This window comes from Pinus tabuliformis, chromosome 8 (assembly GCF_031772625.1).
Source record: "Pinus tabuliformis cultivar Carrire ecotype Pingquan chromosome 8, CPIR1, whole genome shotgun sequence".
In the NCBI taxonomy this organism is placed as follows: Eukaryota; Viridiplantae; Streptophyta; class Pinopsida; order Pinales; family Pinaceae; genus Pinus; species Pinus tabuliformis.
Genome location: NC_142294.1, coordinates 1,915,915,979 through 1,916,060,157, shown reverse-complemented (window position 1 = coordinate 1,916,060,157; position 144,179 = coordinate 1,915,915,979).

The window sequence follows — 144,179 nt, the reverse complement described above, 5'->3', positions numbered from 1 at the left end:
ACATATTGAATTATTGAGAACATTGATAAAATGTCTTATGTATAACAATATTTTGCAGAAGGTATGGTTTTATTAAAAACAATTATGACTAATGTTGCTGATGGGATTAAGTAGGGGTATCTTAATGGAAATGTGAGAAACTTTGAGGGAAAAACGTTGCAATGTGAGTTGCAACCGTAAATGAGAAAGTTCCCATTGGTTGGGAGGAGCATTGTTTTTCCACTGTGGTTCTCATAACAGGACAAAATAACTAATCAGTTATGAGTTGTTTTAAAAAGGATCTTTTATAAAAGTGTAAGAATTTTATGTACATCTTGATAGGAAAGGAGCCTAGTGCTCAGAAAGGAATTACTAGAAGTGTAACGTCTTTTATTTAATTACCAATCTTGTGAATGTCTTTAGTAGGGGATAAGATAGTTTGCAGATGATGCTATTAATGATCATTTGAATGATTAGAGAGCTAGGTGCTCTCTAAATAATTTTAGAAGTATTGTGTGGATGTCTTTAGCGAGATCAAAGACAATCTGCATGCAATGAAATGATTTAGCATTTTAATGATTAGATGGATGGTGCTCTCTAAGTACTTGTGGAAGTATTATGGTTAAAATATCACTTGACATTGCATGAATGATTGATAGTTAAAATAGTTTCATTTGATTGAAAATGTTGTGGCTAATGTGATTATGTTGAATTTTTTGATCATATAATATAGGGTGCTTGACATGGAGGTTGTTAAACCACCTGCAGTTGAAATAATTGCATAATGTAACCATGATTTCAAGAGTAATGGTAAGTTGGTATAGAGATTTTATTTTTATCTCTAAAAAATTGAATAATGGCTTAGTGATGGAAAGTAGAACTTGCATATTTTTGCAGCTATAAATGTTGATGACTATTGATAAAACATTATTGTTTTTCTTATGAGTATTTCTTGGAAATAAAATCATTCCTTTTGAAGGAGAAGGAATCTCTTTTGTTTGTTTAGATTATTATATCATGAGTAAAGTTGACGATAAACACCAAGGACAATGTTTTCTTTAAGGGTGGGAGGTTGTAATATCCCCACTAATAAAACTCCCGTAAAACCTTATTTGGGAAATATTACCCAATTTAACATGTACATTTACAATTCAACGTTAAATATTCTTAATTTAATAATTTTTTCACCATTCCTGTCAAGAATAGTTGCAAGCAGTTGACAACGAACTTGATGAGTTTCTTGCCCCTATCAATTCTCTAAGATGGTGGCTAGTATTAGAGGGGATTTCACATAAGTGTGTGGGGTGACCAAAATTAGTTAACGCCAAAATTCATTAATGTTAGAATTTACCTTGAAATTTTTACTAAGATAGAATTAAGAGGAAGGGTGCAATAATTTTATGGGTGGACATGAATTTGTTTCCATATGCATACTATCATTTATCTTGAATCACTCTATGGAAAAAAAGGGGGGTTAATTGTATTGCTGGGGAAACAAAGATGGGGAGAATTCATGATTCTGTAAAGCACCTAGAAGAGAAGAGACCATTGTTCTAGGTGTGTATGATATCAGTTTGGTGCTCGAAACACCATTGGATGTTGACATGCTGGCCACTTGTTGTCTTGTATGTCTACTTTTTGTTTTTTATTTCATGAATGTGGAATGTCGATAGATGAACCTTACCTTGCATATCTGTAACTGGGCATAAGATTCCATGCCTACATATTTTCTTCAAACTTAATGAATATGACATTCCTTCTTGGGCTCGAAGGTTGTGTTAAATTTCACACTGCTCTATGTTTTTTCAATTACTGTAACCTAATTCAATTCTTCAATTAGAAATATTTTTAATAAAAATCAATATTTTCAATCATCAACAATAATTGAAGATAAAATAGTAAACGCAATGATAAAGGAGACAATCAACACATCAACAATAGACGATATAGTTGGTCAAAGACCAAGGAAAAACCCCACAAGGAGGAAACCCATTCGAAAATTATTCCTTTATTAGATTGTCATAAAATGTTCAACGGAGAGTACAATGAGGCAAATACAAAATCATCGAGAAAAAATAACCCAACAATATTTAGAAATATGTTCCTAGCATCAATTGAGGTTAGAGTCAAATTGTTCTCACTTTGGTCAATTATGGCCAACTATCAATTTTTTGTCCTAGAGCTCAACTGCATGGGGGAATAAGGCTGTGTGTGGCTAAGAGCTTCCATTCGCACCCTTGAGCCTGCAAGCCTACCACTATAACCAAAAGTTTCCTTTGACGAGCTTGTGGCTTAGACGCAAAAATCCTAGAAGACGTCGGAGCTGCAAACCCTGTATTTTTGGACCTATACGAACCACTTTTCTCGACCCAACCTTAGATCTGTGTGAACCAATAAATGAGGAATAGAATAAGATGATGCTTAGTGATGTCCAAATGAGCTTGAGGTCACTTTTACTTCTAGACTTCCAAGGTTGATTATTGTTAGGGTTGACCTCTCCAAAGGTGTATATGTGGACTTTTCTTCATAAGTATGCTTTCCCTTGTCCAAATTGAGGGCTTCAATAGTCAAAATTGGTCTTCTCAGAAAGAGGAATCTAGTCCCATGGTTGGAAGTTGTCATTGAGTTTCCAAATTAACACTGCCTCTCAACTAGGGACAAATTCCAACTACATCATGTTATAATCATGTGTATCATGCCATCATATCATGGACTCCCATCATTGCTCATCTGCTGAAGCATTATTGAATATAAAGATGAAGAATCATTGGGGATCATTAACTAACACCATCTATAATGTCAGAGAGTGCATCTCAATCTAAAATAATATCAGGGAGCACATCTCAACCTAAAACTACATCGGGGAGCACATCCCAAGTCAAAATCTCATGGAGGAGTTAAACATCTTCAACTCCATATTGAGTAATAGGTGATTTAAGGGAACATCTAAACCCATCCTATTTCGCACTGATATTATCAAAAATGACCGTCAAGAGTCATGTGGTAAAACACCTGCATCATAGTAAGCTTGGGTTGTACATCCCCAAGTACACTCTCAACCCGTTGACCAGACAGGAAGCGATATTCCCAACAAGCCCATCTTGTGGGTATGATGCCAACAGGGGTATACTATGAAAAGACCAAGATAAGGGAGAAGCATCTCCAGCCCTATGGGTAACAGATAGGGGAGAAACATCTATGACCCTATTGTCGATAGATCCATCAACCCATAGAGCCCTCTATCTCAATTCCTCACCCTGAGAGCTCAAACATGGGGGGAAGAGTTGGCTTAGTGTTCTCAATCAATGATGGCCATTATGACGAGGAGTCACATCTATCAGTCCAAGTTTCTCTCTGAAGACCAAGAACTTCCCTTTTGGTAAATCCTTGGTGAGTATATATGCAATTTTCTCATTTGTCGATATTTGATGGAGTCTAATGACTCCTCTCTGCACCATGTCTCAAATGTAATGATATCACATCTTTATTTTCTTGGAATTTTCATGAAATACAAGATTCTCTACCAGACATATCCCACTCTTGTTGTTGCAATATATCATTGTAGTGTTTAGGAACTGCTCAAATAGCTCTACAAAGAGATTCCTCAACCAAACTGCTTCGAAAATAACCATGCTAGAGACAATGTATTCCACCTCGATGGTACTTACTGCTACAAGCTTATTCTTCCTGCTAATCTAAGATATCATGGTAGATCCAAGGCTAAAAACACATATACATACTCTTCCTGTCGACAATGTTTCCTGCATATCTAGCATCACTATATCCATGAAGTCAAACATCTCCGACAGAATATCTCAAGCCAAGGGTGCTCATCCCATGCAAATATCTCAAAATTTGTTTGGTAGTGATCCAATGTGCACAGAGAAGCCTAATTATGAATTGACTCAACATGTTCATTGCATAGCATATATCTCGATGGGTGTTCATTAAACATCAAAGCCCCAATCAACTGTCTATACTCGGATGGATTCGCAAAATCAGGTCATGCAGCTCTTCCCCATAACTTCTTGAAATTCACTTCCATTGACATGGGAAATAATTTGCATTCTTCCATTCTGAAACCCGCCATTAGCTTCGTGACATACTTTCCTTCATGGAAGGTCTGAGACTAATAAAACATATAGACATACTCTTCCTATCAACAATGTTTCCTGCTGAGCCAGCATTAGTATATCGATGAAGTAAAACATCTCTAACATAATATCTCAAACAAAGGGTCATCGTCCCATGCAAATATCCAAATTTTTTTGGGGAGTGATCCAATGTGCATGGAGAGGCCCAGTCATGAATTGACTCAACATGTTCACTGCATAACATATGTCTCGATGGGTGTTCACTAAGAAAATTAGAGCCCCAATCAACTAGCTATACTTGGATGGATTCGTAAAATTGGGTCCTGTAGCTTCTCTCCACAACTTCTTGAAATTCATTTCCATCGATGTGGGAAAGGATTTGCATTCTTCCATTTTGAAACTCTCCATTAGCTTCATGACATATTTTCCTTCATGGAAGATCTGAGAATAATGAAACATATAGACATACTCTTCCTGTCGACAATGTTTCCTTCCCAGCCAGCATTAGTATATCGATGAAGTCAAACATCTCCGACATAATATCTCAAACCAAGGGTGATCATCCCATGAAAATATCTCAAAATCTATTTAGCAGTGATCCAATGTGTATGGAGAGGCCTAGTCATGAATTGACTCAACATGTTCACTGCATAACATATGTCTCAATGGGTGTTCACTAAGAAAATCACAACCCCAATCAACTGTCTATACTCATATGATTTCGCAAAATCGGGTCTTGTAGCTTCTACACATAACTTTGTGAAATTCATTTCCATCAATGTGGGAAAGGATTTTCATTCTTCTATTATGAAACTCTCCATTAGCTTCATGCCATATTTTCCTTGTGAATCAAAAATCTCACCGAGCCTTTGCCACACCTCAAGGCCTAGAAAGTAGTTCATGAGTCCAAGGTCCTTCATCTCGAATTCAGAGGCTAGCTCCCTCTTACACTCGATCATCATAGGATTACTACCTATCAATATTAGATCATCAACATATAAAACCAAAATCAATGACATACCTCGGACTACCTTGAAGTAGACGTTGGGATCAATATTGCTCTTTATGAATCCCAGCTTCATCGAATAACTGTCTATGAAGGTGTACCATGTGCTGGGGCTTTCTTCAAACCACACAATGCATTTTTCAACCTGTTTGAGCCGTAGGTGCAAATATATTGTCATAATATTCTCCCTCTTTTTAGGAGAATCCTCGAGCCATGAACCTTGCCTTGTATTTCTGAATTCTACCATTGACTCCTGTTTGATCTTGAATAGCCACTTCGAAGTCACCACAAATTTTCTCTTCATTCTCGAGACAACATCCCATATTCCATTCTTAATTATTGATTCATACTCCTCGGCTATAACATCCTTCCAAACTTGTTCTTTCATGTCGTCTTCAAAGGTGGGAGGTTCAGCTTGAATCATAATGCTCATGGCTACAGCATATCCCTCGTAACTGCATGACTTCTTTCTTTCTCTAAATGATCTTTGAACAAGAGTGCATCTCTCATCATCCTGTAATGTATCATGAAGCCAAAGTGGCCTCTTCCTAGTGGGACGATCACATGGAGGAGGGTCTAAGGGATCCATGGGCTCCATGGGATCATCAACAACATCTCTCTCAGATTTTGGCATAGAAAGACCATCCAGAATATCCATCTCATCATTCTTCTTCCTAGGAGGAGGAGGCAGAGGAAGGCCCCTTGATTTCCCAATGGCAACATCTTCATCAAATGTTACATCCCTACTAATTTCAACCTTCCTTTCACCAAGAATATGTATTTCTTTGGGGTTATTTATTCACATCATCTTCTTTATCTGAGTTGTAAAGCAGTTTAATATATTTACTTTATCTTCATATTATATGTTTTAATGTTGAACAATATTTATACACTATTAAAAACATATGATTGTATGGTATGATAGATTACATTGGTTTTTATACTGGACATTAATTACCATCATTATTAAAAAAAAAAAAAAAATTAAAAATAAAAATATATTTTTTATATTTCTCAATAATAATAATAAATTTTATAATTTGTTTTTATTTTATAAATTAATTAAATATTTAAAAAATAAAATCGATATTAATATAAAGTTTTAAGTTAACAACACAATTTAAGTATTAAGAAATAAGAAGGGAAGATCTAAAATTTGATATTAATAGTGAATTTAAAATTAAGGGAAATGAGTAAAGAAGTATTAAGAAATTTAAATAATTAAAAATTTAGAAATTGAAATTAATTAATTTAAAATATAATTAAAATATTATGAATTAAATTTAATAATTTAATTTAAAAGATAATTAAAATATTATGAATTAAATTTAATATTTTATAATTAAAATTAAGTGTGGTTTTTTTTGTTTTTTTAAATGAATATATAAAACAAAAATTAAATATTTATGATTATTTTTTTGCTTGTTTGATCATAAAGATTTGATAACAGACCAATTTGATAGGCTATATAATTTATGATTTATTTTAAATATTAGAATTAAAATTTCTAAATATTTTTATTATAAAATATAATTACTTTATATATACTAGCACAATCACATTTATCAATGCAGTTGATAAACTCCATTAGGCATATATGAAACATATATAAAACCACATTTTCCAATTTGGTTGATATATGCCGATAGGCTTATATCAACCATATTAATAATTATTATGCATTTTTTTTAAACACCAGCTATTTAGGATTATTAATAACTATATAAATATTAATAACCTCATTATTTATATATATTATTATATTAATATTATAATAATAATGTAAACTCCTAATAATATTAGTAATATTAATTAATAATAAGAATAGCTTATAATAATATAATATTATCATTATATTATTAGAAAAATATAATAATATAATTATTAATATATAATAATAATAATAATAATAATAATATCTTATTATAATATTATAATAATATTATATTATCATTATATTATTATAATAATATACAAATATAGTTATAATAATAATAATAATAATGGGTATGACTCTTAACACTGACAAAAACAAAAGTTATGATTATCAAATCCAAGAAGGACACTTACACTAATTTCATGTATGACAATAATAACATGGAGGAAGTGTATTCTTACGAGTACCTAGGAATTGATATTCATCACAAACTCAACTGGAACTATAGCATTGAGAAAAGGATTAATGGGGGGTGGAAAGCTTATTTTGGTCTTGAAAATAATTGTAAAACAGGAAACCTCGTAATGTGGAATAAAAAGAAGTTCCTCTTTGAAACTTTAGTCACTCCTTTTATCTTATATAGATGTGAGGTTTGGGATTGCAGCATCTTTAGAGAATCCTAGAGAAAGATTGAGCAAATCCAGAAGCATTTTATAATGTATAACCTGAAAATTAAAAGTAATACACCCTATCTTATTCTCCTTATAGAAGTAGGTCTTTCCCCTATCGAGAGCCTACTATGATTAGGCTTCTGTTGTACAAGCACAAACTCAATAACATAGGAGATCATAGACTTCCTAAGCTAGCTTTAAATTCCAGCCAAAACCACCTAAGGCTCAAACGGGGGTGGTTTAAAGACACGAGGGCCTGGTTAAAATATTGGGAGATCAACGAGAATGATGCATTGCAAAACATTAATAACATTAAAGATATTGTTACTTCCAAGTTCAAAGAAAAAATGTGGTGTGAGAAAGATTTAGCAACTAAAAGATTAATTAAGATATTATAAGAAGGCCATCAACTCCACCCTAGAAGATCGAAAGTATCTCTCTATTTTAGCTAGCTCAAAGAAGAAAATTAATATAGCAAAGATTAGAACGAATTCTCATGAGCTCCATAGTGAAACAGGTCATTGGGAAATCCCTAAAACACCATGGATGGAAAGGATTTGTCATCTATGTGAGAATAGGAACATTGAGGATAAAAACCACTTCCTCTTAAAGTGCCCTGCGTACAACCACATTAGATCTCAGTTTCATAATCTTTGTCACAATACTGACCTTCCTAGCCTTTTGCAATGCCAAAATTATAGTGAGCTCGGGAGGCTTATTTCCAAGCTTTTTGAGCATAGGAATAAAATCTTAAATCAAACTAAATAATTTGTTTCTTTAGGTCTGATAGACCAAAGTTTGGTCTCAACAGACGTTAACCATCATCATCAATAATATAATGAATATTATTATAATAATAATAATATAATTAATATAATAATAATAATAATAATAATATCATAGCTATTGTAATAATAATAATAATAATAATAATTGCTATTATATTATTTTATTATTATTATATTATTATAGCAATAATATAAAATAATAATAATAATAATAATCACAATGATATTACCCAAAGATTCAGCTACATCGGTAAAAAACGCTCTGTAACAAAAAACCTAATGGCGGCAAGGTGATGAAACCCTTGGGGCAGTGTGAAGGCAGGGCCAGAAGGCCGTCAGCAACCTGGACCAGTAGAAATTGGCAGAGAACCAACCAACAACGGTATGACAGAAGATGTCAGGAGGCGAGAGATCCCATCCTATTGGGATACGGTGGCAGGAGAGGGACAGAGTAGCTAGGAGATAGAGGAACGGAAGAACGCAGGACCAGTGCTAGGAACTTCCTCGCAAACAGGCTGTAGAGGAAAGTGCCTGCCATGTGCAGTGGAGAGACCCAGATTCGTGATTCCAGTGAATAAACTGGAAAAGTACAGAAGCTATATGAGGGATCATGCCCTTATCTGCAAGTTCGTAGGAGTCTGGCCGTCGGAAAGAGATCTTACCAAGTGGATTCAGCAAAAATGGCAGCCCCAAGGCCACATCGAGCTCAAGCTGGGAGCGAAAGGCTTCTTCACAGTAATCTTCTTTAACTTGCAAGATAAGGAAAAGGTATTTGAAAATGGCCTGTATTTCTATTACAATGCTAGTTTGTTCATGCGTTTCTGGGAAGAATGCTACAACCCTGATAAAGAAACCTTTCTAGTTGCGCCTGTCTGGGTTCGCTTATTCGGGCTCCCCATAGACTTCTGGGACCCGGAAATCTTGGAGGGGATAGGAAACTCAATAGGCAGTTTCATGAAAATAGCAGAAACCACGAAGAAAGGAAGATACACCTCGTACGCTAGGATCTGTGTTTATATGAACCTAGCAAACCCCATCCCAGACACAATAGAACTTGAATATCATGAAGATGTTTGGCAGCAGAACATAGACTACGAACACATCCCGTTTAGGTGCCATAGGTGCCATGTCCATGGACATCTGGCAAAGGAATGCCCGATAACACGGGAGGAAGAAGAAAGTAGAAGCCCCCTGCAAAAAAAGAGAGAGCCAACAGATCAGGAGGAATACCAAGAGGTGAAAAACAAAAGAAAAGTAAACAAGGAAACCCCCCAGAAAGGAAGGAAGGAAAAACAATCAGCCCGAGAGAAATCAAACAACTTTGCAATTCTGCAGGTAGAGGATGAAGAGGAATACCAACCCATGGAAAATCAATAGGATAAGGGGTCGGACAGTAGTGAAAGCAGTGAAAGAAACCACTCAAAAAGGAAAGCCCCGAGCGAGCCAACAGAGAAAGGTAAGGAACAAGACGAACAAGCCGAACAGATGGAGACAGACCAAGAGAACAGCAAGGAAGATCTAAGTCAAGAGGAAGAAGTCTTAAGGAAACTTCTGAACGAATGGAAGAACCTGGATGAGAGGTTTATTCTGGAAGAACAAAAGAGGCTGTATGTGGAAACCTTCCAGCAATATAAAGCAAAACTTGGAAAAGGCAAAGCCTCACCAGAAGAATTCCAAGAGACCCAACAGGAAAGCAGACCTAATTAGCAAGGCAAGGTAAAGGAGGGAAAAAAAGAGAGGAAGAAAAAACCTTAAGGACTCTATCCAACTCATGGGCAAAATGTTAGTCAATACAGGGAGAGTGGTCCCGCTATCAACGGTATTCCAAAACCTATCCCAAGTTAACCAATGATTTTGACATCTTGGAATATTAGAGGCTTAAACAGCAAAGGAAAATAGAGACATCTGGCGGCAAGACTGAAGAAGGACAAACCCCAATTTATGCTTATCCAAGAAACTAAAATCTCAGGCCAGAAGATGGAGGAAATTCTCAATAAAATAAAACCGAGATATGAACATGTAACTATAGATGCCAAAGGGAGTGCAGGAGGGATAGCAATTATTTGGAATCTAGTAGAAGTCCTAACCGACTGGTGGATAGGAATGCCAAGAATCCTGACAGGGAGATTCAGGCTCATAGGGAAAAGTGAATGGGTGGCGATCTCGGCTGTCTACGGGCCCCATACTCGTGCTGATAGAGGCCTGTTTCTCAATCAGTTGGCAAAGCTCAGAAATATGCACCAGGAGCAGAGATGGATCCTGGCAGGCGACTTTAACTTAATCACTTCTAGAGAAGAGAAAAAAGGTGGAATAAGCAGAGAAGACCCGGAGATGGAAAGATTCAAAGACGTTCAAACAGAATTAAGGGTGGTTGATATCCCAACTATAAACAGGAAATTCACCTGGAATAACAAAAGAGGTGGGACCAAACAAATTGCATCAAGACTGGACAGATTTTTAATCTCAGAGCACATAATTGGGCTGGATATCTTCTACGAAGCCTCTATCCTACCCTCAATAGGGTCCGACCACTGGCCAATAAAGCTCGAAATAGCCTTGAACAATCCGAATAAAAAGAGGCCCTTCCGGTTCGAGTCCTTCTGGCTTAGAGCTCCTGATTTCCTAGACAAAGTAAGGAGCTGGTGGCAGGATAGCAAGAGTGGAAAGGAAGGCCGCAACAAAATGCACTCTTTTTAGCTCAGGCTCAAAAAATCAAGAGCAAAATCAAGAAGTGGAACAGGGAAGAATTCGGCAATATTCAGCAGGAGCAAGGCAAACTCCAGTCCATATTGGAAAGAATACAACAGCAAATCATCTCAGAAGGTCGAAATGAAGAGCTGGCTGAGGAGGAAGGTAGGGTAATCACTCAAATGGAAGAAAGGCGAAAGCAAGACGAAATTCTATGGAAGCAGAAATCTCGGGTCCAATGGCTAAAGGAGGGGGAAAAACTCCAAATTCTTCCATAAAGCAATGCTGAGTCATCGCCAGCACAACAAAATCTTCTCCTTGAAAGACAGTCAGGGAAATAGAGTGACGCAACAGATAGAAATAGAAAAACTCTTGGTGGATCACTTCAAAGGCATTCTCACTGAACCAAATGCGAACAGATCTGAGGACATAGACAAGGTTTGCCAACATATCCCTAAGAAAGTTTCTAGAGATCAAAATTTGGCTCTGCTCAGGGTAATCACCAAGGAAGAACTTGAAGAGGTAGTTAACGAAATTCCAAAAAATAAAGCCCCGGGTCCTGATGGCTTCACCACTGAGTTTTACTAGGCGACCTGGAGTTTTATGGGGAATGAACTACTAGACATAGTGGAGGAATCCAGGTGTTCAAATTGCATGCACCAGGGCCTGAATGCCACTTTCCTGGCTCTAATCCCGAAGAATGGCTGCTCGGAGGAACCGCAGGGTTTCAGGCCCATTTCCCTATGTAATGTTGTTTACAAAATTTTAGCAACAGTCATGGTAAACAGGCTAAAGCCGATCCTGCCGGATCTCATTGCCCTGGAGCAAACAGGCTTTGTCAAAGGGCGGCAGATCACAGATGGCATCATAGTGGCCCAGGAAGTGATTCACTCCTTGAAAATCTCCTGCACCCTAGGCATGCTTATCAAACTTGATTTCGCTAAGGCGTTTGACCGCCTTAGCTGGGGATATCTAGAAGGCATTTTTAAAGCCTATGGATTTGACCAAAGATGGATAAACTGGATCTTATCCATGGTTGGCACCCCCGTGATGTCAATTCTGTTAAATGGCACCCCCACCGAAGCCTTCACTCCCTCCCGCGGGCTTAGGCAGGGAGACCCCCTATCTCCTTTCCTCTTCATCCTAGCTGCGGAAGGCCTGGGTCGGTTGGTTAAGGCTCAAGTCTCCAGGGATCAGCTAAAGGGACTTCGAATCTGTGGGAATGATATACCAATTTCGCACCAGCAATTCGTAGACGATGTGATGCTATATGGTCAAGCCACACTGAAAGAGGCCCAAGGAGTCATCAAAACTTTATCTGAATTTAGCAAAGCTTCTGGGACGAAGATTAATAAGGACAAATCGGAAGTGTTCTTTTTCAACACCCTGCGGGCTACCCAAATATTCTTAGCACACACTCTGGGCTTCAACATCAGAACCTTCCTATCAAAATTCCTGGGCATTATGTTTCATGAACATCAATACAGGATAGCCAACTGGGAACTTCTAATCAAAAAAATCAGAAATGAGATGGAAAACTGGACCTTTCGCTCGTTGAATGCCCCAAGCCGGCTAATCCTTCTGAAAGTTGTTCTGCAGGCTATGCCAATCTACCAGATCTCGTGCCAAGCTATCCCAAAGACAACAAGGCAAAAGCTGGTCGCTATGTTCAAGAAATTCCTCTTGCAGGGCACCAGCAAGTCCATAAAGTGGGCCTTAATTTCATGGGAGTGGCTAAGTCAGCTCCCCAAAGATGGCGGTTTAGGGCTTCGAGACCCCTTCATCCTCAACCAAGTCATGGGTGCAAAGCTCTGGTGGAGGTGGACTCAGGGTGGCCTTGACCTATGGAAGGTGATATGGGAAAGAAAATATGATATGACAGGGGAACCCGAAGGAAGACTGAGAAGTGAGACGGAGATTAGAGGTTCAACAATCTGGAACCTGGTGAGGGGCAACAAAGACCTGATAAGGAATCACAGTTTTTGGGAAATTCGAGTAGGGGACAAGGCCAGGTTCTGGGAGGAATCATGGCAGCAACGCAAAAGACTCATCCATAAGGACAACCTTCACAACATCCATGCTTTCACGTCCCAGGCTGAGGCAACAACCGTCGAAAATTTCTGGAAATCAGACGAAGAAGGATATTGGCACAATTGGAAACAGAAAGAGGATTGGGAAGGGGCCCCAGAAACTGACAGATGGAACGAGTACTACACAGAGATGGCATCTTGTAAAGTAGCAAGGAAAACAGGGTTCAACATTCTCAGATGGGTAAACGAATTCAAGGTAATTTCTCAATAGCAGAAGCCTACTACCAAAAAGTCAATCAAAATCAATAGCCGGAAACCAAACAATGGAAAAATCTATGGAAAATCAAACACTGGCCGAAAGTTTCATTCTTTGTTTGGACTTTACTCCACGGCAGAGCGCTTACCTGGGACCAGATGCAGAGGAAGGGGCGCCAAGGTCCATCCCGCTGGGCACTCTGCAATTCCCAAGAGGAGACTATGGAACATTTGATGAACCGATGCACAGTCAGCAATTCCCTGTGGGACAGTCACTTCAGATTGTTTGAGCGCCGCCACAGAAATTATCGGAACATTGTAAACACCATAGCAAACTAGCCGAGAAAACCTTACCAAAATCTGGTGGTCAATCGTGCATGGCTCCTTTCTGCCGGGTTCCTGCTCTGGAACATCTGGAAAGCACGAAATGGGGCAATCTTCAAAGTGGAATCTAGAACCCCAACATCCATATGGGAATAAACCACCAGGAACATACGTGAAACAATCCTAACGAAAAGCTGGAAGGACAAAGATTGGTAGTCGTCGCAAATGGAGGAGGCAATCCTGAAAAGACTTGAGGTAAACCAGAGTATGTTAAATGGGGGTGTCAAAAGAAAAGACTAGATCAGGGAAGTGGCTGAAAGCAACCAGTATCTCCATCCCCCGCAGGGATTCATAAAGCTTAACTTCGATGGCGCCGCAAAACATAACCCAGGAGAGGCTGGCATTGGGGGAGTCTTCAGAGACACTGGGGGCAAAACCCTGCGAACCTTCACGATGGACTGCGGGGAAGCCTCAAATAACAAAGCCGAACTACATGCCTTGAAACGAGGCCTGGAAATTGCTCTATAGGCTAATTTCAAGAGACTCCAAATTGAGGGAGACTCGAAGTTGGTGGTAGACATGGTCAGGAAACTATAGCAGCAACAACCAGCGGAAAAAATTAGCAAGAGCTGGAGAACGGCATGGCTTGTAGGAGAAATCGGGAAGCTCCTGCCCAGAATAGACTACCTAATTCCGTCCCACATTAGACGTTTTGGAAACAAACTGGTGGACTGGCTCGCGAACTGGGGCAGTCGGAATCGAGGCAAAGAGATCGACAGTGAAGGTCTGTCTCAACTTCTCCCGGAGGAGAGAGACCGCCGCCAACAATTGCTTGACATCGATAAGGGTGGTAAAGGTAGGCCCGAGGTGAACGGCCAGGATCAGGCGGCACGCAGCAGCTGTGGGGAAAGATCACAGTGTATGGGAACGGACAGCACATCCATGGGAAAGGATAGCAGTTGTAGGAATGATAGAATCGGGCAGATGATGGGGCAAGGTAGGACAGGTCGAGGGGATGGAGAAGAAGTGAGACACGAAACATCATCAAGGAAGGATCTGGAGTTAGCTTGGGAAGTCGAGATAATTGATAGAGGAAGGACGACAGGTGGCACAAGGAGTACTGAAAGGTTACGGCAGGAGAAGCCGGGAGAATATTGGAGTAACGACACATAAAGTGGGTCAGTCAAGTCACGCCCCATCCCGAGATAGGGATACAGGGCTGTTAGTCAGAAAATTAAATGGTCAAATGGAGGCCCGGTTGGTAGGACAATGGGTAGATAACAACCATATGCCTAAGGAGGCAGAGGGAATGCTCATATAGTTTGGTAAGAACCATGACAAAAAGCGAAAAGATGACAACGTGACCCTGCGACTAGGCCCCTTCCCTAACTCCGACAAGAAAATGTGGTATGTTTTCTATCATCCCTGTCCTCTAGGCGTTATGTTATCTAGCAATTACGTTATCCTTGTTCGACCAAAAATGTTCCGCCCTAGTGAGCAGAATATCAGTTGTAGAACTGAGAGTGGCCTTTCGGCACTCGGTCAAATCTCCTCTTCCCCCCCAGAGCAGGGGAGGCCTTGCATGGCGATAGTTCTGGTTCCTATTCAGAGAGATGGGAGGTGAGGGGGGCTTTGTTGGGTCTTGTCGTGCTCCAAGCTGGGTACCGCAGCCCTGGCCATATCTGTTCCCTGGATTTCTTCCATGGCTCTCAACACGGAAGCTATCCTCACCAGATGGCTTGGTTTGCTATGCTTTGCCATGCTGTCTGGCGCAGATTTTCTTGGGCTAATGAGAGAGGGAGGCGGGTCTTAAGCCGCTTCGCTAGGAGAGTTGTTCTAAGGGTGCAGACTACCAGCCATGCTGAAGCTGGGATGGTCAGCGAGTGGATTATGACAGCATTCCAACTCAATAGCATTGACTTGTGGTTTTTTGTTGTGATAGGTAGAAAAGCTCATAAAATTCCAAGTCCCAAGTCCATGGCAAGATGGCACCGAGGAAGGTTAAATCTGCAAAGAAGCAGGAATATGGCACCAGTAGCCATCTAAGCAAAAGTGGCAGGAAGCCCGACTCTAAAAAGACCATCCACACGATAAACGCGTACATGGCTGGGATTCCTCTGGAGATCCGCACCCAAATCAATGGGTGGGAGAGAGAGCTACGGGATATCAGTGATAACAAAGAAGTCCCCCGCGAAGACTGGGAGGATCGGATCTTGGACCCAGGAACCACAAGAGGTAGAAACTCCCTATTCAATAAAACGATTTAGCATTACTGGATTATGAAACATGTGGTTGGCCAGGCTATGGAGGTGAATCAGGCCATCGGTGAAGAGGAGGACGAGGAACGCAAGTAGGCTGATGAGCATCTCAAAAGCTAGCTGGCGAAAGAAGCAGATAATATCAAGAATATCCTGAAAGAGATCGCGACCGTCCAAGTCCAGGCAGCATGAAACCATCTGTTGCTGAAAAACATGGAACAAATGTTGTTGGACCTAAAATGGGCCATGGAGCAGAAGCAGCTGAAGCTTGGTACCAGTGCCTCAACGCCTACCCCAGTCAACTCGTCAGACGAGGATTAGCTGAGTTGAGTCTTTTCTTTTGTTTTAAATGTTGATAAAACAGAACTGTGTCTGGTTGTTAAGTCATGCTCCTGTTGTTAGCTTAGTTAGTAATAGACAAAAACATGGTTATGACAGAAAAAAGGAGCAAAACATTTTCAAATTTTGGTCAGGTTTCAAGGCCGAAAGGTGGCGGTCTGGTTTCCTGTGGGCAGACCCGCCACCTGAACTTTAGTATGCTGTAATTTTGTTTTGTCATCTAGAATGAAGAATGCCTAACTTTACAAAAAAAATAATCACAATGATATTGAATTATTATTATAATAATAATATTAGCTCATAATAAGAACCATGATCAAATAATAATTAGAATTGTGATAAGTGAATTATGATGTGTAATTTTTTAAAGACGAACTATTTATGATAATTAATAACTATATAAATAATAACAATGATATTCTTATATATTTATATATTTATTATTATTATTATTATATTATTATAATAATATTAGTAATATTAATTAATAATAATAATAATAATAATAATTATTATTATTATTATTATTAGGCTTTATTAATTCAACCATGTTTATTTTAGTATTTTAATATTTATCTTAGGGTTTGTATACATTGAGTTTATAATATTAGTCCTTTTTGTTTATTATTACCCAAGGGATTAATACTAAAATCCCAAGGGATTAAGAACCAATAGAATAATATTAAACAAAAGGGACTAATATTAAAACCCAAGGAACTAATAAACCTAGCCATTTAATAGTATAAACCCAAGGAATTAATGAACCCAACGGATAAATATTAAAAACCTAAGGGATCAAGAAGCGCAAGTAATTTATATTACAAACAGAAGGGATTAATAAAGATGATCATGATTGATAATATAAACCTAAGTTAATAATAAACACAAAGGATTAATACTAAAACCCCAAGGGATTATGAACCCAAGGAAATAATATTAAACCCAAGGGACTAATATTATAAACCCAACATTGGTAAACCCTAATATAAATATTAGAAAGACTAAAATAAACATGGTTTATTTTCATGGTGAGACAATCCTTGTCACAATGTGACATTCAACCATGGTTGACCATGGTTGTCTATGATTGACAATGGTTGACCATGATCGATATTATAAACCTAAGGGAATAATAAACCCAAGGGATTGATATTATAAACCTAAAGGAATAATAAAACTAAGGGATTAATACTAAAACCCCAAGGGATTATGAACCCAAGGGAATAATATTAAACCCATGGGACTAATATTATAAACCCAACATTGTTAAACCCAAATATAAACACTACAAACACTAAAATAAACATGGTTTATTTTGATGGTGAGACAATCGTTGTCACAATGCGACATTCAAACATGGTTGACCATGGTTTGCTATGATTGACAATGGTTGACCATGATTGATATTCTAATCCCAAAGGAATAATAAAATGAAGGGATTAATACTAAAACCCCAAGGGGTTATGAACTGAAGGGAATAATATTCAACCCATGGACCCAGCATTGGTAAACCCAAATATAAATACTACAAACACTAAAATAAACATAGTTTATTTTGATGGTGAGACAGTCCTTGCCACAATGCAACATTTAAACATGGTTGACCATGTTTGGCTATGATTTATATTATAAACCTAAGGGAATAAAAAACCCAAAGGTTTGATATTATAAACCCAAGGGATAAATACTAAAACCCCAAGGGAATAATATTAAGCCCAAGGGAGTAATATTTTAAACCCAACATTTGTAAACCCAAATATAAATATTAAAAACAGTAAAATACACATGGTTTATTTTCATGGTGAGACATTCTTTATCAAAATGCAACATTCAACCATGGGACTAATATTATAAACCCAAAATAGGTAAACCCGAATATAAATACTACAAACACTAAAATAAACATGGTTTATTTTGATGGTGAGACAATTCTTGTCACAATGCGACATTCAAACATGGTTGACCATGTTTGGCTATGATTGACAATGGTTTACCATGATTGATATTATAAACCAAAGGGAATAATAAACCCAAGGGATTGATATTATAAACCAAAATGAATATTAAAACCAATGGATTAATACTAAAACCCAAGGGATCATGAACCGAAGGGAATAATATTAAACCCAAGGGACTAACATTATAAATCCAACATTCATAAAGCCAAATATAAATATTACAAAGTATAAAATAAACATGATTTATTTTCATGGTCAGACAAGCCTTGTCACAATGTGACATTCAACCATGGTTGACCATGATTGATATTATAAACCTAAGGGAATAATAAACCCAAGGGATTGATATTAAAACCTGAATGAATAGTAAACCCAAGGGATTAATACTAAAACGCCATGGGAATAATATTAAAACCAAGGGACTAATACTATAGGCCCAACATTCATAATCCCAAATGTAAATATTACAAAGACCAAAATAAACATGATTTATTTTTATGGTGAGACAATATTTGTCAAAATGGGACATTCAACCATGGGACTAATATGGTACACTGGAATATAAATATTACAAATACTAAAATAAACATGGTTTATTTTCATGGTGAGACACTCTTTATCAAAATGTGACATTCAACCATGGGACTAATATTATAAACCTGATATTGGTAAACCCAAGTATAAATACTACAAACAGTAAAATAAACATGATTTATTTTTATGGTGAGACAATCCTTGTCACGATCCGACATTTAACCATGGCTGGCCATGATTGGTATTATAAACCTAAGGGAATAACAAACCCAACGGATTGATATTATAAACCCAAATGAATAATAAACCTAAGGGATTAGTACTAAAACCCCAAGGGATTGTGAAACCAAGGGAATAATATTAAACCCAAGGGACTAATATTATAAACCCAACATTCGTAAACCCAAATATAAATATTACATTGACTAAAATAAACATGATTTATTTTCATGGTGAGACAATCCTTGTCACAATATAACATTCAGCCATGGTTGAAAATAGTTGGCTATGATTGACAATGGTTGACCATGATTAATATTATAAACCTAAGGGAATAATAAACCCAAGGAATTGATATTATAAACCCAAATGAATAATAAAACTAAGGGATTAATACTAAAACCCCAAGGGATTATGAGCCAAAGGGAATAATTTTTAACCCATGGGACTAATATTATAAACCCAACATTGATAAACGCATATATAAATACTACAAACACTAAAATAAACATGGTTTGTTTTGATGGTGAGACAATCCTTGTCACAATGCAACATTCAAATATGGTTGACCACGGTTGTCTATGATTGACAATGGTTGACCATCATTGATATTATAAACCTAATGGAATAATAAACCTAAGTTATTTACATTATAAACCCAAATGAATAATAAACCCAAGGGATTAATACTAAATCCCTAAGGGATTATGAACCCAAGGGAATAATATTAGGCCCAAGGGACTAATATTATAAACCCAACATTTGTAAACCCATATATAAATATTACAAAGACTAAAATAACACAATTTATTCATGGTGAGACAATCCTTGTGACAATGTGACATTCAACCATGGTTGACCATGATTGATATTATAAACTTGAGGGGATAATAAACCCAAGGGAATAATATTAAACCCAAGGGACTAATATTATAAACCCAACATGCGTAAACCCAAATATAAATATTATAAAGACTAAAATAAACATGATTTATTTTCATGGTGAGACAATCCTTATCACAATGTGACATTCAAGCATGGTTGACCTTGGTTTGCTATGATTGACAATGGTTTACCATGGTCAATATTATAAACCTAAGCGAATAATAAGCCCAAGGGATTAATATGAGAAACCCAAAGGAATAATAAAATGAAGGGATTAATACTAAAACCCCAAGGGATTATGAACCCAATGGAATAATATTAAACCCAAGGGACTAATATTATAAACCAAACGTATATAAACCCTAAGACAAATATTATAAACATTAAAATAAGCATGATTGACCATCATTGATTTTCATATTGAGACAATCCTTATCACAATTCCATGTTGGACCATGGTTAACATCATAATAAACCATGTTTGAGTCGGGAATAATAAACCCAAGCGATTGATATTATAAACCCAAGGGTTTAATACTAAAACCCCAAAGGATTATGAACCAAAGGGAATACTATTAAACAAAAGGGACTAATAATATAAACCCAAGGGAATAATAAAGCCAAGGGATTGATATAATAAACCCAAAGGAATAATAAGCCCAATGGATTATTATTTATTTTCATGGTCAAACAATCATTGTCACAATGTTACATTCAAGCATGGTTAACCATGGTTGGCTATGATTGACAATGGTTTACCATGACCGATATTATAAGAATAAGGGAATAATAAACCCAAGGGATTAATATGAGAAACCTAAAGGAATAATAAAATGAAAAGATTAATACTAAAACCCCAAGGGATTATGAAGAAAAGGGAATAATATTAAATCCAAGGGACTAGTATTATAAACCCAACGTATATAAACCCTAAGACAAATATTACAAACATTAAAATAAACATGATTGGCCATCATTGATTTTCATATTGAGACAATTATTATCACAATTCCATGTTGGATCATGGTCGACATCATAATAAACCATGTTTGACTTGGGAATAATAAACCCAGGTGATTGATATTATAAACCCAAGGGATTAATACTAAAACCCCAAGGGATTATGAACCTAAGGGAACACTATTAAACAAAAGGGACTAATAATATAAACCCAAGGGATTGATATAATAAACCCAATGGATTAACACTAAAACCTCAAGGGATTATGAACCCAAGGAATTATTAATATTAAAAATTTGAAGAACGAAGAAACCCTAGAATTTTATATTATAAACCTAAGAAATTAATAAACCCAAGGGAAAAATATTAGAAACCAAAGGGATCAAAAATGGCAAGGGATCAATATTAAAAATAGAAGGGATTAATAGGAATTAATTTTTTAAACCCAACGGATTGATCAACCAACGTGACTATGGATATTATAAACCTAAGGGATCAATAAACCCTAGGGATTGTTAATATTATGAAAGCAACACGCTAATAAATTGAAGGGATAAACATTGTAAATGTAAGATATTAAACCTTAGGACTATTATTTAAACCTTAATATTGAGCATTAATAAACCAAAGGGAATAAACGATAAACCGAATGAACTATTAATATTACAAACTTAAAGAACAAATAAACCTAATCATTTAATATTATAAACCCAAGGAAATGGTAAACCGAACCTAGCCCTAAATCCATGGCATCATTATTATAAACAGAAATAATGTTATAACACAAAACATTAATAAAAAACATAAACCAAAACCAATATAAGAACCACATTGGAAACCATAAAGCATTAAAACATGATAAATCATCATTACATTAATAATAACACATTTATATCACTACATTATAAACAATAAATAAATTTTAAGCCATAAATACATTGATATCAATACATGAATGTACTAATAGTATAAATCTCAAGAATATTGATATAAACACCTAGAACATGAAATCCCAACAATAATATTATAAATGTAAACAATATTTTCATTTATGAAAGATGTGAACAAGGTGAAGGGATCCACACAAAATACCACAACAATCACAAATGCAAGAGAAAGATATAAAATAGTAACACTGCCATTGGAGCAAAGCAACATAAATGAAAAAAACACATCTAAATTGCACACACTGGATTTAAAGAAGAACAACATAATAGGACATTTTAAGACCAGAGATATACAATGTTGTAGATAAAAATTAAAAAAAATAAATAAATAAAATCAATTTAACCAACATTGCAACCACAGAAAGAACATTGAGTCTTAACATATATTTTTTGTTTTCTTTACATCAAATAATTCCACTACAAAATTGAACTTGAAACACTCCATCAAAAGTCATCTATGGAGTGGCCTCTTCCAAAACACAACCAGACCGATGACAAAAGTAACACCAATTCAAATCAACAGGATAATGATCATGATACTTAACACTTTCCAACCAATTCCTTCTTGTTCTCCTCCCAAACTCCCTCTAGTGCACATGTTTCAAGTATTTTACATGTGTTTTCATTTGATCTAGCTCATGAATATGATCATCAATAAATGCAGGATGGAACCCATGTTTTCTATCAAACTTGTTCTGAAGATAGGAAAGAAATCTTATAGCTCCAACAATATCACGTATTATTCTGGAATAATAGATGACATCATTATTGTCCATATCTGCATTTGAAAGACACAAAAACAAAAGAAAAATCAATAAAGACATGCACAAATAAATAATCACACACACACACACACACACACACACACACACACATATATATATAGATATATATATATACATAAAACATAACACCCCATTTGTATTTATGTTAAAAAACTTAATGTTATAGTGTTACATGAAAAAAAACAATCTAGTGTTACATGAACCAAATGATATAAAAATTTCTACAAATATAAGCCTCATTTCAAAATACAATAGAAAAACCGTGGAAATAGAATAAAACCATGGCCAATATTCAAAAAATGAATATTGGCCATGGTGATGGCCAATATTCAAAACCTCCATTTTTTTCATTTCATGATGTAATATGAATCCACAATATTAATATCAATATGAACCAGTTATAAAAATGATTTTGAATGATTGGTTCATATAACTCGTTGTTTATGTTTGAATGGTCTGTTGCAAAGAAAAGAGAAATAGGCACTTAAAAAAATTAAGTAAATTGAACAACATGAAAAATGATGTAAACAACTTTCTCAAATATTACTATGAATATGATGAATTTATTAATCTAATAAATATATGAAAATTATTATTATATTAAAAGTAAATCAAGAGGACAATAAAAGCAATTAAAAAAACATACTATAAAGAAGGTCACAATGTTATTAGTTGTATGTCATAGTGATATGGACTTCAATCGCTCCTCTTCCTTCTTGCTAATTGTAACACTTCAATCGCTCCTCTTCCTTCTTGCTAATTGTAACATATGCACTATCTTTCATCTTGGCATAACGTTGAAAAGAAAAATGTGGTTCAATGCGTAAACCATCTATTGATTTCACTCTTGATATGGTTGTGAAGGTAAGGCCATGCTGCCCTTTATTCTCGATATTAACTGACGCTCGTTCTAAAGTCAATCCCTATGACTTATGGATTGTAGGAGCCCATGCCATCTTCAGAGGAATTTGTTCTTGATTTGCTCTTATCACTGGTGTGGTAGGGACAATGTTTGGATTGCTTGCATCAAATGGAACACCAACATACTTATCAAAAACAACAGTTGTGAACATTGGAAGTTGAGGTGGCTTAGAGGTAGGCAGATAAAATATATACTTAACATAACCAAGTGCACTATTCCGCAAGCCAGCTTCAACCCATAAATTACATGTCAACATAACATGCTAACCATGACACAACAAAACTCCATGGTCCAATTGATCATCATCAACACCACTGATTTTTGAACGCCTTGAATGCTCAGCAACACATCGTGAAATTGGAGAATTTAATGTTTTAACATATGCCTATTATGGAAGGAGACCAAATTATTTGTTGGAAACATGTGAATTGCTACATTAAATAAATTTCTTTCTCTAGGATGCAACCTCATATCAGCCCGTGACATAAGAAACTTCCAATCTTCAAGAAAAGGTTCTACATTTCTTACGTTATTGAGGAGTCTACGAAAACAAGATTGTTTCTCATTATTCCCTTGTTGGCGAAAGATTGTGTCAAGAGTGACAACAATGTTGAATTTGTTCCACAAGACTTTCCTGTTGTATTACCTAGATACAAAGGCTTATCCCTCACAGGAGGCAGTTGGCCAAGGTCACCCACAAGGATGATGGATCTGCCACCAAAATGACAATTCATTTTCTCTGGAAATGCTTCTCGTAATCGAGCATCTATTTGCATAAACAAACTTGATCCTAGAAATCTCATTTCATCAATCAATATATATCTAATATGTCACATTTCTTCTTGGAATACTACAAGTGATAGCCCCTATAGTGGCTGCATATCTTTAATTAGAATTTTTAGAGCTGAGTGTATTATTTTTGCATATATATTAAAAGCAATTATTCCTGTTGGGGAAAGAAGAAGAAAAGGGATTCTTCCATTACCTAACGAATTAGAAAGATCTTCAAAAATACAATGGATAAGGAAAGACTTCCCAGCGCCTGCAGTGCCCTGGATAATCCTAAGAAGAGCTTCACAAATCTCATATTCAGCAAAGTGCCTTAAGACAATTTCAAAAGCAAGTCATTGTTTTTCTGATAAAGAATTTACAGATGCAAGTGTTATGTTTGAAAGGTCAACAATATCACCCCTTTATTTTGCATTCCTTATAAATTAATAGCTTCTTCTGCAACATCATCAGAAATAGTTGTACTTTCCCAGTCAAAGGATATATCAAAGTCCCTTCGGCCAAGGGTGTGAAGATCAGAAATATTCACATCGTTTGCTGGAACCAAGTGAAAGAAAATCTGCCATTCTTGAAAATCATCTTCAAGATTCATTTCCTGGTTAGAAAAATCACCATCTTCTTCATCTTCAATATTGTCTATAATTGATGGATTTCGATCAACATGCCATGCTCGATATCGAAAATTCCTCCAATTTTTAATAATAATTTCAGTTGAAAGGCCAATTTTTGCAGGAATGTCATGAAATGGCTTGTACAAGAGAAATTATGTCCAACAAAAGGTTTCAAATTCCTCTAAAGCCTCACCAAGAATAGAATAAAATCGTGGCCAAACCCGAACAATAGCATGAACATCTCTAGGCTTCCATGGATCTTTTTTACGCTTTCTATCAAATGTCCAAGATCTTGTTGTTTCTATCAAAGATAGATGTTCAAGGAAAAAAGGTCTCTTCTGATAATTTTGAACAAAAGTATTCTCAGATGAACATTGCAAGCAATCCCTTGAGATTTTCCTAAAAACATTTCTTCCAAAATTTAAGGAAACAAATTTTTGACTACAAACAACAAGAGGTAGCTTAAGCAACATATGGCATGTTTCTTGTACTCCAATGTCACGGTCAACAATCATTTCTGCAAGAAAATTTCTATATGCACATAAAGCATGATCCTCAAAGCCAATAGAATTTGAAATTCTAGTTAACATATGATGATAACTTTTAGAGCTTTTTTCTGCCTTTGATGCATACTTAGCAATATATTTCAAGATAGCATAGCAAGAAAGCACTGGCTGGCAATCAACATTTTCACGCCACATTGTTACAAGGTCAATATTATGTACATTAAGCCTGTCATCATTTCTTGTTGGATCATATTTTTTTCTTCCTTGATCATCTATGAACATTCTTGATTCATCACAAAGATCCCATGGAGCATTGTACTAACATGTTAGAATAGTGCCCTTGTTACGCAAACAAGAATCTATAGTACACTTTGTTGGGTCTTGAAATTATAATTCATTTCCATTACACTTTCACTATTATGTTCATTATATCACCTCCATTTCACTACCATGTCACTACATTCATCTCACTTTCATTATCATTGGGTCACATTTATCTTTTTGCAAACTTTATTAATTCTTAGACTTTTTAATTTAATTTGTGGTTAAAAATTAGAAAATAATGTGCATATGCTTATACCTAACAAGTGGGTTGAGATTTTTGACATGTGTACGTCAAAAGGAGGCTTATAAAAGACCTTTATGTGGCACCCTAAGGCCAAATTCGAATTTGAGTGGAGAGAATAATGGGATCATGAGGATATGTGTCACATCTCCTATTTGTATTGAAACTCTAAAAACACATGTGTCTTATCAGTTCCTATTTTGATTAGGACTCTAGAGGTAGAGGGAGAGATTCATGGACTCTCATTAATGAGATGACTTCTCATCTTTTTGTATAAATAGGAGATCTATCTCCTTCATTTTTTAGCTTGTAGTTGGTAGCTTTGGAGCTTTTTAGTCTTGGAAGTTTTGGAAATCTTTGGAGAGCTTTGTTGTACTTTGTAATTTTGAATAATTTGAATAAAGCTTTGATGTTCTCAACAAGGAACGAGATGTGAAGTAGATGTCATGGATCATATTAGAATGTAAGGTAGAGTACATTTTGTTTTGTAGTTTTGCTTTGATTTCATTCAAGTATGTCATTTTATTGCTTTCAAGTTTGATAGTTTAGATTTTCCATTCATGCAATTTTAATTCGTGCAAGTGTGTTCAACCGGTTGATTGTATATTAGTTTTTCTTTACATGTTTCTTGTATTTGCTTATTAGATTAGTCTCTCATGCTATATGATGATATTTCCAGAGCCTTTAGCTCATGGTTTACCTGGAGAGTTAATTGTCGACATATTATGATTATGGATGGGATTATTGGCTTGCTTTTCATTAGTGTAAAGTTAGATAGTTTAATGTCATTCTCTCATGCTATATGATGATATTTCCAGAGCCTTTAGCTCATGGTTTACCTGGAGAGTTAATTGGCAAAATATTATGATTATGGATGGGATTATTGGCTTGCTTTTCATTAGTGTAAAGTTAGATAGTCTAATGTCATTCTCTCATGCTATATGATGATATTTCCGAAGCCTTTAGCTCATGGTTTACCTGGAAAGTTAATTGGCGAAATATTATGATTATGGATGGAATTATTGGCTTGCTTTTAATTAGTGTAAAGTTAGATAGTTTAATGTCATTCTCTCATGCTATATGATGATATTTCTGGAGCCTTTAGCTCATGGTTTACCTAGAGAGTTAATTGGAGAAATATTATGATTATGGATGCGATTATTGGCTTGCTTTTCATTAGTTTAACAGCAGTTCCAAGTTTTACTTTTGCCTTTAGTGTAATTGCAGTAGTTTTATTTTTGCTTCCTTGGATTTCATTTAGCTGTTATCATTTTTGCTTTCATTTCATAGACATTTTTCGGCTTAGATTAATCTAAGTGTTCAAAGCTTTGATTTGTTTCATTTTCTCCTTTCTTTAGAAATTAGATTCTAACATTAGAAGTCATTAGATTTAATTGTCCATTAACATTTAGAGGTTTCACCTAGAAGCATAGCTTTTCTTTCTTAGATTAATTTCCTTAAGCATATGAAACAAAACCCCCCAAAAAACAACATAAACTATAAAACAACGAAGTAAGAAAAAGGGTTAACTAAGCACATATGGTGCATCACACTTCATCAGTTTACGATACCCGGATTGATAATTTATGTAGAGCAATTTAGGACACTAAATTGACTAGACACACTTTATGTGCCTTTGGACACGGTTTAATAATTCTCTGTAATCATTATGAGGATTAGAAGAGAAAATATGAACAATATTCAATAGGCAAGGGTCATCATTGATGCTTCATGGAACCATTATGTTGCGACGATGTGTGTCACCCAGATTCCATGCAGTTACATATTTGTCAAAGAATATCTTTGCAAGTTGTACATCAGAACTATTTGACCAATCAAGTATTTCCATGTCAGGAGCACCTTCTAACCATAAGAAACCATGGATATGTGCTGAACCTCTATGTTGCCACTCATATCTAAAAAAATGAAGATATAGTTACTACAAACAATATAAATAGAATCATAACAAAAGTTGAAAAAGTATAGAAAAAAATTAACACAAACATGTACCAGAAGTCTTTAGCCTTAAGATATTTTTGGATAGCCTCCTCTCGAAAAATATTGAATCTTTGGTGCATAAATGTTGCAACAATATGAGGGTATTGGATAACATTCTCACTTTTCATACGATGCTAATTTGAAGAATGAGAATGTGAATGTATGGGCATGAGGTTATGCAACTCTGGCCACTTTGTGTCAGCTGCACTCAAAGTAAAAAATAAAGATGGACATCCTAACTAAGTAATCATGTCGATCAATTCAGATTGACACTTAGTCCAGTATGCCCTTATACCTCTCAGAGAAGAACTAAACCGCATAATATGCTCAGCCAGCTTATTATCTGGTGTTACCGGGAATAGTGTCTATGCAAAACTGCTAATCCCACTAAGGCTGGTAGCTACCTTAGAAACAAACAAAGTAAAACTACTTTCGTTTTCCTTTATGAAAGATAGATGAGAGAAGAATAAAGGAGACCAATATCTGTCTTGCGCTTGGATCCTTGCTCGATTCCTCTCTCTTCTGATAGTCCTTTTCTACTTGCTTTCTTGTATACCCAGCTTCACAGAGTACCTGTAGAATCAAAGCAGCATAACACTATATGAGAACATGGATCTATTATCATAAACAATCTAGGATCAGATGTAAATTGACCATACAAATGCATAAAACATAAATCACACAAGAGTATGGAGGAAAAATTGAATAGCTTTATTGATAATCAAGAAAGAGCCAAGAGAGTTACAACCAATCGTTCTGACCCAGCATCATCCTCTCAGCAAGTGAGACCTTCTTCACCTCATGAAAAGCTTAGACCACCCAACACTATGATGTTGCCTCAAGAAACCAACAGCGATTCCTTACAAGATGCAAAATTCCAGCCTCTGTATCTCTGGGATGAGGGATCCATATAGAGATGTCTGCAAGGGAGATGAGTCAGCTTGTGATTTGATTAGTGTCTTCCCTCTGATAGTTCTTAATTCCACTTGGAGATTGATGATCTCTTACTCATCCCTGGTCGAATTCAGAGAGGCAAGTGTCATAGGAGAAGTTTCTGGAAGATTCCATGCTCCTCCACCTCACGGATTGACACTGCCATTTGTCCCTTCTCGCCCATCGCACCCCATAGAAGGAATTTTTGAAATGCAACACACCTACTATGTGTATTTAGGTGGGATGCAACGCACTTTGCCTATGGAGCAGGTGAAATGGTCCCGTTTTGACCAGTTCTGAGTAGTTTTTCATGGAGAACTTCTGGGAGAAGCTGTAATCAATTGACCTTGTTCTTTTAGCGGTTGGAACAACACCTTTAGGGACTTAGGAGCCCTTGGTTTATGGACATTTATGCTTGGGATTTTGGTGCCCAAAAATGTCTATAACAGTCACCCCCTAAAGCATGAGGTCGTTAATGTTTTTGATGTCGGGTGAAATGCTTTATCATGAGGATCCGAAGTTCTTTCAAGCTAGAAGGAGACCTGTAATAAGATACAATACAATACATTATCTTGATAATATTTTCATGATCTAGCTGAGGCGGGCATTCCCATGCTCAGCTTTATAAATTCATTTTCATGTACATGAGACAGAAAATCGTCTGAGTGTAGACTGATGATTCTGGTAGAGCCATCATCCCATAGATTGGATGATTATCTGTGAAGTAATGATCTACATTTGATGTCTTTATTTTCCTGAATATATATCGCAACCCGAATGGATGAAACTAGATCTGGGGTCTTCAATCTCGTTCGATCTTCACTCAAAGTACAAGTCGATCCATGTGAGAGATGTTTTGGAGTCAAACATGGAAAGACATCGCCTGATTACCAGCCAATAATGTAAGTTGTTAACAGGCACAAGAGGAATCACCGATAATGATGATGACCCTCAAGGTACTGCGGTACAATTCATGTGGTGTGAATAAAGGACTTGGTGTCGAACACCAGGCAAAATCTTTCGGTCGAAGGTCATTGATGTAAACCTGTCGCTGGAAGTGAGAAACTTGCCATTGAGGCATGCAAGCTTCAAAGTACTGAAAGGGGTGTTCCTAGATCGACTTCTTGGATAATGAGCTGATGTTGACAAGAAATGATCCGTCATAGGAAGGCCTTAATGAATCCCACATCAATGACACAGAACTGAGCAAATGATTTTAATGGAGGTGAAAACGATCTAGTGATATAAGGTTCAGGGTGGCGGTCATGAAAGAATGGAGTGTAAATGCATTGCAGCGGGTGAGACACAGGTGAATTCTCTAAGTGACTTCTCTTGAACATATTGACGACACTGACATGATGGATTGGTAACATTAACCCCAAATGTGGATGGTGTGATGGAACCATGGTGATGTGACCAGTGAATGGAACAACCAAACCCGACTTGGATGCAGAGTGAAAGTGTCACGTTCAAGAGCGACTTGCTACCAACAAAGTTTCTTCAAGTTTTCTTCCCAATTTTTCCCCAGTCATTGCTGACCAGTACCACTTTATTTTTGTCAAGCTTGAGGAGGATAACATATGCTTTTTCTATAATTTTCCCTTTGGGCAAACCCATCGCTATGTTTTAACGAGCCTAACGATAGTGAAACTCGTTCTTGTCTGTTATGGACAAGTTTGTCGCTATTAGGTTTTAACGAGTTTAACGACAAAGATAACTCGGTCCTTTTCAATTTTAGAGAGTTTGAAAAGAGACGTAAAGGAAACTCCAAAAAATCCTTTTTCGTCATCTAATCCCTTAGGTCCGGAAAGTACAAAAAAATACAGAAGGGATGAATTTTCGGTACTTTTAATGAGCCGAACAAAACAAGCACTTGATATTTTTGTGTAATAATCCCTCAGGTCCAAAAAAATTAAAATCTAAAGGAGGGATAGCACTTTCAGTCATTTTAACGAGCTGGAGAGGCCAAGGGCTTAGAAATCTTTTCATATTTTACGAGTCAGTTGAAAAGAGCTTAAAGGAGACTCGTCTTTGAGGAAGGAGTGATAAATTCGGGTAGCAGCTGATTCCAGGTAAGGTTTGGAATTTTCCAATCACAGCAGTGTCACAAGGATGGCTAACAGGATCACTCTTCGCAGTTGTTCCTAAAAAAGGGTAAAAAATCAAGTGGAGGTAAATGATCGGCCAATACAAAGTGGAGGTGATGATGAGAACACGACCAAGGCTTCAAAGGCTGAAGTACTACATTCACGATGGTTATTTACCGGAAATTGGTTCATTTTTTAATGAGCTTAAAAGCTGGGGGAAACATTTGCTCATTGCTTATGTTTATTTTTTAACGAGCATGAAGTCCACGTTAAAACTGCTCGATTAATCTAGTCGTATGATAAGAATGTCTCATATATAAAAATGGCATTATTTCAAAGCTTTGTCCCACATCCTTTCTTTATGCAAGTTAGGAAACGACCAATCCTACGAGTTTAAAGGGTTAGACGACCTACAAATTTAAAAAATAAATGGTCGCTCTTTGCTTGCATGCCAAAAGGTTTTCATGCCCCTAGGTATAGAGACATAGAGTTTCAAGGTTACCCCGCAATTTCGCAGACAAAACATTTGTTTTGCCAAAAAAGGCCTACCTCTTTCAGGTTACCAAAGATTGTTCTATTCGCACCGCAAACAAAACACTTCTTCGGCGATGTCTACCGAAATAGACAAAGGCGAGTGGTGCAGACGCCTCCACCCACATAACTTTGATGAGGGAATCTTATTCCAGTCTAACCCCCTTTTCCAATTGCGGACGGGAGTGTCAGACTAGTCATATATCTCTCACGGAAACCTATGCTATACCTGAAGTTTTCCTGCCGAAGCAGACGAGGGTGCATGCCCCCTGGGTTTCAGTCATGTCCCCCGAATCACTCCCGCTCATCAGGTGGACGGACCAGGGATTGACGAGACATTCCTTGCGTGGAAAGACCATTCAGGGATGGTATATGACTATTTTCTATTGTTGAACCGGGGAATGAAAGCTGGTCTACGATCTTGACAACTCTTCCTTCGTGCAGAAAACACATTACTCTAAAGAGTGAGGAGACAATGGCTCCCATGCAATAAATATAGTCTCGCCCGAGGAGTAGATTATAATCCATAGGTCCTTGGACTACCAATACGTTCATGTGAACGGTTTTCCCTCTCAATGTTATGGGCACATTGGGAAGGATCCCTAATGGTCGACTGGTTCCTTTGTCAAAGCCTGTTAGATTTCTCATCTCAGGCAAAAGCGATGGCGAACCAAGTGCTTTCCAAGCAGTCGAGGAAATGATACTCACAGAAGCCCCTTCATCTATGATGGTACCGGCCATAACCATTCTATATATTTGAGCAATGATTTGGAATAGTATACTCGCCGGTAAACGGGGTCTGCCTAGTAGATTCCAGTCAAAGGAAACAACTAGGTTGCTTGCAAGGTGGGACCGAATAGGCGGTCGGGTATGACTCTGACGAACTTCCTTCCTGCGGTAAAGGAATGGGTAAATTGCCCCCATGTTCATCGAAGTCTGTGCTTACGAAAAGAATTTGGATGGTGTCATCCTTGTCCTCTTCGGTGACTGTATCATTTGAAGATGGAACCTCTGAAGGCAAGACCGGGTCAACTGCCGCCTCGACCTTTTGACTTTCGTCTGGTATGGATTCAAATGGTTTTTATTTAGTGATAGATACCTCAGCCGACCACCTGGGCGGGTCAGCAGGATTTTCAACTAGTGACGAACTTGGTAAGAGTTTCTTATATCTAGGAGGGAGCCGTAACGGTGAAACCGGACGGTCGTCCAAAACTCTTTTAGCCTCATCTAAGAAGGGACAACGGTGGATGGTGTAATCTCCTTCACACAGTTTACAGGGAAATTTTCATTTTCCTTTTTGTCCAAGGGCTTCACTTTCACTAGTCGACAGTGTATTTTCAACATGATCATCAGAGGTTGACGACACCGGGTTGTGCAAACGAGGAGACCAGTCTGTTAAGATCTGAGGGATGTAAGGAAAATCTCTATGATAGTGGTCTCCTTTGCAAATGACACATGGCGATTTAGGCCTGGTCAGTGCAGTGTGTGGATTTTCGCTAGACGACGCTTGGTTACACCTTTTCGCCTTTGGCTCCTTCTTCTTCTTCTCTCTCTTCTTCTTTTCCTTCTTCTTCTCGGGTACTTTATTTTTGGCTTTACCAGCTTTATCAAGCGAAGAGGAAGGAGGAGAGGAAGAATTGGACGAAGTAGAGGGTTGGGGGGTAATCCTGGAATTGTCTAGTTGCTGACTCGATTGTTCAGGAACCGCGATGTTCTGAACGACAGAGGTTGAGAAAAGCCAGATGGGCAAGCCTATTGTCAATCCTAGAAGTGACAATGTGGCCATATGGGGTGCACCAACATCTCCCTAAGAGGAGAAGGGACTAGGATTTCCTCCAAGGGGAACTCCTTGGTTGGTGGACTCCATTTTCCTCAACCTAAGAACAACGTAGGAAAGGTGACAATTATTCCGTTTAAAATAAATTTTAGACGCTTTGACACAACTTGTTTTTTCAATTTTAAAGAGTCGAGAAAAAACAAAAGATGACTCTAGTCGCCTTCGATTTTTAATGAGCGTGAAGTGACAAGTGCTCAGATGGACCTTTTTCGTTAAAGAGTCTCAAAAGGAATGAAAGGGACTGCTCTGGAAATCTAAACAGAGGGACTACCAAACCAATCACAAAACTGCAGAATACTTTTTACGGTATGGCAGTCAATCTTCCCGAATGTTGTGTTCAGTGCGTTGTGATCGATAGGGCGGTAGACACGGCTTCCTATGGATAAAGGATTAAGCCTATTGTGGTCTCCCAAAATATACTCGACAGTACGTGGGAGCACAAGTCCGTACTGGCACTTATCATCTCAAAGTGGAGGAATCACCCAACCAACAGTGAAAACAACAGTTACCAGGCTTTACGACGCCGGAATATGTCTCTAGCCTAGACTTCTAGATGTTGTGCGTTAGGTTCCAAAGTGTTTTTAGATTCATTAAATTTATTTTATAATTGATCTTGCTTAAGAAATTTGCCTTTCAGGTTCATAGCGTGATGTATATGTACAATTCCTAAAGTGCAATCTAAGATGATAAACAGTCATTTTATCTTCTTTGTGCAATGAAAATCCTAGCTACTAAGGAAAGAGAAATGGCGTTCTTTCAGCAAAGAGCATAGAGCACACACTATATGCACTGTCCTAAATCAAACCAATCAAACAGTCTAAATGCAAATGCACATGCATGTATTTTTTTCAGCCTTCTTAATATGTGAATGATAAAAAGAAAGCTAATGCGCAAATCTGAATTATTTTTCAAAGCGACAATTACTAACAAGTTTCTTTTCAAAATCAAAATGAAGACAATGACAACACTTTGCAATTTGGGAATGAAAACTTGCTTTCGACACTAGAAAAACTACTAATTCAGATCAAATACAATAGTAACAGGGTAATCGACTATCAAGAGCAATCAGACTCTCTTCTATGACTGAAAACAACACTTGCGACACTTTCAAATCAAGAAACGACAGTACAATTACGCTACTTCTTTGTAAAGGAGAATTGAAAATGACTCAAAAAATACATAAAAACATTTACAGTTCTTTTCACAATGGAGGTAGAATAACAGCAAGGAAAAGGGTTTCAAACAGAGGTGTATTGACTACAGGCAGCAAAACTCTTGAATAGATCTGAAAAGAGTGAACACAAAAACCAAAATTTAGGAACAATGCCTAGTCTGATCAGCGCACCTGTAACACAATGAATTTGAAATGCAACGCACCTACTACACTCGGGAAGTGCGTTGAATTTGAGATTCACAGAACAGACAGTGCGTTGGACCAGGGACGAGACTTTGATTGGGTTCCGGGTCACAGTTTGCAGTTCAGTTCAGGGATTTTGGCCGAGCAAGTGGTAATCAATAAATCAATCACAGGGGTAGATCTAAGGAGGTTACTAGAGCCACCACAAGGGCAATTAGAGAGCTTGTAAATCAATTGTTTAAATCATAAACAAAACCCGAAGATTGACTGAAGCAGAGTTGATCTAATTTGCACTTGCATAGAAAATGCAGTCCGAAGGCTAGCTGGCTTGACTTCAGGCTCCGTCTGTAAGTTTATAAAGTAAACAAATGTAGATGAACAAACAATCTACTCGCTCCCCAGCGGAGTCACCATTTTGTTACCGGGAATAGTGTCTATGCAGAACTGCTAATCCCACTAAGGCTGGTAGCTACCTTAGAAACAAACAAAGTAAAACTACTTTCATTTTCCTTTATGAAAGATAGATGAGAGAAGAATAAAGGAGACCAACCTCTGTCTTGTGCTTGGTTCCTTGCTCGATTCCTCTCTCTTCTGATAGTCCTTTGCTACTTGCTTTCTTGTATACCCAGCTTCATAGAGTACCTATAGAATCAAAGCAGCATAACACTATACGAGAACATGGATCTATTATCATAAACAATCTAGGATCAGATGTAAATTGACCATACAAATGCATAAAACATAAATCACACAAGAGTATGGAGGAAAACTTGAATAGCTTTATTGATAATCAAGAAAGAGCCAAGAGAGTTACAACCAATTGTTCTGACCCAGCATCATCCTCTCAGCAAGTGAGCCCTTCTTCACCTCATGAAAAGCTTAGATCACCCAACACTATGATGTTGCCTCAAGAAACCAACAACAATTCCTTACAAGATGCAAAATTCCAGCCTCTGGATCTCTGGGATGAGGGATCCATATATAGATGTCTACAAGGGAGATGAGTCAGCTTGTGATTTGATTAGTGTCTTCCCTCTGATAGTTCTTGATTCCACTTGGAGATTGATGATCTCTCACTCATCCCTAGTCTAATTCAGAGAGACAAGTGTCACAGGAGAAGTTTCTGGAAGATTCCATGCTCCTCCACCTCGCGGATTGACACTGCCATTTCTCCCTTCTCGCCCATCGCACCCCATAGAAGGGCTTTTTGAAATGCAACGCACCTACTGTGTGTATTTAGGTGGGATGTAATACACTTTGCCTATGGAGCAAGTGAAATGGTCTAGTTTTGACCAGTTCTGAGTAGTTTTTCATGGAGAACTTCTGGGAGAAGCTGTAATCAGTTGACCTTGTTCTTTTAGGGGTTGGAACAACACCTTTAGGGACTTGGTTTATGGACATTTATGCTTGGGGTTGTGGTGCCCAAAAATGTCTATAACATCTGGTAAATCAGATAGTTGGTGACGTAACTCTTTAATTGTTGTAGGTGAGTTATCATGTAAATGTTTCTTTGCAAAAACTACAGCAGTTGCTTGGCTCCAATGCCACATTATCATGTTTAGTAGATAATATCAAAAGCGAGGATGGCTTCCAAATCTCTAATCATAGTACCCAAGAAGATACAATTCATACTCATGAAGTTCAACACTACAAATACGTGGTTATAACCAATCAACATCACCAGTGGGGAACAATGTTGGGAATTCCATATCTAATAACCCCTATGTATTATATTCATTCACTGGAGAGGTTCCAATACTGGGTCAATTCATGTTTTGAACACGTGAAGAATCAACATTATCAAGAATTCTCTAATTTCTTCCACTTATCTTCATTCGTTTGGTAGATGAGCAACATAAGAAGAAGGATGAGGGGGAAAATTCTCAACAGGAAACCCTTCATTATTAGTTTCATTGATCTCAGATTCTTCAATATCACAATCAAAAAATTTAAGTCTGGAGGAGACATTTGTTGATCTTTCGGGCAGAGCATTCACTGAATCATAATCAATTACAACATCTCGATAATATTGATCATGTTGGATTTTGAAAATCAATGCAGCCATCACTCGAGATATTTTGACATAACATTCATAATATTTAGACTGAGCAACATGTCTCCTCACAGTTAGAAATTCAATATCTTCAACATGTCGGGGAAGGCTTTGTATAATTGTAGAAATATCTTGAGGAAAGCTAATTGTACGACCACTATAATTATATTGCCCACCTCGAGCATGTGTCACTTGCAAAATAGGATTCACACATGTTATTAGCATTTCTTCAACTTGAGTAAGAACTCTTAAAATATGAGGTTGCTCACCAGGATCCATGTTATTATATCGACAAAAACAATGGGCTCCTCTTTCACTCTTACATCGTCTGCAAATAGGTCCTTCAGAATGTCTCACAACATGGATTCCGAGATATGATTCTTGGAAAATGTGGCACATGTAGATAACTGTCAACTTATCTATCTTTGCTCAAAATATTTTATGCACTGCAATCATGTTTTCATAAAAATGAATATTATCTCTACTGGCCAAACCATGTTGAAAACCATTTGGAAGAGTAAAATTTCTTCTAACATGTACTTCATCTTCAAGAACATGAGATTTCCTTCGCAAATTTGAAGCATGTGGAATGGATCTATGAGAATGTCTTTCCAAATTTATGGTGTGCATTTCACAAACCTAAGACGATGTAAAGGTCTCTTTGTCATAAAAGACATTAATATTTAATTCCCAACTAATTATAAATGAAAAAAAATGAAAAAGAATCAAATGCATTCAAAATTTACATTTGTGTCTTCATGTGGATGAGGGTTATGAGATGGTTGCTCTTGGATTCTAACATCAGTGGATGGAACATATTGGGATGTAGTTTTTATGCCTCTAATCAAATGAGTTGTTTCTTTTTTCAAAAAAATAAAATACATTATAAAACTAAATTCCCAACAAAGAAAGATTCAAAAATGGAAAATAAATCAAATACATTGAACATCTACATTAGTTTTACAATTTGATGTTTTGGATTCCAATTCTCCAACCTGATGAGATGAGGTCATTGTTTCTTCATAAAAGGTTACAAAATACAATTTCCAGGCAACTGTAAATGAGAAAATGAGAAACATATCAAATGCACTCAACATTTACATTTTTTTGGCAATGTGGCTGAACGCTATGAGATGGTTCCTCTTCACTTCTAACATCAGTATATGGAACATCTACGAAGTTAATTTGTATGCCTCTATTGAAATGACTTGTCTCTTGTTCAAAGAAAATAAAATACGCCATAAAATTCAATGTTCTCGGTTTACTAAAAATTTAAAAAATGAAAAGAAAATAAAAAACATTGAAAATTTACACTAGTCTGGTAATTTGATCGTCGAGGAGAATGCACAGGAAGGTTATGACATGCTTCATCTTCACTTCTTAGATTACTGGATGGAACACTTTGGGAGTTAATTTCTAGACCTCCATTAAAACGAGTTGTATCCTGTTCAAAAAGAATAAAATAACATAAGTTTAGTAAACAAAACTTTGTAAATATAGGAATGTAATAAAACAACCACTATTGCAGTGAAAATAAAAATATCATTGTGTTACCTCCATTGTTCCATGCGAAATGCTATTAGGGATGACTAATTCTCTTGGTGTGACAACATTACTTTGAGAAGCGGGATTTGAAGATCCAATGTTTCAAGCAAGTGGCTCCAAATTATCAAACAAATGGCCAAATAAACTATCATCCAAATAATCACACAAAATGTCATCATTACCTCCGCCAAGCATATTTTGCAACCTTTCGCCATCAAAACATGCAATTTGACACACGGAAGGGTTAGTGTGGACATTTGCATCCACATTATTGATATGGCGTTCTTCCTAATTGCAAGATGTTTCCCCATTGTTATGAACATTTTCAGGAGAGCATCAAACAACAAGATTATGCTAACAAGGAGCATATCATGATAATGAACTATCAACAGGAAATGTTCTTTCCATTATATCATCCATAGTATGATACTTACGAAGAATTATAAAATCACTTTAAAAAGTGGCTTCACTCATTTTTCTATTATATGTAGCTCTCCTATGCTTATTTATGGCATCGTTATTTTGTTGATACCATAAATGTTGACTTTCATTAGACCCCTTACGTGATTTTGGTGACAAATTTTGTTTTCTTGTACGCTTGCTTGTGCCTTCAGATGACATGTCTACAATGAACAATAAAATATTCATTATGGAATCATAAAAATGGAACATACAAAATATCTAATATAAACAAACAAACAAAAAATGAAAAAGGTACAAGTTTTTTATTGGAAATCGTAAAAAAAAATAAAAAGTGTATATGTTATTTTTTTTCCAACCATATAAACTTATCAAAATGTATGAGGATTTTCCAAATGGCTAAACAAAAAAAAAACTCAAAATGGAAAAAAACAGAAATGAATTCTTCCAAATGGCTTAAACAAAAAGGTCTAAATTTCCATGTATCATATTAGAATTAAAGCAAAACCCATACTATTGGGACACAATACTCTAAGAATTATATGAATTGGAAGTATATCTAAAAATTTGGAACTATATAATATCAAAATATAAATGTAAATATTAAAATGAACATAAACGTATAATATTGTTTGAGAATCAATGACAAAAACCAATACAAATAATATGTATAACATAACTCATAGAAATTATAATTATACAAACAAATAAAAATGCATAACATCGAGAAACATTTACATGTAAATAAGAAAACTTTAGGGGAAACAATATGAAATGTTTTACATCATAAATATCGACACAAACATAATTTTAAAGTATTACCATAAAGACCCATAGTATGTATAGAGACAAAAATGGAAATATTTTCCACAACCATAGAGAGTATATAAAATGGAAATATTTATAAGAACTCCGAAGAATACTAATACCCTAAGAATCCATATCCATATCCAATGGTGGAATCTCATCAACATAATCCAGACGGGCAGAAATTGCAAAAACATTTCCATACTCAATCAAATCATTGCAATCCTCTAATGTTGGGTACGAAAACCCAGATATCTACTCATTAGTTTAATTTTCAATATATATTGCAAAACATCTGTGATTCATCATGTCATATAATAGGAAAGGAACTTCAGTGCAATTGAACATAAGAACCAGACCGTGGAATGTTCGAAACGGAAGATAATGAGGACATTTTCTCTTTATATCTCTAGAATTTTCTTCCAACAACTTCCATCTAAAACCCCAATCATCTTCAAAGTAGTCAATTCTTCATTCAACACATGGTTGACCAAAGTGGAAATGATCTAATTCTTCAATTGACCGTACAGAAGTGGAGCCATCATTGACAAGGCATATCAATTGATTCATGTATATTGCTAATGACATACACCATATGTCACTGATTGGAACAAATGAAAAACCCCACTCATTTTTTATTACGTCAAACCAGTAGATTGTATACCCCTATGTTATGGGAATCAGTACCCTAGGGATTTGGGTTGAAACCCCAATAGAGCAAGAGAAAACTACAATAATAAACACTCATACAACTTAGGCAACATGCTTATATAAACAAACTATGCGATAGCGACCATACCCAGATGTCCTTCGTTTGGGTAGTTCCAGCAAGGTTCAGACCCTCTGCAACTCCTGATGATCTTCGAATCTGCAAATCAACCAATTCGAACATACATAGTAGCATATAGATAAAGCATTTGAATGAAACTAACATTATATCATATAAGCAAATGATTAGTTATACATCAAAATAACATTCATATATGAATTATAATAGGATCTGATGCATAAACAAAGTTAATATCAAGAATAAGACAACGCTTCTTTTTATTGTGGAAAGCTATAACTAACACAGAGAGAATTCACCTGAGTCTTCTTCTTCTCGCTCTAAGAAAAACCATCCTCTAGATCCATCCAGACCCAGTCTTCAACAACATCCTTCCATAACTAATACCATGATATCTCAAGTAAGTGGGAGAATATCAACACTCAAGGAAACAAGGGTTTCCTGAAACTTGGGGAAGTGCTTGAAGCACAAGGATACTTTAGACTCAGTCAAGGATAATCTTAGTATAATAATTCTATCTCCTCCCTTCCTTAAGGCCTTCCCATAGAAGTCTATTTATACTTCTCCCAATTAGTTTTTTAGTTTGGAAACAGGTGGGCCATGGGCCCTAGGAGGTAATCAATAGGTAAAACCCATGAACTCCACTCATAATTAAGGAAATTTAATTTTTTTAAGTGTTTTAACACATATACGCGGGTTGGGTATTGACTAAACCACATTTACACGCTTTTATCTTAGGGCAAAGTAGCGTATAGGGAATAAACATTGTTTTTGAAATATCTGGACCAAGTCTGGAAGGAGGGGTTGCCCTAGGCCATAAACCAAGCATCACAAATACCAAGGGTGGTAAATGGAGCTATAACAGATGCCCCCTAATATATGAGGCTCGAAGGGGTACATGATGGCCGAAATGTATTAAGTATATGGAAAGGAATCCTGACGAAACTGAGAAGGACTTCACCAGAATTCAGCCTGCCAAGCCATCAAAAAGTGATCAGAAAAAAATTAGTGTCTGAGGCAAGCATACCCATGCTCAGAGAAAGAAAATCATGTCTAGATATCAAGTACAAGCGGATCCACTATGTATACAAATATAAAGGACCGAAAGTACATAATGGATCATCTAATTGTGATCGAAAAAGTACATGTCTGAATATCACATATAAGAAGATGATCAAAGAAGCTGAAAGATGAAGTTGATCACTGATGTCAAAAAATGATCCCAATAGTACCAAATGAACATGATGGAATAAGTTGATACTACATTGCAACTCAAATTCCAGCAGATAATATGTCACTATGAAGGACTGCAACATATAAGGTGGATGGTGTCGAATAGCAGTAACAGGAGCAACTGACAAGTCAACCAAAACATGTTGATGCAACCCGAGGTCTTCACCAACCGCTGTGGTATGTTTCTACACAATGGGAATAAATCATCTAAGGTCGACCACGTGATAAATCATTTGATTACCGGTCATTGATGTATACTGTTAACAAACGTGAGACTACTCAACGATAATAATAATTAGATTCAAGGTACCCAGTATAATCTAACAAGTGCAAATGAATGAGCTGAAGTCAAACACCTAGAAGAATCTATCAATTTGAGGACAATGATGGTTTCCCACTGTTGATAGCGAAGGAATCTACCATTGATGACTACAAACCCCAGGGTACTACCAAATGGACTCTAGATCTTTGTCCCAAATAAATGAACCGTAGTCGATAGGAAAAGATCCACTATAAGGAAGGCATTAAGGCATCCTTCATCAATCTAGCACGAGTGTAACCCATACAACAATAATGTGGAAGTAATCAGATGAAAAAGATGTAGTAACCCAACCGAAGCATGTTTTCGGCATACACAAGATGTAGCTAGCGCATGATAGAAACCCTCTGAACCAACTAATAATTAAAGCTGACACAGAGGTGAGGAATCCACGAATAGTGTCAAATGGGAACCAAGGCACTACACGAATCCCAATGTGTGATAATGAAAGCTGGTTTCGAGCACAAGGGAAACCATTTAGTGAAAGACCCATGATATTAATCAATGCTCAGAATAAGGTGACCTATCAATAATGAAAATAGGGCTAGGGTGTGGCTCTAGGCCTGCCCTCAAAGCAATATGTCATCGTCGATAAGGACAAGACCCGCCAGCAAGAAGTCAATGGAGACCTTCTCAAACCAGCACGAGCAAAGGACCAATATAACTGATGTGATCACAAACATGACACTGACAACTAGGGATGACCGATTGAAAAATATGTCAAGAAACACTGCAGAGAGGCCAACCCAGGCTTACTTTCCTTGAACAAAAGCATGACTCAATGATGACTATATGGCAGCATATGATAACTCTGTATAAGTTCATCATGTATGAGGCACGAGCGAACTCTCCATATGGTTGGAAGAGGTAACCAATCAGAGGAGAACTGACTCAATAACAAGGTTAAGGCATACCTAAGTCAAACTAAATCCCGCCCAAAATGGAGGAGAGACTTTCTTATGCATGCTTTGTTCAAGGGCGACACAAGTCAGTCTAGCTACAAACAATATATGGAAATGTTGTCCCGTTCCTGCTCTTTTTGGAATATATAATTTTTTGTATTTTTATTTAAGCTGGAAAATGAATAAGAGAATGCTATAGTACAATGGGAAGAATGAGCGTCAAAGAAACAGATGATCTAGTTCCTGGGATGGGAAGAATCCTATGCTCAATGCAGGGAGGCGAAACTGGTCAAGGACACTCAAAGGGATGTTCCTTCCATGGGTCAAAGGATTCGCAGAAGCTGAGTGGTGAGCTCCAGTATTGCAAAAATGATGCTGCAACTCTTGGGACTCCCTACTTTACTTTTATCAACCCGGTAGTTCGTAACAAACTTGGAAGCGACAGTGCTATATGCACAAGTACTAGCTCTTACTGTAGGTTGTCACTTGATCAACTGGCACAAGTTCACTAGGAGCTTAAGCCAACTTCTATGAGTTCTCAGAAGAAGATTTTAACTATGATGGAAGAAATCTAACTCAAAAGAGGCTAGTCTACTTGCACAAAGAAGATGAAAGCTGAAAGGAAACGCAAACCCTATCAAACCCTAGTTTTACCCACTAACCCTACTTTTGCAATAAAAGAGATGGAAACTACTAAATGGATGCCATTGACTATTCAAAAGGTCAAATTCATGTATTCAAGATACTTCTAACGGAAAATATGGAAAAATCATCTTTTTGTACTTTTGAGCAATTTTACGTAGAATTATTATGCTTGTATTTTAACTACTTATGACTGTGCAGAGTTTTGGTGGCGAAAGGAGATGGAGTTGGCTTTTGCAGGAGGTTGGGAAGGTGTGGAGAGGACCTAAGGAGTCCCTAGTACCCTTCTGGAGACTTCCACTATGATCAAACTTCGAAAAATCACTCACATGAACTTAGGCTGCAGGGGATCTACAGGAAGTTCTAAAGGAGGTTCTATAGGAAGAGGCCAAAAGTGGTTTCTGGAGGTTTGAAGGTAGAAAAACACTGGGAAAAGGGAAATGAAGGCTGGATGGAGATGTTAAGAGTTCTAGGACCCTGTAAATTAAGATCATGAGTGAAGGAGATGGTTGGATTTGTTCAAAGGTCAAGGAATCAATTCTGCACAAGAATGTAGAAATTAGGACAGTTTGGGAAGGCATGGAAAATGAGTGAAGGAAATCTTTAAGATATGGACTGCAGCAGGTTATGTGATGGAAGAATGATAAGTTGGAGTCTCTTACAAGTGAGTTGCACACTTCTTTTCAAAATCATCCCAAGCAAGAACTAAAAAACAAAGTTTTACCTATTTTTGACCTAATTCTGACCTAAAAACCAGAAAAGTGTTGAACAGAACTTTATGGACAGGAAGTTATGTAAGAAAGCCAGGGAAACTAAACAAGAATAGATCTAAGCATGTGAATACAACTGATATCAACTTTTCCAACTGGAAATCTCACACTAGCAATTGCATTGGAAAGCAAAAACAATGTTTTGGTGGCAGCAAGAGTGCCTTGGTCTCAATCGATGGTCCCAAGGAGGGAGAAAGGAGATCAAGGCCTGCTTGGTAGCCTTTTTGTGGATATTTTTATATTATTGCAGCAAAATATCTAATCAACCTGAAGCAAGAACAACGATTCTAATCATCAAAAGCAACCTAAGTAACAAAGCAAGATTTAACCTAAACAACAGAAATTATTTCATAAATGCAAGAAAAACACATATAAATACACAAAGGAGGTGCTAGGCACTTGGGTCAGGCCCAACCCCAAGAGCTACAACCCCCTAGGAAAGATCAGTGCTGGTTCAAATATGGATTCATCTTTATTGATCAAAAAATAATAGTTACATCACAAAACTGTCTGCAAAAAGAGCTCGAAAATGAACTGAGTACAAGGTTGCACTAAAGTGCGAAAATAGAATATCAAATGACTAACCTACTAATGCTTGAAGCCTTCTTATTTATACAAGTGAGGACTCCCAACAGTCCTCCTAAACTTTAGGAACGCGGCTGCCTAAAACTATAGATAACAACAACTTCACTAGACCTGCTAGGCTACCCCTTGGAATCATCTTTTGTGGGCTGTTGAACTCCAAGCTGTTGATATAGAACTTGAGGAAGGGGTAATTTAATGTGGGAGACACCCCTCCTATAAGTACTCATCCTTGTTCCTTCGAGTTTGGCTGCCAATCTGCTCATAAATGCCTAGTTTTGGTCCAAAAATTTCCAAAAAACTACAATAAACACTCATTATACTTTGTGGTAAAGTGACTATCCCCATGCACTCAATTAACATAAATATATTCAAAAACATGCACAAAAATATGGATAATGGTGGATTAAATGAAAATAATAGGCAGAATGAGCCCATATAGTTACCCATTTTTGGGGCTCATCATCACCCCCTCCTGAATGTGTTGCTCATCCTCTGAGTAACTAATCTAGTTCTTCATCCTTGATAGCTTTAACAACTTCCCTGACATCCAAAGCCTCTGAGGTGATGTCCTCCTCTCTATCATGAAAACCTGCCTTTCTGTCCACTTCCTCCCATTGCTTCTATTCCTCCTCTTCCTTAACCCCTTCCAACAGTCCTAGCAGTGGTGGAGGACTAAACTTAAGACCAATCTAGTTGGCTTTCAAGTTTTGCATTGATTTTTTGTATAGGGGTACTCTCCTCATAGCTTCCCTCATTCTGGTTGGGGAGTGATAATCCCTTATCTTTAGGCTATCAGACAATGTATTCCATCTTCTTGTGCAAGCATGAAGGCAGTTATCACTAAACAGTCTCTCCATATCTTCAAAGTGAGAAATATCATGTGATTGCCTTTCAACATAGTCAGGTGCAATCGTAGGGTTGTCTGCAAGTTGTTGGTGGGCATATATGAGAGTTGAGGGATCTTCTAGTTCTGCCCTTATCATGAGGGGCTCACTTAGCTCACTGGTCATAATCTTCTGAATTTCTACTGCTCTCTTTTCCTCATGGCTCAATCATGAAGCCATAGCCATGAGTTGTAGGTCTCCTAATGTAGCGTTTGGATCCCATAGATTCATGTTAGGAAGTTCCAGGTTCTGTAAATAGAATTCTACTAACTTGGCTTTATCTTCAACTAAGCTACTATCACATAAATGCATAAACTGATTATAATTCTAGAATGGGATTGTGCCCTTTTGGGCCAATGTTTTAATTTGGAATTGAAGCCATTGGTATTTAAGATACAATGCATAGGATCTAGTTGGTTGTCTACATTGCAAGACTTCCATTACCCAGCTGGCCATGCAGGCCATTTGGGCTTCCTTTTCCTGCAACTGCTGTTTTAAAATTTGCACTTCATCTGCTACCTGAGACTCTTTTTCTTACAACAATTTCAATAGCATTTCAACATCAACCTGTGGCTCTCCCTCTTGTTGTTGCTTCTCTGTTGCTTCATTGTCTGTTAGGCAACCTTCTTTCTATTGCTACCCTCCCAAGATGGACAACCTATCTCCCTTTTGAATTTCCTATTGTTGTAACTACTTTTTTAGTAGTTCATTTTCCTCCTGTAGCTGGGCCTTTTTACTGCTCTCTATGTGCCTTACCATGGCAAACTCCCCTCTTAATTCCTTTAGCTTGTCCTTCATTTGCCCTATGTCTTCAACTCCTTTAGATTTAGCAACTCGCATCCATCTGTGGGTTCTAACCCTTTCTTTTTCTAATTCAAAGAATAGAGGCACAACGAATTTTTGCGGGATGATCTTCCCACCTTCTAGCAAATTTTAATAGGAGCCTAAATTAGGTTGAGGGCTTGGTTCATGTATTTCTTTGGCCTTGCCTTCCCCTTGTGACTATTCTGCTACCTTCTCTTCTAATTTTTCAGCTTCTTTCAGCTTGGCTAGTGTTTCCTATAAAGATGTTTCAGCTTCCTGTAGAACTGCTTTTGAGTCCATCGACTTGATTCTTTCCTTTTAGGTGGATGCTTTGGGACTTCCTCTCTCATAGGTGATAGAGACCTTGGAGGGAGATTCTGCCTTATTTTCAGTAGATGTATCCTCAATCACAATTGGTTCCTTTGATGGTGGCTAGGGTTTTCCCATTTTAATCCTGGTGCTTCTTCTGGCTTTAAAATACATAGAGGTTTTCCTTTTTGTTTTTCCTTTCTGTTTTTCTGGAGTGCTCAATGTAGCAAGCACAACTGTTGCTTTTCTTGCCAATGTTTTAGGGGATGTTTCTTTCTGATGTTCTTTTCTTTCATCTCCTGCAGTCTTTCCTATGTCTACTGTTGTTTCTTGTGTCTCTGCCATCTCTGGTGGTGTCTTCTCCTTTTCTTGCTGGGTCCCTATGTTGCCTGTGGCAGTCTTCTATTGGGCTTTCTTGTCCTTTTTCTTCTCAGCCTTTGTCCTTTTTCTCTTCTCTGTTTTTTAGGTTGTCTCCTTTTCTTCCTTAGGCTCAGTAGTAGTTTTGTCAAATTTCTCATCCTATTCTTGTTTCTCCTCTGTTTTTCCTTTTGTTTCAATGTCATGTGCTTCCTTAGCACTGTTCTTCTCAAGTTCTTTGGTTTGCTCCTCCTCTTCACTGCTAGATGGGATAATGTCCTTAGTCAAATTTTTGATGTCATCATATCTGGACATATTTCTAAAAATTTCCCAAGCTATGGGAATGGTATATGTGTGTAATGCATCTTCTATAAATAGTTTGATGAGCCCATGGTGGGCCAGCTGGTCTGGGACCCCTGCATTTAGCTTGGTGCCACGTTCTATCTAAGACTGGAGGAGGAAATATGGGAGACTAAGTTTTCTAGCTGGAGGTAGGTCCATCCCATATCTCAATTCATGGAAAAACCTGAAGTGATAACCTTAAATTATGTTGAATCTCCCTTCACATGTGATATACTTCATTATTTGGTAGCTGACTTCACTCCATAAAGGAGGCAAGCTTGTCCTTTTAACCCCATTTTTATCCTTTACAGGATGCTCCTCAAGCTGAAAAAATGTCTTCTTAGCAACTTGTCCCAATGGTTTCTCCTCCTTTCTCCAAGGGAGCCCAAGTGGAAGACCTGTGATTCTACTGATGAAATCAGGTGTAAGCTCTAGGGTCAGACCCCTAAAACTGACTATAGCATCTGTTTTCGAATGGAGTCTTAGGGACATCAAAAATTCTTCAGGAACCTCCTCATCATATCCCTGAATTCTATCAAAGAAGGGTATCCAGTTTGCCCTGGTGAAGAGGGCCACCACCTCAGGGTGCTCATGAAATTTGCTAGAGTTCAAAGGTTCTTTTCTCATGAATCCTCCTGGCATGGTGTTGAGTGATTTTTTTTTTAAAATGCTCAGGTGAGAAAGCGGGCAAAACTAAAACAGAGGGATAGCTAAATTTTGTCTTTTTTCTGAAAGCAAATAAGGAATTTCCCATGTGCTTCTCCTTACAACATCAAATTGCAATATTTTCCCTATTTCAAACTGCTTTTATCCTGAATTTAATTCTTTACTTTTGAAAAGAATTTTTTTTTTGACAGAACAAAGGATAAATAACACATGTTTCTTTCAGAGAGTAGACAGATATGCAAATTCAGTTTTTTTCACACAGGCTAGTTTCTATGGTTGCATGTATTTTCTTTACAATAGAATTTGAGAAAAAAGGAGACAAACTTCGAATGCAAAGAAGAAAACAGAGAACTGTGTAGAACTCAGGGAAAATATTCAGGCAGACTTTTAAGCTTCACTCTCCTTTTTCTCAATCCAATGTTGTGTTTTTAATCCACCACCTTATTCAAATAAGTCATATGCAAAGAGGTTTCGTGAGCCTACCTCATTTCAAGCTCAAATTTTGACAAAAATCCCAGGTTTTCCTTCTCCAGAGCTATTCTTTGCCTTTCCTGTAGAAATCTTCCAGCTCCTGTAGAATGTAGCAGTGCTCCTATAGAGCCCGATAGGCGGGAGGGTTTTGAAAAACTGGAATAAAACTGGCGGAGGACAACTAGTTTGCTGCTCTAGAAGTGGTAGGTGAGTATTGCAATTGAGAACGTTGTGAATGAAGAATGAAACAAAGGGTGGTGGAGGCTTCGACCGCATTGTCCTTTAACTGTTGGCGTAATCCGTGGTGAGGAGATGAGGTGGCCGGATGGGTACATTATCTCCATCCAGACCGTTGGTCCGTTGGTCCTACATCATGGTCATAATGGTTCTGCATGCCACCTGATCGCCATCACCTCCCTTACTTCCATTATACACCGCCACCACTACCAGTCCTGAAAGTTTTTTCCCGAATTGACATACCACACATGCTGGCTGCGTATCTGATCAATAGTTTGAATTTGACGGGGCTCATTTGAATTCCACGAGGGTGTGTAACTGAATGAGGGTGGTCAGTTAGCTAGCCACCGATTCCATTCAATCGTGACCATTCCCAGAGTTCATGCAGTTTTGAAATATTATTCATGCAATCGAGGAATAGGTTTAGGCACTTACCTGTTAGTCGTTGTTGTGTTATGCATATTTCAGAATTTGGCACTTCCATTCTTCGTTGTTGTTGCTGCTTGCACTCTACATGCTTGGCCTTGGGCTTATGCTGATGATCTCTCATTCAAACAATGCTCCTTGCATGTTTCATACGTCCTGCTACGCTGACCCTGTCTCTAGAGTATGTTTTTCAAAGGGATCAATTGCTACAGGAATCCTGTAGGATTTCGTATAGCTGCTTCTCCTTCTGAAATTCAAGCTAATATTTGAGTAGGGCTACAACTGCTGAAGAAGGTCTCAACTGAAAATAAATCACAGCTAGAGGGTATCATGTAGGAATGACTAAAAATGTTGCTGCTTTTATTCATCATAATTTATTTTTTTGGTTTTCAGAATGAAGGAAACATAATTTCTATGTGTGGCTGTGCAGGGACACAAAAAACGAGTGAAATGTAGGTATACAAGGATGGAATGGCGAAATAGGAAGATGGATGGTGGCAGGGAGGTTCAAAGGCCTCTTAGACAAATTTCCAACCCTCGGGTCCTCCTCTGAGATTGATTTTGGCCTTTCTGTAGTTTCTACAGGATCCTCCTGTAGAATACAGAGAGTTTCCTGTAGGATGCGAAATTTTAGAAAAAATGAGATCAAAGCTTGGGAAAGGATAACGATGATGGGGGGATGGACTGTGAAGGGTGCATACAGCCTGGCCATGTTTTTTTCTCTTGTGCAACCTTCCTGCAACCTGCAATGACCTTCCTACGACCTGCAATTTATTCAAAAGAAGTTAGGTTTTCCTTTTTTTCTTTTTTTCCTTTTTAGTTTGAGACAGCTGGGGTGCCTCCAGGAGTTTTTCACCCTCACTTGCTACCCTAGGTGCCTCCAAGAGGTTTTCACCCAGGGATGTTTTATTCCATTTTTCTTTTTTCTATTTTTCTTTGTTTTTCTTCTTTTTTCTATCTTTTTCCTTCTTCTTTTTTTCTGAAGGTGTGGGTGGAGTGGAGATAGGGACCTGCTCCATTACCAACACTGATTTAGCGAGAGTTTCAATGAACTCCTTCTTGGAAAGGGGCTTCCTCTAGATCTTCAATCTATGCCCATTGACGAGCGTGGGGATGGCTTCTTCATTAATGGTCCAGATGAGGACTGAACCATTGTCATTGCTTTTTTCTACTCTATATGGTCCCAGCCATCTTGTCCTCAGCTTATCCTTAAAATCCTTGTATCTCACATCATACAGTAGTTCCCAATCTCCTGGCTGAAATTGCTTTTCTTTGAGGTGTTGGTCATGCCATATTTTCCTTTGAAGTTGGACTACCTCTAAGTGGAGAAGGGCCTACATTCTTTATTCAACTAATCCATTTAGCTGAAGCAATATTTCATGTTGTGCATGGCTGAGATCTAGGTCCAATTGAGTTGTCATCCTTAATGTGTTATATTCAAATTCTATGGACAACAAAGCCTTCTTCTCGTAGACCAGCTCATAGGGTGTGAAACCTGTGGTGGTTTTCCAAGTAGTGTTATAGGCCCAAGTTCCCTCAACCAATCGACTTGTCCATATTTTCTGTTGTTGCTCACTACCTTAGTCAAAATCCCTTCCAAAGCTCTGTTAGTGACTTCCACCTGTCCATTTGCTTGCGGATGATAAGGGGTGGAAGATCTGTGCTTAATCTTGTGATGTGTGAGTATGTCTTCAATCGGATCAGAGGTAAACTGACTTCCTTGATCTATGACTAATTCTCTTGGGTAGCCAAACTTGTAGAAGATATTTTCCCTCAAAAACTCAACTACTTTTTCTTTTGTTGCTGCTTTGATTTTCTTTGTTTCTACCCACTTTGTCAGGTAATCCGTGCACACAATGATGTAAGATTTCTGTTTTGAAGGATGGTTGATAGGACCCACAAAGTCCATGCCCCACTTCTCAAATGGCTCGAAAGTCACTCGAGGCTACAGGGGCATCTCATCCTTTGGAGTAGTTTTCCCCATCCTTTGACATCGGTCACATTGGCTGATGTATCTCCTGATATCTTGATGAAGAGTGGGCCAATAGTAACCTACCTGCAAAATTTTGAAGGCAGTTCTCTTTGCTGCAAAGTGGCCCCCACAGGGCCGATCATGACAGGTTAAGAGGATGTCAAAAACATCCTCCTCCCTGACACATCACCTCAAAATCTGATATGGGCCAAGTTTAAAAAGGTTTCCCCCAATCCAAGTGAATGGGCACTTTTCCTCACGATCTTGCTCTTCTCTTTTGAGGACAGGTGTGGCAGAAACTATGCTGAAACCAAATAGTTTTCTATATCAGCAAACCATGGAGAGATTATTGAAATAGCAAATAGGTGTTCATCTGGCATTTGATCATCCACCATTCCTTCTTCACCTGCAGGCAGATCTAGTCTAGATAGAAAATCAGAAACAACACTTTCCTTACCTGGCTTATCAACAATGGTAAAATCAAATTGCTGCAATAAAAGTAACCATCTAATGATACGAGCATTTACATCAGGTTTATTCATCAAATACCTAATTGCAGCATGATCAGTATGTACGAATGTTTGATAGCCACTGATGTAGTGTTTTAACTTCTTTAGGGAAAGGACTATAGCTAGGAGCTCTTTTTCGGTTATAGTGTAGTTTAACTCTGCTTTGGACAGGTTTTGACTAACAAAATATATGGCATATGGTAGCTTCTCTTAAACTTGTCCTAAGGCTACTCCTATAGCTTTGTTCGAGGCATCTGTGTGAATGTGGAAAGGTAGGGCCTAGTTTGGACCTCTCAAGATTGGGGTAGTTATCAGCTTACCTTTCAAGGCATCCAGAGCCTCTTGACAGTTGTCAGTCCATATGAACTCAACATCTTTTCCCAAAAGACCAAACAATGGAGAGGCTAGCTTACTAAAATCTTTAATGAATCTTCTATAATACCTTGCTAAGCCTAGAAAACTCTAAACATCTCTTACCTTTTTAGGAGGTGGGACCCTTTGGATGATAGCAATATTGTTGGGATCCACCTGTAATCCTTGCCAAGAAATTGTATCACCTAGCACGGTCCCTTCAGTCATTAGGAATTCACATTTATCAGGACTGAGGGACAGGTTCATTTCAATACACTTGGCTAAAACATTCCTCAGGTTAGTCAAAGATTCTTGAAAGTTAGAACCATAAGGGGTAAAGTCATCCATATAGATTTCCACTGAATCATGAACCAGCTAAGCAAATATGCTCAGTACTGCTCTCTGGAAAGTGGCAGGAACATTGCACAACCCAAAGGGAAGGACCCGATAGGAAAAGGTACCCCATGGAAAAGTGAAAGTGGTCTTATCTTGGTCTTCCAGGCTGATTTGGATCTGATTGTACCCACTAAACCCATCTAGGAAGGAAAAGAACTTCTTCCTTGCCAGGCCATCTAACACTTGATCTATGAAAGGCAAAGGGAAATGGTCCTTCTTGGTGGCCTTGTTAAGTTCTCGATAATCTACACAAATTCTCCACTTCCCATTTTTCTTTGGCACAAGCACTAAAGGAGAAACCCATTCATTGTTAGACATGGGGTAGATGAATCCTGCATCCAACAACTTTTGCAGGTCTTCTTTGACAATGTCCTTAAGGGCTGGATTCATCCTCCTTTGAGGCTGCCTGACTAGTTTACAATCTTCTTTAATGCAAATGTGATGAGTACAGATTGAAGGGTGGACTTCCTTCATCTCCTTATAGCTCTAAGCAAAAGCGTCCAAATGGTTGTTCAATAAGCTACACAACTCTTTCTCCTGAGAGGTGGATAGGGATGAGTTAATCTTCAAGGTTCTTTCTAGGCCAAATTCCACATTCTTAACTCAGAGAGAGGTCGGATCAGCCACACAGAGATGAACCAAAGCATTGGCCTAGGTTTCTTCCACCAACTCTTCTAATGGCAACACACCAAGGGGTGGATTTTGAATCAAATTCTCAATAAGATCATCCTCGGTTTGAAGACCCCCCTTGGTAGCTTCCACTGTGCATAATGGTGCGGAGTAGACTTCATCCTCATCTTCCTCCTCCAACCAAAGAGGTTAGTCATGTTCTAGCAAAGGTTGGGAAGGAGGATATAGGACTAGCTGTTTGGACATATGTGCATTCTTGATGGTCATGCTCCCAGCTCGACAACTGATGTAAGCATCTGCAGTAGCTAACCAAGGCCTTCCTAGGATGAGAGGATACCCAGTGAGCTTTGCCTTTGGCTGAAGAACCAAGAAGTCAGTAGGATACTCGCAGGAATCAATGGAGACCATGACATATTCCACAATCCCCTCAGGAGTCACAGTGGAGAAGTCTTCCAATTGCAGTATTGTTGAGGAATTTCTTACGAAACCCTGAAGGTTGAGTTTGAGCATAGTGTCCCTGGTCATTACATTAATGGCAGCCCATAAATCAATCAAGGTGTGGGGTATTATGGTGCCATTGATGTGGACATTGACTACAGGACTCCCAGGGTCCAGATATTTTGGACAAATTACCTGCTCCAACGTTAGGTCGGATAGTTGTCCTATGACACTGATAGTTGGGGCATCTCTCTTGCGCCTGCCTGGGTGCCTGAAACACTTCTCTTTGATCAACTTGTTGTAGATTGGTACATCTTTTATGGCCTCGAGAAGTGCTATTTTTACACATAACTGTTTTAGTTCTCCCAGAAGTTCAATTTCTTCTGGGGTCGGTTGTGTGGTTCTAGTTAGTCTCTCAGGAAAGGGTGGAATGGCTTTTGGTTCACTTTCCTATTTCTCTTCCTCATCCTCCTTAGGAGGAGGCTGGCTTTCTGGGAGGACCTTCCTAGATCGTAGGTTTATCTCCTGAATCTCCACAGCATAGGTAGGGCATGCTGTTTCTCCAGTATATACCTACTAGGCCTATCTGTTATTGGGGTTTGGGTTCAGTTGAGCAGGTATTTGGGGTTGTCTTAGAGGAGTAGGAGGTAATGGTTGTGGTTGAGCAGGTGGTGGAGGAAAGAGAGTGGGAGGAGAGTTGTATTGAGGCCTCCAACCCTGATGAGGTGCATTGCACTGAGGTTGTGGCTGAGCATGAGAATGAAATGAATGAGCAGCTGGTTGAGTATGGTATTGAGATGGATACGACCAAGGAGGGGGTGTGGACCAGGAAGGATGAGCAGGGGAACCCCAAGAAGGCATGGGAGTGGCTTGATTGGGGTTGTAATAAGTCTGAGATGTCCCTTGCACTCTCTTCTAGTAGGGTCTAGGTCCATGTGGCTTCCTTTGGTTCATGAAGTAGAGTGGTTTAGTGGCTCCTTCAGCCCCTTGGTACATAGCTTTAAATCCGGGTAAGGAAGGGCACTGATTTGTAGGATGGTCTTCTTCATAAACAAAACACACTTCTATGGAGTGCAATGGAAATTCATTCCTAGGATGCTACCTAGTGCACCTAGGACAAAAGATGGCCAAAGCCCTCTCAGCTTCCTCTTGCTTCTTTTGGATTCACAAGGTATCCATTTGCATGGCAATAGTCGGTCTCATCTCACTTTTGAAATCTTCTATCTGATTTGAATTTTTTTTTTTTAAGAATGAACTAGATAAGGGGGTAGTGGCTAAAAGTTTACTTCCACTACCTCCTTTTCTGGCTGCCCTAGAATGGTTTCTAAAAACAGTCTTTATGTCATCATAAGCTAGCTGGCAGATGTCTCTCCCAGCCAGCAAATGGAGGGTATCTAGAAGGTCTTCAACGACTCCTCTGAGCAGAACCAATTTTAGCTATTCGGGGTCAAGTGTGCACCTGACCCTTTTATAACTGAGTTGAAACCTCTCTTCATAGTCCTCTAAAGATTCATCACTTCCCATGGTCATTCGAAAGATTTCTTCCTTTCTATCCTTTAACCTACAGTAGTCCCGGTATTTGTTGTTAAAGGCTTGCTGCATCTGAGCCCAAGTTGTGATACTATTTCTAGGTAATCCTATGAACCAGCGTAGTGCTGCATCCTTGAGGGTAAATGGAAAGAGTTTCAACTTTTGCTCATCTTCTACATAGTCATAGGTTTGACAGAGGAAAACGAACTCAAACAAGAAGGTATCAGGGTATTCAGTAGTCAATCCATGGAAATGAGGTAAGGCTGAGGATATTATGTTTCTCATCTTTGTGTCCCCATTAGTCTCTCAGATGGGAAAGGCACCTTCTATTCTATCTCCATTTCCTCTACCATTTCTGTTTTTAGCCATGGTCTCGGGAGGAATTGTTTCTTGCTCTTCTTCTGTTATAGGATCTTCGTATATCTCTAGAGGTTCACCTATAGGTTCTTCTAGATCACTACCACCAAAGAAGAGAGAAATGTGACTTAGTGATGTGGTGGGAGTGTTGGGTAGGAATTTTCCTTAATTGTCTCTGTTCCTATGAGGCATGAAAGGAAATCTCTTTTTTTGGGTAATTTTTTGTTTTTTTTTCTGCTTGTACCTACAAAAACTGAAATGGATTGAACAACAAATTGCAATTAACTAAAATCTATCTTGCTGAAATGAAAATGAAGAATTGAAATGAAAGCAGGAAAGGACTAATCTATTTCGCTGAAATGAAATTGTAGAATTGAAATGAAAGCAGGAAATAGAAAATCTACGCTTGTTGAAATGAAATAGCGGAATTGAAATGAAAGGAGGAAATGTCTAATCTACGCTTGCTAAAATGAAATTGCGAAATTGAAATGAAAGTAGGAAATTTCTAATCTACGCTTGTTGAAATGAAATTGCAAAATTGAAATGAAAGCAGGAAATGTCTAATCTACACTTGCTAAATTGAAATTGCAGAATTGAAATGAAAAAACTACTCTACTCTTGCTGAAATAAACTACTTAGCAGAAGGTTGCAGTAGAAAATAGAAGAAAAACAATAATCACAAAATACTCTGACACTTCCCCAGCAACGGTGCCAAAAAGATGGTGAGCTCCAGTATTGCAGCAATGATGCTGCAACTCTTGGGACTCCCTACTTTACTTTTATCAACCTGGTAGTTCGTAACAAACTTGGAAGCAACGATGCTATATGCACAAGTACTAGCTCTTACTGTAGGCTGTCACTTGATCAGCTGGCACAAGTTTGCTAGGAGCTTAAACCAACTTTTATGAGTTCTCAGAAGAAGCTTTTAACTATAATCGAAGAAAGCTAACTCAAAAGAGGCTAGTCTACTTGCAGAAATAAGATGAAAGCTGAAAGGAAACACAAACCCTAGCAAACCCTAGTTTTACCAACCAACCCTACTTTTGCAAGAAAAGAGATGGAAACTACTGAAATGGATGCCATTGACTATTTAAAAGGTAAAATGCATGTATTCAAGCTACTTCTGAAGGAAAATATGGAAAAATCATCTTTTTGTACTTTTGAGAAATTTTATGCAGAATTATTATGTTTGTGTTTTAACTACTTGTCACTATGCAGAGGTTTGGTGGTGAAAGGAGATGGAGTTTCCTTTTGTAGGAGGTTGGGAAGGTGTGGAGAGGACCTAAGGAGTCCCTAGTACCCTTATAGAGACTTCCACTATGATCAGACTTCGAAAAATCGCTCGCATGAACTTCTACAGGAGGCTGCAGGGGATCTATAGGAAGAGGCCGAAAGTGGTTTTTGGAGTTTTGAAGGTGGAAAAATGGTGGGAAAAGGGAAATGAAGGCTAGATGGAGATGTAAAGGGGTCTAGGACATTGTAAATGAAGATAAGGAGTGAACAAGATGGTCGGATTTGTTCAAAGGTCAAGGAAGCAAATTTGCACAAGAACGTAGAAATTAGGGCAGTTTGGGAAAGTATGGCGAATGAGTGAAGGAAATCTTTGAGAGATGGACTAAAGCAGGTTATGTGATGGAATAATGATAATTTGGAGTGTCTTACAGGTGAGCTGCACACCTCTTTTCAAAATTTTCCCAAGCAAGAACTAGAAAATAGAGTTTTACCTATTTTTGACCTAATTCTGACCTAAAAACTAGAAAAGTGTTGAACAGAACTTTATGGACAGGAATTTATGCAAGAAAGCCATGGAAACTAAGCAAGAACATATCTAAGCATGTGAATACAACTGATATCAACTTCTCCAACTCGAAATCTCACATTAGCAATTGCATTGGAAAGCAAAAATAGTGTTTTGGTGGCAGCGAGAGTGCTTTGGTCTCAATTCATGGTCCCAAGGAGGGAGAAAGGAGATCAAGGCCTACTTGATAGCCTTTTTGTGGATATTTTTATATTATTGCAGTGAACTATTTAATCAACCTGAAGCAAGAACAATGATTCTAATCATAAAAAACGACCTAATTAACAAAGCAAGATTTAACCTAAACAACAAAAATTATTTCATGAATGCAAGAAAAACACATATAAATACACAAAGGAGGTGTTGGGCACTTGGTTTGGGCTCAAACCAAAGAGCTACAACCCCCTAGGAAAGATCAGTGCTGGTTCAAAGCTGGATTCATCTTTATTGATCAAAAAATATTAGTTACATCACAAAACTGTCTGCAAAAAGAGCTCGAAAATGTGTTGAGTACAAGGATGCACTAAAGTGAAAAAATAGACTATCAAATGGCTAACATACTAAGGCTTGAAGCCTTCTTATTTATACAAGTGAGGACTCCCAACAGTCCTAAACTTTAGGAACTCGACTGCCTAAAACTGCACATAATAGCAACTTCACTAGACCTGCTCGACTGCTCCTTGGAATCATCTTTTGTGGGCTGTTGAACTCCGAGCTATTGATGGAGAACTCGAGGAAGGGGTCATTTAATGAAGGAGACACCCCTCCTATAAGTCCTCAGCCTTGTTTCTTCGAGTTTGGCTACCAATCTACTCATAAATGCCTAATCTTGGTCCAAAAATGTCCAAAAATCTGCAATAAACACTCATTAGACTTTGTGGTAAAGTGACTATCCCCATTCACTCAATTAACATAAATATATTCAAAAACATGCACAAAACTATGGATAATGGTGGATTAAATAAAAATAATAGGTAGAATGAGCCCATATAGTTACCCATTTCTGGGGCTCATCACTAAGTGATTACATGGTTGATTTTGTAGAAGACATGGTCAAATAAGTGGCTTAAACATGAGTCCAAGTAAAGCCAGCTCAAAGCCAAAAGGTGCAAATAGTCAAAATGCAATGCAGTAGTACAACTCAATACAAAGGAGCCTCTAGGGTATAAGGCCAGAAATAAGCGTAGAAGTAAAGAGAATGTGTCTTCAATGCACAAGTCATGGTGGGACTAAAGAGGACTCCCAAACCTACTCAGTATAACAACATGGGAAACCAATGTCAGTGAGGTTGTAGCTAAGATGCCCATGTAAAGGATGGCTCTACCATTGCATCATGATTTAAAAAATCGACGAGTGAACATGGTTTTCTAACCAAGACACGATGGGGTCAACCCTAAGGCTAATGTATTGCTAAACGGAGGTTAGTATGCAAGATGCAATGGAAAAAATGGTTTTCCCTCATCTATATGCCAGTGAGTGAACGATACCTTCCATGACGGGTCAACGGTCATGGGACCAAAATAGGATCTCGAAGATGTGTCCAAAATATCCTGAAACAATAACCCATTCTCGACAATCCAAGCCCACAAGTCAAAAAATTCATGAGACGTAAAATCAAGTTTTGAGAAAAAAAATTTAAATTTCAAAGCTATATGTTGACTTTTAGACTCACAAATTTTTCATTTTTATTTGGAAAGAAGTTGTGGATCAAAAAAGGAGCAAACTTGCCTCTGAAGAATTTGACCGTTCAAATCGCACCAAAATTACCAGGTAACCCTCAAATCATGCTTGCAATGTTTTGCGATAGTTTCTAGAAGTTTTTATTAAGATTTGACCGTGGGAATTCATGCCAAAAAATCCAACTTTGCATACACACTGGTTGGCTGTGACCAACCTGCATATGCGACGAACCTACGCGCGACTGTCTGTAAAGGGAACTCGCATGTACGCAAGTTGAAATTCAAACACAAAATCTAACAGTTGAAACTCATTTTTTTTAGGATGACCATCACATGGAGAGAGAGAGAGAGAGAGAGAATACCACAATTGACAATGAGGTAATGAATGACCAAAATGCACTACATGCATTAAGAGGGTGCAACTTGTTGAAATTATTCAAAACGCCAAACATGAAAGCCAACACATCCCTGCTCGAATTACTAAACCACTACTCGAGTGTAGAGGATGATTCCTTCATGATAGATCAGATGCCTCTTAGGGTTAAGGTGGAAGACACCTACTTTATTACAGGTCTCTCCCGAAGAGGGGAGGTTGTGCATTTGACCAGCAGGACAAGGAGTAGTCTTTCAATAGAAAACTATGTACATATATACTGTCTTGGGCATCCGAAAAAGATTGGAAGACAGATTCCAATCAAAGACGTGGATATTTTATCTCTAAGGATTCTGTTGTTTACCATTGCGAGGGTAAATGAATCAACTTCACTACATTAGGCTTTACGAGTGTCCATGAGCCTGGCAGTGGAATGTCTAACCATGGTTTTCGATTGGTGCACACCTCTTCTAACCAACATGAAGAGCCAACTGACCTCCATTTAGAAAGGTCATACAAAGAACTTTGAATATGGAACTCTTTTATGCTCCTTCTTCTTTGAGAAGGTACCTGGGCTTCATCCCAAAGTATCTGTCTCCATCAACAACCCGCAAGATCCACGGATAGGTAAATGGACTGACTTGAGGAAATGCCTTGGAGGTGGGGACGTGCCAAGGACAAATTTCGATGATGAGTTTTTCGCCTGGTGGGACCAGCAAATCATCAGAGTCGATGACTACCCTATGCTGGCATGGATTTCCAAGGAGATCTAGACTTGGTGCTGCCATCGAATGCGGCATGGGGAGACATAGGTAAGAATTTTTTAAGTTTTTGTAAATTTTTAAGATTTTTTTCTTTTGTTAAATATCAAATGAACTTAGAAGTATTTTTTATGGGACAAAATACTGACAAAATGATCATTTTCCAAATGTGGGTCCAGTGAGACCAGATGAATTCCCGAGGCACAGGTGTCATGGAAGAGGTGCCGAAGAGGCAGCAGCTGAGACAAAGAGGGTCCCACATGTAATCCAAAGAAACAGGTACTGATGATAGCCATAGAGGACCTACCTGAGGAGATGCAGCGCCGCATGGTAGGAGTACCACAAGACTAGGCCCGCATACTTCGGTATGTGGCCAATGCAGTAGTTAACTTCTTAGCCACTCATCCTGAGCTGGGTCAATAGACAAACTGGACATGATTATGGGCATTTAGTCCCAATTTTGTATATTATCTTTTGAACACTTTATGTATAAACAGGCAGTTTTATGATATATATACAGATCCAAATTTTTTATGTTTGTTTAATGTGATGAATGATTGATATGCCAATCTAATGCTTGATTAGCGATAAAGTCTTCTATTGAATTCTCAGATCGTGGAATGTGCACATATGTAATATAAACAAATGATCGTTGCAACACTCTCACTCTCAAAAACTGGTGATATAAATAAGGATCCCAAACCCAATAAATGTTATTTAATTGTGACACTACCAATTGTGAGTCAAGATAAAACAATGTAAACTTTGAAATGGGAACTATAAACTCAAAACGGGAACTCTGGGCCAAAAACCCTAAAAAAACATGAAAAACAGTGCTAAAAACGAAAAGTGTGTATACTGGAATGATGGTTTTTTCTTTTATGGTCAATTTTGAACATGTTTTAAAAATGGCAGTGAAAATGTTTTTTTTTGTGGAAAAATTGTGCAAAAAACACCCTGAAAATGAAAAGTATTGATAGTGGAATGATGGATTTTTTTTTTAGTGTCAATTTTCAACATTTTTTAAAAATGTCAATAAAACCGAATTAAAAATTAAAAATTAAAAATTTCGTTTTAATTTTTTTTTAAGATTGTTAAAAAAAATAATTTTTATTTTAAAAACAAAAAAAAGACTCACACTACCCTATAAAAATATAAATATAATTTTGATTCAAATTAAAAAATTATTATTATTATTATTATTATTATATAAGGCTCATAACATATTTCATGAAAAATAATTAAAAATATTAACATTATGTGTATATTTTTTAAAATTGAATGTCTTATTTTATATCAATACATCATACCCCTATATATATATAAAGTTTGTTGTTCTATGGTTGAAAATCATAATGGGTGACACTAGAAAAAATGATACTTTGCCAAAATTTAGAGGAATTAGATTCAAATTAAAATTCGTAAATTAAAAATATATTGGCAGCCAAGCGATTCCGGGAATCGGCCAACGTAAACGAGAAAAGCTTTGATCTGGTTATGTTGCAATTATTATAACTATAACTACTCCAAAATTATGCATGTAGATTTATTTGATTCCCTATTAATGTTAAAAACGTATCATGTTATTTGATTCCTTGTTAATGTTACTGAAGTTACTATTTTATCATTTTAACTCTTGGATTTTTAAATGAGGAATTAATAAAGTGGATTAACAACTTTGGTATCACTTAAAATATAATGATAATAGTTTGGACATTAAGGGTTTTGATTTAACCTAAAACAATAGGGATTGAGATTAGTTGATTGTGGTTGGAAAATAATAATTTTTTGAATTAATAAATAAGTATTAATAAATAAAGTTTGTTGTTCTATGGTTGAAAATCATAATGGGTGACACTAGAATAAATGATACTTTGCCGGAATTTAGAGGAATTAGATTCAAATTAAAATTCCTGAATTTCAAATATATTGGTAGCTGGGTGATTCCAAGAATCGCCCAAAGTAAACGCGAAAAGCTTTGATTTTGTTATGTTGCAATTATTATAATTGTAACCACTCAAAAATGATGCATGTAGATTTATTTGATTCCCTATTAATGTTAAAAAAGTATCATGTTATTTGATTCCCTGTTAATGTTACTGAAGTTATTATTTTATCATTTTAACTCTTGGATTTTTAAATGAGGAATTAATAAAGTGGATTAACAACTTTGGTATCATTTAAAATATAATGATAATAGTTTGGACATTAAGGGTTTTGATTTAACCTAAAACATTAGCGATTGAGATTAGTTGATTCTAGTTGGAAAATAAGATTTTTTTTGAATTAATAAATAAGTATTAATAAATAAAGTTTGTTGTTCTATGGTTTAAAATCGTAATGGTGACACTAGAATAAATGATACTTTGCCAGAATTTAGAGGAATTAGATTCAAATTAAAATTTCTAAATTTAAAATATATTGGCAGCCAGGCGATTCTGGGAATCGGCCAACGTAAACGAGAAAAGCTTTGATCTTGTTATGTTGCAATTATTATAACCCTAACCACTCCAAAATGATGCATGTAGATATATTTGATTCTCTATTAATGTTAAAAAAATATCATGTTATTTGATTCCTGTTAATGTTACGAAAGTTACTATTTTATCATTTTAACTCTTGGATTTTTAAATGAGGAATTAATAAAGTGGATTAACAACTTTGGTATCACTTAAAATATAATGATAATAGTTTGGACATTAAGGGTTTTGATTTAACCTAAAACATTAGGGATTGAGATTAGTTGATTCTAGTTGGAAAATAATATTTTTTTGAATTAATAAATAAGTATTAATAAATAAAGTTTGTTGTTCTATGGTTGAAAATCATAATGGGTGACACTAGAATAAATGATACTTTGCTGAAATTTAGAGGAATTAGATTCAAATTAAAATTCCTAAATTTAAAATATATTGGCAGCCAGGGGATTCTGGGAATCGCCCAACGTAAACGAGAAAAGCTTTGATCTTGTTATGTTGCAATTATTATAACTGTAACCACTCCAAAATGATGCATGTAGATTTATTTGATTCCCTATTAATGTTAAAAAAGTATCATGTTATTTGATTTCGTGTTAATATTACTGAAGTTACTATTTTAGCATTTTAACTCTTGGACTTTTAAATGAGAATTAATAAACTGGATTAACAACTTTGGTATCACTTAAAATATAATGATAATAGTTTGCACATTAAGCGTTTCGATTTAACTAAAACATTAGGGATTGAGATTAGTTGACTCTCGTTGGAAAATAATATTTTTTTGAATTAGTAAATAAGTATTAATAAATAAAGTTTGTTGTTCTATGGTTCAAAATCATAATGGGTGACACTAGAATAAATGATACTTTTCCAGAATTTAGAGGAATTAGATTCAAATTAAAATTCATAAATTTAAAATATATTGGGAGCTGGGCGATTCCCAGAATCGCCCAACGTAAACAAGAAAAGATTTGATCTTGTTATGTTGTAATTATTATAATTGTAACCACTCCAAAATGATGCACGTAGATTTATTTGATTCCCTATCAATGTTAAAAATGTATCATGTTATTTGATTCCTGTTAATGTTTTTTTTTACAAAGTCGGTTGCCGTATTATATTTCTGAAAAGAAAGGGGAGACTGAGCCCCTGAAGTAGATGCTGATATGCCAAGAAGGGATAGGAAAGAAGGAGTTACAGGCTAAACAAAATTCCTCCTTGATCCTGCCTTTTGGGCTTTTGAAAAACAAAGACCAAAGATAAATCCTAACAAACTGAAGTAACAGATAGCAACATTTACATAGCATAATCAATCTATATTAATGTGGTTGATGTACTGAGCAGTGGATTCTTTAGGGTTTTCATCGACGTCGACTTGCTTCATGCTTGACGAACTTGTTGGAACTATGTTTTTCTTTTCCATCATGTATTCAAAATTTCAATGGATTGTTCCACATGACTGCACCTATTGGAAAGTTGGTAGAATTTTTCATGCAATGAAGAGATTCTATGGTAGATCAAGTTGATGTCGACTGCATATTTCTCATTGATAATACGATTTTGACTGTCAATCTTGTCTTCCAAGGCCTTTTGATGGGCTCGGACTTGCTCCAGCTCAGCTTGGAGATTTGAACAGTGAAGGCAATCCTCACTACTCACCATAAGAACAAAATGAGAAGAAGCTATTGAAAATGTAGCCAGGAACCGAACCAGAAATGCAGCGCCAGGGGACGAAATGTGAGTAAGGAAGCCGAGACTATGGGTATCGGCAAAGGATAAAGTAGCGAGAGGGAGACTCTAGAAGCAGAGAGTAAAGTCGAAACCTCAAACAGGCAAGATACTGATTGCAAGGGACAGGAGGAAATAGAATGAGAGATAGAAGGGGGGAGAGCATATAAGAAGGATGAGAGGCGCAGGGGAGTCATCAGAGAGAAGGAGAGGAAAGCCGGGGGTCGAGGTAAGTCATGGGAGGGAGACAATAGATGTAGTATGGGGGTCTTGAAGTGAAATATACCGGTGGAACTTGTTAGCGCTTGAATTTGGCCTCAGGTTGAAAAAGACAAAATCCAAGGCAACATCAAACCACTTAGCCTCGCAGCTAGCCCTACGGGGACAGGAGAGGGCTCTCTCCGAGTCTATCTCGGCAAAAGGTCTTCAAAGGGCTGAGATGACCAATAAAGAGCACTGATTTTAGGCTAGTAAACTGATAGGGAAAGTTTGATTTTAAATTTTTAGGGTTTTGTTGGAAAGCTGAGCACGGCAATTTTGGGTGCAGGGATGAGACACAGTTTTTGCAGAGGTCTTTTTGGGGCAAGGTAGGAGATTGTCTTGATGCCTTTGAAATAAGTGAATGGATATATATGACCGGTGAGGAGCTAAGGAGAGCAAGAAACCATCGAGAGTTCTCCTTAAACAGATGAAAACATAGATATTAAGCAAACTTAAAGGTAGAGCATAGAAACCATGAATTCTACCTTAACACTTCATTTACTTAATTAGCAGAAGAGAAGAGTGGGAAAATAATACACATAACAAACTTACAATTACATGAGAGAAACACACCATCAACACAAATCACCACAGGAATCCCAAATAGTGCTGCAAAACCCTAGTCCTTCCTTTGCCAAAATTGCAGAGATACAAAGAGTAATACAGTCTAAGCTTATCCCCCAAGAGTCCAACCATGAAAATGACTAAGAAAATACATAATATAGGCAAGCTAACACATTCCCTTGCCTCTAGGGGTCGAGCTCATCATCCTAGGAGCTGTTTCAACCAATTCTAAACTGAGCACTATAATCTAGGCAATCAAAACAACTTACCTCTATAAGCTAGGAAACCAATTCATTCATTAATTTTTTGCCATTTTATGAATGAATCTTCTAGAATAGGTAAATAAGTGTCATGTCAACATGAAATTACATCATTTACATCAAGGAGGATGAAAAATCCCACCAAAAAGTCAAAACTAGTCAAATGCTGCGTTTTCCTGAGCTGAAGGTGAAAAATTGAGAAAATGTCCTGATGCGTAGCGCGCCATTTCTCAACGCGTAGTGCGCCTTTGAGCCAACTTTTGGGGCACTTTCCGGCATCCAAATGAGGCACAAGTGGGCTTGTTGGAAAGGTCTAGATGTCTGCTTTCTAGCCCAAGTAGAATTTCGCAATTTGGTGGCCATTGGCCCCTCCAAAAATGCAATCTCCCAAGATTGCGTCCTGTGTGTCCAAAAAGTGGTAGAAGGTCATTTTTTGCTTGTTTTTTGACCTTTTGGGGGCTCAAATCTCCATGAAATGTCTTAGCAGTGGCTGAGCAAGTGTAATTTGTCATGAAAGATCCAAAAATGCTGATTTTTTTTTAAATGGACCTCCCCAACTTAAGGGTAGCGCGCGGCGCGCTACGCGTTGAGGGCAAAAACCTGTTTTTAGCAAAAAAAATTAAAAATTGACCAAAATTGCTCCAAATTTTCTGAATTTTGAGCTGAGTGTGTATCATTGAGAACCATGCTCCTTCAAGGTGGATTCAGCCAAAATTTGAAGTGGATCGGGCCTTTTCCTCCGTTTTAGTGCCTTGGCCAAGCGTGCTTTGAGTACCTTCATTTTTGCTTTGCACACATGCATGCGGGCCCAATAATGATTCTTCATGTGGTGGAGCATATCTTTGTCCCTGTTTGCCTTGGCTATCAACTTCTCTAAATGAGTATTCACCCGAATGAGCATAGACCCTTGCTGAATAGGTGTCAAATCACCGGGTCTCTTGCGAGCCAAGTTCTGGTCTTCTCGGATCCTCCGCAACTCATCAAGAGTGTGTTCATCCTCTAACTACTTGTTGCGCTGCTCTAAGTATGTGATTGTCCAATTTTCCATTTCCAACTTTTGCTGCAACAAGTGATTTTCAGCCTTTAATTGCTGAATGATCTCCTTTGGCTCCGAGCTAGGAGAACTGATGTCAAGGTCAATGATGTCTATGTCCAGATCACCTGATGGCCCCTCATCAATCATGGGCTGCTTTCCTCTCTCTTGTACCTGTGCTGCTATCGAAAGCGAGGCCCCTTCCACCTTATGTGGAGATAACACTCACTGTGCTGATGTAGAAGGCGAGACCCCTTCCACCTAGTGTGGAGATAATATTCACCGTGCTGATGCAAATAAGGCCCTGTGGCCTCTCTGATATGTAACACATGCTAGAGTGCTGACATGCTCGGGCTCTAGAATGTGAAACTGCTGTGAAGGCCCTCCCTCATCATGGACAATCTCAGGAGATGGCTGTGGTACCATGAAGAAGTCACGAGAAATGAAATCCTCCCAAGCAATACCCTGCTGTGCCAACTGATGCATCACTATGATCTCGATCAGTGCATAATGATATATACTTTTGTGTTGCTGTGCGGGGTTCTTCCTTTGCACTACGGGCACCATCTTCTCTATATTTCGGCACATGAAAAATGGAATGTTCATCATTCGTACCTGGGTGAAATGCATCAACAAACGGATATGGTACAAATATAAACGTGAAAATCTGCCCTCACAAGTGAAATAGCGCATAATGAGCCTCATCAAGGGTGCATACTCATCCCTTAGGAATCTAAAAGGAAAAACAGCAGTAAGGTGCCTCATACATCCGGGTTGATGTATGGTTGATAACGAAATCTGTCTAGTTGCTTGCGCTTGTTCCATTCCTCCCCAACATTTGGTATCCCGGTGGCTTGAGCAACAATTTCAGGTGATAGAGTGAAATCCACTCCTGCAAGGTTCACATGACCATTGTGCAAATGTAGGACAAACAAGCGGACTAGTTCTCTGTGATGTTGAATTTGTGAGATTTTCTCACAATATCCAAGGCATGATTGATACTGAAAACATGTCATTGCAAGTGAAGCTTGCAAATGAGCCAGAGAAGTGGGCTCCTCCCTGACATGCCGACCACCCTTACCACCCTTGTGATGCCTCCTTGGCACTTCTACCTCTGGTGTTGAATCACTGTCATAACTCTGCTGATAATTGATTCAGTTTCTGACATGGTTTTGAAGGAAAGATGGCTGAAATGTATTGCTGACTTGGCACCCAATTAACTGTTGTTTGACTTTTTCAAATGCTGTTACCAAGGGGACATAAATACAAGGGAATTGTTAGGGATAGGGGAACATGAGGGAATTAGGGACAATAAACATAAAGAAGGAATTTAGGGAAGGCAACATGGGAAATCACAAAATTGTGGGATTTTAAGGTGAAGTAGGGTTTGGGAATTTAGTAAGTTTTAGGAATTTTAGAGAGGAAAATTATGAAATTTTATTGGAAAATTTGAAGGAGAATGTTGATGAAAATGAGGGAAAAGAGGGATCACAAATGGGCAACCTTGGACAGCAAAAAAAAAAATTGAAACCCTAGCACCATTAAGACTTCAAATCTTCCACATCAAAGTAGGGTTTTGACTTTCTCATTTTCATGGCATTTAAACATATTAATTTCTCATTCATCTTGCAAAATCAAATCTAGCCATGGAGGAGAGGCCTACCTGCAATTTGCTTGAGAGAAAAGTCGATTTGATAGCTTGCTGGCAGTTTGTTGGGCGAAAAACCTAACACGTAGCGCGCCTTGCCCAACGCGTAGCGCCCCTCTGATGCGTAGCGCACTTGCAAATTTGTTCTGAGAAAGGCAGCCTGATGCGTAGCGCATCCCTGACGCGTAGCGCACCCTCCCTGATGCGTAGCGCGCCTCTGAAACTGCCAAATTTGCTCAATGACTCATAAAATCACCTTTGCAAGGATTCACTTAGCTTGTGAGAGGCAAATGAGTTGCTAATGAAGAGTGATGTGCTTTTATAGGCTTCCTTTAGATTTTTATTTGCCCAAAACCCACTTTATAATGTTTGAGTGTTGACACTTTCTTGAATTAATTGGCTCTGACTTTTGGTTTCCTTTCTTTGAAAAAATTGGTTGAAATGATGATTTCTTCTGAAACTTTTTGTAGGGATAGCTTCCAAGATGCTTTGGCAAAGGAGACCAAGGCTGCGCTTCAACATTTGGAGAATTTGAAATTTTGAGAATTTTTACAAAAACGAGATAATGACCTTTGTTTTTCAAAAACAGAGTTTTGAAAACAAGGTGAAAATTTAGCTATACAATAGTGAGAATTATTGAAATGATGTTTTATGAAGGACATCCCTCTGGCCTGCTGGTCCTTTATGACCTCTCAAGACAAAAATGGACCCAACCCTAGACCTAAGACCTCGAAACTTAAAGCAAGATGAATGACCCTTTGAAGATTTTATTAACTTAAACAAACCTGAACCAGCAGTGCCAAACAAGAGGGGAATAAAAGACACAAACTCCCTCCACCAGGATTATGGCATGCCTAACGGAATGCAACATAATCACACTGATGGGACACCTCATCATGAAATGCAAAGAGCTTTGATCTCTGGTGGAGGGCTACTAGACCGACTCTAACAGAACTCGTGATTACAAAAATGGGAAAGGGATTTTCTGAAAGAAGACGGATCTCAAAGTAGATTGAGTCTTTGGAATGGATCATGAGGATCTTGGACCAGTTCCTTATGTCAGGGTTCTCTGATTTGTAGATTTGGAAAAGACAGAGGTGACTCGATGTCATGGCAAGTATTGATGTGATTCCTCGTCATTGCAACGTAGGCTGCCCATTGTTCTATTACATGCCCTGTTGGCGAGAAGGTCAGCATCCTTGTTGAAAGTGCGAAGGATGTGGTAGAAACTCAGGGCAATGAAGGACTGGCTCAAAATTTTGCACCTGCTGATGGACTGTTGTAAGAGAACGTTGGGCGAATCTCTGTTTTGGGCCATAAGGCCGATGACAACTGCTGAATCTCCAAAGATAAAGGTAGTATCTATACCGATTTTGCTGAGCTGAATGAGGCCTTGATAAAGGGCTAAAGCCTCAGCCCTGTTGTTGGAAATATGCCCAAGCCCCCATTCATACGAGACTATACGATCCCCATTGGCATTGAAAATAACTCCACCTGCTCCAGCAATCCCGAGATTTGATTTCGAAGCGCCATCGAAAAAAAGATAATAAGTGTTGCAGTTTTTAAGCCATGTTGCAAATTCTTCCTCCTTGAGTCTGATTTTCCATTTGTGATACATTGTTTTTTGCCTGCTATTGATGCTGGTGTCAATCTGATTACTTTTATTTTTGTCCAAAATATAATCGATGAAATTTCTCTCTTCAACATTGAGATCAGTGATGTCTATGTTTCTGTCGTTTTTAACTGAAATAGTTTCCAAAGCAAGACTCCTTGCTCTATTGCAGAGGTTTCTCGTGATTGATTCCTTGTCCTTAAACACTTTATGGTTTCTAGCAAGCCAGATGGACCACAACATAGTGTAAGGAAGGGTGTCCCAGACCCTTTTTACAATGCTGTGTTTTCTTTGTTTCCAAGGATAATTTTTCCTCCATGGGTGAATAGCCTCTCCTGTGGAGTCCTGATCATTCCAAGGAATGAGATTGTTATGGGACATACTTCTCCAGCAGGCATTAGCAAAAGGACAGGCAATAAAAAGATGTTGTATAGATTCTTCGGCAGCTTGACAATTAGGACAGCGTGAAGGGCCAATGATACCACGCTTCTGAAGGTTTTCAGCAGTGAGTATTTTCCCTTTAAGAAGTGTCCACAAGAAGAATTTAATTTTGGGTAAGGCTTCAGATTTCCAGACCATTTTCCAGTGGTTCCAAATGGACATGGGGTGATAGCTGTTGCAGATGTACTGGTGAGCAAATTGGACAGTATAATTTGAACCTGATGGATCCCAGCGAAATCCATCAAGTTCATTCTTTTTTATTGGAGCTATACCGTGAAGATGGGATTGAAGAGCATGAAGACTGGCCATGAGATCATTGGGAATGGCTGGGAATGTCCACCCTAACCATGATTGGGAATGGGTATCCCACAGGGAGATCTGGTCCAGGTGGTGAATTCCTATACTATTAAGATAGGTGAGAATGGGAATGACTCCATCTTGACTGTTTAATGGCTGCCTGCCCATTATTTTATCAGATCCAATGTTAATATCAGCACCTCCTTTGGGAACTTTAGAGGTATTCTGGATCATGAGAGGAATTTCTCTTTTGCATAAACGCCAAATTTTGGAAGAGTCTCTGATAGGGATATCTTGATCAAGAAGCTGTTGCCTTGGGAAATTTAAATATTTGACCTCCAACACCCGTTTCCACCAAGTAGAGAGGCCAGTGATAAGTCTCCAGACAATCTTGCCTTCGAAAGCAAGATTAAGAAATTTGGGGGATCTAATCCCAAGACCACCTCTGTCTTGAGATTGGATGACCTGTTTCCAATTAACTAGATTGAATTTCTTTTTGTCATTTTTCCCTCCTTGCCAGAGGAATTGGCGGAGGATGACTTCCATTTTATAGTGAAAAGAAGTTGGAGCTTGAAGGAGAGAGAATTGATATAGTCGCAAGGAGGAGATACCTGATTTGAGGAGGATGAGGCAGCTAGCTAGGTTGAGCCAGATGGTACCCCAACACTGCACCTTTCTCTTCATCTTGTCAATAATAGTGTCCCAAACTTCTGCCTTCAAAGGACCTACACTTATTGGCAAGCCCAGGTAAGTGAAGTGAGTCCAATCATAATTGCAAGAGACCCCAAAGATAGTGGCAATGCTGTGTAGAACCTATGCTATGGTATTCCATCCATATATGCAACTTTTCCGCTGATTGACTAGTCCACCCGAATATCTCATGTATTTGTCTAAAAGAAGCTTAAAGCACCGGGCTATTATTGTGGAAGCTCCTCCAATTAACAAGGTGTCATCAGTGAATTGAGAGTGGTTAATGTTCTTTACACCATTCCCAAATTTTATTCCAGTAATGAGACCAACTCTCTGCTTGAAGTCTAGTGCTTTGCTAAAGGATTCGGCCATCAGAATAAAGAGATAAGGTGAAAGGGGGCAACCTTGTCTAAGACCCCGCGATGATTGAAAAGCAGTTCCAGGTCGTCCATTAACAAGAGGAGAGATCTAGGGCCCGGAGATGCAAGCTTTGATGAGATTTAAAAAAGCTGCATCAAATCCCATCTTTTTTAAAACAGCTAGGAGGAAGGTGTGCCTTACTCTATCAAAGGCATTGGCTAAATCAAGTTTAAGGACAAATCCTTTCTCATTTCTAGTTTGGCTTGAATGAACAACTTCTTGGACGAGGAGGATAGAATCAGTAATTTGTCTATTAGCCAAAAAACCCCCTTGGTTCTCAGAGATGAGAGAAGGGAGAAAGGATTTAAGACGAGAAGCAAGGATTTTGGTTAGAATCTTGTAAGACGAATTGCAGAGGGAGATGGGTCGGAATCGATCAAAGGAGGAGGGTCGATTTTCTTTGGGAATGAGGGCTAAATGTGTGGCATTGGTGTAACCGCCAATTTTGCCTTTCCTCTGAACCCATTTGAGCATTTTGATCAGATCTCTTTTTATGATTCCCCAGAAGGCTCGATAAAAGAAAATGGGGAAGCCATCAGGTCCCGGTGCTTTGTCCGGCTGGAGAGTCCAAATGGTTCTTCTTATTGTTGGTCACTTTAATTGCTTATTAATCTAAACAACCAGTGCTACATGAATTGTCAACCTAGGGAAGTCTGTTTATTTCAAAGGCAATTACACACTATATATGCTCAATTCCAAAAGCAGTAAAAAGTTGCAGTATAATTTATTCTAATCACACCTTGCTTTAAACAACTGAAGTTCTACTTTGAGTTATAGCAAAAGCAATCTCTCTATTGCAGACAATGATCAAAGGAATCCTAAATTACAGTTAAAAAGAACAATCTGGAAAGGAAATCATTCTGCAAAGGAAAAGACTAGCTGTGCTCTAACAGAGAACAGGACCCTATTCCCCAAGCAGGAATCTTCAACACCTGTTTCTGATTACTATGCTTCAAAAACTCACTCTGGGAAACCAATTAAAATAACAACTGATTACCTATGAATGAATTTATGGAAACAATGCAATGACCAAGCAAAAACAAGGTTTCAGCCTTAAACACAAAGTTTCAATAAAACATAAGTAAATTCAGCAAACAGAAATTAACAAGGCATGAATGTAAAAATAATACTTAATACACTACATAATTTAAGGGGTGAATCTTGTGATGAAGGTGGGCCCTGTCCTTCTCACAAGATTCCCTAAGCAATGGAACTTAAGAGAAAATGCTCAAAACAATATTTTATTCATTTGTCAAACTATAATATTACAAAAGATTAAAGTTCATTGCTCCCCACTAGACCTTCCCGTAATCTCTCTATATCCTTCTAATTTTGATGTCTCATCTTTTTAAAGAGGAGACATCAATTACAATTAATTACATTGTCAATCCTATTTTGACCTGCAGTGCTAAAATAGGATAACCAAGTCTTCCATTAACAAAATACTGTTACAATGGTTATGATAATGCCTGACTTTGGAATACAGTTGTTATGGCTCATGTAACAGCTCCTTCGATGATCTTCTTCTGTTTCTGCTAAATATAAAAATGCAAATCATGGCTATTTCAGCAACGTGATTTGCACATTGCTCTTAACTATTTCAGCAACGTAGTTCGCAATAATATCTGCATTCTTCAAAACTATTTTAGCCACTATCCGATTAGCGATTAACCATGAAGGAAATGTAAAATTACATGTAAAATAAATCAAACATATAGTAATGAGAAGACATGCTATATACCTTGGAAAATAGATCAAAGTAATAACATGGGCTTTAATTATAGTTTGAAAGAGGATGGAAGATAACAAAATGTGTAAACAAAAAGGGACAATATGGAGTCCTAACATCCCCCCCAACTGAAAGGGTTGCATGTCCTCATGCAACTTTTACTCTGAATCCGAATCGGGGTACTGGGCTTTGGAGTGCACATTACTTAGGCAATAACTGTAGAAGTTTTTGTCAACTAAGTCTCTAAACACATGGACATTTGTATCCTCTACCATGCCATTGCCTCTTCCTTCTTACTTAGCCTGTGATGTGCCTTATATTCCTGTGTTGGCATCCATAAAAGACGAAAATGAAAGTGATAGCCTATCCATTTTTCAGCAGATTGCTGAACACATCTGATATAGTCAGGTAGCCTTGCAATTGTTGTTTCAAGATTAGTTGGGTTGAAAGGATTATACTCCTGCCTTTCTTTGGAGGATTGCTGCCAGAGTAAGTTATTTGCTTTCAAGGTAGCAACTTGCTTAGCCTTGACAAAATGTTGGCAATCCTGTATGACTGTTGCTTATAGCTGCCTAACGTGCTCAGCCATCCCTAGTTCTTTCAAGAATTGAGAATACTCCCAGATGAACATGGTAGGATTTTGTGGCTCTGATCGAATCCACAAGAGTTTGTTGTCCTCATTGTGTTTTGCTACAAGGAAGGTAGTCTGCCACGTGATCTGATTGGCCAGGAAAGAGACAAAGGCCCTAATCCGAACATCACCCACCAAAGGGTTAAGATTTATTTCCCTGTCTTCAAGGATAGCCTCATTATGTAGATACAATTCACAGAGCAAATGTTGATCAATGATAGATGCTTCTGTGAAAGTTTTCACAAACTGTTCAAGTGTAGAAACTTCATGAGGTTTCCCATTTTTTATTGCTTTTATCTAGAAGAATGCTAAGCACTCTGCAAGAAAAAGCGAGTAGTTCAAGGATGGTTTTCTAGCAGCTAATAACTTCTGAACAAGATCAAATATAAGAAACAATTTATTCCTTAGTTGTTTATTTTCATTCTTCTGTGCACGAAACTGCTGGAGTATTTGCTTTAAGGCTTCCCAATTTGAACATATGTGATTTTTCCAGAGTGTTTTTTTCTCCCGCAAGATCTTATCCTGTGACATAAAATATCCTTTCTTCCAACTATCTATTTGTTGTTCAGTACTAGGAGTTTGAGTAAAGACAGTTTTTGCAGGCCGAGGTTCAGTCTGAGTAAAGACTATTTTTGTAGGTTATGGTACCTATTTTTCAGCTTTAATTGACACAGTAGGCTGAGACACTTGTGGGTTTTCCTCCTTTTCAAAAAATTTTGAAGGCCCAACTGGTTCTTGAGTAGCAGTAGGGTATTCTTTCTCTATCTTCGGAGGCCCTACTAGTTCTTGTGTAACAGTAGGGTATTCCTTTTTGGTTGCTAAAGAGTTGGGTGCAGGGGAGGCTCTAGGCAGTGGTATTTCAACTACTTTATACCCTACTTGATGATAAATATCACCACATTGGCTACACATATATTCCCTGTACTTATCTACCTCTGCCCTTTTCTCGGTTATGGATGTTGCATGGGCTAGAGTATATAAATTAAGTTCTCTGTCATAGGCTTCCCTTGCCTTTACTAATTCCTACTTATAAGCTTCAAGTTCTGACTTTAAAAACTCATTGTTCTGCAAAAGGGAAGCCAGAGTGACTGGGCTTTGTGTATTCGTCACAGTCTTAGCAGCTAGTTCTTGTGTGGCTACTAGATGGGCAGCTTTCTGAGTATCCAGATCCTATGTATCAGCAGCTGGTTCTTGTGTGGCAGCTGTTAAATGGGTCGCTGGTTCTTGTGGGACAACTATGTCATGTAAAACATTAAAAGCATCCAGGTTTTGCATCTCAGCAGTTGGTTCTTATGGAGCAACTGTTGGATGAGTAGCTGGTTCTTGTGAAGCAGCTACCTTCTGTGTAACATCCAGGGCATCCAGTTTTTGTATCTCAGCAGTTGGTCCTTATGGAGCAACTACTGGATAGGTAGATGGTTCTTGTGGGGAAACTACCTGTTGTGTAATATCCTGGGAATCTAGATTTTGTGAATCAACAGTTGGTTCTTGTGTGGAAACTGCTGATTGAGCAATTTCCTAGGCATATGGATTTTGTGAATCAGCAGCTGGTTCTTGTGTGGCAACTGTTGATTGAGCAATTTCCTGGGCATCTAGATTTCGTAAATCAACAGCTGGTTCTTGTGTGGCAACTGCTGATTGAGTAGTTAGTTCTTGTGTTTCAGCTACTGGCTCAGAAAGAGATGATGTTGTAAAACCCCGGGCATCTGGTTCTTGTGTTTCAGTGCCCAAGGGTGAGATAGGCAAGGATTCAGGGTCTTAGGACTGTGATGGAGTATGGGGTTTTAGATGAATTGGTGGGGAATTTAGGATGGTGGCAGCAGTTGCTGCTTTAGTTGATACCCTCCTTTGTCTTTGGGGTAAAAGGGTAGGGAGAGGAGTAAATTTCCTTTTACGAGTTGGTTTGTTCTGGGAGAGAGGACTATCAGAAATGGTAGCTTCTTTGGTCGAGGCCCTAGTTCACCTTTTTGATAGGAAAGTGGTCTTACTCTGCCTTTTTCTTTTTAGCATAGCGAGGGGAAGGTTATCGTTAGAGTAATCACTAGGAATATGAACAGTGGGATTAGATGATTCTACTAAATTGTGGGATGGAGTTGACGGAGTGGAAGGGTCAATTGGATTAACTGATTCTACTGGTGGAATTTCTGGGGGATCGAGAATGTTATCAGGCTACTGCTCATGGGGATTTTCAAGGACTTCTTGAGGATTTTCAGCAGCCTGCTGAGGGTCTAGGGGTGGGTTATTAGGAGGGAGAGCTTGTTCAGCAAATTCCTTCTGAATTAGTAGCTGGACAAGATGGTGATGGGTGAGGGAAAGGAGTGGGTATTTTGCCTGTCTACAATAATGTGACATATTCTTTAGACACCCAAGTAAATAATACTGTTGGAAATAATACTGAGAGGGGGGGTGAATCAGTATTATCAGATCAATAAAACCTTTTCAATTTCATACTCAGAAACATATACGCGACTTCAGTTAAGTGAACCCGTGTGTACACGCGACTGTGTCTAAAGAAACTAGCGTATATGCAGATATCTTATGATTCAGTTAATCTTATCTTCAGTAAATACATCAGAACATTATTAAGCAATTTAGCAGTAAACAGGTGCAGTATAACAGAACAGAACATCACACAAGAGCCACACACATGAACACCATGATATAAGGTGGAAACCCAATGTGGGTGAAAACCACCTGCTGCAATTCGTCTCTTTCTTCTTTAATGAGAAACTTCTTTTACAATATACTGGTGCAGTCCTTTACCAGTATGCAGGCTACAACCTGCAGAGGGCTACAACCCTCTCTCTCGTTTTCCAACTACTTTTGGAAGGGAGCTACAACCCCCTCAGCTCTTGTACTAGCTGATCCATTTACTAGTACGTAGGTGCTGACCCTACAACCTTCAGGGACCACGTTTCATCAATTTTCAGACTGGATCCAAGAGTACAAAGCAAACATTACCGCAATACAATCATCAACTTATACTTGCATCATAATTCATTAAACAACCCAATACCGAATCACTGAAACCCTGTCATCAAGAACACAGAACCCAAACCAGAATCTAGAACTCTGCAACAACCACCAGAATCAGCAACAACCTGAAATATCAACCCTTATCATGCATACGCTACTTCACTGTACCAAAACCGCGTGTATACGCGCTTTCTCCAAAGGCAACCCGCGTGCAGATCTAGAAATGATTACTTCTGCCTTTGCTGTCAGATCCGACCCTTGCCAAGCGTCCCGAACAGATAACCAGCAATACCAGATCCTCTCACTGCGTCAGACACCCACACACACTTACTCTTTGCCTAGTGATCTTCTCCTTATATAGCCTTAGGCCTTGTTCAATACCAAGAGCCAAAACCATAGAAACACAATACCATCAACTTCAAAACTAGGGATCGACACGCCCGTCGAGATACAATGGTCCGAAACCATAGGCACAACTTCCAAGGACTAACCGCCATGGACCAAAGGTGCTTTTCCACATACACGCGCTTTTTCTGAAGCCAACCTGCGTGTACACGCGACTTGGGCTTAACAAACCTGCGTGTATGAACTTCCTTGGCAAGCTGTACTAGGATCTGTCTTCTGAGTAAGTTGCCATCACCTGAACCAACTTCTGAGTATCTGTACCAACCTCTGAGTGAGTTGCCATCAAGGACAACACTTGAATCATAATGCCAACAATCTCCCCCTTTGGACTTGATGGCAACCACTACACCAAGTCACTCTCCCCCTTTGACATCAAGGGCAAAGGGCGGACCAAGATATTCTCTTCTTTGGTATACCTTCTGCTGTCCATACTCCCCCTGAGTACTTGCTGAAATCTCCAACTATGCTCCCCCTTTGTGTATGCCAAAGTGTACCAATCTATCCATCCTGCTCTTGCTGAATTGTGCTGTTCATGCTCCCCTTGACTGTAGGCAAGATCTGCAAAAGATGTTCTTCAAGAAGAACAAGGACTTATACATTATAGAAGACCTTCCTATCACCAAAAGACTCAACATACATTCATCATTCATCCCAGGCATAGTGGGGAAACCAACATAGGCCGTTACATGACCTTGACACCATAAAAGAGATATCACAAGAGATACATGACATAGAGACGAAATATCTAGACCAAGACTTATGAGAGCCACCAACAGCATCATGATATAAGCATCAGCCTGCAATACCATTCCTAAACAGTAAGATGTATCATTTATCTTCATAGACTTTATCAACAACTTCTAACCATAATGCCAACAATGCATTATTTGAAGAATATTCTCCCCCTGAGTGTGAGCCAACCATGTCTGAACCATTTCCTGAGTCTGTTCTGCTCCCCCTGAGCCTGAGCCAACCATGACTGAACCTGGGTCTGTTCTGCTGCCCTTTCTCCATATAACCGTCTGTTCTGCTGCCCTTTCTCCATATACGCGACTTTGCAGCATGTAACTCGCGTATATACGCGACTTGTCTTCATTATCTCAGCGTATGCAGGATGGAATACTGAATCTCATCACTTTCAGATTCCCCTGTGTCTGTTATGTCAGCTGACTGAGTTGTCCCACACCTTTCTGTCTCTGTCTTCTTCAATTCCTGCAACTGTGATGATGTATGGTCCTCTTGTCTTGAATTTTGAAATCTGCTTCTGCATTCCCTTGCTTTATGCCCATAGTTGTTGCATGTATAACACCTTATATTTTTCATGTTCCTTCTATCACAATCAATTGCTTTGTGTCCATATGCATTACAGGCAAAGCAATACCCTCTGAAATACCTGGGATGAGATGATCTTTCTTGAACCATTCTACTTCTGCATCTGGCTGCAACATGTCCAAGATTATGACATACATAACATTCAACTTTATTCAGTGGAGGAAATAATCGTCTATCACGTCCATAGTTAGGAGTAAAGGATCTTCCTTGAGGAATTTCTTTTCTTGGTTGTTCCTTGAGCATTTCAGATTTCTCATTAGAGTTTCTTGTCTCACCTTGTGAACTAGATTCACCTTCAACATATTCATGAAAACCAAGACCAGTCTTGATAGCAGGAGATCTTTGACTATTAAGAATATCATCCAAGACTTTAGAACTATCTTGAAATCGTAAAAGCTTATCCTTTTCTTCTAGTTTACCTTTCAAGATATTTACCTCAACTTGATGTTGTTCTTCCTTTTTCAGATACTGCTTCCTTAGGTCTTCTTCAACTTTTCTCCCTTCTTCTACTTGTCGCTTTAGTTTGATCACTTCATGTTCTTGATCTTCAAGATCTTCCTTTAGAGAGAGGATCTTTGATTCAAGTCTCTGAATAGTTGTGCTCTGATCTTTTGCTATATCCTGCAATTTCTCCCTTACCCTGGTTTCTGTTTCCAATAGTTCTTTTAATTTGGCAGCTTCTTCAGTTTCTGCATTCTTCTCTTCATGTGCCATGAGACTTTTAATATCCTCGCTATCATTGGATGAAGCATTCTTCTTCTTGTGCGCCATGAGACTTCTAATATCTTCACTATCATTAAATGAACTTTTAATATGGGAATAATAGCTTCTACCATCTTCTTCATATATCCTTTCTTTGTTATGAGGACATCTAGCAGCATAGTGACCAACTCTACCACATAGAAAACATTTGAAAGGCAGCTTATCTTTGAACCGTCCAGTTCCCCGTTCAAGATTCTTGACAAAATTTACCTCATCTTCTTCCTCTGACACTTCGAATGCGGCCTCTGGTGGTACCTCTAGTCGCATTTCAAAAGCAGTTAAGATCCCGTGAAGCTGTGACATGGTAATTTTTCGCACATTCTCCTTTTCTTCTATGGCAGATACTTTAGAATCAAATTTAGTAGACAGAGATCTCAAAACCTTTTGAACTAAGACAACTTCCTCAAATTCTTCACCCAGATCCCTCATACAATTCACAATCTCATCCATACGCAGGAAATAATTAGCTACGCTTTCATTACTTCGCATCTTAAGAGTTTCATACCGGATTCTGAGAGTTTGAAGCTTCGCTATTTTTACCTGATCATCTCCTTCGTAGCTTGTAACGATTTTGTCCCATATTTCCTTAGCTGATTTGAGATGCATGATCTTCATAAATTCTGATTGAGTCAAAGTACTCAATAGGACATTAACTACTTTGGCATTGAGCTCATATTGCTTTTTCTCTGCTGGATCTGTAGGAGTTGTTGATGGGAATTTGTATCCTCCTTCTATGAGTCCCCAAACTTCTGCTCCAAGAGACTGTAGATATGCAGTGGTTCTTATCTTCCAGTGAGTAAAATTGTTCCCGTCAAAGACTGGTGGCCTGATGTGTGCCTCTCTTTCTGGATTAGCCATTTTGACGGATCTTTTCCTTCAAGCGATCAAGCTTCCTCTGAAGGACCTGCTCCGATACCAATTGTTGGAAATAATACTGAGAGGGGGGGTGAATCAGTATTATCAGATCAATAAAACCTTTTCAATTTCATACTCAGAAACATATACGCGACTTCAGTTAAGTGAACCCGCGTGTACACGCGACTGTGTCTAAAGAAACTAGCGTATATGCAGATATCTTATGATTCAGTTAATCTTATCTTCAGTAAATACATCAGAACATTATTAAGCAATTTAGCAGTAAACAGGTGCAGTATAACAGAACAGAACATCACACAAGAGCCACACACATGAACACCATGATATAAGGTGGAAACCCAATGTGGGTGAAAACCACCTGCTGCAATTCGTCTCTTTCTTCTTTAATGAGAAACTTCTTTTACAATATACTGGTGCAGTCCTTTACCAGTATGCAGGCTACAACCTGCAGAGGGCTACAACCCTCTCTCTCGTTTTCCAACTACTTTTGGAAGGGAGCTACAACCCCCTCAGCTCTTGTACTAGCTGATCCATTTACTAGTACGTAGGTGCTGACCCTACAACCTTCAGGGACCACGTTTCATCAATTTTCAGACTGGATCCAAGAGTACAAAGCAAACATTACCGCAATACAATCATCAACTTATACTTGCATCATAATTCATTAAACAACCCAATACCGAATCACTGAAACCCTGTCATCAAGAACACAGAACCCAAACCAGAATCTAGAACTCTGCAACAACCACCAGAATCAGCAACAACCTGAAATATCAACCCTTATCATGCATACGCTACTTCACTGTACCAAAACCGCGTGTATACGCGCTTTCTCCAAAGGCAACCCGCGTGCAGATCTAGAAATGATTACTTCTGCCTTTGCTGTCAGATCCGACCCTTGCCAAGCGTCCCGAACAGATAACCAGCAATACCAGATCCTCTCACTGCGTCAGACACCCACACACACTTACTCTTTGCCTAGTGATCTTCTCCTTATATAGCCTTAGGCCTTGTTCAATACCAAGAGCCAAAACCATAGAAACACAATACCATCAACTTCAAAACTAGGGATCGACACGCCCGTCGAGATACAATGGTCCGAAACCATAGGCACAACTTCCAAGGACTAACCGCCATGGACCAAAGGTGCTTTTCCACATACACGCGCTTTTTCTGAAGCCAACCTGCGTGTACACGCGACTTGGGCTTAACAAACCTGCGTGTATGAACTTCCTTGGCAAGCTGTACTAGGATCTGTCTTCTGAGTAAGTTGCCATCACCTGAACCAACTTCTGAGTATCTGTACCAACCTCTGAGTGAGTTGCCATCAAGGACAACACTTGAATCATAATGCCAACAAATACGACATATTCAACAGTCTACCATGTCTCAAATGATTTAATAGGACAAAGTCATGCTGGTAGACTACCTAATAGTGACCTTCACAAGTGAGATAATGCTTGACGAATTAAGCAACCCTCGACCATGGAGGTGGTAATGAGTGAATACGGGTGCCCCAGCCTTTGGGCTCGACCTGTTCTCCTGGTAGAAGAAAATCCATTTGTGGATTCAGAATGATATGCTTACAGCTAAACCAACGAATGCCAGTGAGTGGCAGGCATGAAACCTATGCTATGTCATGCTCTGTAGCTGGAATTCAAACTCCCTAAACTGTAGAATAACCATCACGTAAATTATGTGCAAATTCAAGGACTTGTTGTGAATCGAATCCCTGAAGCCTCTGAAAATAATCTACCCAGCCTACCTGCTGAAAAATCTGATATACTTCTGGATGTAGTTCAAGTAGAGCTATCGAGCTGGGCTCATGTCAAATAGCAGGTCCCCCCATAGTTACCCAGCTTCAGTAAAATGCACAGTCAAAAACTGAGTTACCACTCTTCGGACAAAGTAACTTTTGCAAATAGGAATATGGAGTAACAACACTAAGGCGAGGTGATGAGACGTAATTTGTGGGTAAAAACAATGACAGTAATTGGCTTGCCATGAAATGATGGCGTATAAGTGAAATAATGGCGTATGATTTCGGTATCCCCCCCCCCCCAACTACGGCTGAAATGATGGCTTTTAAATGTACGGGGATCGTGGTAATTATGACATGATATTCTCATTTAACTATAGTTCAATCATATTCACACGTAATATTTACATACCTCATGTTTACCTTTAGTCCATATTTCATAAAAAACATAATACTCGTTGCCAATAGGTCATCAACAATCATGGAAGAAATTATGAGGATAATTTTATTATAGGTCTACATAATTATAGGAGAAGGCAGTAAAGGGACAGAATTAGCATTAGAAGTGATTTTTATGATGAAAAGTGCTGTATGATTATATTCTTTGAAACGATGTTTCAGCAGGAGGAAAGATGAGTGAAGAATCATGTTTCAGCAACATGAAATGGAAGAAGAAGGTGCTTCAGCAAAGGGGAAGATAAAGGAAATGTTGCTAAAGAATACTATTGCAGGGATGGAGGGAATAGGGAAATGTTGCTGAAAGATATTTTTTTACTTGATGAGAAAAATGTTGCTGAAAAATGATGGGCGCATGAGAAATGATGGAAATGTTACTGGAGAGTGGGGAAATGAATTATGGATGGATTGAAATGAGATGACAGAGTTCCAAAATGATGCTTGTATCTGCTTGTAGTAGGATCGTCCTTTTCAATCAACCTTTCCTAAATCTAGAATCTACAAAAAGTCAATTGTAACATGCCAACCCTTGACAGGGATTATTAGTTAAGAAATCTAATCTAATACTTAAAAATATAATGCAGAAATTAATAGCAATGAGGGGTAGCAAGTTCCCCAAGAAAAGATAATGTGAATTTGCCATGCAAGTGGCCTTAAAGTCCTCTTTGGAAATGGGTCGCTGGTATAGACGAAGCCGATGACCATTTACCAATAATGGTGTCCTAGAATCATCAATTTTTAGGAGCATTACTGTTCCGTTGGGAAAAATGGTATCTATTTCATAAGGTCCTAGCCATCTTGTACATAATTTCCCTTGAAAATTTTCAAATCAAGAATCATACAATAAATCCCAATTACCTTTCTGTAACTACTTATGCTTGATGGTTTTGTCATGCCACCTTATTCTTTGTTGTTGGATCATAGTTGTTTGATGAATGGCATCTAACCTTTTTTCATCCAATTCTTGAAGATGTTGTAACCTTGCTTTCTTGCATCAGTCAAATCAAGTTTAACAGTGAAAGTAGTTCTTAAAGTTTTAATCTGAAATTCCACAGGAAAAACATCACTTTTACCATAAACCAATTCATAGGGAGAAAATCCTGTAGTGTTCCTCCAAGTAGTTCTGTAAGCCCATATTGCTTCAGGGAGCCTTTGAGAACAATCCTTCATATTCTCCTTCACTGTTTTTGTTAGAATGGCTTCTATAACTTTGTTTGTACTCTCCACCTGCCCATTAGCTTGGGGGTGGTATGGTCTAGTCATTCTATGATGAATATGATATTTTTGAAGGGTGGCTTTAAAACCATGAGAATTGAAAGGAGGTCCTCCATATGTAACTAGCTCTCTAGGTACTCCAAATCTAACAAATATCTCTTCAAATAGAAAAGCTAGAACCGATTCTTCATTAGCTCTAATGAGTGCTTTAGCCTCCACCCATTTAGTCATATAATCTATACAAACTAATATGTAAACTCTTTGATTGGATGGAGGATTAATGGGCGCTACAAAATATAGAGCCCATCTTTCAAAGGTTTCAAGTATTACTTGGGGATTCAATGGAATTTCATCTCTATGATTCGGTTGATCCATTCTCTAACAACTCTCGCAGGCCCGAACATACTTCTTTGAATATTTGAAAAGTGAGGGCCAGTAATAGCCCATCCTGAGAATTTTATTTGTCGTTATCTTATCAGCAAAATTCCCTACACAAGGGCCATCATGACAAGCTTGCAATATATCATAAACCTCATATTCTCTAATGCATCTCCAGATTTCATGATCAAGTCCTGTATAGAAAAGGCACCCACTTATCTAGCTATACTGAGCACTTTGTTGAATGATCTTTCTTTTCTCTCGATGTGATAGGTGTGATGGTAACTTCCATGTAACCAAATAATTGGCAATGTCTGCATACCAAGGTGAGTGAGCAAATACTGCAAATAAATACTCATTGGGAAAGGAATCATCTACTGGAGTATTATCATCAACTTTTAACCGAGAAAGGAAATCAGCAACTACATTTTCTCTACCTAGTCAATCAACAATTGTAATATCAAATTCTTGTAATAATAATAACCACCTGGTAACTTGGGCATTTGTGAAAGATTTCTTCATTAAATACTTAATAGCCGAGTGGTCAGTATGGACAAAGGTAGAGTAACCAGTGATGTAATGTCGAAACTTGTTAATAGCATAAATAAATGCTAAGAATTCCTTTTCAGTAATTGTGTAATTAAGCTCAGCAGGAGTCATATTCTTACTAATAAAATAGATAGCATAAGGAAGATGGTTTTTCTCTTGTCCCAAGACTGCTCCAATTGCAGTATCTGAAGCATCAGAGGATATATGAAAGGGAAGTGCCCAATCAGGTCCCCTTAAAATAAGAGTTGTGGATAGCTGATGCTTGAGTTCATAAAATGCTTCCTGGCAAAGTTCAGTCCACTTAAATTTAGCATTTTTCATAAGTAACACAAAAAAAAGGAGAAGCTATTTTAGAAAAAAAATTAATAAATCTTCTATAGTATCCTGCATGTGCTAAAATGTCCAAGTACAATTCCATCATTCATCATCATATGACATTTTTCAGTGCTTAAGGAAATATGAGCTTGTACACAACGTTTAAGTACTTTTTCAAGGTTTTGCAATGCATCTTCAAAAGACACACCAGAAGAGGTGAAATCATCCATAAATATCTCCATGGAGTCATTAATCATATCAGAAAAGATTCCTATCACTGCTCTTTGGAAAGCTGCTCGAGCATTACATAGTCCAAATGGGAGAACTCTATAGGAAAAAATTCCCCAGGGACTAGTAAAAGTGGTCTTATCCTAGTCTTGGGGTGCAATTTTGATTTGATTATACCCACTAAAACCATCTAAAAAGGAGAAGAATTTCTTTCCTGAAAAACTATCTAGCACCTGATCAATGAATGGCAAGGGAAAGTGATCCTTTTGAGTTGCTTTGTTTAAGGCTCTATAATCTACACACACTCTCCATTTCCCATTTTTCTTAGGTACTATAACCAATGGAGAAACCCATTCACTGTCAGATATGTGATATATAAACCCTGCATTAAGTAATTTTTGAAGTTCTTCTTTGACAATTTCCCTTAAATTTGGATTCATTCGTCGCTGGGTTTGACAGATTGATCATCAACCTTCCTTAATATAGATGCAATGAGTACATAATTTATGAGATATTCCCTTCATGTATGCATAATCCCATGCAAATGCCTCCTTATTTTCACGAAGTAGCTTCATTAATTGTTGTGTTTTAGCATCTGTTAAATTGGGGTTTATATTCAATGTTTTGCCAGGTTCAATTTCTACTGTTATGCTTTTAGAGGAGATGGTGGTTGATGCTTGAGGTAGATCTTCTGATTTAAGCTTTTCCTGGATATCATATTTCAAGATTGTAGTCAAGTGGTTGTGTGTTTCAACAATGACCGAGGAAGGTTCACAAATAAAATTATTAATTACTTCATCCTCAGTGGTATCTTTAAGACTTAAAGCTTGTCCGATAGTCAAAATAGGTTGAGTAGCATCGTCATCATAGTCCAACCATATAGAATTATCATTATTAATCATAGGTGTGGCATGAGGGTAGAGGGTAAGCTGCTTGATTTCACACCCATTAGAAATTGTCATTGAACCCGATCTACAGCTGATAAAGGCATCGGATGTGGCTAACCAGGGCCTTCCCAGAATTAGAGGGTGTCCCCCCAACTTTGTTTTAGCCTGTAATACCACAAAGTCAGCTGGGTAATTCCAGGACTCAACTGAAATGATTAGGTCTTCAATGACTCCTTCCAGTTTGATTGTAGAACGGTCAGCTAATTCTAGAATGGTTGGTGTATCTCTGATCACATTCTTCAGCTATAACAGTTGTGCAGTTTCCAGAGTCATAATATTTATAGCAGCACCTAAATCTACCACAACTCATGAGATGATGTTTTTTCTAATCTGAACCAGGTAACAGTAGGATGTCTGGGTCACCATATTTAACAGGGATAGCCTTCCTGGTCATTAAGTCTGATAGACCACCCATAACATGAACTGTAAGGGGATCCTTAGCTTTCCTACCAGGTTTCTTAATACAAATATCTCTCATAGTTCTGGCATAGATTGGTACATCTCTTAATGCTTGTAAAAGTGGAATTTTAACATAAAGATTCTGTAATTCCCCCAGAAGGTTAAAAGCAGGTGGCTCAGGTGTTTTAGTCAAAGCTAAATGCTCAGGGAATGGTGGCTCTGCTGTTTCAGCACCCTTGTTAGAGGGTGGTTGTTCCTCCTTACGAGAATTATTTTTCTCAGTCTCTTCTTTATCAGAATCAGAATAGGTAATATCATCAATAATAGGTTCAACTATTTTCCCAGATCGTAAGTGGATATCATTGCATTGCATAGGCTGGTTTTGAATATCAATAACTTGTACGGCTTTATTATTGGGATTTGGGTTCGGTTGCACCGGTAGCTGGGGTCTCATTGTTCGATTATTAGGTGGAGCTCTTGATGGCAGGAGTGGTTGCTAAAACTGAGGAAAATGGTTTGGAAACGAGAGTTGCTGACCCCTCCAGTTTGGATTCCATTGATTAAAATAAGATTTCTATTAAGGGGGCCAAGAAGTCCACATTGTTGGATCTACAAAGGGATGGTTTGGTTGTTGCATGGGTGGGTAACACATTTGATTGAAGGGTGGGTATTGCATTTGGTTAAAGGGAGGATAATTTGCTTGATTAAAAGAAGGGTAATTGTTCCACCGAATAGAAAATGGCATATTGGAGTTCATATCTTGTCCTTGTGGTTGCCATTGCCTTCTCTATGTCAGCAGATAAACTGTTTCAACTTCTTCTTCAGTTGGTTGCAATGCTACCTTTATTCTTGGTAAAGAAGGGCTTTTTTGTGTTTCATGATCCCTTTCACAAATGGTACAAATTGTCACTTTGTCCAACGGGCATTCCCTTAGTGGATGTTTTTCTATGCATTTAGAACAAAAGATGGCCAAAGCAGCTTCTGCTTCTGCTTGTTTCTTCTTAGCCTACAAGGTGTCAATCTGTGAAGCAAAAGAACTTAACATTTCATTTCTAAATTCCTCAAGTAAATTACCTATTTCAGCTCTTGTTGCTCCTCCACTGGCTGATTTTTGAACTCTTGAATATGTATTATCCTTCCTATTTGATCTGTTCCTTGCAGCTCCTCTAGAACATCTTTTGCAGAGTTTAACAATTTCATCATATGATTCCTTAGATATGTCCCCTTTACCAAACATGTTTAACATATCTAGACAATCATCCCTCACCCCTTTCAATAATATTGCTTTAAGAATATCTTTGCTTACATCGGGGTGATTGGATCCTTGCAGGTTATATTGCAGCCTTTCCACAAAGTCTTCCAGATTCTCGTCCTCCTTTTGCACCATCTTAAGTAATTCCTCCCTTTTTTCTCTCGTCCGAGAGTAGTCCTAATATTTGGTTAGAAACTTCTATTTCATCTATTCTCATGTTGTGATTACATGGCCTCCCATATTCATGAACCATCTTAATGCATTTCCCTTTAGTGTGGTTGGAAAGAGCTTCAATTTTTGAGCATTAGTAACATAATCATAGCTTCTTCATAATATATCAAACTAAAAAAGAAACTCATCAGGATCTTCAGAAGATAACCCATGGAAGATAGGTAAGGCCGAAAGTGGGATATTTTTCATAGGAGTTGCTCCCCTGGGCAACTCACAAATAGGAAATCCCAAGTTAGAGAGAGAATTCTCACCTCTTCCTTCAGGTTCTACCTGTCTTCCATTATAGAATCCTTCATTATTCTCTTCCATTGGTTGTTCTCCTGCTGCACTTGCTTTGTCTTCAATGTTTTCTATTAGCTCCTCAACGTCTTTAATTGGTTCCTCAATGTCCTCAATTGGCTTCTCAATGTCTTCAATTGGTTCCTCAATGTCCTCAACTGGCTCCTTAAAATCTTCTGCTGGTTCTTCAATTTCTTCTACTATTTCCTCAACTTCTTCAAGACCCACAACTTCCTCTATTTCATAGTTTGTTTGGAGGGAGAGATGAGGCTTGGGCTTCTGAGAGCTCAGCCTCTAAGAAGTTTTAGCCTTTGATATGATATCGTCAATAAAGGTCTTTCTTCCTCCTCCTTTACCCTTTCCACCTGTACGGTTATTTTTCTTGCGTCCTCTCATGCATTCTGCATATCTAAAAGAAAAACATTAATGCTTTTGAAATATACAATTTCCTTCCCCAGCAACGGTGCCAAAATGTTGGTCACTATAATTGCTTATTAATCTAAACACCCAGTTCTACATGAATTGTCAACCCAGTGAAGTTTGTTTATTTCAAAGGCAATTACACACTATATATGCTCAATTCCAAAAGCAGTAAAAAGCTGCAGTATAATTTATTCTAATCACACCTTGCTTTAAACAACTGAAGTTCTACTTTGAGTTACAGCAAAAGCAATCTCTCTATTGCAGACAATGATCAAAGGAATCCTGAATTACAGTTTAAAAGAACAATCTGGAAAAGAAATCATTCTGCAAAGGAAAAGACTAGTTGTGCTCTAACAGAGAACATGACCCTATTCCTCAAGCAAGAATCTTTAGCACATGTTTCTGATTACTATGCATCACAAACTCACTCTAGGAAACCAATTAAAATAATCATTGATTACCTATGAACGAATTTATGGAAACAATGCAATGACGAAGCAGAAATAGGGCTTCAGCGATAAACACAAAGTTTCAATAACGTATAAGTAAATTCAACAAACAGAAATTAACAAGGCATGAATGTAAAAATAATACTTAACACACTACATAATTTAAGGGGTGAATCTTGTGATGAAGGTGGGCCATGTCCTTCTCAGAAGATTCCCCAAGCAATGGAACTTAAGAGAAAATGCTCAAAATAGTCTTTTATTCATCTGTCAAAGTATCATATTACAAAATATTAAAGTTCCTTGCTCCCCACTAGACATTCCCGTAATCTCTCTATATCCTTCTAATGTTGATGTCTCCTCTTTTTAAAGAGGAGACATCAATTACAATTAATTACATTGTCAATCCTATTTTGACCTGCAGTGCTAAAATAGGATAACCGAGTCTTCCATTAACAAAATATTGGTACAATGGTTATGATAATGCCTGACTGTGGAATATAGTTGTTATGGCTCATGTAATAGCTCCTTCGATGATCTTCTTATGTTGCTGCTAAATCTAAAAATGCAAATCACGGCAGTTTTAGCAACGTGATTTGTGCATTGCTCTTAACTGTTTCAGCAACGTGGTTCAAAATGACAAAACTGTTTTAGCAACGTAGTCTGCAATAATATCTGCATTCTTCAAAACTGTTTCAGCCACTATCTGATTAGCGATTAACCATGAAGGAGATGTAAAATTACATGTAAAATAAATCAAACATATAGTAATGAGAAGACATGTTATATACCTTGGAAAATAGATCAAAGTAATAACATGGGCTTTAATTGTAGTTTGAAAGAGGATGGAAGATAACTAAATGTGTAAACAAAAAGGGACAATATGGAGTCCTAACACTTATCTCCTCCTCATCAATTTCCTTATTCAAGGTGTCTTTCATTTCCTTACTGATGCCGTTAGGAAGATATTGAAGCAGGTCTACATAATCCTCTTCATCTGTTGTTTCAGTTAGGAGGTCCCGTAATGGTTTGTAGCAGCCTGTCTGATGGCTTCTTGGGTATTTTGAAGGTTACCTTCAGCATCCAAAATTGAGCTTACAGTATTTCTTATTTTTTGAACTGTAGTCTGTTTGTGAAAAAATGTTGTATTTTTGTCCCCCCCTTGCAACCAAAGTTGCCTCGACTTTATCCTCCATTTTGATTCCTCTTCTCTGTTTACACGGCAAAGTTGAAAATATAGGTCGCTTTCTTGCTCTTTGTTCTCTTGAGTGAGGCCCTACTCTTCTATTTTCTTTTGGATGTTGTTTAAGGTAGTTTTGATCTCCTTTTTTATCTTTTCGGGCTCCTTATAGCTGATTTTCGCCCATTCTTTTATCGCCTGTTTGGTGTTTCTCAACTTGGACTCCCAAATGAATCTGGGAGAACCTTCAACATGCAGACTCCACGATTTTTCCACAATGTCTTTAACTGCTGGAATACAGTTCCAGAGGGAACTGTACTTAAACGGAATGGGTCTGAGTGGGCAGTGCTTTTCCAGAATTAGAGATATTGGATAATGATCGGAAGCTGAGCAAGGAAGGATGTTAGCATACCCAACAGAGAAGGAAGAAAGAAGCATGACGTTGATTAGAATTCTGTCCAATCTCTCCATAATGTTGCCTGTACCTAGCCTGCGATTGCTCCAAGTATATCTCCTATTTTTTGGAATAATATCAACGAGGTCATGGTCATGCATAATGTCTTCCAGCTGAGTTCTGAAGGGATCCGGGGAGAAACTACCTCCTCTTTTCTCGTTAGCATGGAGAATAAGATTGAGATCTCCTCCTAATATGATATTGGTGTTTTCTTCTGTATCCACGCTAGCTTTGAGTTCCTCCCAACAGCGCTCCTTATCCCTGAAATGATTAGGAGCATAAATGTTGTATATGACTATAATTTGCTAATCTTCTTTGTTTTCTAAAACTATTTGGATCCAGTGCTGGTTAATAATTTCTGATTTGTAATTCCATATGTTATGATTCCAGAGTGTAGTGATTCCTCTGGAGGCTCCTCTGGATTCAGTAATGCTTCCATTGTACTGCCTATTCTATTCAATGATTTTAATCATTTCCTATTGGCTTTGCTTTGTTTCCTGTAACAAAAGGATTCCTGGTTTTTCACAATGAATAAGATCTTTCAGGGTTACAACTTTGGAGGGGTGCCCTATACCCCTGCAATTCCAAGATAAGATTTTCATCATTGGGAATGTGGGGTGTGGAGAGGTGCTCACCCCCCTTGGTCCTTGTGTGTTATCTCTTTTTCATGTTGTCCTAGGATGTAAGATTCAATTGGGTTTTGAATACCCATTGCTATGTCTTTCTGGGCATTCTCATCTCTATGTTGCTTTGTAGATTTTCTACCCGGACCAGGTTTCTTAAGAGAGTCACTGGAGGCTCCATGATCTTTGGATGAGCTCCTAGTAATCCTGGAGAGAGGAGGTTCAAGGGAAATCTGGGAGGGGATAACCAGGGGAGGGGAAGGTTCAGAGGCAGCTGAAAGAATCAAGGGAGGGAGAGAGGGATCCAAGGAAGGAGCATCAGAGGGGGATAAAACCGAGAAGGGATTGGAGGTAGAAGGGGGCAAGGGTGGGGAGAGGGAGGGAAGGGAGGATAGGGGAGGGGAGGAAGAGGAGGGGCAGGAAATCTTAGAGGCAGGGGGGTCAACTTCTGGAGGGGCTTTGGATGAGGGAGCCGACTTCTTTTTTTTTACTATTACCCACTGTTCTTCTTGTGGGCCATTTTCAACATCAACAAGAGAGGGACAACGATTGGTAAAGTGACCATATTCGTGATATACCTTACATTTGAATGGAATTTTCTCATAGTCGAGCTGTTGATATCGCTCTAGTCATCCACTTTGAGCTCGATGGCTTCGGGTAGGCCTTTGCCGAGATCCACTTCCACACAAATTCGCACAAATGCTTGCATATTATCCTTTGGCTCGCTGCGATCAATGTACTTGCCAATAGCTTTTCCGATTGCACAAACCGATTCATCTCCCCAACAGTGAAGAGGGGGATGAGGGAGCCTGACCCAACCAAGGACAATGTTGGGAAGATCCAGTTCCGGATCAAAATCTGGGGTCCATTTATTTAGGTACAGGCCTCTCGAGTCCCTGAAGTAAGGCTCGTTCTTGAAGATTAAATCCTTATCTTCTTTAGATTCAAAGTGAAAGGTAAAATACCCCTTTTCACAAAATCTAATGGAGATTTTTCCTTGTATTTTGTCAGACCAATTCCTTTCAACCCATCATTCCATAGTTTTTGGAGATGGCCAGAGGCCCGTGAACTGTCTGATGAGACCTTTTTCTGCGAGGGAGAGGGCTACCATATGAGGAAGGGCTGGAGGTAGGTTAACTTCTTGAAGAATATCCAACTTTTTAACAAATTTTGATACTGTTGGATGAGGATGTTGCGGAGGTAGAGATTTTACAAGTGCTGAGAAAGCTTGCTGGGGATCGACCCCCTCCGGTGAGAAGCCCGAAGGGGCCATGAGGGCTAAGGGTCGAGAGATCTCGCAGGAGGGAGGTTAGGGCATGCGCAGCAACGGGAGCCCAATCGCCTGTCCGTCAGCTTTGTCGGAAGTATTACAATACATAATAATTGATTCCTGTTAATGTTATTGAAGTTACTCTTTTATCATTTTAACTCTTGGATTTTTAAATGAGGAATTAATAAAGTGCATTAACACCTTTGGTATCACTTAAAATATAATTATAATAGTTTGGACATTAAGGGTTTTGATTTAACCTAAAACATTAGGGATTGAGATTAGTTGATTCTGGTTGGAAAATAATAATTTTTTGAATTAATAAAAAACGTTTGTTGTTGTATGGTTGAAAATCATAATGGGTGACACTAGAATAAATGATACTCACCGGAATTTAGAGGAATTAGATTCAAATTAAAATTCCTAAATTTAAAATATATTGGCAGCCGGGCGATTTCGGGAATCGCCCAACGTAAACGAGAGAAGCTTTGATCTTGTTATGTTGCAATTATTATAACTGTAACCACTCCAAAATGATGCATGTAGATTTATTTGATTCCCTATTAATGTTAAAGAAGTATCATGTTATTTGATTCCCTGTTAATATTACTGAAGTTACTATTTTATCATTTTAACTCTTGGAATTTTAAATGAGGAATTAATAAACTAGATTAACAACTTTGGTATCACTTAAAATATAATGATAATAGTTTGGACATTAAGGGTTTTGATTTAACCTAAAACATTAGGGATTGAGATTAGTTGATTCTTGTTGGAAAATAATATTTTTTTGAATTAATAAATAAAGTATGTTGTTCTATGGTTGAAAATCATAATGGGTGACACTAGAATAAATGATACTTTGCCAGAATATAAAGGAATTAGATTCAAATTAAAATTCCTAAATTTAAAATATATATTGGCAGCCGGGCGATTCCGGGAATCAACCAACGTAAATGAGAAAATCTTTGATCTTGTTATGGTGCAATTAATATAACAGTAACCATTCCAAAATGATGCATGTAGTTTTATTTGATTCCCTATTAATATTAAAAAAGTATCATGTGATTTGATTCCCTGTTAATGTTACTGAAGTTACTATTTTATCATTTTAACTCTTCGATTTTTAAATGAGGAATTAATAAAGTGGATTAACAACTTTGGTATTACTTAAAATATAATGATAATAGTTTGGACATTGAGGGTTTTGATTTAACCTAAAACATTAGGGATTGAGATTAGTTGATTCTAGATGGAAAATAATATTTTTTTGAATTAATAAATAAGTATTAATAAATAAAATTAGTTGTTTTATGGTTGAAAATCATAATGGGTGACACTAGAATAAATGATACTTTGCCAGAATTTAGAGGAATAAGATTCAAATTAAAATTCCTAAATTTCAAATATATTCGCAGTCGGGTGATTCTCGGAATCGCCCAACGTAAATATGAAAAGCTTTGATCTTGTTATGTTGCAATTATTATAACTGTAACCACTCTAAAATGATGCATGTAGATTTATTTGATTCCCTATTAATGTTAAAAAGTATCATGTTATTTGATTCCCTGTTAATGTTACTGAAGTTACTATTTTATCATTTTAACTCTTGGAGTTTTAAATGAGGAGTTAATAAAGTCGATTAACAACTTTGGTATGACTTAAAATATAATGATAATAGCTTGGACATTAAGAGTTTTGATTTAACCTAAAACATTAGGGATTGAGATTAGTTGATTCTGGTTGGAAAATAATATTTTTTTGAATTAATAAATAAGTATTAATAAATAAAATTTGTTGTTCTATGGTTGAAAATCATAATGGATGACACTATAATAAATGATACTTTGCCGGAATTTAGACGAATTAGATTCAAATTAAAATTCCTAAATTTAAAATATATTGGGCGCCGGGAGATTCCGAGAATCGCCCAAAGTAAACAAGAAAATATTTGATCTTGTTATGTTGCAATTATTATAACTATAACCACCCCAAACTGATGCATGTAGATTTATTTGATTTCCTATTAATATTAAAAAAGTATCATGTTATTTGATTCCCTGTTAATGTTACTGAACTTACTATTTTATCATTTGAAGTCTTGGATTTTTAAATGAGGAAATAATAAACTAGATTAATAACTTTGGTATCACTTAAAATATAATGATAATAGTTTGGACATTAAGGGTTTTGATTTAACCTAAAACATTAGAGATTGAGATTAGTTGATTCTAGTTGGAAGATAATATTTTTTTGAATTCATAAATAAGTATTAATAAATAAAGTTTGTTGTTTTATGGTTGAAAATCATAATGGGTGACACTAGAATAAATGATACTTTGCCAAAATTTAGAGGAATTAGATTCAAATTAAAATTTCCTAAATTTAAAATATATTTGTAGCCGGGCAATTCCGGGAATCGCCCAATGTAAACGAGAAAAACTTTTATCTTGTTATGTTGCAATATTATAACCGTAACCTCTCCAAAATGATGCATGTAGATTTATTTGATTCCCTATTAATGTTTAAAAAGTACTATGTTATTTGATTCCATGTTAGTGTTATTGAAGTCACTATTTTATCATTTTAACCCTTGGATTTATAAATGAGGAATTAATAAAATGGATTAACAACTTTGGTATCACTTAATTTATAATGATAATAATTTGGACATTAAGGGTTTTGATTTAACCTAAAACATTAGGGATCGAAATTAGTTGATTCTGGTTGGAAAATAATATTTTTTTGAATTAATAAATAAGTATTAATAAAAGAAGTTTGTTGTTCTATGGTTGAAAATCATAATGGGTTACACTAAAATAAATGATACTTTGCCGGAATTTAGAGGAATTAGATTTAAATTAAAATTCCTAAATTTAAAATATATTGGCAGCTAGGCAATTCTGGGAATCACCCAACTTTAACGAGAAAATCTTTGATCTTGTTATGTTGTAATTATTATAATTGTAACCACTGCAAAATGATGCATGTAGATTTATTTGATTCCATATGAATGTTAAATAAGTATCAATTTATTTGATTCCCTGTTAATGTTACTAAAGTTACTATTTTATCATTTTAACTCCTGGATTTTTAAATAAGGAATTAATAAAGTGGATTAACAACTTTGGTATCACTTAAAATATAATGATAATAGTTTGGACATTAAGGGTTTTGATTTAACCTAAAACATTCGGGATTGAGATTAGTTGATTCTCGTTGGAAAATAATATATTTTGGAATTAATAGATAAGTATTAATAAATAAAGTTTGTTGTTCTATGGTTGAAAATCATAATGGGTGACACTAGAATAAATGATACTTTGCCGGAATTTAGAGGAATTAGATTCAAATTAAAATTCCTAAATTTAAAATATATTGGGATCCGGGCGATTCTGGGAATCTCCCAACGTAAACGAGAAAATATTTGATCTTGTTATATTGAAATTATTAGAACTGTAACCACTCCAAAATGATGCATGTAGATTTATTTGATTCCCTATTAATGTTAAAAAAGTATCATGTTATTTGATTCCATGTTAATGTTACTAAAGATACTATTTTATCATTTTAACTCTTGGATTTTTAAATGAGAAATTAATAAAGTGGATTAGCAGCTTTGGTATCACTAAAAATATAATGATAATAGTTTGGACATTAAGGGTCTTGATTTAACCTAGAACATTAGGGATTGAGATTAGTTGATTCTGGTTGGGAAATAATAGCTTTTTGAATTAATAATTAGTATTAATAAATAAAGTTTGTTGTTCTACAGTTGAAAATCATAATGGGTGACACTAGAATAAATTTAAAGTAAAAAAAATAGGTCTTTTAAAAAAATGACATGATGCAGAATCATCACTTTTTTAAATTAGTATGCAAATCACTCACATTCTAAAATGTAATGTACATTAAAAAAATTAATGTGCCAAAAACTCTGCTTTAAAAAAAAATATGTGTGTTCTGCATCACCCCTTTTCAAAATCGGGTCACTTTTTCACTATCTCTACGAAACGGGTAACAGTATAAGTTCTCGTTTCAAAGCTTACATTTTTATAAACTACCAATGAATCAATTCCATAAGAAATAGCTTTGGATAGTAAATAAATAACGGCAATATATTCAGCAATGTTATTTGAAGTAGGACCAATACATACTCCCCTTGACACCATCAACTGACCAGATGGATAATAAATTACCCAAGCTATAGAAGCAAGATTCCGAGTGTGCCGACTAGCACCATTAGCAAATCAAAAATATATCAAGCCATCCATCAACACCTGCCATAGTAGATCAAAAAGTGTTGATATCACAAAATGTCCGACAAAATATGTACAAAAATACGATATAAACAAAGAAGAAATTGCTCGACCGAAACCTAAGCAAAATACTTCTTACGGTAGAGCCCATTTCAGGGCTCCACCAACTTGTTCCCTTCAAAATCGACTAATTCATAAGCCCCTTTTCCCAAAACTCATTTTACTACAAAGGGACCATACCACATAGATCTGAATTTGCCTTCCCCCAAGGTGTCTTTATCTTGGTCATAGAATAAGACAAGGTCACCTTCAAAAAAGACGTGAGGACGGACAGCTTTATCGTACTAAGTTTTAACCCTTTTCTTATGGGCCTCGTTTATTATGGCGGCATATCGACGCTGCTCATCGAGATGTTCCAAATGAACGAGGTGTTCTTTGAGACTAGACGTCTCTGGAAGAAGCTCTATAGCTAGCTTAAGGGACGGAATTTCACATTCAATAGGAAAAATAGATTCCAGCCCATAAACTAACTGAAAAGGTGTAAAACTGGTGGCATTTTTCACGAGGTTCGGTATGCCCAGAGAGCTGGGTACAACATGATGTGCCAATTGGAGCGATTTTTTTCAATTGTCCTTTGTAGGATCATCTTGAGGGACTTATTCATGGCTTCGAATTTCCCGTTGGCCTGAGGATAATACAGAGATGAATGCTCCTACCGGAAGCCCAACTTAAGAGCCAATTCGGTCATCAGTTGGTTCTGGAAGTGACTACCATGGTCAATGACAATCTCTCTCGGGATATCAAAACGTGAAATAATCTGATTGAAGAGAAACAAGGTTGTTATTTCACTATTTTTTTTGTAAGTAAGCATGGCCTCAGCCTATTTCGTAAAGTAGTCTACGGCCACTATGATATACTTGTGATTCGCCGACCAAGGTGGATTACAAGTAGTAAAGTTAATGCCCCATTTCGTAAAAGGTCCGACAGTGATATCAAGAAAAAGAGGAGCTAGATGCACACACATCTTACGAGTATAGACTTGACAAGGGTGGCAATGTTTGAACGCTTCAATACAATCTTTGAAAATTGAAGGCCAAAAGAAGCCAGCACGCAAAATTTTCTGGGTTGTTGCAAGCCCTGATAGATGACCACCACAAGCTCCATTGTGGAAATCAATGAGTACTGACTCTACTTCCTCCAGAGTTAAACAACGCCTAAGGATTGAATCAACCCGTCAGCGATATAATGTATCACCAATGATAACATAGTTTCTAGCAAGGTGACATAACTTTTGATGATCATCCTTGGAGGAAGTAGGCGGGAACTTCAAAGTCTGGAGATATATGATGATATCTTTATACCAGGGATCTTGTGAATAGATGAGGAATAAATGTTCGCCTGGGAATTTTTCCTCATAAACAATGTCTTCTGCACAAGGCAACTCAGAAATTAATTCCGGAAAAACAAATGACTTCTTAGACTTGGCTGACAAGAACTCGAGATCAAATTCTTGCAAAATAACAATCCATCGATTGTATTTTCCCCCAATCACTCGCCTACTAAGGACAAACTAAAAAATATTGACATCAGCTAAGACAAATGTTTTGCGTAGAAAAATATAATGATGAAGCCACTAGACAGCTGCCAAGGCCAATTTCTCGATAGGAGAATAGCGTAGTTTAGGACCTACTAAGCCTCGAATCAAGTAGTAAATCACATGCTCTATGAGAGCATCATCCTCCTAAACCAGAACCATACCTATGGTTGATTCTGCTGCTGCGAGATATAAAAGTAAATCTCTACCATAATCTAGTGGACTCAACAATGGGGGAGAGATTAATGCCTTCTTCAAGGCATTAAAAGATCTTTGCATAAATTCATCCCATAAAAATGGAACTCCTTTCTTCAACAAACACATAAATCCTTTAGTTACCTCAGTGTAGTTTGCTATAAATCTTCTCAAGAAATTTGTGTTTCCTTGGAGACTTTGAAGTTGTCGGATGGAAGATGGGGGAGGCAACTTAATTATTGCCTCTACCTTGAAGTGATCTACTCGAATCCCTTCAATTGATATGATGTATCCTAACAATCGACCAGATGTGAGCAGGAAAACGCACTTATTCTGATTCAACTGGATTTTGTAAAATCGACATCTCTCAAACCCGAAGGTGGTTGGGATGATCAATTCTCTTTCAAGAATGAGTAGCTAAATCATCTAAGTATGCTTCGATGACATGTTTGATGTTGTGGAAAGCATAAGACGTGGCCCGTTGAAACGTAGCTCCAACATTTTTATGACCAAAAGGCATATTTTTGTATGCAAAGGTACCCTAGGGACAAATAAAAGTTGTCTTATGTTGGTCCTCTGGATAGATAGAAATCTGATTATAACTAGAGAATTTGTCCATGAATGAAAAAATTTGATTACCCACACATTCATCAACTATTTTATCAATAAACGGTGTGGGGTAATTGTCTTTCGAACAAGCTTTGTTCAAATCCCTAAAGTCAATGCACACTCGGATCATTCCTTGTTTTTTATCTACTAGGACCCACTCCATTAGAGGAAAGGGGTATATGAAACCCACCTTAAGCAGCTTCTCAACTTCAGCTTTAATAGTTGCTGCTTTCCTAGGATTGACCTACCAAAGCTTCTAACGAATCAGCTTGGTGTTTTCGTACGTCTTGATCTCATGATGGACTATAGATGGATCAATACCAGGCATTTCCTCATAAGACCAAGTGAACACATCTCGAAACTCTTTAAAGAGGTCGGTGTAAATTTGAATCTCTTCAGGGGAACAATCGGCTCTGATGAAGACATTTTCTATAATGTCAGGATTCCTAGAGATGTTTATACGTACAATTTTTTAGATAATCAACATATTACCTTCAACAAATAATTGTGCTGGAGCCAAATGGTTTGAAACTGTACAAACATTGCTAGTAAGTAGATTGGAGAACCTGGATTCGACTTCCTGCAATGGTGGAAGAAAATATCATCGATGATGTAAATCTTCCCAAGGTCGATCTACACCCATCATCGCTTCTAAAATTGCTTCGTCAAATGGTAAAACTATATCTATGCAATCCAGAGCAGAAGTAGAGTCAAGGGTCCAAGTTGGAGCGACATCACCATCTAACTCCTCCTCTGAAAAAGGAGTTGGATGGTTGTCTGTAGAGTTAATGATAGATTGATAGGTAAGTTCTGCTGCAGACATGGGAAATGCCATTCCACCAACCTGGCCTCCATCTAATGTGGTCGTAGAGGAAGGTAAGGTCCAAGGGTCTGGAAAATAATGAGTTCGGAAGAACTCTTTCTGTGAAGGCCCCTTGGAGGATGAAATTTCATTGATTCTAGTTGTACGAGGGGGAAGATCAAATATGCCCATCAAGGAAGAGTACATCCCAACTCCTAAATTCTTTATAGGTTGACGGGGATTATCCACCAATGGAATGGTAGAATCCGAAGTTGCTCGAGAGTCACCCAGAGAATAATCTAACTGATCAATTTTAACAATTCTCCCCTCATGAGGAAAACAGAGGATGCGGAATAAAGATGAAACTATGGCATCCATCTCATAAATCCAATTCCTTCCTAAGAGGAGGTTGTAATCCAGGTTGGCATCAACGATTTCTACCTCAATATTAATGACCTTTCCTCTAACACATATAGGAAAAGTCGGGATAATTCCATGTGGCCTATGAGAATGACCATCAAATGTTGTTAAGAGAGTCAGTGAAGGAACAACTGAAGGTGATCCAATGGCCTTCCAACATGACATAGACATTACACATGTGATAGCTCCGTGTTACCGAGAAAAGTGTCTATTTAGAACTGCTCTATCCCACTAAGGTGTGACAGCTGCCTTAGAAACAAACAGAGAAAAACTACTTTTGTATTTCCTTTATGAACTATAGATAGAGACGAATAGAAAGAACCAATCTATGTCTTGCGCTAATCCTTTGATCCAATCCCTCTCTTATTTGACAGCTTCCAGCTACCTACTCCCTTACTTGCCCAGCTTCACCAAGTACCTGTAAGATCACAGAAGAAGAAAACTATACAAAGACATGGATCTATATTCATAAACAACTTAGGATCAGATTTAAGTTAACCATACAAATGTAACAAGCATCAATGATACAAAAGCATGGAGGAAAAACTCAAATAGTTTTTATTGATAAACAAGAAAAGATCCAGGAGGAGTTACAATCGATGGTTCCTGACCCAGCATCAACCTCCCAGCAAAGAAGCCCCTCTTCACCTCCAACAAAGCATAGATCACCCAATACTCTGATGTTTGTCTCAAAACCAACAGCAATTCCTTACAATGTGCAAAATTCCAGCCTCTGGATCTCTGGGATGAGGGATCCATATATAGATATGTGTAAGGAGGATGAGTCAGCTTGTGATTTGATTAGTGTCTTCTCTCTGTCAGTTCTTGCTTCCACTTGGAGACTGAAGGCCTCTTACTCATCCTTGGTCGAATTTAGTGAGGCAAGTGTCATAGGAGAAGATTCTGGAAGCTTCCATTGTCTCTCCACCTCGCGGAATGACACTGCCATTTGTCATTTCTCGCCTAACACACTCTCATAGTGCATTCAGGTGCATTGCAATGCACCTAGCCAGTGTATTTAGGTGCAATGCAACGCACCTAGCCAGTGGAGCAGCTGAAATGATCCTGTTTTGACTTATTCTGAGCAGTTTCTGGTGGAGAACTTCTGGGAGAAGCTGTAATTTGTTGACCTTGTTCCTTTAGGGGTTAGAACAACACTTTTAGGGACTTAGGAGCCCTTGGTTTATGGACATTTCATGCTTGGAGTTGTAAGGCAAAAAAATGTCTATAACAGTTGCCCCCTAAAGTATGAGGCCGTTAACCTTTTGGTGTCGGGTGAAATGTTTTATTATGAGGATCCGAAGTTCTTTCAATGTTGGGAGGAGACCTGTAATAAGATACAATACAATACATTATCTTCATACTGTTTTTCATGATCTAGCTGAGGCGGGCATTCCCATGCTCAGCTTTATAAATTCATTTTCATGTACATAGGACAGACAATCGTCTGATTGTAGACTGATGATTCTGATAGAGCCATCATCCTTTTGGTAGGATGATTATCTGTGCTGCAATGCTGTACATTTAATGTCTTTATTTCCCTGGATATATATTGCAGCCCGGATGGATGAAACTAGATCCAGGGTCTTCAATCTCTTCCGATCTTCACTCGAAGTACAAGTCGATCCATGTGAGAAATGTTCTGAAGTCGAACATGGAAAGACATCGCTTGATTACTAGTCAATGATGTAAACTGTTAACAAGCGCGAGAGGAATCACCGATAATGATAATGATCCTCAAGGTACTGCAGTACAATTCACGTGGTGTGAATAAAGGACTTGGCGTCGAACACCACACAAAATCTTTCGATCGAAGGTCATTGATGTAAACCTATCGCCGGAAGTTTGAAACTTGCCATTGAGGCATGCAAGCTTCAAAGTACTGAATGAGGTGTTCCTAGACCAACTTCTTGGATAATGAGCTGATATCGACAAGAAGTGATCCGTCACAGGAGGGCCTTAATGAATCCCACATCAATGACACGGAACGGAGCAAATGATTTTGATGGAGGTGAAAACGATCTGATGATATACGGTTCAGGGTGGCGGTCATGAAAAATGGAGTATAATGTATGGTAGTGGGTGGGACACAGGTGGCTTCTCTGGATGACTTCTCTTGAACATGTCGGCGACACTGATGTGATGGATTGGTAGCATTAACCCCAAATGTGGATGGTATGGTGTGACCATGGCGATGTGACCGGTGAATGAAACAACCCAACCCGACTCGGGCACGGAGTGGAAGTGTCATGTTCAAGAGCGACTTGCTACCAATAAAGATTCTTTGAGTTTTCTTCCCAATTTTTCCCCAGTCATTGCTGACCAGTACCTCTTTATTTTTGTCAAGCTTGAGGAGGATAACATATGCTTGTTCTATAATTTTCCCTTCGGGAAAACCCATCGCTATGTTTTAACGAGCCTAGCGATAGTGAAACTCGTTCTCGTCTAAAGACAAGTTTGTCGCTATTAATCTTTTTAACGAGTTTAACGACAAAGATAACTCAGTCCTTTTCAATTTTAGAGAGTCTGAAAAGGTACGCAAAGGTAACTCCAAAATTCCTTTTTTGTCATCTAATCCCTTAAGTCCGAAAAAGTATAAAACAATACAGAAGGGATGAATTTTCGATAGTTTTAACGAGCCGAATAAAACAAGCGCTCGATCTTTTTGTGCAATAATCCCTTAGGTCCAAAAAGATTAAAATCTAGATGAGGGATAGCACTTCCTGTCCCTTTAACGAGCTAGAAGGCCAAGGACTCGACAATCTTTTCATATTTTACGAGTCAGTTGAAAAGAGCTTAAAGAAGACTCGTCTTTTGAGGAACGAGTGATAAAACGGGTAGCAGCTGATTCCAGGTAAGGTTTGGAATTTTCCAATCACGGCAGTGTCACAAGGATGGCTAGTGAAATCACTCTTCGCAAGTGTTCCTCAAAATGGGTAAACAATCAAGTGGAGGTGAATGATCGGCCAATGAAAAAGTGGAGGTGACGGTGCAAACACGACCAAGGCTTTAATGGCTGAAGTACTACATTCACGGTGGTTATTTACCGGAGAATAGTTCATTTTTTAATGAGCTTAAACGTGGGTGGAAACATTTTCTCGATGCGGGTTTATTTTTTAACGAGCTTGAACCTTGCGGTAACACTGCTCGATTAATCCAGTCGTATGATAAGAATGTCTCATATAAAACGGAAATTTTTAGAGTTTTGCCCCACATCCTTTCTTTATGCAAGTTAGGAAACGAATAATCCAAAAAATAGATAAATAATCGCCCTTTGCTTACATTCCAAAAGGTTTGCATGCCCGCAGGTATAAAACAGAGTTTCAAGGTTACCTCTACTTCTCTCTGCCAAAACATTTGTTTTACCGAGAGAGACCTACCTCTTACAGGTTACCCAAAGATTGTTTTATTCACAGCGCAAACAAAACAATTCTTCGGCAATGTCTACTGAGATAAACAAAGGTGAGTGGCGGCGCTCACCAACTCACATAACTTTGACAAGAGAATCTTGTTCTAGAATAACCCCCTCTTCCAATCACGGACGGGGGTACAGACTATTCATATTCTCCCACGGAAACCTACCGTATACCCAAAGTTTTCCAGCCGAAGCAGACCAGGGTGCATGCCCCCTGGGTTTCAGTCATATCCATCCGAATTACTCGCGCTCATCGGGAGGACGGACTGGAGATTGAGACATTTCTTGCACGAAAAGACCATTTAGGGATGGTATACGACTATTTGCTATGCGTGATCCGGGAAATGAAAGTTGGTCCACGAGCTTGACCACTCTTCCTTCGTGCGGAAAACACATTACTCTAAAGAGTGATGAGACAATGGCTCCCATGCAATAAATATAGTCTCGTCCAAGGAGTAGATTGTAATCCAGGGGTCCTTGAACTACCATTACGTTCATGCAAACGGCTTTCCCTCTCAATGTTATGGGCACATCGGGAAGGATCCCTAACGGTCGACTGGTTCCTTTATCAAAGCCTGTCATATTTCTCATCTCAGGAAAAAGCGATGGCGAACCAAGCGCTTTCCAAGCAGTTGAGGAAAGGATACTCACAGAAGCCCCCTCATCTATGATGGTACCAGCCATAACCATTCTATATATTTGAACGATAATTCGGAATGGTATGCTTGCTGGTAAACGGGGTCTGCCTAGTTGATTCCAGTCGAAGGAGACAACTAGGTTGCTTGGAGGTGGGACCGAATAGACGGCCGGGTACGACTCTGACGAACTTCCTTCCTGCGTTAAAGGAATGGGTAAATTGCCCCCTTGTTCATCAGAGTCTGTGTTTATGAAGAGAATTTGGACGGTGTCATCCTTGTTCTCTTCAGTGACTGTATCATCTGAAGATGAAACCTCTGAAGGCAAGACCGGGTCAACTACCGCCTCGACCTTTTGACTTTCGTCTGGTATGGATCCAGATGGTTTATCTTCAATGATAGGTGCTTCAGCCAACCACCTGAGCGGGCCAGCCGGATTTTCAACTCTTGATGGACTCAGCAAGAGTTTTTTATATCCAGGAGGAAGTCGTAACAGTGAAACCGGACGATCATCCAAAACTCTTTTAGCTTCGTCTAAGAAAGGACAATGGTGGACGGCATGATCGCCTTCGCACAGTTTACAAGGAAATCTATATTTTCCTTTTTGTCCTGGGGCTCCACTTTCACTAGTCGATGGTGTGTTTTCAACATGATCATCAGAGGTTGACGACACCGGGTTGTGCAAACGAGGAGACCAGTCCCTTAATATCTGAGGGATGCAAGGACAATCTCTGTGAAAGTGGTCTCCTTTGCAAATGACACATGGCGATTTAGGCCTGGTCAGTGCAGTGTGTGGATTTTCGTTAGACGACACTCGTTTTCCCCCATTCGCCTTTGGCTCCTTCTTCTTCTTCTCTTTCTTCTTCTTTTCCTTCTTCTCTTTATGAACTTGACTTTTGGCTTTACCATCCCTATCAAGCGAAGAGGAAGGAGGAGAGGAAGAATTAGAGGAAGTAGAAGGTTGGTGGGCAACTCTGGACTCGTCTAATTGCTGATTCGATTGTTCAGGAATAGTGGTGTTCTGAACAACAGAGGTTGAGAAGAGCCATACAGGCAAACCAATTGTCAGCCCTAGAAGCGACAATGTGGCCATATGGGGCGCGCCAACATCTCCCCAAGAGGGGAAGGGACTAGGATTTCCTCCAAGGGGAATTCCTTGGTTGGTAGACTCCATTTTCTCAACCCAAGATCAACGTAGGAAAGGGTAATGAATATTCCATTTAAAATAAATTTTATACGCTTTGACACAACTTGTTTTTTCAGTTTTTAAGAGTCGAGAAAAAACAAAAGATGACTCTAGTCTCCTTCGATTTTTAATGAGCCTGAAGTGACAATTGCTCAGATGGACCTTTTCTGTTAAGGAGTCTAAAAAGGAACGAAAGGGACTGCTCTGGAGGTCTAGGTAGAGGGAGTACCAAACCAATCGCAAAACTGCAGAATACTTTTTACGGTACGGCATTCGATCTTCCTGAATTCTGTGTTCAGTGCATTTCAATCGATAGGGCGGCAGACACGGCTTCCTATGGATAAAGGATTTAAGCCTATAGGGGTCTCCCAAAATATACTCGACGGTACATGGGAGCACAAGTCCATACTGGCACTTATCGTCTCAAAGTGGAGGAATCACCCAACCATCAGTGAGGACAACAGTTACCAGGCTTTACGACGCCGGAATACGTCTCTAGCTTAGACCTCTAAATGTTGTGCGTTAAGTTCCAAAGCGTTGTTAGATTCATTGAATTTATTTTAAGTTGATCTTGCTTATGAAGTTTTCCTTTTGGGTTCACCACGAGATGTAGATGTAATTCCTAAAATGCAATCTAAAGATGATAAACAAACTTTTATCTCTTTTGTGCAATGAAAATCCTAGCTACTAGAGGAAAAGAAAGACACAATCTTTTCACAAAGAGCAAAGAGCACACTGTAAATGCACTTTCCTAAATCAAGCCAAACAGACTGTCTATATGCAAATGCACATGCATGTATTTGTTTTCGACTTTCTTAGTATTGATGCTTAAAAAGAAAGTTGATGTACAAATCTGAATTTGCTTTCAAGCGACAAACACAAACAAGCTTCTTTTCGAAATCAAAAGATAGAGATGATTACGACACCTTACGATTTTAAAATCAATACTCGTTTTTGACACTAGAAAATCACAAATTCAGACCAAAGGCAATAGTAAAAGTATAATCGACCATCAACAGCAATCAAACTTTCTCCTATGATCGAAATCGATACTTGCGACAGATCTAAATCAAAGGACGACAGTACGACTATTCTACTTTTGTAATGGAAAACTGTAAACGACTCAACAAACACACAAAAACATCTACAGTTCTTTTGTACAAAGGAGGCGGAATAACAGCAAGGAAAAGGGGTTTTAAACAGACATATACTGATCACAGGCAGCAAAATTCAGAGATAGAACTGGAAAGAATGAAGCACAAGAACCTCAGCTGCACAGGGCTAGTCTGATCAGCGCACCTGTAACATAGAGAAACTGCATTGCAGCGCAGGTTGCCCTTTCGGGAAGTGCGTTGAAATGCAGGATCTCTTAACAGTACCTGCGCTGGGCCAGAAACGAGAATTTGTCCGGGTTCTGGGTCACAGTTTACAGTTCAGTCTTTGGTTTTTGGCCGAGTAAAAGCAATCAGTAATGCACAATCAGGGGTAGATCTAAGGAGGGTCTAAGAGCTATCACAAGGGCAATCAGATAGTTTGTGAATCAGCTGTTCAAATTATAAACAAATCCAGTGAATGGATTGAAGCAGCAGATGTCTACTTTGCATTTGTTATGGCAAATGCAGTTCGAATGCTACTTATGAGTTTATGAAACAAACAACAAAGAGATACACAAACAAACTAATTATACATTCCCCAGCGGAGTTGCCATTTTGTTACCGGGAAAAGTGTCTATTTAGAACTGCTCTATCCCACTAAGGTGTGACAGCTGCCTTAGAAACAAACAGAGAAAAACTACTTTTGTATTTCCTTTATGAACTATAGATAGAAAGGAATAGAAAGAACCAACCTGTGTCTTGCGCTAATCCTTTGATCCAATCCCTCTCTTCTTTGACAGCTTCCAGCTACCTGCTCCCTTACTTGCCCAGCTTCACCAAGTACCTGTAAGATCACAGAAGAAGAACACTATACAAAGACATGGATCTATATTCATAAACAACTTAGGATCAGATTTAAGTTAACCATACAAATGTAACAAACATCAATGATACAAAAGCATGGAGGAAAAACTCAAATAGTTTTTATTGATAAACAAGAAAAGATCCAAGAGGAGTTACAACCGATGGTTCCTGACCCAGCATCAACCTCCCAGCAAAGAAGCCCCTCTTCACCTCCAACAAAGCATAGATCACCCAATACTCTGATGTTTGTCTCAAAACCAACAGCAATTCCTTACAATGTGCAAAATTCTAGCCTCTGGATCTCTGGGATGAGGGATCCATATATAGATATGTGTAAGGAGGATGAGTCAGCTTGTGATTTGATTAGTGTCTTCTCTCTGTCAGTTCTTGCTTCCACTTGGAGACTGAAGGCCTCTTACTCATCCTTGGTCGAATTCAATGAGGCAAGTGTCATAGGAGAAGATTCTGGAAGCTTCCATTGTCTCTCCACCTCGCGGAATGACACTGCCATTTGTCATTTCTCGCCCAACGCACTCTCATAGTGCATTTAGGTGCGTTGCAACGCACCTAGCCAGTGTATTTAGGGGCAATGCAACGCACCTAGCCAGTGGAGCAGCTGAAATGATCATGTTTTGACTTATTCTGAGCAGTTTCTGGTGGAGAACTTCTGGGAGAAGCTATAATTTGTTGACCTTGTTCCTTTAGGGGTTAGAACAACACTTTTAGGGACTTAGGAGCCCTTGGTTTATGGACATTTCATGCTTGGAGTTGTAAGGCACAAAAATGTCTATAACACTCCGTCATCTATAACTATCCGAAAAATATTGGTTTTTCGATAAGTAGACTTTATCTGGAAAGCCATATGGTGAGGAAGTCTCTTTTTGACATTGAGCATATCAAAAGTGAGCACTAAAGAATTTTTTGTATCTACTACCCCGATTGCTGAAAGCAAAGCACTTCTCTGAGCAGGACACGGCTAGAGTACGTCTAATGAAGACATAGCACAAGGACTTTGAGCCATATCTTCTACAATCAAGTAGTTCTGGGATGCCCTAGCATTAGGGTCAATAGTCAAGTGCTTGGTAGAACCTTTCGGTATCCGAGGTATAGACTCAACAAAGGGTCGCTCAATATGAAGTGGGTCTGTGGTTTTAGGAATATATTTTTCATTAAATGTTTTCGTTTCACCATAATCGCGTGCTTTTGTGGCAATGTCGACATGAGAGTTCTTCATATACACATTTGAGGAAGTTTCCCCTTCCTGGTTGCCCCCTGTAGAGGTACCAATGTTCGAGTTCGCTTCAGCAAGTAATTGCTACCCTTGGGGAAAAGGGTTAGTCAGGACAGCTTGGGAGCTAGAGGACCCTTGCTGCACTAACAAGCGATGAGCATCCTGAATCTTGGGGTAGAGGTGAGTCAAATGATCTCCATTGCATAACCGGGATGGAAATTTAACCTTTTTCTTAGACTCTTTTCTACCCTCACCAGCACCACTGCTAGGCTTGTTCACACTACCCTTCCCTTCCTGGTTCTTCTTCTTACCTCTTCCCTTCTTCTTCCCATCGGATTGTTGATTTCCTTTGGGGTTAGAAGTTTGGACGACATTTATGGAGATAGATTGGTAAGGTGAAGGTGTGGATGGAGCTGCCTGATTAGAAGAAGCAGTTTCTAGAGACAACTACTGCAATTGGTTCAAAAGGTTCACCGTATTTGCATCAATTGATCCAACTATACCATTAGTGTGAGGGCTTGCCTTTGGTTTGGCTAAATCAACCTTGGATCTAGGAGCATCAAGTAGGATTTTCTGAATAGTCCCAGACTAAGAATATATCAGTTTTAATTGTTGGGCTCGAAAAATAGCTTTCTCTTCCAAATAAACACCGAAATGAGAAACATCCTTGGAGATCTTAGGTTATAAAGATTTGAGAAACCATTCAAGATGGAACTCTAGTGGAATTTCAGCTTTGATAAGCCTCTTTCTCCATCTCCATTCCTGGATATGATCTGAAATGTGTTGCCGTGTCTTGATGAAATTTGGCCAGAAGCTCGGTTCTGGCTTCATAGAGGACACGCAACTGAAAATGGTTCAGGAAAATATTAGACAAATTGGTGAAAGAAGTAAAGGTTCCCCTTGGCAACTCTATATACCATTTGGTTGCATTCCCTATTAAGGTGCATTGAAATAACCTCATCTTGATTGAATCATCTATCAAGGAGTTGGATGAGCAACATAAGTGGAATGTGGTCACATGGTCTCTCGGGTCTTGACCATTCTTCCCTTAGAATTTTGGAATATCCAATAGAAGTTTTGTTGGGACTGGAGGCCAAGCCGAATTGTACCTAATTGGATCATTCATAAATTTAGTCAAGTTTGGCAAATTAAGCATGGCCAGAAAAGGAAGTTATGGTGGACCTTGGGAATTCCACTTAGACTAGGCGGGGTTCCCGTAGGTCTGAAAAGAATGACATAGATTTTGAAAGGAACCAGGTTGCCTGAAGTAACTCGTAGAACCAACTGAACCAAAGGGTGATCCTTGTGGTCTAGCAAAATTTGGAGTTTGACCAACTCCTTCCGAAAATCCTCCATAACCGATGAAGTTACCCCCTAACGAAGTATTGAAAGGAGGTGATAGGCCCTGATAAGGGTTCCAAGCATTAGCAAAGGGTGAAAAAATTTGAAATGAATTAACCGAGGAATACGGAACATTCCCTTGTTGGCCGAAAAATTGATTCCCAGCTCCTATCCCACTAACCGTAGGGTTTGTCCAACTCTGAAAGGGGTTACTACCTTGACTTGTAAAAGAAAAAGGCATTGACCCTACTGTCAGATTGGAATGTGGTATAGGACCACTTCCAAATGGGAAACCCTAAAAATAAGTCAATTCACTATTCATGGATGTGGAGGTGGTTGACGGTATATTCAAAGGAACTGAAGGGATACCTTGAGAGGGCATTCCAAAAGGGAAAAATCCAAAACTAGATGCATTAGCTTGAGAACTTCCACTCGTCGATGGAATGGAAGTACACCCAAATAAGGATGTGCTAGGAGTGTTAGAAGGGATGGAAATAGTTTCTCCCCCTTGCACAGATATGGGAGTCTGCATGCTCGTAACACTCATCATGGATGCCATGCTTCCAGCAGTGGTCATCGAAGGGATAGATGTATGTGGACCTGGGCTCGAAGGCCTATGAGTAGGAGGTCCAACATATAACAAAACGTCTGGATGATCAAGAGGGAGAGGAGAATTCGGAGCCGCAACTGACTCTTAAAGCTCTTCTACTTCAATACTATCTTCCGACTGGAAGAGTACTCGAGAAAGAACTGGTGTGTTCCTCTCTAACTCTGTAGTAGTACCAAGTCTATCTTGTGAAATAATGCCCCGGAGCGGAGGATCAATCTCCAATACGCCTATTACCACTGGTTGAAAACCACTAGAAGAATCACTGCTACGCCTTCTAGGAGAAGGCTCTGGACTCGTAGGTGAAAGCCCACGAAGTCTCCAGGACCATCGAGATGGTCGGTCAGCCACTTTGAATTATTTTTATTAAATCTACTTAAAGACTCAAGAAAATTAAAATGCTAGGCCGACTAGGAGTGCAAAACACTCACTAAAATGTCACTAAAGATATCAACAATCAAAACAACTTCTAAGTATTTCTACTCCAGGTGATTAGGACCGGACACCAAAGTACAAGAAAGTTAATAATAAGGGCCTTCCGAAAAGAGACTAGGGTAATTACACCCTAGGCCTACAAGTGAAGGTATAAGAGGTAGTTATGCTGACCTCCACACAATAACCTTTGTCAGTGCAAGCCCCCAAGCTTCCCAAGGGTGCCCTCCAGAAGTACTATTGAACGTGATACAACGTCAACTTCAGGTGCCACAGGATTCCCCTCTGCAGCCACCTGTGTGGATTCCTAGGATAGGCAACTATGGACACCAACTTTTATCAGAATCTGGGTGAAACAGTTGTGAGGTAGGATCCAACAAGTAAGAGAGGGGGTGTATCTCGTCCTTATCTTCATGAACCCTCGTACTTAGTTCCCAGTCATGGACCTTTCCCGGTCACCCTAATGTTATTGGATTTCACTCTTTAATTAGACTTCTATGTTTTACAATTTAGAGAAGCCTTGGAGAGTTTATTCTCCTCTCACCTAATCCAAGGCCCTAAATAAACCTAAACTTGTTGGTGTATTCTGATGACAATACAAAAAGTTCTAGTTTATTTTATTAGGCGCTTCATTTTAAATGGTTTTTCTCTTAATTTGAAGGGATAAATGGAAATGCAACCAATGGTGTTTGTATGATGCAAAAGAAATTAATGAAAAACTAACTTATATGAATGCAATCATTTGTTCTTCAATGAAAAGAAATTTCTACTTGGGTTCTACGAAACTTCTATAAAGCAAAAACTTTTTTCTTTTCTTTTCTTAAAGCACACTTCACACTCACAAAAACTAAAAAGACTATTGATGCTTTAATAATGCAAAACTACCCTAATGCAAGGTGTAAATGAAAATGCAACATCCTACATTACTCTAAAAAGAATGAAAGCAATTGTTTATAACTTATTAATAAGCCAACTTAAGTGTTTGAAAAGAATACAAAATCTTCTCCGAACAAGAAGGACAAATCCAAAAATATCACAATTCACTTTCCAAAAATCAAAAGAAACCAAAATCAAACTTGGAAAAAGAAGACAAAAACAATGTTTTTTAATAACCTTTCTTTTTCAAGAAGCAATGAAAACAACCTTTGGAAAGCACTCTAAATGCAACCAAAGACTCAAAGACTAAAAGAATAGCACAAGGAAACTTTGCAAGTCACAAATTCAACAACGAATGAAAAATTGAACAAAAAGGGCCTCAACTTGTACTAAATGACCTAAAAGGCAATAAAAAGCTTTGACAAACTAACCAAGAAGTTAGGAAAGAAACACTTTCAAATTTCTTAAAAAGAAACTTTCAAAAAGGCAAGAAAAGGTGTAAGGCCACGAAATGATGGAAAGCAAATAAAGTAGACCAATAATCTAACTTGACACTAAGATTGAAAAAAATATGTCGTTCTAGAGGACCAGAACAATCAAGAACCTCTATAAGAAGTCTTGTGTGTCAAAACAAAAATCATAAAACTCACTCAAAATAAAACCTAAGCCACAACTTTTCAAAGTGAAAGGTGTTATCAAGAAAACTAGTGTCTATGCAGAGCTACTAGTCCCACTAAGGCTGGTAACTACCTTAGAAACAAACAAACTAAAAACTACTTTTGTTTTCCTTTATGAGAAATAGATGAGAGAAGAATAAGGAGACCAACCTCTGTCTTGCGCTTGGTTCCTTGCTCGGTTCCTCTCTCTTCTGGTAGGTCTTTGCCACTCACTTCCTTGTCTACCCAACTTCAAGGAGTACCTGTAGAATCAAAGCAGCATAACACTATCCAAGAACATAGATCTATTATCATAAACAATATAGGACGAGATGTATATTGACCACACAAATGCATAAATCATCAATCATACAAGAATGTGGAGGAAAACTTGAATAGCTTTATTGATAATCAAGAAAGAGAAAAGAGGATTACAACCAATTGTTCTGACCCATCATCATCCTCTCAGCAAGAAAGCCCTTCTTCACCTCATGAAAAGCTTAGATCACCCAACACTATGATATTGCACCAAGAAACCAACAGCACTTCCTTACAAGATACAAAATTCTAGCCCCTAGATCTCTGGGATGAGGGATCCATATATAGATGTTTGCAAGGGGAATGAGTCGGCTTTTGAGATTTGATTAGTGTCCTCTCTCTGATAGTTCTTGATTCCACTTGGAGATTGATGATCTCTTACTCATCCCTGGTCGAATGCAGAGAGGCAAGTGTCACAGGAGAAGTTTTTGGAAGATTCCATGCTCCTCCACCTTACAGATTGACCCTACCATTAGTCCACTCTCGCCCATCGCACCCCATAGAAGGGCTTTTCAACATGCATTGCACCTACTGTGTGTATTCATGTGGGATGCAACGCACTTTGACTATGGAGCAGGTGAAATGGTCCAGTTTTGACCAGTTCTGAGTAGTTTTTCATGGAGAACTTCTGGGAGATGTTGTAATCAGTTGACCTTGTTCTTTTAGGGGTTGGAACAACACCTTTAGGGACTTAGGAGCCCTTAGTTTATGGACATTTATGATTGGGGTTGCAGTGCCCAAAAATTTCTATAACAGTTGCCCCCTAAAGCATGAGGTCGTTAATCTTTTGATGTCGGGTGAAATGCTTTGTCATGAGGATCCAAAGTTTTTTCAAGCTGGAAGGCAACCTGTAATAAGATACAATATAATATATTACTTCATAATATTTTCATGATCTAGCTGAGGCGGGCATTACCATGCTCAGCTTTATAAATTAATTTTCATGTACATGAGACAGACAATCGTCTGAGTGTAGACTGATGATTCTGGTAGAGCCATCATCCCTTAGATTGGATGATTATCCGTGCAGCAATGATGTACATTTGATGTCTTTATTTTCCTGAATATATATCGCAGCCGGGACGGATGAAAATAGATCTATGGTCTTCAATCTCGTTCGATCTTCACTCAAAGTACAAGTCGATCCATGTGAGAGATGTTCTGGAGTCGAACATGGAAAGACATTGCCTGATTACCAGCCAATGATGTAAGATGTTAACAGGCATGAGAGGAATCACCGATAATGATGATGACCCTCAAGGTACTACAGTACAATTCACATGGTGTGAATAAGGGACTTGGCGTCGAACACCATGCAAAATCTTTCGATCGAAGGCCATTGATGTAAACCTGTCACCGGAAGTGAGAAACTTGCCATTGAGGCATGCAAGCTTCAAAGTACTGAAAGGGTTGTTCCTAGACCAACTTCTTGGATAATGAGCTGATGTCGACAAGAAGCGATCCATCATAGCAGGGCTTTAGTGAATCCCACATCAATGACACAGAATGGAGCAAATGATTTTAATGGAGGTGAAAACGATCTGGTGATATAAGGTTCAGGGTGGCGATCATGAAATAATGGAGTGTAAATGTATTGCAGTGGGTGAGACACAAGTGAATTCTCTGAGTGACTTCTCTTGAACATATCGGCGACACTGACATGATGGATTGGTAGCATTAACCCCAAATGTGGATGGTGTGATGGAACCATGGTGATGTGACCAGTGAATGGAACAACCCAACCCGACTCGGATGCAGAGTGAAAGTGTCATGTTCAAGAGTGACTTGCTACCAACAAGGTTTCTTCAAAGTTTTCTTCCCAATTTTTCCCTAGTCATTGCTGACCAGTACCTCTTTATTTTTGTCAAGCTTGAGGAGGATAACATATGCTTGTTCTATAATTTTCCCTTCGGGCAAACCCATCGCTATGTTTTAACGAGCCTAGCGATAGTGAAACTCGTTCTTGTCTCTTATGGACAAGTTTGTCCCTATTTGGTTTTAATGAGTTTAACGACAAAGATAACTCGGTCATTTTCAATTTTAGAGAGTCTGAAAAGGGACGTAAAGGAAACTCCAAAAAAATCATTTTTCGTCATCTAATCCCTTAAGTCCAAAAAAGTATAAAATAATACAAAAGGGATGAATTTTCGGTAATTTAAACGAGCCAAACAAAACAAGCACTTGATATTTTTGTGTAATAATCCCTCAGGTCCAAAAAGATTAAAATCTAAAGGAGGGATAGCACTTCTGGTCCCTTTAACGAGCTGGAGAGGCCAATGGCTCGGCAATCTTTTCATATTTTACGAGTCAGTTGAAAAGAGCTTAAAGGAGACTCGTTTTTTGAGGAACAATTGATAGATTCGGGTAGCAGCTGATTCTAGGTAAGGTTTGGAATTTTCCAATCACGACAGTGTCACAAGGATGGCTAACAGGATCACTCTTCGCGGCTGTTCCTCAAAAGGGTAAACAATCAAGTAGAGGTGAATGATCGGCCAATACAGAGTGGAGGTGATGATGAGAACACGACCAAGGCTTCAAAAGCTGAAGTAATACATTCACAATGGTTATTTACCGGAAATTGGTTCATTTTTTAATGAGCTTAAACGCTGGGGGAAACACTTGCTCATTGCTTATGTTTATTTTTTAACGAGCTTGAATTCTGCGTTAAAACTGCTCGATCCAGTCGTATAATAAGGATGTCTCATCTAAGATGCCATTTTTAAGAAACTTGCACCTTACAAAGCTTTGCTCCGCATCCTTTCTTTATGCAAGTTAGGAAATGACCAATCCTACGAGTTTAAAGGGTTAGAGGACCTCCAAATTTAAAAAATAAATGGTCGTGCTTCGCTTGCATGCCAAAAGGTTTGCATGCCCCCAAGTATAGCGAAAAATTTCCAGGTTACCAAAGATTGTTCCATCCATGTCACAGATAAAACACTTCCCCGGCGATGTCTACCGAAATAGACAAAGGTGAGTGGCGCAGATGCCTCCACTCACATAAATTTTCTGAGGGAATCTTATTCCAGTCTAATCCCATTTTCCTAAACAGACGGGTGTGTCAGACTAGTCATATATCCTCCACGAAAACCTACACTATACCCAAGGTTTTCCTACCGAAGCAAACCAGGGTGCATGCCCCCTGGGTTTTAGTCATGTCCTTCGAATCACTCGCACTCATCAGGAGGACGGACTGGGGATTGATGAGACATTCCTTGTGTGAAAAGACCATTCAGGGTTGGTATATGACTATTTGCTATGTGTGAACCGGGAAATGAAAGCTGGTCTACGAGCTTGACCACTCTTCCTTCGTGCGGAAAACACATTACTCTAAAGAGTGAGGAGACGACGGCTCCCATGCAATAAATATAGTCTCGTCCAAGGAGTATATTATAATCCAGGGGTCCTTGGACTACCATTACGTTCATGTGAACGGTTTTCCTTCTCAATGTTATCGACACATCGGGAAGGATCCCTAATGGTTGACTGGTTCCTTTCTCAAAGCCTGTTAGATTTCTCATCTCAGGCAAAAGAGATGGCGAACCAAGCGCTTTCCAAGCAGTTGAGGAAAGGATACTCACAGAAGCCCCTTCATCTATGATGGTACCGGCCATGACCATTCTATATATTTGAGCAATGATTCGAAATGGTACACTAGCCGGTAAATAGGGTCTGCCTAGTAGATTCCAGTCAAAGGAAACAACCAGGTTGCTTGGACGTGGGACTGAATAGACGGTCGGATACGACTCTGACGAACTTCCTTCCTGCGGTAAAGGAACGAGTAGACTGCCCCCATGTTCATCGGAGTCTGTGCTTATGAAGAGAATTTGAACGGTGTCATTCTTGTTTTGTTCGGTGACTGTATCATTTGAAGATTGATCCTCTGAAGGCACGACCAGGTCAACTGTCGCCTTGACCTTTTGACTTTCATCTGGTATGAATTCAGATGGTTTATCTTCAATGATAGACGCTTCGACCGACCACAAGGGCGTGTCAGCCAGATTTTCAACTAGTGACGGACTCGGCAAGAGTTTCTTATATCCAGGGGGAAGCCGTAACGATGAAACCAGACGGTCGTCCAAAACGCTTTTAGCTTCGTCTAAGAAGGGACAACGGTGGACGGTGTGATCACCTTCACACAATCTACAAGGAAATTTATATTTTCCTTTTTGTCCACGGACTTCACTTTCACTAGATGACGGTGTATGCTCAACATGATTGTCAGAGGTTGATGACACCGGATTGTGCAAACAAGGAGACCATTCCCTTAAGATCCGAGGGATGCAAGGACAATCTCGATGATAGTGGTCTCCTTTGCAAATGAAACATGGCGATTTAGGCCTGGTCGGTGCAGTGTGTGGATTTGCACTAGACGATGCTTGGTTGCCCCTTTTCGCCTTTGGCTCCTTCTTCTTCTTCTCTTTCTTCTTCTTCTCCTTCTTCTTCTCAGTTACTTGATTTTGGGCTTTACCAACTTCATCAAGCGAAGAGGAAGAATTGGACGAAGTAGAGGGTTGAGGGGTAACTCTGGTATCGTTTAGTTTCTGACTTGATTGTTCAAGAATTGCGGTGTTCTGAATGACATAAGTTGAGAAGAACCATACGGGCAAGCCGATTGTCAATCCTGGAAGCGACAATGTGGCCATATGGGGTGCACCAACATCTCCCCAAGAGGAGAAGGGACTGGGATTTCCTCCAAAGGGAACTCCTTGGTTGGTGGACTCTATTTTTCTCAACCTAAGACCAACGTAGTAAAGGTGATGTTTATTCCGTTTAAAATAAATTTTAGACGCTTTGACACAACTTGTTTTTTCAATTTTTAAGAGTCGAGAAAAAAAAAAAGATGACTCTAGTCGCCTTCGATTTTTAATGAGCTTGAAGTGACAAGTGCTCAAATGGACCTTTTCCGTTAAGGAGTCTAAAAAGGAATGAAAGGGACTTCTCTGGAAATCTAGACAGAGGGATTACCAAACCAATGGCAAAACTGCAGAATACTTTTTACGGTACGACAGTCAATCTTCCCGAATGCTCTGTTCAGTGCATTGCGATCGATAGGGCAGAAGACACAGCTTCCTATGGATAAAGGATAAAGCCTATTGTGGTCTCCAAAAATATACTCGATGGTACGTGGGAGCACAAGTCCGTACTAGCACTTATCGTCTCAAAGTGGAGGAATCACCCAACCAACAGTGAAAACAACAGTTACCAGGCTTTACGACGCCAGAATACGTCTCTAGCCCAGACTTCTAGATGTTGTGCGTTAGGTTCCAAAGCGTTTTTAGATTCATTAAATTTATTTTATGGTTGATCTTGCTTAAGAAATTTGCCTTTCAGGTTCACCACGTGATGTAGATGTACAATTCCTAAAATGCAATCTAAGATGATAAACAGTCGTTTAATATTCTTTTTGCAATGAAATCCCTAGGCTACTAAGGAAAGAGAGATGATTTTCTTTCAACAAAGAGCAAAGAGCACACACTATATGCACTATCCTAAATCAAACCAACAAATAGTCTAAATGCAAATTCACGTGCATGTATTTGTTTTCAGCCTTCTTAATGTGTGAATGATAAAAAGAAAGCTAAGCACAAATCTGATTTATTTTTCAAAGTGACAATTACTAACAAGCTTCTTTTCAAAACAAATTGAGGACAATGACGACACTTCGTTATTTGGAATTGAAAACTTGCTTTCGACACTTGAAAAACTTCTAATTCAAATCAAATACAAGAGTAACAGTGTAATCGACTATCAAGAACAATCAGATTCTCTTCTATGACTGAAAACGACACTTGCGACACTTTCAAATCAAGAAACAACAGTACAATTACACTACTTCTTTGTAAAGGAGAACTGAAAATGACTCAAAAATACATAAAAAAATTTACATTTTTTTGGACAATGGAGGTAGAATAACAACAAGGAAAGGGGTTTCAAACAGAGGTGTACTGACTATAGGCAGCAAAACTCCTGAATAGAGCTGAAAAGCATGAACACAGAAACCAAAATTTAGGAACAAGGCCTTGTCTGATCAGCGCACCCGTAACACAGTGAAACTGAAATGCAACGCACCTACTACACTCGGGAAGTGTGATGCATTTGGAGTTCACAGAACAGACAGTGCGCTGGACTAGGGACAAGACTTTGACTGGGTTCCGGGTCACAGTTTGCAGTTCAGTTCAGGTATTTAAGCCGAGTAAGTCGTAATCAGTAAATCCATCACAAGGGTAAATCTAAAGAGGTTACGAGAGCCACCACGAGGGCAATTAGAGAGCTTGTATATCAATCGTTTAATTCATAAACAAAACCCAGAGATAGACTGAAGCAGCGTTGATCTACTTTGCACTTGCATAGCAAATGCAGTTCGAAGGCTAGCTGGCTTGACTGCAGGCTATGTCTGTAATTTTATAAAGTAAACAAATGTAGATAAACAAACAATCTATTCGCTCCCCAGCGGAGTCGCCATTTTGTTATCGGGAAAACTAGTGTCTATGCAAAACTACTAGTCCCACTAAGGCTGGTAGCTACCTTAAAAACAAACAAACTAAAAACTACTTTTGTTTTCCTTTATGAGAAACAGATGAGAGAAGAATAAGGAGACCAACCTCTATCTTGCGCTTCGTTCCTTGCTCGGTTCCTCTCTCTTCTGGTAGGTCTTTACCACTCGCTTCCTTGTATACCCAGCTTCAAGGAGTACCTGTAGAATCAAAGCAGCATAACACTATCCAAGAACATAGATCTATTATCATAAACAATATAGGACCAGATGTATATTGACCACACAAATGCATAAATCATCAATCATACAAGAATGTGGAGGAAAACTTGAATAGCTTTATTGATAATCAAGAAAGAGCAAAGAGGATTACAACCAATTGTTCTGACCCAGCATCATCCTCTCAGCAAGAAAACCCTTCTTCACCTCATGAAAAGCTTAGATCACCCAACACTATGATATTGCACCAAGAAACCAACAACACTTCCTTATAAGATACAAAATTCCAGCCCCTGGATCTCTAGGATGAGGGATCCATATATAGATGTTTGCAAGGGGAATGAGTCAGCTTTTGAGATTTGATTAGTGTCCTCTCTCTGATAGTTCTTGATTCCACTTGGAGATTGATGATCTCTTACTCATCCCTAGTCGAATGCAGAGAGGCAAGTGTCACAGGAGAAGTTTCTGGAAGATTCCATGCTCCTCCACCTTGCGGATTGGCCCTACCCTTTCTCCACTCTCGCCCATCGCACCCCATAGAAGGGCTTTTCAACATGCATCGCACCTACTGTGTGTATTCAGGTGGGATGCAACGCACTTTGACTATGGAGCAGGTGAAATGGTCCCGTTTTGACCAGTTCTGAGTAGTTTTTCATGGAGAACTTCTGGGAGATGCTGTAGTCAGTTGACCTTGTTCTTTTAGGGGTTGGAACAACACCTTTAGGGACTTAGGAGCCCTTAGTTTATGGACATTTATGATTGGGGTTGCAGTGCCCAAAAATGTCTATAACAAAAGGGAATTCAAATAGTAAGCTCATTGAATAATAAAATTCTAAAGACAGAAATTGACCACTCAGAGACCAAACAGACCAAGAAACAAACCTTTCTGGGAAAAGATATTTGAAAAAACAATACAAAAAATGGTATATGTGACTTTGTTCAATCACAGAGGCGTGTACACACGCTTCTGATAAAGGAAACTCGCGTATACGTAGGTTCACTTCACAGCAACAAGCGTTTGTATGCTAATGTAAACAGACAAAAGTGTGTATACAAAGCTTTGCAAGAAAAATAAAAAATAAAGCCAGATCAAAAAGATCAGACTTAAGCTCTGAGATTATACTGGACCAAATAATATTGTCGCAGTAAGAAAACTAAGAAATGAGCCCTGATTGACACTGAACAACCCAAACTAGGGATAACAAGATTGTTATCCCCAGTGGAGTCGCTAATTTTGTTATGGGAATAAGTACTCTAAGGCTTTCAGTTGGAACCCCAATAGAGCAAGAGAAAACTATAGTAATAAACACTCATACAACTCAAGCAACATGCTTATATAAACAAACTATGCGATAGCGACCATTCCTAAATGTCCTTCGTTTAGGTAGTTCCAGCAGGGTTCATACCCTCTGCAACTTTTGATGATCTTCGAATCTGCAAATCAACCAATTCAAACATACATAGCAGCATATAGATAAAGCATTTTAATGAAACTAGCTTTATATCATATAAGCAAATGATTAGTTATACATCAAAATAACATTCATATACGAATTACAACAGTATCTGATGCATAAACAAAGTTAATATCAGGAACAAGACAACGCTTATTTTTATTGTATAAAGCTATAAATAACACGAAGAGAATTCACTCGAGTCTTCGTCTTTCGGCTCTAAGTGGAATCATCGTCCAAATCCCTCTAGTCCCAATCTTCAACAACCTCCTTCCATAACCAATACCATGATATCTCAAGCAAGTGGGAGAATATCAACACTCAAGGAAACAAGCATTTCCTGAAACTTGGGGAAGTGCTTGAAGCATAGGGATACTTCAGACTTAGTCAGGGATAATCTCAGTATAATAATTCTATCTCCTCCCTTACTTAAGGCCTTCCCATAGAAGTCTATTTATACTTCTCCCAATTAGTTTTTTAGTTGGGAAACAATTGGGCCATGGGAACTAGGAGGTAATCAATAGGTAAAACCTGTGAACTCTGCCCATAATTAAGGAAATTTAATTTTTTTATGTGTTTTAACACATATACTCGGGTTGGGTATTGACTAACCCACATGTACACGCGTTTATCTCAGGGAAAGTAGCGTACAGGGAATAAAACATTGTTTTTAAAATATTTGGACCAAGTCTAGAAGGAGGGGTTGCTGTAGGCCATAAACCAAGCATCACAAATACCAAGGGTGGTAAATGGAGCTATAACATCGTACTAAGGATAATCTTCATACTCCTTGTCCAGATACAGCCAAAACAATTCACTTTTATAAAACACGACATTATTAGTGGGTGAAGTGCCACCAAATAGAACAAAAACCCTTTGCCATACCCTATCAAGACTACTACAAACATAAAATTTAGGCTGCATTCTGTCATACACATTTTTTAGAACAACCGAGTCATATTTTCTTCTGCTTACATTTTCCAACAATGAAAAGAATCCCCAGTCTCCAATTTGTATTGGCCCTATGTTTTTAAATGCCTTTGTAAATGGATTCGTTACAAAATAGTTGTGTGTTTGGGGGCATTCTATTGTTAAGGATAAAACCACCATTGGTCCAACAATACACTCTACTCTGTATCTTGAATCTATGAATCACAAATGAAATTGAGATATGTGGTCATTCTAATTAATGTATTGAGCAGCAAAACAATTGTCTTCACTATTGAGGAAAGGAACAAGAAATCCAAATTTGTTCGTAGAGACATTCTTGAAACGTAAAAGGAAAGAAGGGTTTTGCAAAGCATTCTTCCATTTTTTACAAACAGTGCTAAACTTTATGACTACCAATAAAGGGAGACACAAGAAGACAATTTCAAGAACTTCGAATGGAAGACAACTCCAAATAGTTGGATCCATGATGAAACAATGAAATCAACTAAGAGTAAAAAAAAACACATTTGATATCAGCAAAACAATTTAATGTTGAATAAAATTAAAAGTAACTTACATACATAATTTACGATACACAATTTTCCATTTTGTTAAGGATAAAAAATATTAATGGTTGTGTAAGAGTGAAATATTAACTAATAAAAAATAGTTGGGGAACAACTTGGTTTTTTTCTAGATTCAAGATCACATGGCTACCTGTTTTGTATAGTAGTGAATTTATTTTAGTTATATGTTTTAATTATGTATGTAATGTGAATCATAATTAACTATTTGTAAATTTTGATTAGGTGTAATAACCACCTAAATAAGTAGTCTTTAAGGTTTAATAGCCACCTAAATAATTTCTGGTTGGAATTTGACAAAAAAAATTGACTCAATCATAATGAATCCAAAAATATCGAATTGAAATTATATTACTAAATTTCTAAAACAACACATTCGTATGTATTAATTTTTTTCATATTTAGAATTAATCTAAAATCATTTTACGTATTTATTAATAAACAATAGATTGTTAATATCGTAAGAAAATCCTTATAATGGACCCCATTAATATCACAACTTAATCATTCTAATCGACTACATTAATATCTACATGATTATGATTATGTGGTATATGGAGTTTCAATTAATAAATATTAGGAAATTTAAACCATAAAAAATGTAATATGTTTCAAGTTTGTGAGATTTTTCAACATAATTTTATTTATTTATAACTTTTTTAATTATTTGAATTTCTTAATATTTATTAAAATCGTATTTATTATTTAATAATGTAATTTTTAATCATAATAAATATAATTTAAATGTTCTTAACCATTAAGAAAATGTGTTTCCAAAACAATTACTTCTATATGTCTCCATTGTTTAAAAACAATAATGATATATAACTTGATCTTAATCTTAACACTGAATTATTATTTTTATTTTATGTGTTTATAAATATTTTTAATGGGTTGTCTAACACCTAGATGTTTAGGAATTTCTGGTTGGAGCTAACTACATTTTTTTGTTGATTCAAGCTTAATTCTTATTGTTTACCCAAATTTACTTGTAATTCCAAACAATCTTTGCCAAATTTACTTGTAATTCCAAACAATCTTCGCCAAATTTACTTGTAATTCCAAACAATCTTTACTCAAATTTACTTGTAATTTTTTTTTTTTTTTGTTCAATCAAATTCACTTGTAATTCTAAACAATCTTTGCCAAATTATAAACAATAGAAAATATAACAACACATGAATTTAAACATATATTAAGTAAGGTGTTTAAAGTTTCTTTTAAAAAAATGAAAAGATTTGTTTTATTGAATTAATCTATTCCTATACATATTTTTATTATACAATGTTTTTTTTGTAATTATAATTTATGAAAGAAATAAAAAAAAGGTTGCAGTAAGAGATTTAATATAACTTTTTATAATATAATTTTATAAAATCCATATCTCACTTTGCTAAGATATTGTAATATGTATGTAATATAATGAGAAGCATTTTTTCATTATTCTCTTATATAATTATATAATTATATTTCTTAACAACCAATTACATTACCCATATTATACATATACATTATCCAAATTCCTATAATATTAATGACAACCAATTACATTTAAAACCCATATTTGTTCATTAGTCAATGAAATTTTTATTCAGCAATACACATGTAAATATTCATAATTATACCTCACACCCTTTTATTGAATCCAACAAAATTTCCTCAGTCAAGCAACCACACACACATAAGATTTGACATTATCAATTAGCAGGAAACTTGGATTTCTTTATCCACTTGATTATGATTATGGGGTATATGGAGGTTAAATTAATAAATATTAGGAAATTTGAATAATAAAAAATGTAGTATGTTTTAAGTTTGTGAGATTTTTCAGCATAATTTTATATATTTATAAATTTATTTAATTATTTGTGAGTACATGCACAGTCTAGATTCCCATACATTTTAGTGTGATTTGGGGAAGGATTTGAGTAAAATAAGTGGATACAACTAAGAATTCCACACCTAACAAGGCCTTATTCAAGGAGGAAATGTCTATATCTCTCTCTATATTTTCTCTGGTAATATGAAAATCAAATGTTTAAATTCAACCTTGAATTCCTATTCCATATAGATATAAATACTTTGACTAATTTTAAAAGGGCTATCGATCTCAACAAATAAAGTCAAAAAGAGTATTTAATTACATTGATAATTGGCTAATAGAAATAGATACTTTGAGAGATTTTAAAAGGGCTATGTATATGAACAAATCAAAAAATTGAATTGAAATATATTGATAGCTTGCTAATAGAAATGGATATGCCTTTGATGATGATGTCAATGCAATTTTCTAATAGAATCAGAAAGAGAATTGAAATATATTGATGGCTTGCTAATAGATGCAATGTGAGAATTTCAGGAGTAAGACATCCATCCAATTGAATAGAATAGTGTTTAAGAGCTATATCTAATTTTTTCAAAAAAATATTTTACAAGGCTTTTAAACAAGTAGAAAAAGGTGTGACATTCTTTACAATGAACAATGAATAGAACAACATATAGTTGGTAGTAGAAATCACAATTCAATGTTTCATATATTGAGTTTTTGTAAATTTTAGAAGCCAGATTCCACTTGTTTGGGTGCCAAAGTTAATTTATAGTGCCACATAGTTAATTTTATGTTTCAATAATTTATAATGTTTTTTGGTTTATGAGTAATTTATAGTCAACAATTAATTTAGGTTAATTATGAGTAATTTAGATTCATGAATAATTATGATTAATTATAGGTAACTATGGTTTATTTAGGTTTATGAGTAATTGACTAATTCTATGTGTTATTTAGGCTTATGAGTAATTCACTAATTCAATGTTTTAGTTTTTAAGTTTATCAATAATTTCTAGTAATTTTGGTATATGATTTAAACAATTTCTCATTTAATAAATATTGTTTTAATCATTATTGCAAAACTTATCTGATTTCATTAGTATAAACATTAAGATCATTGTCAAACTAAATCATGAATAATGAATAATGAATGCTGCATAAGTAATTTTATATTTCAAAAAATCATGAATTATAAGTAACTCAGATTTGTGACTAATTATCATTAACTATGAGTTATTCAGCTTATGAGTAATTGACTAATTTTATGTTTTAGTTTTCAGGTTTTCGAGTAATTTATACCAATTTAGGTATGTGAATAAACAATTTCTGATTTAATAAATAATTTTGATTTAAATATTTATTAACTATTTAGAATTTAAATAATTTCTCATTTAATAAATACTTTTTTAACCATTATTACAAAGATTAATTAATTTCATTAAAATTAGTATAAATAAATGAGACCTAGTATTACAAAGATGATTTTTTTGTAATTTCTTAGATATAATGAATTTCTAATTGGCATAACCCCCACTTTACCATGGATATTATTAACTTGTAAATAAGTTTTGTTACAATACCATGGCTTATCGATTTTCAACTTACGGTGTATAGCTATTGAATCGACCTTAGGGCGGGGAGCGGGATACTGTTCTAATCTAGGGTTTTGCTTTAGGGTTTGTGTAGCTCGTTACCATGGTGGGGCGAGGAGGAGGGAGTTCTGCTCCCTCCTACAGTCAAGTAGTTGCGGACAGAAGCAAGGGAGCTAGTTCCCATCGCTTCAAGAAACCAGCAGAGGTGGCAACAGAGATTACGAATAATGAAAAATTGGGAACCATCGGACCTCAAGAACAGGAAGAGAACCATGAGGAACATAGTAAGGAGAAGAGGACAGAGGGTAGCAATCAGAAAGTTGCTCCCATGAAAATATCAGGGGCATGTAAACCCATGGTGACCACTATTCCTCGAGTCGTTTTAAGTGACCAAGCGCTGTAGGTGCATAGAGAACACATGGTGGAATATGTGGTTATCTGTAAATTCATGGGGATCTAGCTGACGGAGAAGGCTTTGCAAGCATGGAAAAGGAACCAGTGGAAACCAAAGGGGAAAAATGACATTCCCCACAATGGTGTTCACAAGCCTAGAGGAAAAAGACATAGTGTTCGAGGGAGGACCCTATTTTTACACGTCTGTAGGCCTTTACAAGAGACCATGGGTAATGAACATTGTCCCAGAATGAGAGACTTTCACCTTAGTATCGGTATGGATAAGACTTTACTCCCTTCCTTTAGATTATTGGCTACCAGAATCTCTAAAGGCTATCGATAACAAGCTAGGGCATTTTATAAAAATTTCAGATACTACTCTAAGAGGAAAATACACTTCCTTTGCCTGGATATGTGTGGAAATGGACTTATCTAGGGCACTTCCAGATGAAATCATTTTGGAACTGTATGGAGAGGAGTGGGTGCAAACGATAGACTATGAACATGTCCCATTCAGGTGCCGTAAGTACCATGAACACAGGCACCTATACAGGAACTGCCCTTTGAACAAGCTGGAGAGCAACACAAAATCCACCACAAGCAAGGATCCCGAAGGCTTTACTAAGGTAGGGAGTAAAGGGAAAGGAGGCAAGAGGTACCAGAAGAAAAGTACTGAAGATGAACAAACAAACCACAATAGTTTCAAGATCTTAGAATAAGAAGTTGAAAACAATGGGACAAACCAGGAATCAGAGAATATTCACAATGAGAAGGAAGGGGATGCTAACATGGAGGAGATACCAGAAAACAACAAACAAATGGATGATTTTCCAAATATGATGGAGCTCAATAGGGACCATGAAATGACTCCAAGTGAGGTAGGAACAGATCACCATGAACTACAAGAGATTCTATAGAGGAAGAATTTAGATGCAAAACATTTCTGCAGTAGGGAATCACCAAAGGGGTTGATTCTCTGCCAAAAGTGGAGTTTTACAAGGTTCAACATCTCTTCCTCTGGAGATCACAAACAAAGTGCTCTGGAGTCAAAAGAAACCATGACATCCAGGAAAATAGGGGAGTGAAAGTGATGGAGGATACACCGATGCTTTGTTCAAAGAACCTGGGTAGGAAACGAGGAAGCAAGAAACAAAATGAGTTGTTGTCCGAATGTGGAAAACTTATGATTAACTCAGATAAGATGAAGGATCTTACCAGTTACTCCTTTACAAACCTTTCTTAATGAACCTTACAACCTAGAACATTGGGGGTCTAGAAAGTAAAATGAATCAAAGAAATTTTAGTAGTCAAATAAAAGAAGAAAAATCAGATATGATTTTTATTCAGAAAACAAAATGTCCGATGGATAACATCAAAGAGATACACAGCAAATGGTTAATCAAGTATGATTATATAGAGGTAAAATAAGATAACTTGGCAGGGGGGATTCTCACTCTATGGGATCCTCAAAAACTTGGAATCCTGGATGATGAAGCTTCTAGGAATTATCTATCAATGGTGATTTAACCTTTGGGGGATAAGGAGATTTACATGATCACTAATGTATATGGCCCTCAAAAACTGGAAGACAAACTAAAGCTTCTCACATCCCTTGAGGAACTAAGGGAGAGACATCCTAATATGCTTTGGATTCTGGCGGGGGATTTCAATATCATCAGATCTCTTACAAAAAAAAAAAAAATGGTACAAGGAAACTAGGCAGGGACGCCATCGCCTTCCAGAACTTCATGAATAATAAAAGAGGAGGAGCTTCTCAAGTTGCCTCTAAATTAGACAAATTCATAATCTCAGAGGAACTCCTTATCGAAGGCCTTGATATGTCAGCTTTAATCCTTCCCTTCGGAGGCTCAAACCACTCACCTGTCCAGATGGAAGCTAATTTTATGCGTACACCAAGGAACAGACCCTTTAGGTTTGAAAATATCTGTCTCTCTCACCCTAACTTCACCAACAATATTGACAAATGGTGGATGAAAGATAGGCATGTTCAAGGCACTAAAATGTTCATACTGCACCAGAGACTCAAGCACATCAAATATAGGCTTAAAGATTGACATAAAAAAGAGTTTGGAAATATTTTTAAAGAAAAAAAATAATTTTGAGAAGAAAATCAAAGAGATTAATCAGATCAACATCCTAGAGGGTTTTACTAAGGAAAGGAAAATTCAGGTTGATTCTCTGCAGAACGAATGGGAGGATTAGTGCTTGCAAGAGGAGATTTTATGGAGACATAAATCAAGGGTGCAGTGGATTAGAAAAGGAGAAAGAAACATAAATTTTTTTCATAGATCAACTTTGGATCACAGATCTCATAACAAAATTTCCAAACTCAAAGATTCTCAAGAAAAAGAGCTTGTTTCACACATAGAAATAGAATCTGTCCTAGTTCAACACTTCTCTAGCACAACAGAGGAGCCTCTTGTTGATAGATCTCGTTTCATTAACAAATTCACAAAGTTCATTCATAAAATTGTAACCAGGGAAGACAACCACAATCTTAACAAGGCAGTGTCTGAATAGGAGGTTAGTGAGGTCATCAATGAGATGCAAAATGGGAAAGCTCCTGGCCCTAATGGTTCCAATGTGGATTTCTTCAAATCTTGTTGGAAAACAGTCAAACCATATATCCTTGAGGTTGTGGAAGACTCTAGAAGATCCAAAACTGTTTTGAAAGCTCTTAATGCCTCTTTGATATCTTTGATTCCAAAGCAGGAAAAATCTATGACATCGAATAGATTCAAACCCATAGCTTTATGTAATGTGGTGTACAAAATTATCTCCAAGGTGATTTCTAACAGAATAAAGCCTCCTCTTCCTACTCTCATTTCAGAGGAGCAAACTGGTTTTGTGGAAGGAAGACAGATTCTCAACAACATCTTACAAGCACATGAGGTGGTACACTCTCTTAAGAGCAAGAAGCAAGCTAGTATGATAATGCAACTGGACCTAGTGAAAGCGTATGATAAGCTAAGTTGGGCATACATCAAGGAGGTGCTAAGAGCTTATGGATTCAACCACAACTAGATAAGATGGGTTATGGCCCTTGTATCCTCAATTAGTCTCTCAATTCTGCTTAATGGATCTCCCTCTAGAACCTTTATACCTTCTAGGGGTCTCAAACAAGGGGATCCGCTCTCCCCCTTCCTTTTTGTTCTCATGATGGAAGGACTAGGCAGAGCGATCAAAATAGAAAATGGTGAAGGAAGAATCCAGGGTCTAAAACTTACCCGAGATGGGGATGCCTCTACTCATCAACAATTTGTGGATGATACAACGTTGCAAGGAATTCCTACGGTCAAAGAAGCCAAAGCATTCAAAAAAATCTTGAATGACTTTGCTTTGGCAGCAGGTACAGAGGTAAGACTTGACAAATCAAAAGTTTTATTTTTCAATACTGACATTGCTATTCAAAGGAACTGCTGAGCTCCAAAACTGCCCTTTCCTTAGCAACTTTTCTCATCTATTCTTCTTTGCTTTTCCTTGAAAAATGCATCCATATCATCAATCACCATTATATGTTGCCTCATGGAAAACATTTTAGTGATTTACATGTTATACTTTTATGTTTTTTGTTTGAATAAGTTTTTGTCTTTTAGCAATGGATCACAGCCACATTTTGCAGCTAATCAATTGTTCCACAGCTACTTCCATGCTTTTACAGGTTCCAGGTGTCAAGAGAGAAAAATGATTACATGGGCAGCTTGGAAAACATCAAGGCATGGATCGTGTCTTATTCACCTGGCCCAGGTCGACAAGGAAGACTCAAGTCAGAGGGAAGTCAAACATAGGAACCCAAGGCAAACAAGACTCTGTTTTGTACATGTTTCTTAGTGATGAGATCCGAAGCAGTTTCTTGAGGCCACGTACTTCATCAGCCACTTGTGCAAACTGAATCCAACAGCCATTACCTTATATTTATGTCTCCAACAACTAAGGAAGAGAATTCTATGTACCTGTCTGGTTATGTGTTTTGTTGTAGCTTATTTTTCTCCTTAAAACAGTTGTATAATTTCTCTATAAATACATGTGTGAAGAACGTAGAACCAGTTCAATTTTTCTCATGTGTTAAGTTCAGATTACCACTTTGTAATTTTGAGAACTCATTCTTTGTTTTTAATATGAAGACTGTGTGTTTCATGGATACCTGAAAGCGTTTGTTGGAGTGTTGATTATGTACATTTAACCTCAGTAGTTGCAGAGGGCCCCTGCACTGGCTAAGGTTACATTTCTTTTTTGTTTTGTCTTTCATAGTTGAACTGTAAATTCACTGTGTTTTTTCCATGTTGTTTATAACCATTTTCTAAGTTTGTTCATAATTCAGTTTTTTTCATCTTCTTACTAACACAGAATAGTTTTATTTCAATACAGTATAGTCCTTTTGTTCATTTCTTTTTAGTTTCTTATCAGTAGCTTTAAGTTGAGTTCATTAGTGTAGAGTAATTTATTTCATTTGATGCTCTTTATTCTATAAGTCTTTAATTAAAACTGACCAGTGCCATTACTGTTTCGTCATTTTATTACTAATTTAGTGACTCATATTGTAAGTGAATGTTTCTAAAAATCCCTTCTAGTTGATGGTTCATCTTAAACCAAGTGGTTGGATATTTCATTTATGGAATGAGTCTTATCTTGCATTTTTGTATTTAATTTCTATTAGAATGATGAAGTACGAAATTCCTCAAAATGTTATCACAAGGAGGTTGTTCTCCCAAAATTGTGTAGCAGAGTGACAAAGCACTTCATTTAGTTTCCATAGTAGATTAGTTGCAATTTCATTTTCAGTCTTAGAATTTCATTTAGCTTTGTTGTAATTTCATTTTCAATTTTTTATTAAGTTTTGATTCCGCCATAGACTAATCAATAGTTGTAATCTCACTTTCAATATTTCATTTCAGTAGTTGCAACTTCACTTTTAAGTCCTTTTAGTTCATGATTTGGAACAATAATAAGAGCAGGAATAGAAACTATGTTTTCATTTTCTTGGATAAAACTTTACTTCCAAATCTGGCTTAAAGCACTTTTAGTCCTCATTTCATTTCTCTAGATTCTTAGCAACAGTAGATTTAAGATTTTTGTTAAGTGCATTGTAAATCATTAGGAATTAAAGGATCAAAACCCCAAAACAACATAAAACTCAAAAAACAATGAGGTAAGAAGGGTCATCTAGCACATATAGTGCATTACACTTCATCAGTTTATGATACCTGGATTGATAATTTATGTAGAGAAATTTAGGACACTAAATTGACCAAACATTTTCGCACCATTGCCAAGGAAGTGTAACTAGGTAGCCTTATCTCTTACATTCATAAAAAAATAAAAAAATAAAAATAAAAAAATAAAAGACAACAACAACAACAACAACAAAACAATGACATGCACAGAGAAAGACACTTTAGGGGTAGATTTATTGCTAGGGGCATAAACAACTCTACCTACTCCACCAAGAGTTAGAAAAGACACACTTCCATCCCAGACTCATACTCCCAGCCATAGGATTCCTGGAATTCAAGGGCCAGAAACTCAATCAGAATATTCTCCTACATCATCTACCAAAAAAATGCTAGGAGAGAAAAAATTTGAAACTCCTACAGCAGGGATAACCTTTTTCACCTCCACAGAGGAGCCTATTGCAATTGAAGAATTAGGAATACCTGGTGAGGAAGAAAAAGTAGAAACTCTCTCATAGTCCATTAATAGAGGAACCAGAGGAAGATGGAATAACCTTGCAGGTTGAGCCCTATACTAACTCTGAAGAAACTATAATGGAAGAAGAACAAGATGGAGAATTCTCACTGTTTGGAGGAGGGGGTAGAGGGAGAGGTAGAGGAAACAATGGAGGAAGTAGAGGTAATAATGGAGGAGGCATAGGAAATATGGAAGTAGATAACTCATGTAAAGAAACAAACCTTTCACTAAGCCATGAAAAATGCTTTATGATGTTTACAGAAGGTATTGTTTTAGGACATCACATTTCAGGAGATGGGATTAAAGTTGACTAATCTACAGTTGAAGTTATCTCTAAATTGTCAATTCCAAGTTGCCAAAAGGATGTTAGAAGCTTTCTAGGATTTACAGGATATTATAGAAGGTTTATAGAAAACTTCACTAAAATAGCATCTCCACTCTTCAAATTGCTTACAAAAGATTGTGAATTCAAGTGGAATCCTGATTGCCAACTAGCATTTGAAACCTTGAAAGCAAAAATCTCTGAAGCACCTATTTTAAGAAGACCAAATTGGAAACTTCCTTTCCATATTTCTATAGATGCTTCAGATACAGCTCTTGGAGCTGTATTGGGACAAAAATATTTGATTCCTTATGCCATTTACTATACAAGTAAAAATTTGACTCCCACTGAGTTGAATTATACTATGACTGAAAAAGAATTCTTAGCTGTTGTTCATGCAATTAACAAGTTCAGACACTATATAATAGGCTATGAAACCTTTGTTCATACAAATCACTCTGCAATTAGATATTTGATGAATAAACCTATTACTAATGGCAGAGTTACAAGATGGCCTTTACTTTTGCAAGAATTCAACATTACTGTGCTGGATAGACCTGGAAAACAAAACACAGTTGATGATTCCTTGTCCAGGATTCAGAATATCAAGGAAGACTCTTCGGTTGAAGATAAGATTCCTGATGAAGATCTCTTTGTAGTAACTACTCAAACTCCTTAGTTTGCAGATGTTTCTAATTACTTGGTTACAGGGAAGTTACCTTCACATTTGTTTCCTAGAGAGAAAAGAAAGATTATTCAAGAAACTGCAAGATATTCATCAATCACTGATGAATTGTATAAAACAGGGCCAGATCTTATGATCAGAAGGTTTGTTAGGGAAGATCAAATGCCTGATATTCTCAAAGCATGTCATGATGAGCCGTGTGGTGGACACTTTGCTGAAAAGAGGATAGCCTATAAAATATTTTCTTTAGGATATTATTGACCATTCATCTTCAAAGATGCTAAAGAATATGTCAGAAGGTGTGACAGCTTCCAAAGGGTAGGGAAACCTACTCCCTCAAATGAAATTCCATTACAAACTCAAGCACTTATTGAACCCTTTGAAAAATGGGCTTTAGAATTTATTGGACCTATTAATCCTCCATCCAAGCAGAAAAAATTTATATTGGTATGCACTAATTATGTCACCAAATGGGTAGAAGCCAAAGCATTTCTCTTTGCTAATGAAAAATCTGTACTTAATTTTCCTTTTGAGGACATCTTCACTCATTTTGGTGTTCCAAGAGAAATTGTAACAGATCAGGTATCTCAATTCACATCCAACATGATGGAGAAGCTTATGGAGGAGTACAAGATCAAGCATAGGAAATCTACTCCTTACCATCCATAAGCAAATGGTCAAGTGGAGTCTACAAATAAAGTAATTGAAGGAATCCTCATCAAGACTCTGCATCCACATAGAAGAGATTAGGTAGAAAGGCTTCCTGAAGCCTTATGGACCTATAGAACTACATGGAGGAACACAATGGGACATACACCCTATGAACTTGTTTATGGGAAGAAAGTCCTGTTCCCTATAGAGTTCCAAGTCAAAACTTTCAAGATGGTCGTCCAGTTGGGGATGGATTTAACAAAAGCTCAAAGACATAGATTGGAGAAACTAAATGAACTTGATGAAATCAGATAAGGAGCTGTTCAAAGAACTAATCTAGTCTAGCAATAGAGGGCTAAATGGCATGACAAATACATCAAGGAGAAGAAGTTTCAAGAGGGAGATTGGGAGTTTTTATTTGATTCAAAGTTTAAAGATTTTCAAGGGAAGTTTCAAACTCATTGGCTTGGGCCATATGAGATTGAAAAAAAACTCAGTAATGGAGCAGTAAGGATCAGAACAATAGATGAAAGTCAAACTCCTCTCCTTGTGAATGGTCATAGATTGAAAATTTATCCAAAACCAATCTCAATGGAGGAGTTCATCAAGATCTTTCAGAACAATTCTGAAATGAAGTTGGTGAAGAAGAATCCTTCTTCTCCACCAACTTAGTCTTTGTTTTTCCTATATATATCTATATCTATATCTATATATATATATATATATATATATATATATATATATATATATATAAGGTTGAAAACCAATTACTGATTGGCATGCTTATATAGAAAATACAGGGTGAAAATCAGAAGCTTCTGACACCCCATATTTTCCATTTCCCTTTCTGAAAAATAGTGACTCACTCTGCATTCTGCAAAAATTTAGTGTTTCATCTCATTTCACTCTATTTTACTTTTGCAAGTTTCACTTCACTCCATTGCCATATTTCACCAATAAATTTTTCCTTTTCTAGCATTTCTTTCATCTCCATTTTCATTTATCATCTTGTCATATTTTCACTCACACGGCCATTTCCATTTCATTCATTCATAAGTCATCTTTTACTCTCTATTTTACATTCTGCAGCTGACTCCATTTTGTAGTTGATCCTGTTCTGCAACTAATCTGATTCTGCAGTAACAGTTTGATTATCAGTGCAAGCACAAAGAGGCCAGTTCATAATAAAATCTCATATCCAGGTAATTGAAGAGAAAACAACTTTGAAGACAAATCACACCTAAAGCACCTATGGAAGTAAACATTAGGATAGTAGCAAGCGGAAGGTAAGGTTCTAAAGGTAAAAAAAAAAAAACTTATTTCAAAAATAAATACAAAAACATAAGTTTGTATAACTTGCATGATCATATGTCTCCTTGACTTATACAGCCACACCTGTTAACAGTTAAATTAACGACATGACCTATCTGTATACGACTCTTCAAAACCCTGATTATTCATTTATTACACCAAGTTTTTCTCTCATACTTCCGCAACCTTTTTGTGCATACAGTCACTCTGTTTTCATATACTTTATGCATACAGTCATTCTGTTTTTCACATAGTTTATGTGTATAACTACTCTGTTTCCATATATTCTGTATATACAGTCATTTTATTCATAATCATCTTGCTTCCATATACTCTGTCATTCCATTTCCATATCCATAATCGTTCTATTTCTATCCACTCAGTTGCTCCATTTTCGTATACACAATCCTCTTTACGTAGTCACTCCATTTCTCAGACAGTGAAGGGAATTTTGAAGAGTAGATGAGAACATAAGTGATGGGGCTCATTGTTAGAACTGAACCCATAGGGGTGAAGTACATGGAGGGTTATCCGCAGCTAAAAGGAATGTTACAGAAGGCTGGTTGGTTGAGTTTTATTGAAAAATTCAACGGTTACCATAAGGAAATCACCAAATCCTTTGCCAGGTCATTTGATGGAATGGATTTGCAAATAGGTGACATCAAATTTGTAGTTATCGAGTCCTTTATAGCTAAAGCAACAGAACTCCCAAGGCTAGGAGAAAGGTGGTTTAAGAACAAAGAGTTTCATGATGAATCCTAGAAGGTCATTCTTAAAAATCCAGGTATGGACACTTCAGTTTTTAGAAAAGGGATTCCAATCTCTGCACTTAAAAACAAATGAAGTAGCATGTTGTTAATTTTGCATAAGTTTATTACATGCGAAGGGAGGTTTGGTTCTTTGTATGTATATCATATACGACTGTTAATGAATTTCCTAGAAGATGGAACCCTCAATCTACCCTTTTTCTTGTTCAATAGTCTGAGAAGAATGTCAACTAATGTTCAGAAGAAAATTGAATCACTAGAAACCACTCTATATCACCATGGACTAGTGAAGATTTTACTTGAATTTCATTTAAGAAGTGTAGGGGATACATGGGAGGACTTTTTGGTAAGGAACTTCTTCCAAGATGCTCCAGAATTGCTTGAGGGAAGTCCTGCAAAAAGAAGTAGGAGAAGGAAGACCAGTCTCACTATTCAAAACACCCCTGAAACTTCAGCATAGAAAAATGATGAAGAAGAGCCAATCTCTAAGAAATTAACAGAAATCATAAAACGGACTAACCAGAGGAGAAAAATGAAAGAAAAGGTTGAAGAAATCCACAAGGATATTCCTGAACCTTCATCACCTAAGGAGGATGAACCGGTGCTTTCTGAGAGACTAATCAAAATCAAAGAACAAATCAAGGAAGAGAAGGAAAAAGGAAAGAGGAAGCAGGTTACAAAAGAAGAAATCATAGGCTCCCAAAATTTGAGGAGGAGTTCTAGACTCAGGGGCAAAGTGAAGAAAGTGAAATCAAAAGAGACCTAGTTTATAGATCTAGAGGGAGAAACTCCAACTCAGTCCCCTGAAAATATTCCACATGAACAAAGCCCAGAGAACTCTCCTCCACAAAAATTTGAGAGCAACCCAAGAAGAGCTTCTCCAGGCATTGATCCAATCCAACAACAAATTTATGACTACATAGAGTCATTGGAGAAAAAGAGTACATCAGTAGACCCAAGGACTTCAGCTAATCCAGAGCAGCCTGCCACCTCACAAGAAACTTTAACTAGCTCACTTAAACAAAAGATCTATGAGCTAGAAGTTCTGAATAGGCACATCCAAAGAGAAAACGAAGCCTTAAAAGAACAGAACAAGTTGGATAAGATATCCATGATAACACTATGCTTCACTTTGCTTTATGGCACAAGAAGAACAAAAAACTAAAAAGGAAGAATAAGAAGCTAAACAGGGCACTTATTAACCTGAAGTATAGATTTCTCATGAGGAAACCAAGGATGGTAGTTGGTGCAAAGAAAGGCAAGAAGAGGAAGTTGGATGTTTTGGCTGAAGTATTAGAACAAATGAAGTAGAAGGAGGAAGTTCACAATTTTGATTGCATGGGGACATGCAATAGTCTTGCAGTGGGGGTATGTTGAGCTCCAAAACTGCCCTTACCTTCGCAACTTTTCTCATCCATAATTCTTTGCGTTTCCATGAAAAATGAATCCTTATCAATCACCATTATACATTGCCTCAAGGAGAACATTTTAGTGATTTACATGTTATACTTTTATGTTTGTTGTTTGAATAAGTTTTTGTCTTTTAGCTATGGAACACAGCCACATTCTGTAGCTAATTGGCTATTCCACAACTACTTCCACGCTTTTACAGGTTCCAAGTGTCAAGAGAGAAAAATAACTACATGGGCATCTTGGAAAACATCAAGGCATGGATCGTGTCCTATTCACCTAGCCCAGGTCGACAAGGAAGACTCCTGTCAAAGGGAAGTCAAACATAGGAACCCAAGGCAAACAAGACTCTGTTTTGTACACATTTCTCAGTGATGGGATCCGAAGCAGTCTCCTGAGGCCACAGACTTCATCAGCCACTTGTGCAAGCTGAATCCAACATCCATTTCCTTAGATTTATGTCTCCAGCAACTAAGGAAGAGAATTATGTGTACCTATCTGCCTATATGCTTTATTGTAGCTTATTTTTCTCCTTAAAAGAGTTGTATAATTTCTCTATAAATACCTGTGTCAAGAACGCATAACCAGTTTGATTTTGCTCATGTGTTAAGTTCAGATTACCACTTTGTAATTTTGAGAACTCATTCTATGTTTTTAATATGAAGACTGTGTGTTTCATGGATACCTGAAAGTGTTTGTTGGAGTGTTGATTAAGTACATTTAGCCGCAGTAGTTGCAGAGGGCCCCTTCACTGGCTAAGGTTACATTTCATTTTTGTTTTTTCTTTCATAGTTGAACTGTAAATTCACTGTGTTTTTTTCCATGTTGTTTATAACCATTTTCTAACTTTGTTCATAATGCAGTTTTTATCATCTTCTTACTAACGCAGAATAGTTTTATTTCAGTACAGTATAGTTCTTTTGTTCATTCCTTTTTGGTTTCTTATCAGTAGCTCTAAGTTGATTTCAGTAGTGTAGAGTAATTTATTTCATTTGTTGTTTTTTAGTCTTTAAGTCTTTAGTTAAAACTGATAAGTGTCATTACTGTTTTGTCATTTTATTGCTAGTTTAGTGACTCATATTGTAAGTGAATGTTTCTGAAAAGCCCTTCTGGTTAATGGTTCATCTTAAACAAAGTGGTTGGATATTTCATTTATGTAATGAGTCTTATCCTTCATTTTTGTATTTATTTTCTATTAGAATGATGAAGTACAGAATTCCTCAAAACATTATCACAAGGAGGTTGTTCTCCCAAAATTATGTAGCGAGTGACAAAGCACTTCATTTAGTTTCCATAGTAGATTAGTTGCAATTTCATTTTCAGTGTTAGCATTTCATTTAGCTTTGTTGCAATTTCATTTTCAGATTTTCATTAAGTTTTGATTCTGCCATAGAATAATCAGTAGTTGTAATCTCACTTTAAGTATTTCATTTCAGCTCTATTTTCATCATAGATAGCTACAATTTCACTTTTAATATTTCATTAAGCTGATTAGACAATAGTTGCAACTTCACTATTAAGTCCTTTTAGTTCATGATTTGGAACAATAATAAGAGAAGGAATAGAAACTCTATTTTCATTTTCTTGGTTAAAAATTTACTTCCAAATCTGGCTTAAAGCACTTTTAGTCCTCATTTCATTTCTCTAGATTCTTAGCAGCATTAGATTTAATATTTTTGTTAAGTGCATTATAAATCATTAGGAATTAAAGGATCAAAACCCCAAAACAACATAAAACTCAAAAAACGGTGAGGTAAGAGGGGTCATCTAGCACATATAGTGCACTACACTTCATTAGTTTACGATACCCGGATTGATAATTTATGTAGAGCAATTTAGGACACTGAATTGACCAAACAGGAACCTCACCAGAATTCTAGGGTTTCAAAGGGCTCAGTTACCTTCCAAGTACCTTGGAATGCCTCTTACTGACAAACCTCTAAGTAAGGGAGTGTGAGAATCGATCATGAATAAACTTCAGGATAAATGCAGGAAATGGACCTATAGATCTTTGAACTTGGTGGGGCATCTTTTTCTTACAAAGGCAGTTCTACAGGCTATACCCATTTTCATGTTTTCATCCATCCCTGCTCCCAAAGGTGTTATATAACAAATCAGGAGTATTCAACGAGATTTTATTTGGGGTAAAGGAGAAGAGGAAAAGAAGTGGGCATCGGTAGCTTAGGACAAGCTCTGCAAACCTAAGGCCCATAGAGGTTTGGGGCTTCATGACCCTGAAATCTTCAGCACAATTTTGGGAGCAAAACTTTGGTGGAGATGGCTAAAGGAATTGGCAACCCCTTGGGCAAAGCCTTGGAAGCAAAAATATGAAAATAATTGGCAGGAGAGGGATCATATCAAAATTTCAGGGCACATCAAGGGATCCCACATTTGGAACCTTGCTCGGGAGAATAGATGCATTTTCCAGCAGCATAGTTTCTGGGAGATCAAAGCTGGGAACCTTGCCTGGTTTTGGGAGGATAACTGGTAGCAGGAACCAAATTTGTTTAAAGAAGAACTAACCACTCTCAAGAATGACACTGATAACAAAGGTCTACTCAGGGTAAGGGACTTCTGGGATCAGGTAAGAGATAATGGCAAATGGCAAATGTGGAAGAATCTTGCTTATAGTGAAGAGAGTCCTTTGAAAGCTCAGGTGGATTCCCTGGCTTTAGACTTGGAAAAGAGGAAGATTTTAGTGTCTTCCTTGTCTGACCAACTGAGATGGGGCTGAAACACTGAAGGCAATTTTAACCTCAAAGAATCCAAATGCAAGGCCCAAGGTTTTGATTATCCAAACCCTGACCAGGTTTGGAATAACCTTTGGAGGAACTCGCAATGGATGAATGTCAAGTTATTTATGTGGTTAGTTCACCAAAAGAAGATTGTCACTTGGGAGAGTCTTCTGAAAAGAGGTTTTGTTGGCCCATCCAAATGCCATCTATGTGGATTACAGGAAGAAACGATGGAGCATTTACTAAACCACTGCCCCTTTACCTCTACCTTGTGGGATTGGGTGGCTTCAGTCTTTAGGAAAACTGACAGAGACAAACTCAACATCACCAAAACATTGAATAATTGGAGGAAAGACTTCTTAGGTAATGAAATAAGTAACAAGGCTTGGACTCTAGTTCTAGGCTTTATTATCCAGGATGTCTGGAAAGAACGCAATGGCAGGATTTTCAAGAATAAAACTAGCTCGACCCAGAATATCATTGGCCAAATTCTATGGAAAATCAAAGATACAATTGAAGCCCTTATGTGGAAAATTCCTAAGGATCCCCCTTCGGCCCAGGAGGCTCACATTCTAAGGCAGTTGGGTCAACATTCTCTAGTTCCCCTTAGCGCTGTTAAGGGTGTGAGAAAAACAATTGTTGGTAAAGATATATGGTAGCCTCCTCCTCATTGTTTTTTGAAAATAAATATAGACAGGACCACTAAGGGCAACCCAGGGATGGCTAGATTTGGAGGTGTCATAAGAGATGAGCAAGGGAGAATAAAGAATATCTTCCACAGTCATTTAGGTACTGCTACTAATAACATGGCAGAGCTCATGGCCTTAGAACAAAGCCTGGAAATCTTGATTGAATTAAATTTATACAACCCCATCATAGAAGCTGACTTAGAATTGGTCATTAATGCAGCTAAGAAAATGTGCAATGGAACGACACCTAGAAAAGTGTCGAAACATTAGAGGCCCTCGCAGTTCTTTCAGTGCATTCACTCCCACTTGTGGACCCTAAGAATAGTCAATTTTGTTCATGTGCGCAGAAAAGCCAATATGTTAGCTGATCGTCTGGCAAACGAAGGTGTGATATGCAAGCAGAGTTATATCTGGTATGACTCAGAGTCTATACCCTTTGGTAAACTATGGGAAGATTGTCATAGACATGCGGCTAAAGATATAGGGTGCTTCCAGATCATGAATAATGAGCAAGAGGAAGACCAGCAGGAGTGGGAAAGAGTAGAAGTCCTAAGCCTGGTTGAAGTGCCAGAGCAAATCCTAACCGTAGATCCCACAATAAATGCTTACACCATAGCATAAATAGCGTGATTGGTGGGATTGGAGGATGGGATAAATAGTGTGCTTTTTGATCGACTGTAGAACATAGACTTTGTTAGCCTTTGATATCGAATGAATATCAAGCTTCAATTTGATTGGAAGTTAAGGGGTGGAGTGGACCCGATATCTTTCTAGACCAAGGTTTTAATATATATCGGGTCCGTCAAAGTAGGTAAATAACTTGTAAGCTTCCGCTGCGATGACTTGTGGACCGTCTGATCAAATGGGTTTTGACCAATGGTGCATAATCACCGTACACCTTGGTTGATTGGAGTGATTATCTACCGTCTGATGGAAGGAAGGTTAGATGGTGGATCTCATCAGATTGGAGGAATTTTCAACTGTCTAATCCCACAATCATTACTTATGCCATAGCGTAAACAACATGCTTGGTGGGAGTGGAGGTTGGGTTAAAAAGTGTGCTTTTGTTGGGCCGCAGACCATTGACTCTGTTGGCCTTCAATATCGAATGGATATCAAGCTTCAATCTGTTTGGTAGTTAAGGGGTTGAGTGGAACCGATATCTTTTTAGACCATGGTTTTATACGATATCGGCTCCAAAAAAGCGAGTATTTTCCATATAAGTTTCTGTAGTGATGACTTGTGGACCATCTGATCAAATGGGTTTTGATCAATGGTGCAAAATCAACATGCAACTCGGGTGATTGGAGTGATTATCTACCGTCCGATGGAAGGATGATGGACGGTGGATCTCGAGAGATTGGAGATTTGTCAACCGTCTGATGGAAAGTTTAATCGATGGTGGGGTTTGAGGATTAAGTGTTGGGGAGCTTGAGCGGTAAGATTTGAAGGAGAAGAATTGCAGAGAGTTCAGCAATTTTTTCTTTCAGGTTTTTCCCAGGGGGCTTTGGTGGGTATGATTGTAAGGTTATGGGGTCGTTTGTCCCGGTTGTATGTTTGTTCTTACACCGGTTTGTATTTTGTTGGTCTTTACACTTGTAAAGACATGTACCATATGTAATATTTGTTCTGTTAATTGAAGGATTCACTCTTACTTGACCAAAAAAAAGAATTTTTAATCAACATAGATTTATCTTAAATGCAGATCTAACATGCCTAGAAGATTCAGTTTCTTGAGAAGAATCTAATTTCTTGAGGTATAAATTTTTGTATGAGTCTACCTTATTTAAATGTTTTGTATAGTTATTTTATTTTATTTTATTTTATTTTGACAGAGATGAACAAAATTTCAAGTTTGATGACCTACAGGTTACACTCATACTAGGTTGTAAAATAAGCTTTTCAAGTCAATTAAATATATATGAAAAATAATTTTAATATATGAATCTAGATTCTTGACAAATGCTTATTGTTAAATAAAAACAATCTTGTTACACCCTAGAAAGCCAATACGCAATTATGAGAAAGCCGTAGAGTTAAAAACCCTGGAGTCTAATCAATTAAGAGCTAAAGACTGTGTAGCGAAGGAAAAAAATGGGGTGAAGGTTGTCTCAGCTTCGTAAAAGAATGGTAGCCATGTCCAGAACCTTCAGGTTGTAGTGGTCATACAAACATCAATGCATAACCTTGGTTGGGAAGAAGTTGTGATCTGGATAGCCAAATCATATCAACAACAGACCATTAAGAGAGTCGGAAGTTAACTGGTTGTTGGGAGCCCCTTTTCAAAGCAATTAGGGTTCAATTCTTGCCTAGGGTTTTGCAAAGTGAGAGAGAAAAAGTGAAAAACGCAAATGCGGTGACAGACTGTGGTGGACGGAAGGAGCGGTTACACCAAAACTGAATGCCTTTTACCTCAATCATAGGATCATACCCTCATACATATGATGGTGAAAACTCAATCTTAATGTCACAACATCCTGGTGATGGCTCAGAATATAGGTGAAACCATCGAGAAAAAATATATGTAAATCTACAAAATCTGATTCTGACCACATTATTTTTGTGATATATTTCAAAAGCTCTATTCAACAATTGGGCTGATCGATGGTTTATATTATTTCGGATCTTGGTAGTATAACCGAGAAACCTCGCTATTAGACTTAGCACAATTTTTTTGTGATATATTTGAAAAGCTTTATTTAACAATTGGGTTGACCGTTGGTTTATATTACTTTGGATCTTGGTAGTATAACTAAGAAACCTCGCTATTAGACTTAGCACAATTTGGATTTGGGTTACACAGTAATGAGGATAAATATTGATTAGCAGTAATATTGCAGCTACTATACTTCATGAACCCAATAAACTTTAATTAACGTGAACCCAATTAGATGTATGCAGTAAGAATGGATGCCATTAATATATATATATATATAGATAGATAGATAGATAGATATATATATATAGATATAGGTATAGATATAGATATATATATAATTTATTTTTGGTATGGATTGTTCAACAACACTACAACAAAAATGAACAAAGCCATTCCACATTAGAGTAATGACGAATCTAGTTAATAGTGGCCATTGAAAACAAATATATGTAACAAATTGTGCATGTTTCTTAGGAGATAGAAGCCGAGAGAAGCCCCTTCAAATTGTTCAAGTAATCCTTGCACCAATCCTTCCAGTAATCCTTCAACAATTCCAACAACCCAATCACTAAGAAAGGGTTCCTCCAATGCATCTTGAAGGAAACCTGAAAAAACACTAGGTAGAGAAAAGGAACTCTATGAAAAAAATTTCACCTTTCTTAGCAGATAGAAGTCTAGAGAAGCCCCTGCAAGTCTTTAGAGTAATCCTTCTAGCCTTTGATTATAATAGATGGAATGGTAATGAATAATAAATACAATAAATATTTAATGACAATTTGAAACGCTCAAGATGGAGTGG